This window comes from Thamnophis elegans, chromosome 2 (genome assembly GCF_009769535.1).
Source record: "Thamnophis elegans isolate rThaEle1 chromosome 2, rThaEle1.pri, whole genome shotgun sequence".
Lineage (NCBI taxonomy): Eukaryota > Metazoa > Chordata > Lepidosauria > Squamata > Colubridae > Thamnophis > Thamnophis elegans.
In genome coordinates, this window is record NC_045542.1 from 172,575,565 (window position 1) to 172,718,291 (window position 142,727).

General features: G+C 43.9%; 5 protein-coding genes, 1 long non-coding RNA gene and 1 pseudogene across 9 annotated transcripts in view; 5 read left to right on the forward strand and 2 right to left on the reverse strand.

The window, feature by feature from the left end:
* Positions 1-470: 470 nt before the first annotated feature.
* Positions 471-18,672, reverse strand: LOC116502599 (annotated as a pseudogene).
* Positions 18,673-25,090: 6,418 nt separating this feature from the next.
* Positions 25,091-32,885, reverse strand: LOC116503349 (zinc finger protein 345-like). Its single transcript, XM_032209714.1, has 5 exons — positions 31,742-32,885; positions 31,415-31,544; positions 30,093-30,175; positions 28,052-28,178; positions 25,091-26,918 (listed from the first exon to the last, which is right to left on the reverse strand). Exons 1-5 carry the CDS (start codon positions 32,168-32,170, stop codon positions 25,228-25,230), a joined length of 2,460 nt encoding a protein of 819 aa, XP_032065605.1. The 5' UTR covers positions 32,171-32,885; the 3' UTR covers positions 25,091-25,227.
* Positions 32,886-43,682: 10,797 nt separating this feature from the next.
* Positions 43,683-94,825, forward strand: LOC116503338 (zinc finger protein 420-like). Of its 3 annotated transcripts, XM_032209696.1 has the most exons (6): positions 43,683-44,848; positions 45,129-45,258; positions 49,440-49,522; positions 50,527-50,653; positions 52,027-54,085; positions 63,659-67,146. In XM_032209696.1, the coding sequence occupies exons 1-6, from the start codon at positions 44,444-44,446 to the stop codon at positions 65,217-65,219; spliced, it is 4,365 nt and encodes a 1,454-aa protein (XP_032065587.1). In that variant the 5' UTR covers positions 43,683-44,443; the 3' UTR covers positions 65,220-67,146. The 3 variants fall into 3 exon arrangements, with proteins under 3 accessions (XP_032065587.1, XP_032065584.1, XP_032065586.1); XM_032209693.1 differs by lacking the exon at positions 63,659-67,146 and having other exon boundaries at positions 52,030-54,460; XM_032209695.1 differs by lacking the exons at positions 43,683-44,848; positions 45,129-45,258; positions 49,440-49,522; ... (1 more) ...; positions 52,027-54,085; positions 63,659-67,146 and adding exons at positions 85,975-86,391; positions 86,981-87,060; positions 91,160-91,286; positions 92,106-94,825.
* LOC116503332 (zinc finger protein 665-like) lies at positions 73,247-109,159 on the forward strand. 2 transcript variants are annotated; one of them, XM_032209683.1, is made up of 6 exons: positions 97,194-97,403; positions 98,878-98,991; positions 100,344-100,403; positions 100,526-100,605; positions 104,818-104,944; positions 105,383-109,159. In XM_032209683.1, exons 1-6 carry the CDS (start codon positions 97,298-97,300, stop codon positions 107,887-107,889), a joined length of 2,994 nt encoding a protein of 997 aa, XP_032065574.1. In that variant the 5' UTR covers positions 97,194-97,297; the 3' UTR covers positions 107,890-109,159. The 2 variants fall into 2 exon arrangements, with proteins under 2 accessions (XP_032065575.1, XP_032065574.1); XM_032209684.1 differs by lacking the exons at positions 97,194-97,403; positions 98,878-98,991 and adding an exon at positions 73,247-73,281.
* LOC116503457 lies at positions 97,508-98,560 on the forward strand. The gene is made up of 2 exons (XR_004254700.1): positions 97,508-98,324; positions 98,455-98,560. It is a non-coding gene; the product is annotated as an uncharacterized LOC116503457 (long non-coding RNA).
* A 2,648-nt stretch (positions 109,160-111,807) lies between the features above and the next one.
* On the forward strand, positions 111,808-118,068 carry LOC116503333 (zinc finger protein 493-like). The gene is made up of 5 exons (XM_032209685.1): positions 111,808-112,145; positions 112,432-112,539; positions 113,265-113,347; positions 114,449-114,575; positions 115,177-118,068. The coding sequence occupies exons 2-5, from the start codon at positions 112,452-112,454 to the stop codon at positions 117,864-117,866; spliced, it is 2,988 nt and encodes a 995-aa protein (XP_032065576.1). The 5' UTR covers positions 111,808-112,145; positions 112,432-112,451; the 3' UTR covers positions 117,867-118,068.
* Positions 118,069-122,071: 4,003 nt separating this feature from the next.
* LOC116503445 (zinc finger protein 107-like) overlaps positions 122,072-142,727 on the forward strand; it is a 24,708-nt gene continuing 4,052 nt past the window's right edge. The window contains exons 1-6 of the mRNA XM_032209855.1: positions 122,072-122,393; positions 122,637-122,752; positions 125,915-125,997; positions 126,811-126,937; positions 127,737-129,279; positions 135,547-135,555. Of these exons, the coding sequence (XP_032065746.1) occupies positions 122,356-122,393; positions 122,637-122,752; positions 125,915-125,997; positions 126,811-126,937; positions 127,737-129,279; positions 135,547-135,555 (1,916 nt within the window). The 5' untranslated portion in view covers positions 122,072-122,355. The remainder of the gene's footprint in view (positions 122,394-122,636; positions 122,753-125,914; positions 125,998-126,810; positions 126,938-127,736; positions 129,280-135,546; positions 135,556-142,727) is intronic.

Here is a 142,727-nt window from a genome sequence, read left to right on the forward strand (position 1 = left end):
AGCTTTGACAGAAGTGATCCTCTGGTGACCACCTGGATCCCGTCAAGGGGATCTCTGGGGTCTTGTTTCCCCTCAAACCCTGGAAAGTCTTTGGCAGCTTCCCTATGCGGACATAGGATCTCCTGATGGTCTCCCAAACCGGCCTCCACAAAGCTGAATTTTCTCAGCTCCCTCAAGGCGGAAGGAAGGGCCATCAAAGGAGAATCGGGCTCTGTGGAAGAGGCGGATGAGCTGCAGGGTTCATGCATTGACTCAGCACAAGGTGAGAGGTTTGTTTCGTCTGGTGTGAATAGGCAATAATCACAGAGGTGGGAAGGAAAGGAATATGCTTAAAACTTTTTATTTCTGTAACGAGAGAAAAAATCCACATTGGGGACTAGAGGAACAAACCAAGGAATCTCTGGTGGGCCCTCACACCAACAAGCTTATAAACCTCACAGATCAGTAGTTTTATACTAGTAGTTTTAATTGGTTCAAGACACCCCATAGGAAATCATGACTTTGGGCCAGTTTTGCTTGGTGTCTGGGCACATTTTCTTACTTCCACATAGGGGATGCCCAAGTGTCTCTGCTAACCTTTATTTGATCTTTTCTTCTTGTTGTGGTCCTAGCAGCTTCTCACGGCTTCTCTTAACAGAGTGCCATCCACCAGACTGCTTTGACTACAGTGGCAGCGGGACACTGTTGGGAAAACTGAAGGAGCCCGTTAGGGACAGATTATCTTGGGCAGAGTCTCTGCAAGCTAATCCTCATTTTACAACCGTTTGTTTTAGTGACCTTTCAAAGTTACAAAGGCACTGAACAAAGTGACACGGTCAATCTTCACATTTAACAACCACTGCATGATTGCAACTTAGGGTGCTTGACAGCTGGCATATATTTACAAGAGTTGCAGCAGCGTCCTGGGGTAGCGTGTGCTTACCTTTTGTGACCTTCCCAGCCAGTCAGTCAATCAGGGAAGCTGGATTCACTTAACAACTGAGGCAAAAAAAAGTCAAAATTTGCCCTTACTTGCTTAGTGACCAATTGTTTTGCAGTGAAAGTTCCAATCCAATTGTAATAAGTTAAGGACTCCCTGTTTGTAGAGTCACGAGAGCTGACCCTGATTTCAGGCCACATAATAAAAAATTAAATTCATTCTCATAAGCATGAAGTCAATGTGGAAGCCACAAGTCACATGTTGCAATCATTTCACATTGTCCTTTATAACCACAGAGGATTTGATTAACGATTACAAGTGGAACTGACCAATTGATGTAAGACCAGCACAATCATATGATGTTTCAATTTATGACTACATGGCTTAATAATGAAGTTGCCAATCCCTATTGTTTTCGGTAAGTGAGGGTTATCTATATAGACTTAGTTAAAACTTTAAACATTTATATAGCTGCCAATCTTAAAACAACTGAATGGCTTACAGCCATTAAGCAGTATAAAGCAATATGAAAGCAAACAGCAAAAAAAGGTGCCTCAGCCTCACTTCTCTAATGCACCCAGTTTAAGGGCTCTGTGGAAGGGTTAAAGGAGCAGAGACTATCAGCTCTTGGGAAGTGTGTTCTATAGGGCAGACACTGCAAAAGAAAAGGCCGGTTCTGAAGACCCACAGGATGGCAATATTTAAGAGAAGGGACAACTCCATTGCTCTGGTGGAACAGGCAAATAGCAATTGCACTTAAGACTTACATACCACTCTATAGTGCTTTAGAGCAATTTATAATGTCAGACAGATATCCTCAGGGAAAATTAGTCCTGCAGATATAGTCCTGCACATCAAGTGTTTTAACATGAATCAGTTTAGTCAATTCTTGACTAAAGTTCTGTCTGCATTCCATGCTTTTATAAGGTTTCATATCATAGTGGATCCGTTTACATGAATTAAGGATGCTTTAGTTCCTAAAGGCATCTCCTCCATATGGGTCCTTTTATGGGAAGTAAGTTGATTACTCCACATGAAATTCTTTCCACACAACGTGCATGCATATTTTTTCTCCCCTGTGTGGATTCTTTCATGACAAGTAAGAGTCCTGTTTTCAGAAAAACTCTTTCCACATTCCATACATTTGTAAGGTTTCAAACCTATGTGGATCTTTTTATGGGAATTTAGGTGACTTTTCAACCTGAAGCTCTTCCCACACTCCGTGCATTGATATAGTTTCTTCCCTGTGTGGATACTAATGTGATAAGTAAGAGAGCTGCTTGTACTAAAGCTCTTCCCACATTGATTGCATATATAAGGTTTGAATCCTGAGTGGATCCTTCTATGGCAAGTAAGGGAACTGCTTCGACTGAAGCTCTTTCCACAGTCCATGCATTTATACGGTTTCTCTCCTGTGTGTACTCTTTTATGGGAGGTAAGGGAACCACTATGACTGAAGCTCTTTCCACACTCCAGACATTTATAGGGTTTCTCTCCTGTGTGAGTCCTCCTATGAGACATCAGGTGGCCACGGCCATGAAAGGTCTTTCCACAATCCGTGCATTTATAAGGTTTTTCCCCTGAATGGATCCTTTTGTGGGAAGTAAGGACACTGCTCTTGCTGAAGCTCTTCCCACACTCCATGCATTGAAAGGGTTTCTCTCCCTTATGGATCCTTTCATGGGAAGTCAGGTAACAGCTTTTGCTGAAGTTTTTCCCACACTCTACGCATTTATATGGTTTCTCTCCTGTATGGATCCTTCTATGAGAAGTAAGGGAACTGTTTAAACTGAAGCATTTCCCACAATCAATGCAATTATAGGGTTTCTCTCCTGTATGCATCCTTCTATGGGCAGTAAGGACGCTGCTTTTGCTAAAACTCTTCCCACATTCAATGCATTCATAGGGCTTCTCACCTGTATGTGTCCTTTTATGATAATTAACAGAACTATTCGAACTGAAGCTTTTTCCACAGTCCATGCACTTATATGGTTTTTCCCCTGTATGGATCCTTTTATGGGAAGTAAGGTCACTACTTTGTACGAAGCTCTTCCCACACTCTAGGCATTTGTAGGGTTTTTCTCCCCTATGGATCCTTTCATGATAAGTAAGGGAACTGTTTGAACTGAATCCTTTCCCACAGTCTGTGCATTTATAAGGCTTTTTCCCGGAATGGATCTTCTTATGGTAGTTAAGATTACTAGTACATCTCAAGCTGTTTCCAGAGTCCACATGTTTATAAGGTTTCTCTCCTGTATGGATCATTTTATGAGGAACAATGTCACTTTTATTGCTGAGGTGGCAATTACTGAAATTGGGTTTTGCTTGGAATATTTCCACATTTCCTTGATAGTTTCCCATCCCATTTTCCTTACAAACATTTTGGGTCAGGAGATAATCCAATTCCATACATCCAAGAGTGGAGTTTTCTCTCCAGTTGTAGCACTGCTTTTTCTCATTTTGCCTTCTTTCAAACTTATCGGTAGATGTCTCTTCTTTTATTTCAATCTTGATTACTTCTGGCACCACACTCAGCTCTTGGTAATTGTCATTCTCCTGATCATCAACTGTTTGATGGGAAAAAAGGACAATTAGAAAATCTGATTAGAAAAGCAAGAAATTCAGGATGTTGATAGGGATCAAGTCTCATTATTTGCAGAAGCTCTTTCAATACTTCTAAATCTAAGGCAACAAACATACAACTTGCTGTTCCCAGTCCCTAGCCTGCATCTGCAGGGAAAGCAGTAGGAAAATGACAGCATGATTATTAGTTATTAATCTTTTAAAATTGTATATATGATGGAATGAATGCCTGGAAAAACATGTTTCCCAGATCTTTCACAGAGAAAGGTCCAGATCGAAACACTGCGTAGTCCCAAGCTGGATGAAGGAGGGGGGAAGAAATTCAGGGTCTCGCGAATTTCTCAGGATATACTGGTATCTAGTAAGTGAGTAGGTTATAGATTTAGTTTGGCAAGATTTTATTAAGTGTAAGCAAACAATTCAATTGGATGTGACCGTGTCATCTGTGGACTTGGTCCAACAGCATAGTTGGTCCTGTTTCATTCTTGTCAGTGAACAACAACTTTAAAAAAATCCCACAAATTAAATAATAAGCAATGCAGTGTTCTGCAGCCCAGGTCTTGATGTGATGTATGAACTTGTGTCACATGTGCTGTACCTTAAGTTGCGTCCAATGCCACCATACATACATACTATGGCAATAATTTTAACAAGATTTGTGCAAATTTCCTAAGCTGTAAACTGTCTAGTGATTCCCTGCTTTTGCTTAATTCTAGAGTACCCCTTACCTAAAGAAGCCACAATCTCACATGTCTCTAACATGATTTCTCGGTGCGAGGCTTTCTCACTGGGATCCAGCAGCAACCACTCTTCACTAGTGAAATATATGGCCACCTCATCAAAGGACACAGGACTCTGAAAGAGAAAGAATCCCTATGAGCAGACTCAGTCAGCATATTTGAGGTCTCAGTTGTCAACGTTTCAACTGACGAACCCAACCACAGCAGCCACAGTCGAGACAATCCAATCTCTTGATGCAAAACTTTTGAGTATATCATTTTGGCATTGATGAGGGCAAAACCAGATCTATCCAATTCACACGCAAACCTACATAATCGAAGCATAGGATTCTCCCTCCCCTCATTAGTGCAGGTCACATTGTCCAATTGAGTCTCATTGTATTGCTATGAGAAAAAATCTTTGGATTTGGCAAACACCTGCTGAATTGTCCTTGGTGCTCACACTTGTCTTCTTGATGTCTGGAGCCTAGATTCAATACTCCCCTTATCTCCTCCTGGTTCGTTAGCAATGTGAGAAGCAATAATGATTGCAACAGCAAAAGCTCGCTTCAAATCTTGACGGCAGTATGTTGTGCTGAGACCCCAAATGAAAACGGAGGCCTCCCACTGCTTCCCCAAATTAGCCCCTGATCTTTTTTTTCCTACCTGATATGGAGGTCCAGCTCCTCTTTCAGCTTCACCAATGCAAGGAGATGATCTAGTGAACAATTGTGATTCCATTTCATTCCCTGGGAAGGAAAGAGATAAGCAGGAAAAAGATTAACTCCATCTCTTCTGATATGAAGGTACAAGATGGTCTAGCAGGGAGATGTATTAGAATTTTATCCAAATTATTAAGAAAGGCCAAAGACAGGTTGCTCCCTTCCCTGTCTCTCAGGACAAAGAAAATACGTTGGGATGAAGGAATAAGAATACCACCAAAGTGATCCCCAGAAGAACCAGTCTTCTGCAAATGGGGAATCATGGGAAGGTAGTATATGGACTGAAGGAGGGGCTTCCTTCATGGGACTTAAGCCTTCTAGCTTGAAGTAGGAGAATTAAGTATTTCTTGTTGGGTCACCTAGTAATTCTAATTAGACACAAGAGAAAAGATACACAGAATTAAGAAAAACTGGAATATCTCTCAAAAACCTCCAGTCATGCAGAATAACCATCACCTGCTGAACCATCCTGATGTTGACCTTCCTGCTTGGAGATAGCCCTGCAACACCACGGATCTGCATTAACGACCATTTCCTCAGGATAATAAGTGCCCACTTCCAGGAAGGGCTTCGGAACCTGAAAAATACAGGCAAGGAAGAGGAGATAAGAACAGGATATAACTGAACCTGGATTTTAATTTTGGGCCCACAATATTGCAAGATTTGAGTATCTATTTACATATGTCATCTGGGAGAATACAGGAACAATTCCTCTAATGGAATTCTCTAAACATTTTCTTGTATTACTAATCCCAACAATTCTCCTAGGCAGATAATTAAGAATACAAGCAGATTAAAATCCATCTCTATTTCCCAAGAGGAGCATCTCTCACCTGGCACCTTCCCTGTTCCCCCTCTTCCGCTTGGCTTAGCAGGAAACCTTCGGCCAGGGCCACTGCCTGGCAACTGGTCTCTGCTCGGCACTCCCGCACCCAGCGTTGCATGTCCCTGGGCAAGACAGCCAGAAACTGCTCCAAGATCACCCGGTCCAATATCTGAGCCTTGGTGTGCTTCTCGGGCTGCAACCATCCCCAGCAAAGGCGGTGAAGGTGGCTGCAAAGCTCTCGTGGTCCTTCAGCCTCCTGAAAAGGGCTGTTCCTGAAGCACCAATGTTGGATCTCAGAACTAAGTGTTTCCTCCAGGATGTTCTGCCGGGCTCCTGCCCAGATCTCCCCACAGTTCCCAAGATGAGCAGCAGTAGGGCTTTTTCCTACTCTCTCCCAGGCTGGCTGGTTTGCATCCATTTCCAATCTTCTCTGACAGAAACGCACAAGGGCCCTGAAATCTTCTGGGTCTCCAAAGATCTTTTCAGACCTGGGATCTGAATGAGTTGCGCAGCGAAACCAGAAGTTTTTCAAGCCATTCAGCCCTCGGATGGTCCCCAATGATTACATCTTAACTGAAAAAGAAAAACCCAGGAGATTACACAGAACATTCTCACTGAGTAACTGAGCATTTAATCTAAACCAGAGCAACTGACTCTGGAGTGGGGCAAAGTTGATGTTCTATTAATTGATTTTGGTGGAGGCTACAGCTCAAAAGAACCAGGAAGAATGTGCTTGGAAAACAATTGGCTCAGCTTATCTGAAAGGCTTAAAACTAAGATTGGAAAGGAAGGAGATGAATCTTTAGGACCCAACTCCAAACATGAACCTTACAATAACAAAACAGACAACAACAAAAACCAAGAAAGGAAATGGTGAGAAGGAAGGTGAACTTAGGTATAAAACACAAGTAAGGAAGGTCAGCCATAAAGCACTCAGATGCCTATACATTACTGTTCAGAGTAATGGGGAACAAATGGGGTATTCTTGAAATCCAATACACAAAAGCAGGTATCATATTGTCACCATTATGGAAACTTGGTGGGATAGAACTCATGATTGGAATTACAACTAGAAGGGTATAAATTGTTCAAAAAAAACCAGAGTCAACAAAAGAGGAGAGGAAATTGCATTGTATGTGAGGAATCACTGCATCTCTACAGAAATACACAACACCAAGGATGAAAGCATTCTTGAACACATTTTGGAGAAAGCCAGAGGAAAGAGAAATAACATTGTGGCAGACACTTTTATGAGCCAGGCATATGCGGCCGCAGCCCAAAAAAGCTAATACAATCCTTGGTTGTATAAACAAAGGCATAGAATCAAAATAACGTGAAGTATTAGTATTGCTTACAATAGTAAGGCCCCTGCTGGGATACTGTATCCAGTTTTGGTGACCACAATAAAGTTGTTGAGCTTTGGAAAAACTGCAAAGAACAGCAACTAAGATGATTCAAGGCCTGGAGTAATAGGCAGTAACTAGCAGTACTCAGCAGTAGTAGTAACTGTGAGGTGGATCTAGGTGTTACGTGTGGATTCCCACACTTGCTGCATCTACCGAAAAAGCAAATATAATTCTATTCTGCATCAACAGAGGGACAGCATCAAGAGCAAAGGAAGTCCTAGCACTGCACTGCTGAGGTCTCACTTGGAATATGAAGTCCACTCCTAGTTGCCACAATGCAAGCAAAAATATGCTGGAGTTCAGATAATAGCAATTTATAAGGAGTCTGCATAAGGGGGGGGGGTTAATGACAACTGCCTTTCAGTGCGTGAGGATAGGAGTGGGGTGGACTTATTCTCCAAAACTGTGGCTAGGACGAGAAGCAATGGATGGGAGCTGGTTAAACAGATCTTCAACCTGGAATTAAGACATTTCCTGAAAGTGAGAACCATTAATCAATGGAATAGGTTGCTTCCTGGAGTTGTGGCTACTTCAGCAATCAGCACTGGATGTTTTCAGGAAAAGACTGGATAACTATTTGTCGGAGTTGATATAAGGTCTCCTGCCATGGGCAGGGAGGGGGTTGGACTAGAAGACCTTCAAGGTCCCTTTCAGATCTAGGAGCCTATTTTATTCTTAGAGATGTTTCAGCTCAGTGGCAACATCTGTCCTCTCTCCCTCAGCCCCTCCTCCCTCCCGCCCCCCTTGGAGACCAAGCCAAATTTGGGGGGTGGTGGTTCTGCGGAGGTGTGAAGAGAGTGAAGCCCCTTTCCCGGATTCTTTTTCGCTACAAATCTGTGAAGCAAAATATAGGAACAAGTGGCGATTTAAGCTTCCTCCCCCTCCCCCAGCAATTCTTCCTCTCCCTCCCTTCGGAGGGCGGGAGCTTTTCTACTGCACGGCCAGGAGCAAGAATGGGAGGGGGGACTCCCCCTTCGTAACAGCCTCGAGATTCGGAGCCCAGCATACCTTTTTGGGGGAATCCGGGGGCTCCCCTCTTCACCACGGGCTCCGGGGGAGTTTGCTACCTCTCCTCCCTGCAAAAACCGGTCGAGGATGCTCTGGCGGCGGATGGGAAAGGAGCTGTTCTCCAGCCCTCCCCGCGGGAAGCCCCCCTTGCCCGCTCCCCAAGATTCCGGGGGCAACTCGCTGCCGGGTCTCCCCAGCCAGGCAGACGCCAGGGCATGCGCAGTGGCGCTCGGTGAGTCGGCAGCGCCCGGCCCTCTAGCGGCGAGACCGTGTGATGATTCTGAAACGCTACTCAAGCCAATGTCTGGTTGGTCCTCCCGGCTCTTTTTGAGACGGTGGCGCTTCCGATGGCCTTCATTCCAGCGGGGAGGCGTTGCAGAAAGAGGAAGCGTTGCACGAAAAGGTTGAATAGTTAACACCAGTGTAGCTTCGCCCTCCGTTCTTCCCAGCCCAGAGAACCATCTAGTCCAACCACCGCTCACTACATCGATGTATAAAATAGAGTAGAACAGAACAATAATTTTATTGTCACTTTGAATGTATGTATATTGACTGGCATACTGTTGAAAGAAATGTCCTTCTGGGTTCGGCTCCAAGTGGGGGAAAAGACACTGGAGACATGGAGGATGCTTGGATGGTTTTAATGGTGGACAGGGCCACATGGCTTGAGTCCTGAACAGAAAAGCGGATCACATGCTTCAATGTTGGTGGAGAAGAAGAGAAGGAGGGGGCTGAGATGCTGAAAGACCCTGGTTTTATGCCCTCTCTGGGCTTTGATCTTGATCTTGTATTCTGATTGGTTGTCGGACTCCCATGGGGCCATGCAGGGGCAACTCTCTAGGTTGCGTTTTGAATCCAGGTTTGGTTGAGCTCTCAGATGCCATGTGGAGAGTTGGGTAAAGGGCCAATATTATCATGCCTTAATCCCATCTCCTGGAGCTGAAGGGGAGAACTCTTTATTATGTAAAGGGACTGGCATGGCCTTCTTAATGGCCCATTGACAAAGTGGGTGGAGGCAGGAAGCTACAGGGAGCTATTCTCTCTTTATAAAACATTTTTCTTCCTTTTCACATCCAGAGAAATATTCTGCCTTTTCAATATTTCCTAGGATATTTCATTTTTCTGGGAGAGGGCTGGGTGATGAATTCCTACAATACATTAAAATGAAATCACATTGCATACAGCTCTCAAAAAGGACACCATCTCCAATATGCACTACATAAACATGACAAAATAAATACATACAAAATTATGAATATACCCACATGTATGACACAGAGAAACAACACAGGCAGTTACCCGATGGCGCTCCCATCTGGTTGACATTTGCAAGACACCTCCGTTTTTCAAGTACGGGCTGTTCCCTTGCCAAGCAGGCTTTTCTGCTCGGGAAACTCTTCCTGACAACCTGCCCGCAAGCTTCCTTGGACCTCCAAAAACAGATGAATCGTAGGAGGGAAGATTCCCATGTTTTCTCCAAAGTACCCACCCTGGCCAGACCCCACCCACCCAATTCCACTTCTGAGGTTGGCAGCCTCTAGGTGCCTCCTCTCTTGGGGGGGGCATCCATGGGCTATGTTGAGGTCCCCTGTTGCTACTGGTGGTAGTGCTATCCAGGGTCCCTAGAAGGGGATAAGGAGCCCCAATCAGTAAGGAGGGAGTGGTGGGAGAACATTGATGTTGGTGGGGTGGGTAGGAGGGGACTGAAATCCCTAAGGGAGATGTTGGACAAAAGGCTGCCGGGCAAGGAAGGTGGGAGTGTGAGACTTCTCCCCTTCTCTTCTGTCCACACCCCTCCCAGTGCACTTCTCTCAGCAGGAAACGGCAGTCCTGAGAGGGGTTGGGAGCCTATTTACTGGCTGAGAGGATGAGAGAGAGGCACCCCCAGAGGGAAGCACCACCCTCAGGGATCCCCAGAGCTCCTCAGGGACCAATCCTGCTCTCTGAATTAGGCCACCCTCTGGGCCTCTCCTCTCCCTCAGGCTTCCTTTACCTCAATGGTGTCCTGCCGAGAATATCTTTCCAACCCCCCCCCACCCTTGTGGATCTTGGGGCCCCACCACCTCCACATGGTTTAAAGTATCCCTGATTTAGGCAAGCGAGAAAAAAGTCCCCAACCCAAAAGAAGGACCAGAGTTTGGGGGGCCGCCCCCCTCAATCCAGCAGTTTCCCTGAAGGAAAACACCTAGCAATAGCAATAGCAGTTAGACTTATATACTGCTTCATAGGGCTTTCAGCCCTCTCTAAGCGGTTTAGAGTCAGCATATTGCCCCCAACAATCCGGGTCCTCATTTTACCCACCTCGGAAGGATGGAAGGCTGAGTCAACCCTGAGCCGGTGAGATTTGAACAGCCGAACTGCTGAACTGCAGTCAGCTGAAGTAGCCTGCAGTGCTGTATTTAACCACTGCACCACCTCAGTGGATCCCTCAGGCTCACCCCATGGCTGAGGCTGAATGACTGAGAGTATCCTCAGATCCTACTACCTGATCCCCTTCAAGGCCTCCGACTCCACTCACCCCCAAATATCCTTCAAAATAACAATGGTATATCTTACAAGGCAAAGAGAAAGGGTGAAATTGCTGGCTGGAGAATACGAAATACCTTGACATAATAATATATTCAACTATTGTATTATTTAATTGTATTTAATGAGAAGATGCTGGTAAATGTCTTCCCATTAACTCCTTGAAGCACAAATCCTCGTCTATCACTCAAAAGTCCAAATGGATGCTCAGACTGTAGAAAGCAGCAAAAGGGTTTCTGTTCTCTGGTTATCCTTTGAAACCTCTGATGTAAAGAAGATAAAGTTGGCCAAAGCACTATCAATGCTGCAAGGATTCCACAGCTGCAAAATTAAGTAATTAAGATTACTTAAAAATGCCAAGATTTTATAATGAGGAATGTTCCCTGATTTTATAGGCTATGTCTCTGCTTCTTTCATATATATATATATATATATATATATATATATATATATATATATATATATATATATATATATATATATATATATATATATATATATATATACCTTGCTAATGCTTTTCTCATTCCATGATTTTCAATGTATCACTGTGGAACGTGAAACTGAGTCAGATCTGAACTCATTCCACCACCCCCTCTAGCACTTTCTAACATTTTATTCCACTCCCCATCCCCCCTGATAAGTTCTCTTACATATGAGAAAGGTTGTTCATAATCAGGAAATCTGTTTTTTAAAAATATATCGATAAAAAGTACAAAGTCACAATCATGCTTGTAACTGTTTTCTCCAAAACCATAGCAACCTGATATGTCAACTATGATTGATCTTTCTGATGAACTTGATATCACAAAATGAAGGAGCCAGTAAAGCGGCATTTGAAAATCTTGAGAAATAGAAAATACGGTAATGATTAATCAGAGAAACTGACCAATGAATAACTTAAATCAAGATCTTTAAAAAAATGTTAAATCAATAAAACCATTTTCTCAAGCCTCCAAGTTATGTGTCCTGAAAATTAGTCCATGGCGTCCATCTTTCTTTTCAAATCCATTTATTAGGAACACATTAAATTGTCAAGGATTTGGTATAACTCCAACTCTGAACCAGATCCAGAATTACACCCTATAAAAGCAAAAGTTTGAAACTCCCTCCCCCCCCCAAAAAAACATCACAATCTTCAATCACTTGTCAGTCCAACAGCCTGGCGACTCCAAACTCCACCTCCGGCCAGCTGCAGGCCTCTTCTCTTCCCACAGGAAATGCGACCTAAATATGACATTCCCCCCTTATCTTTACAACCCCCCTGCCTTTCAACAGTTAGAAAGTGGCGAGCCTGAAAGTATTTTTAAATTCATTTACTACAAACCTAAATGCTAATAAAAAAGAGTACAAAGGCTACAATAAAATATGGTTCCATATATGTAATCTTCAGGGTCGACACATTTTTAAAGCCCCTTTCAGCTAGGTTAGGAGAGTATTAATATGGTAAATAAATTGGTTGCTTTCCACGGGAGATTTTTTTCTGTCCTCTGTGGATTCTTTCTTGAGAAGCATTCTATTTTCACAAAAACACCTTCCTCATTCCATACATTTCTATTTCCCTCCTGTGTGGATCCTCTTATGGGAACAGGTGACTTAATTGCACTAGTGCAATTTCTTCCGTGTGTGGTATTAATGTGGTAAGTAAGGGACTGGCTTGTACTCAAACTCTTCCCAAATTCATGGCATACATGATATCTCTCCTTTATGGATCCCGTTATGGGAAGTAAGGGAACGGTTATCACTGAAGCCCTTTCCACATTCCAAGCATTTATAAGGCTTCTATCCTGTGTGGGTTCTTTTATTGTAAATCAGATGGCCACTGGCAGCGAAGGTCTTTCCACAGACTGTGCACTTATCCCTGTATGGGTCCTATTATGGAAACTAAGTTGACTACTTTGGCGGAAACTCTTCCTACACTTTAGTCTAGACATTTATAGGTTTTTTTCTCCTGTGCAGATCCGTTTATGAGAAGTAAGAGAACTCTTTAGACTGAAGCTCTTTCCACACTCCATGCATGTATAGGGTTTCTCTCCTGTGTGGAGCCGTTTATGGAAGTTCAGATAACTACTGCTTTTATACCTATTTCCACACTCCATGCATTTATAGGGTTTTTCTCCTGTGTGGACCAATTTATGGGAAGCAAGGCTACTGCTTTGGCTGAAACCCTTCCCACAGTCAAGGCATTTATAGGGTTTTTCTCCTGTGTGGACCCGAAAATGGGCCGTAAGGGATCTGCTTCCCCTGAAGCTCTTTCCACAGTCTAGGCATTTATAGGGTTTTTCTCCTGTGTGGACCAATTTATGGGAAGCAAGGCTACCACTTCGGCTGAAGTCCCTCCCACAATCTAGGCATTTATAGGGTTTTTCTCCTGTGTGGACCAATTTATGGGAAGCAAGGCTACCGCTTTGGCTGAAGCCCCTCCCACAATCTAGGCATTTATAGGGTTTTTCTCCTGTATGGACCAATTTATGGGAAGCAAGGTTACCGCTGTGACTGAAACCCCTCCCACAATCTAGGCATTCATAGGGTTTTTCTCCTGTGTGGACCTTTTTATGAGAAGTAAGACCCCTCTTTACACTGAAGTTCTTTCCACACTCCAGGCATTCATACGGTTTTTCTCCTGTGTGGACCAATTTATGGGAAGCAAGGCTATCACTTCGGCTGAAGCCCCTCCCACAATCTATGCATTTATAGGGTTTTTCTCCTGTGTGGACCAATTTATGGGAAGCAAGGCCACCGCTTTGGCTGAAGCCCCTCCCACAATCTAGGCATTTATAGGGTTTTTCTCCTGTGTGAACCAATTTATGGGAAGCAAAGCTACAGCTCTGGCTGAAGCCCCTCCCACAATCTAGGCATTTATAGGGTTTTTCTCCTGTGTGGACCTTTTTATGAGAAGTAAGACCCCTCTTTCCACTGAAGTTCTTTCCACACTCCAGGCATTCATAGGGTTTTTCTCCTGTGTGGACCAATTTATGGGAAGCAAGGCTACCGCTTTGGCTGAAGCCCCTCCCACAATCTAGGCATTTATAGGGTTTTTCTCCTGTGTGAACCAATTTATGGGAAGCAAGGCCACTGCTGTGACTGAAGCCCCTCCCACAATCTAGGCATTCATAGGGTTTTTCTCCTGTGTGGACTCTTTTATGAGAAGTAAGACCTCCCTTTACACTGAAGCTCTTTCCACACTCCAGGCATTCATAGGGTTTTTCTCCTGTGTGGACCCTTTTATGAGAAGTAAGAGAACTCTTCACACTGAAGCTCTTTCCACACTCCATGCATTCATAGGGTTTTCTCCCTTTATGGGATTTCAGATTTCTACTTCGACACTTCTCCGTACTTTCTTTGGAATCATGTTGTGTCAGGAAACGATCCATTTCCACACATTCAAAAATAGATTTTTCTCTCCAATTGTGATTCTTTCCACGTTTTCTCCTTCCCCGATTATTTGTAGATGTCTCCTCAGGAATTTCAGTTTTGATTATTTGCAATGGCACTAAATTTGGCTCCTGGTCATTTCCCTTCTTCTGAGCATCAAATGCTTGCCGGGGGAAGAGAAATAAATTAGAATAATCTACAACCTCCAGTTTAGTATTCCTATGCACAGATTTATCTATTACTGGGCGTCTGCACCGAGGGAAATGACAGCATGAATATTAGTTACTAACTTAAAAGACTAGTGTGGCTGTTCATCTAACCCTCATTAAAAGCTTAAAGCAAAAAAAAACAAGTCTTGACAACAGGACCTGGCACCCAACTCGTCTCATCTATGAGGCACCCAACTTGCATTTAGTAAGAGAACATATGTCATTGCAACACAAAGCAAGACAAAATTTGTTGCTGAGTAGGACAACTACAACAAGCAAAAACATCCTATCCCTGATCATCTTCCCAATAACTCTGCAGTAATGACCCAGGGGTGGGTCAAAGATGATTACAAGACTGAATGTCAACCCTTGCTGGTCACTGTACTGATCTCTTTCTTCTAAATGAAACTGCTACTTAGAAGACCATGAAAGGGGACCGGAATTAATGTAAGAGGAAAAAAGAAGAGTATGGAATCATTTTTAACAACTTAACTTTAACAAGAGCCGAGGTGGCGCAGTGGTTAAATGCAGCACTGCAGGCTACTGCTAGATCAGCAGTTCAGCGGTTCAAATCTCACCGGCTCAGGGTTGACTCAGCCTTCCATCCTTCCGAGGTGGGTAAAATGAGGACCCGGATTGTTGGGGGCAATATGCTGACTCTCTGTAAACCGCTTAGAGAGGGCTGAAAGCCCTATGAAGCGGTATATAAGTCTACTGCTATTGCTATTAACTTACGTATGTATCTAAGTTGTAAATAAAGTATCTAGTGACACCTTGCTATGACTTAAATTTTCCTCCAGAGGAACCCTCACCTAAAGAAGCCATGATCCTAGACATTTCCAACATGACTTCTTCATGCAGGGCTTTCTGGTTGGGATCAAGCAGCAACCACTCTTCACTGTTGAAATGGATGGCCACCTCCCCAAAGGACACAGGACTCTAAACAAGAAGAATCCATGTGAGCAGATAGAATTTGCAAGGCCTCCTTTAATCTGCAAAGCCTAAGAGCACAAAGTGAAAATTCTTGACTGGGCCTTTCCCTAGTCGGACTTAACATAGTATGATAAAAAGGACAACATTCACAGCCTATGCCTGACAGCCAATTACAACATTTTAGCACTACTTTGACTGACTCTGCTGACCTTCAATGTCAGCAACCTGCCTTGATCAAGTGGCATAGTGTGCCTCAGACACACCATCTATCAGTGGCCCCAACATTTCATGATATTTGCAAGAGGTTCTGTAGGATTTCTGTGTATCATAGTAACCAAATGGTCTTTGTGGTTCTTTGAAGGGTCAGCCTTGCTCAGTCTCATGAACTTTCATGAAAATACTAGGAAGGCACTTCCAGCCATCAAAATGCTGATGATACACAAAGCAATTTATCAAGGGAGAAAGAGAATATAACTTTATTCTCACTTTGAATGTACGCTGTTTGGTATATATTAAAATGAAATTTTGTTGCGTACAAAACAAAAGGGTCTCCACCTCTAATAATTAAATACAAAATTATGCATATAATCACATATATGACACGGAGAAACAACACAGTTTAGTTTGGATGTATACATGGTGTCAGCCTCTGCTTTGCCACTGCTTCGGCTGCCATTGAAACGGGAAGGGGGGGCATGGTATTTGGGAGGGGAATCATTGTTGTCCTGGAGGAAGTTTCTGGACTCTGATCTGACCACCTTACTGCGCATGTGGAGGAGGAGTGTTTCCCGCCAAGGCCAACGGTCCGGCATTCCATCCTGGTAATGCCTTTTGAAGTTATCTCACACCTGACATTTGGGAGAATTATGATTGGACTGTGCACGGGATGCCAAGGGGAGGGAAATGAATTATACAATATATTATTCGCTTTCGCACCTAATTAACCAGACTTCGCTTAGCTTCGCATCTATTCATTTATAATTAGTAAAAGTACACTTGATTTCAACAAATGGAGTCCAGTGGTTTTCTTTCTTGATTATCAAATGAAGAAATGGCGAGAGAAATAGATCTTGGATGTTTACCAGGCATAGGGAACAAAGCTGTTACAGAATCTGGTAGTCCTGCTAGAAATACTCCTCATCCAACGAAGGAAATGGAGACGCTGGTTTGCATGCTTCACTAAGGATGATGTGTGGAGACCAGTTCAGATTCTTTGATATCTGCATTTGCAACACTTAATACTGTTGACCATGTCTACTGCTGCATCCTTCATATGGAATGGAGTATGACCAGGCCGACTGTTTCTAAAATTTATGATGATCTCCTTCGTTTTATTAACATTTCTGCTTCTCCTGTTTTTATTCCTTTCACCAATGATAGGAAAACAAGATTATGCTTACAATAAACTATATTTAGCCTAACCACTCATGTCTCCTGTCTGCTTTACTTGGGATATGCAACATGAAGTGCCATGTGGCATTTTTTGAAACCAGAATTATATAACCTGTCAGGGTAAAGATTTAAGAGCTGACCAACTGCTACCATGATGTAATGCTGGGAATGAGTCAGCAAGGTTTTTGGGCCAATACCATTTTAAGAGCCTGTAATAAGAAGAGACCTGTTGGGGGATATCTCTCTTCCCGTGTGTTTCTGTGCTTTAATTTGCTGATTGCTTTCTCTTTGAGGTCGGACTAAAGAACATGTATGTATATATTCTTTGTAGATAAAACCACTATTTAAATACAAACCTCTGTTTGTTGTATCTGCTCCTGGGTTGTCTCACATAGTCACAGTGTGCGCACTCTGACATAACCACTAAAGAATTCCATTCATCTCCAAAACTTAGTTGAGAGATGGGCCTAGTTTGACTGATCATCAATTTAAATTTCCTTGTTGTCCTTTGCTCAGGAATAGCAGTAATGATATGTACAGTCGGCAAAGGAAACTAGAGGCCTCCTAATTCTCCCCCATATAAGCGGCTAACCTCTTCTTTCTTACCTGAGTCAGGAATCCAGCAGCTCTTTCACTCCACCAATAGGAGGAGAAGATTCAGTGAACAACGGTGACTCCATTTTGTCCACTGGAAATGAGAGAGACAGAATGGAAACAGGAAAGAGTTCAACTTCATCTTTTCTACCCTGAAGGCACAGCTTAAGGTTTCTTCCTGTCCTGCCCTGGAAACCTCCATTTTTGTCTCTTCACACTTACTTTCATGGGCTCCATCATGGGAGCCATGAATAAAAGGAGAAGACCAAACCTCACCACATGCTGAAGAACTAAGCTCAGTTAGATTGTTCTCCTAACCTTTTGGAACAACACATGGCAGTTTATACTCTCGGCATCCGAAGCATTTGCTCAATCCCTGTAAATTCTCTCCCCCCCCCACTCTCTCTTCAGTTTGAAACCAGAGAAATTAGTGATGTTCTAGCAACCCAGGAAACATGCCTGAAAGAGCAGGTGGTGTTGGAAATGGACCAGCAGGGATCTGTTTAGGAATTTAGTCAAAATTATCTCTTAAGGAAGGCCAAAGACAAAGAGAAATCATGATGGAGGAGGAGCCAGAATGCAACTCAAGGTGGCCCCTACAGGAGTCGGTCTTCTGTGAAAGGCAAATCCTAGGCTTGCTCTGAAGGGAGGGAATTCCTTTGTGCGCCTCAAGTTTTCTAGCTTGAAGAGGGAGTTCTACCTTTCTTATGGGGTCACCTTCTACTAAGTCCAACGACTAAGACCCGGGAAGACGCAGAGAATGAAGGATAACTGGAATCTTTCTAGAAAGTCTCCAATCCGGTGGAACAGTCTTCCCTTACCTAGCGAGGTATCCTGACTTTTAACCTCAGAGATCCCTCCGAAAAACAGATCAGGAGAAAGATTTGCGAGATCCACCCAATTACTCACTATTCCTGGAAGGACCTCAGAACCTGAAATATAAGCAAAGAAGAGCAGTTAAGAAAACAGGACAAAAGAGGATCTGGATTTTATCTTTTGCCCACAAAACCCTTGTGACCATCAGTGGAGAAGGATGAGACCCAATGGGGGAATCGCTCCAAAGGAGATACTCTTTGGAAGAACTCAAGAACAATTTAGCTAATGAGGTTCTCTAAATATCTACTCGGATTATTAATCTCCAAAACCCTATCAGGGAGCAATGGAAGAATTCAAGCTTGTGAAGATCCCTCCGTGTTCCCCAAAAGAAGCTTCTCTGACCTGGGACCTTTTTCACTTCTCTTCTCTTCCAGGCTCAGAAGGGATCTTCCAGCTACTGGCACCGCCGGGCAACTGGTCTCCGCTGGCTCTCCTAAGATCCTTCCAGTCTTCCAGGAATCTGGATCTGAAGGAGATGTGAGCAAAGGATTCCTTTAGGCTTCCTTCTCTCCTCCACCCTGCCCCATTCTTGGATCTCCCCTATGCACAGCCAAAAGCAGTTATGGAGCGGATTTCCTGCCCCCTCCAAGACTTACGCCTCCTTCCTTCTCCTGGGGAGGATCTGAGTCGCGGAATCCCCTCTTGCTCGCCCCCACCTGATTCCCAGGGAGCAACTCTCAGCCGGAACTCTCAGGCAGAGTGGAGCATGCGCACTGGCCTAGTCAGCCGACTGCAAAGAGAGCGCCCCCTGCAGGTGAAATCGCAGCCGCGGGGGCAGCTTTGGGAGGCTTTGCAGGGCAGCCTCTGTCCGGAGCTGCACCTTCCCCGGAGAGCGGGCAGTGCAATCGGCATCCGGGAGAAGCCAGGCGGAGATCGTGGGCCTCCCCGGGTCAAAAAAAAATGCCTTAAATACCTTGCTACATGTTTAAAGAAGATCAGTATTTTCCACGCAATTAGAGCTAAAACGAATATACACACATACATTTTCTCTTGCTTTGCTTGCAGCTCTTCCCAAAGCCTGGAGGCTGATCCCAGGCTCACTTCAAATCTTGATTCTGCCTAAATAAAGCAGTTTGGGACCGAGCTGAAGTTGTGAGGTTTTGCAGCAATGAGAGGGACAATTGTCTGAACAGATTTCTTTTTGAGTTAGACCTAACTGAACAGATAATACTCCTGGAATTAAAAAATCTATCATTTCCCCGGTTTGTCGGCGGAGCGTGGCAGCTGAAACTTGTGGAGCTCTGCAAAACTCAGCTGATTTCTGCTTGCCTGGAGGCTTCTCGGGGCCAAATGTCACCCTGACGGGGTGATGAGGAAGGGAGGGCTCCCGCAGATCGCAAGGAGACGGTAGTCCACTCAGCCTGATCCGGGAAAATCTTCTCGACAGGCAGAGGAGACGCCCATTAGTGGCCCAACCAAAGCTCCGAGAGGCGGGACAAGCAAGCACGGAGATAAACGGAAAACTTACAATGTATTGGATTGGGTAAAGAGCGTAATTTCTACCCCAAACTAAACTCACCAAAACAGCTTTGCCAAGAAAGGAGACGCCCAAAAGTAGGAGGGGGGGATTATTACTCCTTATCCCTTTGGAAGCGGGGAGTGAAAGGTCGGAGCGATTACACATCCGTTTGAAGTGAAAGTGAAACAGCCTCCCGCTTCCCGTTGGGCATGCAAGACACTCGTGGTGGGAAGAGGCTCGGTGGGGGTCAGAGGGGTGGCGAGCGCTTCGTGGTGGGTTGGGGGAGCCTCACTGCTTCCAGATGGAAGAATATATGTACCGTCCTCTATGGCCTGGCAATTGATGCAGTTATCCCATAATGCCACTCATATGGGAAACACAGCATTGGAATTTGCAATACTGAGGGAATATTATGTGGATAGGTTGGCAGGTAGTGCAAGGAAGGTTACAACGCAGTGTGGAACACTTGCGAAGGTTAACCCTAGTTAGGGCTAGATGCTTTGCCACTTGCTTTGTATGCAATTAGAAGTGGACCAAGAAAGCAGCATAAACTCTCACCTTATGAGCTGATGTTTGGTCGCCCTCCCACTTTCCTTAGAAGGAACATAGCAGGCTGGCCAGATTTGGGCCATGGAAATGGTGCAAGAGTTGAATAAGCAAATTGGAAAACCCAAAACGTATGGTCCCAGACAATCCCCACCTAGGTTAGTGACCAAGTGTCATACTTTTAAACCAGGAGACAGAGTGTGGGTAAAGCACTGGAAAAAGGAACAGTTAGAGGGGAGATGGAAGGGTCCTTATGTTGTAATCGTTAAGATTGCTGAATCCAAGACTTGGATTCATTGGACCCACATTAAGAGAGTTGCTGAGGAGCAATGGGCTATGCGACCAAGTGAACATCCAACGAAATTAAGGTTCACTTGAAAATGACCTTGGACTATATCCTTTTCTGCCTTGCTATAGGTGTATTGCTAGTTGCTTGCATAGTGTGTATTGATTTGTATCTGGACTAGGTGTAATCCCCTTCCTGCTGGGCACCAGTCTGGGACCTCAAGGCCACTCTGTAGAGACCTTACCGGCAATAGGTCTCCTTCACACAGTGGTGAAGAAAACCCCTGCTAAGCCACACCCAGGAAGCTGGCTTTCGACGCACGGGAGAAGACAGGATGAAGAGGATCCTTTTGCTTGTTGCATATAGTAGTGATTGGTAATGATGTGTGTATTCGCAATTTAGGACACTGGAGCCGCACTAGTGAAAAGCCTCGCATCATCCAATCATATGCAGTGGGCTCTGGAGAGTGTGAAGGACAACCCCCAATCACCTTTAGGCCTGAATGCTGGATAGGTGTTTTGCCCCATCCTTGTCAATTTCCTCAAGTCTTTGACAGGATTGTCAAGGACACTTGTCATACAAGACGTTACACAAATCATCAAACATATCAATATGTAGGATACATACTGAGAAAAAGGCATGTGCCGCTACAATGCACAAAAGGGGGGTAATATCAAGGTAATACCAGGACTAACACTGGATTGTGGGCCTCCTTTATCAAGAGCCACCACACACAGACAGATCCTGGACATGGGCTTCAAATGTTGTATTCCTCTTGTCAAGACGCACCTGAACAACAAGCAATGTCAGAAGCGTCTTACCTGGGCTAAAGAAAAACAGATCTGGTCTGTTGCTCAGTGGTCCAAAGTCCTCTTTTCTGATGAGAGCAACTTTTGCATCTCATTTGGAAACCAAGGACCCAGAGTATGGAGAAAGAATGGAGAGGCACACACTGCAAGATGCTTGAAGTCCAGTGTGAAGTTTCCACAGTCTGTTGATTTGGGGAGCCATGTCATCTGCTGGTATTGGTCCACTGTGCTTCATTAAGTCCAGGGTCAACGCAGCTGTCTACCAGGAGATTTTGGAGCACTTCATGCTTCCTTCCGCAAACAAGCTTTATGGGGATGCTGACTTCATTTTCCAGCAGGACTTGGCACCTGCTCACACTGCCAAAAGCACCAAAACCTGGTTCAATGACCATGGGATTACTGTGCTTGATTGGCCAGCAAACTTGCCTAACCTGAACCGCTAGAGAATCTATGGGGCAATGCCAAGAAAAAGATGAGAGACATGAGACCGAACAATGCAGAAGAGCTGAAGGCCGCTATTGAAGCATCCTGGTTTTCCATAACACCGCAGCAGTGCCACAGGCTGATAGCTTCCATGCCACGCCGCATTGAGGCAGTAATTGCTGCAAAAGGGGCCCAAACCAAGTACTGAGTACATATGCATGCTTATACTTTTCAGAGGTCCGATATTGTTCCATATACAATCCTTGTTTTATTGATTGCATGTAATATTCTAATTTTCTGAGATTGTGTATTAGGTGTTTTCATGAGCTGTAAGCCATAATCCTCACAATTATGACAAATCACGGCTTGAACTATCTTGCTTTGCATGTAATGAGTCTATCTCATATACTATTAGTTTCACCTTTTAAGTTGCATTACTGAAGTAAATGAACTTTTGCATGATATTCTAATTTTTCGAGTTTCACCTGTACATATAAACACCTGGAAGAGATGTTTTACAGATAAACCACAACTAATGCATATCATGATATATGACAAAAGTACAAACAGCTGATATATTTGGCTATATATTGAAGGAAGGCTGGTATTTTCAATACAATCAGAGCTAAAATACACATATACATACAAACATATATTTTCCCCTGGTTTGCTTGTGTATGTCAGCTCTTCACAAAGCCTGATCCCAGAACAACTTATGATGTTGCCTCTACCTACGGCAAATAAAGCAAACTGAGCAGACACAGGTCTTGACAAACACTGGCATAAGCAGGACAATGTAATAAAAGATTCTTGTGAGAAAGACATAACTAACTAGGTAATGCCTCTGGTATAAAAACAAATCTGTTTTAGGAGCTCTTTCCATAATGCATACATTTATTCAGTTTCTCTTATGATGATCTTCTGAACTGTTCACTTCTTTCTGTGGGAGCATTGTACTTACTGGATCCTTAAAGTCGATTCTTGTATGGGAAATACTGTAAGACAGATAAAATGCTGTTCTATGCATTTATGTCTATATTGTCTCTCCTATGTGAAACGTTTTGTGGGAAATAAAAGCTCCTTATACTGAAATTCTGGACTCCAACTTGATAATTCTTCTCCTACACATGTACTTGTGGTTCTTCGATATGGATCCTGTCATGGAAAATAAGGGACCGGCCCTTGCTTAACTTCTTCCCATTCTCCCTGCATTTATATTCCTTTCCCAAGTGAACATTTTTATCTCAAACTGTTCCCGCATTTTATGCATTCTAATGTTTTTCCCATGCGTACCTACAATAACTTATTTTCCAAAAATAAAGTTTCTATTCCACTTGAAGAAGTCAGCTTGGTGGAGTGGTTAAGACACCAGCTGGAAACTGGGAAACCATGAGTTCTAGTCCTATATTAGACACTAAATGATCTTGGGCTGTCACTTTCTCTTAGCCCTATGATGGCAGCAATGCAAAGCTATTTCATCTGAAGATGAAACAAAAGCATTGCAAGCTCTTCCCACAGTATGTGCTTATATGCCATTTTTCTTTTGTGCGGCCCTTTAAGACACATCAATTCACAATTCTTGAGTGAAGCACTGCCTTTACTGTATATTTTTGACATTAGTCAACCTTTTTACAGGAATTCAGGACACTCCAATCCCAAAAGGCATCTCCCCCATATTGTTCCTTTTATGGAAAGTAAGTTGATTGCTCCACACGAACTTCTTTCCGTATAGTTCCAATTTTAATATATGCTGCCAAAGTGAGCACCACATGAACTTCTTTCCACACCTCATACATACATACATACATACATACATACATACATACATACATACATATATATATATATATATATATATATATATATATGCATATGCATACACACACACACACACACACAGTGGGGCAAAAAAGTATTTAGTCCGCCACCAATTGTGCAAATTTTCCCACTTAAAAAGATGAGAGGCTTGTAATTGACATCATAGGTAGACCTCAACTATGAGAGACAAAATTTGAAAACAAATCCAGACAATCATATTGTCTGATTTGGAAAGAATTTTTTTGCAAATTATGGTGGAAAATAAGTATTTGGTCAATATCAAAAGTTCATCTCAATACTTTGTTATATATCCTTTGTTGGCAATGACAGAGGTCAAACGTTGTCTGTAAGTCTTCACAAGGTTGGCACACACTGTTGCTAGTATGTTGGCCCATTCCTCCATGCAGATCTCCTCTAGAGCAGTGATGTTTTGGGGCTGTCGCTGGGCAACACGGACTTTCAACTCCCTCCAAAGGTTTTCTATGGGGTTGAGATCTGGAGACTGGCTAGGCCACTCCAGGACCTTGAAATGCTTCTTGCGAAGCCACTCCTTTGTTGCCCGGGTGGTGTGTTTGGGATCATTGTCATGCTGAAAGACCCAGCCACGTTTCATCTTCAATTCCCTTGCTGATAGGAGGAGGTTTGAACTCAAAATCTCATGATACATGGCCCCATTCATTCTTTCCTGTACATGGATCAGTCGTCCTGGTCCCTTTGCAGAGAAACAGCCCCAAAGCATGATGTTGCCACCCCCATGCTTCACAGTAGGCATGGTGTTCTTTGGATGCAACTCAACATTCTCTCTCCTTCAAACACGACGTGTTCCTACCAAACAGTTCTACTTTAGTTTCATCTGACCATATGACATTCTCCCAATCCTCTTCTGGATCATCCAAATGCTCTCTAGCAAACTTTCAGATGGGCTCGGACATGTACTGGCTTAAGCAGGGGGACACATCTGGCACTGCAGGATCTGAGTCCCTGGTGGCGTAGTGTGTTACTGATGGTAGCCTTTGTTACGTTGGTCCCAGCTCTCTGCAGGTCATTCACTAGGTCCCCCCTGTGTGGTTCTGGGATTTTTGCTCACCGTTCTTGTGATCATTTTGACCCCACGGGGTGAGATCTTGCGTGGAGCTCCAGATCGAGGGAGATTATCAGTGGTTTTGTATGTCTTCCATTTTCTAATTATTGCTCCCACAGTTGATTTCTTCACACCATGCTGCTTGCCTATTGCAGATTCAATCTTCCCAGCCTGGTGCAGGTCTACAATTTTGTTTCTGACGTCCTTCGACAGCTCTTTGGTCTTCACCATAGTGGAGTTTGGAGTGTGACTGTTTGAGGTTGTGGACAGGTGTCTTTTATACTACTAACAAGTTCAAACAGGTGCCATTAATACAGGTAATGAGTGGAGGACAGAGGAGCCTCTTAAAGAAGAAGTTACAGGTCTGTGAGAGCCAGAAATCTTGCTTGTTTGTAGGTGACCAAATACTTATTTTCCACCATAATTTGCAAAAAAAATTCTTTCCAAATCAGACTCTGATTGTCTGGATTTGTTTTCACATTTTGTCTCTCATAGTTGAGGTCTACCTATGATGTCAATTACAGGCCTCTCTCATCTTTTTAAGTGGGAGAACTTGCACAATTGGTGGCTGACTAAATACTTTTTTGTCCCACTGTATGTGTGTATGTGTATATGTATATGTATGTATGTATATATAATTTCCACCTCTGTAATTCGTATTAGTAGGCATAAGGATCCCAATTTGCACAAAAAACTATTTCCATATTTAGAGCATATCTATCGTTTCTCCCGTGTGTGAACTCGTTTATGGGAAGTAAGGTAACGGCTTTTGCTGAATCTCTTCCCACAATCTGTGCATTCATAGGGTTTCTCTCCCGTATGGATGCTTTTATGAGAAGTAAGGGAACTGTTCTTAGTGAAACTTTTTCCACAGTCGGTGCATTTATAGGGTTTCTCACCTGTATGCATCCTTTTATGAGAAATTAGGTGACTTTTCCATCTGAAGCTTTTCACACACTCCGTACACTGATATAGTTTCTCATCTATGTGGATAGTAACATGATTTGTAAGGGAGCTGCTAGAAATAAAACTTTTCCCACATTCCTTGCATATATAAGGTTTCAACCCTGAATGGATCCTCTTGTGAGAAGTAAGAGAACTATTCATACTGAAGCTTTTTCCACAGTCCGTGCATTGATAAGGTTTTTCTCCAGAATGCATTCTCTTATGGGAAGTTAGGTGACTATTCAATCGGAAGCTTTTCCCACACTCTGCACAGGGATATAATTTCTCCCCTGAGTGGATACTAATGTGTTTAGTAAGGGAGCTGCTTGAAATAAAACTCTTCCCACATTCATTGCATATATAAGGTTTCAACCCTGAATGGATCCGTTTGTGGCAAGTAAGCGAACTGCTGCTACTGAAGCTCTTTCCACACTCTGTGCATGTATAGGGTTTCTCTCCTGTATGGATTCTTTTATGAGAAGCAAGGGAACTGTTCAAACTGAAGCTTTTCCCACATTCTATGCATTTATAGGGTTTTTCCCCTGTATGGATCCTTTTATGGGAGGTTAGATAACTGCTACTACTGAAGCTCTTTCCACACACTGGACATTTATAGGGTTTCTCTCCTGTGTGGATCCTTTTGTGGTAAGTAAGAGAACTATTCATACTGAAGCTTTTTCCACATTCCAGGCATTTATACGGTTTCTCTCCCATATGGATCCTTTTATGGTAAGTAAAGGAACTATTCATACTGAAGCTTTTTCCACAGTCTAGGCATTTATAGGGTTTTTCCCCTGTGTGGATCCTTTTATGGGAGGTCAGATAACTTCTGGTGCTGAAGTTTTTTCCACATTCCAGACATTTGTAAGGTTTCTCTCCCAGATGGATTCTTTTATGAAAAGTAAAGGCACTGTTCATAGTGAAGCTTTTACCACAGTCATTGCATTTATAGGGTTTATCTCCCATATGGATCCTTTTATGATAAGTCAAGGAACTGTTCATATTGAAACTTCTTCCACATTCTGCACATTTGAAGGGCTTTTCCCCCAAATGGATCTTTTTATGGTAATTAAGATTACCTCTCCACCTAAAGTTCTTTCCGCAGTCCATACATTTATAAGGCTTCTCTTTTGCATGGATTATTTTATGTGGGATAATTTTGGTGTTATAGTTGAAGTTTTTTCCCATTTTGCTGTGGTTACTGAAATTGGGTTTTGGTTTGAATCTCTTCCCATTTCCTCGACACTTTCCCATACTGCTTTCTTTGAAATCATGTTGAATCTGGAAGTGTTCCATTTCCGCACATTCAGAAGTCGAGTTTTCTCTCCAATTGTAAGATCCTTTTTTCTCATATCTCCTTCTTCCCCACATATCTGCAGACATCTCTTCTCGTATTTCAGTTTTGATTATTTGTGATGGGACCATACTTGGCTCTTGGTAATTTTCATTTTTCTGCGCATCAACTGCTCGAGGGAGGAGAAAAAGAAATCAGAAAACTCTACAATATATAGTTTGCTATCCCCATAACAATCTCTAGCCTGCGCCTATTCCTGGACAAAATGTTAAAAAAAACCTGAACATCTGGAGGGAAAACAAAACAAGGAATGACAGCATGAATGCTATTTCTTAATTTAAAACATTGACATGGCTGCTCAACTCATCTAATTATTGGGGTTTGACAACAATTTAAATGCAGAACATGACAACAACTAATGCCGTGTCCTGCAGCCTAAATTTTGACATCATGAGGTGGCATATGCCCCTTTGTCAAATGTACCAAAGCCAAAGTCATTGCAGTGTCCGTGACCCGTCTTAACCGCGGAGGACAAAATCGCGCTCGACGAAAGCGCGCATGTGACGTCATCACAGCGCGACGAAAAAAATTAAAAATTTAAATAAAATTAAAATTAAAGCAAGCCGATTCACATAAAGGTAAGGGTTAGGTTTAGGGTTAGGGTTAGGTTAAGGGTTAGGGTTAGGTTTAGAGCGTTAGGGTTACGTTTAGCGTTAGGTTAAGGGTTAGCGTTAGGTTTAGCGTTACGTTAACGGTTAGGTTTAGGGTTAGATTTAGGGTTAGGTTAAGGGTTAGGTTTAGGGTTAGGTTTGGGGGGGTTAGGGTAAGGTTTTCGCTTTATTTTTACATTTTTCGATCACAGCGCGATGTTTTCGTCGCGCTGTGATGACGTCAAATGCTCGCTTTCGTCGAGCGCGATTTTGTACTCCGCGGTTTTGTGGTGGAACCTGCAGTGTCATTCCAAGAAAAAAAAATGGGACTAATTAGGATAAGTGAAATGAGCAAAAACATCTCTCTCTGATTATATTCCCAGTAGTTCTTCAGTACTGACACACAGGGCCCAAAGAAGATACCAAAACTGCATGCCAATTCTCCAGACTGATTCTCTCTTACCAGTTCCTTTCTTCTAAATGATACTGTGGTACTTAGAAGACCACAGAGGTGGACCGGAATTAATACAAAATGAAAAAAAGAAAAGGTAAGAATCCATTTTAAGAAGATCTGCACAGATATCCTAACCGACAAATAAACAGTTCAGTGACTCCTCAATCCTATTTAATTTTCCTCTAGATGAACATTTACCTAAAAAGGTTACAGTCCTAGAAGCCTCCAACATGACTTCTTGATGCAGGTCTTTCTGCCTGGAATCCAGCAGCAACCATTCTTCACTGGTGAAATGAACAGCCACCTCCTCAAAGGACACAGGACCCTGAATGGGGAAGAATCTCTATGAGCAGAGACAGGAGGAACTTGCAAGATCTCCTTTAATCTTTAATCCTAAAAACATAGTTGTAATTCTTAGTTGGACTTTTCCTCGGCTGGATTCAACATGTTATGTGATAAAATCGTCCCCTGATCTCTCAAGAGGTTGTTACAAACACCATCCTCTCCATCTAAGTGATGAAGTACAGCAGGTTCTCCCTGAAGATTATTAAAGTTATTATATGTGCATTAACTGTATTCCTCTCTACTGAAATAGTTCATGTGATTGGTTACTGTTGTGACTCAGCAGATGTCTGCTGTAAGTCTTTTCGGGATCAAGATTCATTATGCAGCTGGGGCGGGTTAGAGGCAAGTTTGGAGATAAAAGGACGGATGCTGCCACGCCCCAGTCGCTGGAGTCAACGTTCCTTTGCGTGTTCTTTGTTTGGTACAACATTGCTTGATTATTAATCGTGATTTATGCCTGTTACACTTGGATAAGTGCTTTGGTGTTTCACGTAAACCTGATCCGTGGAGACTGTGGAAGAAGTGCAGTGCTTGTAAGAGTTTTTGTTTTGTATTCTTGTCGGAGACTTGTATTTATGTTATTTTTGGGCTCGAAGCCAGTTTGAACTGAGAACTGATAAAGAAAGACTTCCTTTTAAGTTGCCTGCCTGCGTTTGTTAACGAGCCGTGAAGGGGGGGACAGAACAGGTTACTATAAACTGGATTTTACCAATTGACAACTCCATCCCTCAGTTGACTTTCTGAGCTAAGCAAGTTCACTGGATGAGGGACCACTATATCAGTTTCCTTTATTTTATCCTTTATCTCTTTTCTAATCCAATTTTTTTTTAAAAAAAAACCCTGAAAATAGACCAATACAAAACCACTTGTTTAATTCAGCCCAGGTGCTCCATCACTGGAGGTTTAAAAAAAGATGCTAGACAGCCACTTGTCAGAAATAATAATAGCAATAATAGCAATAACAGTAGACTTATATACCGCTTCATAGGCCTTTCAGGCCTCTCTAAGCGGTTTACAGAGTCAGCATATTGCCCCCAACAACAATCTGGGTCCTCATTTTACCCACCTCGGAAGGATGGAAGGCCGAGTCAACCCTGAGCCGGTGAGATTTGAACCGCTGAACTGCTGATCTAGCAGTCAGCCTGCAGTGCTGCATTTAACCACTGCGCCACCTTGGCTCTTGGTGTAGAGTTTCTTGCTTGAGCAGGAGGTTGGACTAGAACACCTCCCAGGTCCCTTCCAACTATATTAGTATGCTTTCTATCATTTTGCAGTTCCTAAAAGCCAAAATGAAGTGAGGATTGTCTTCAGTCTTTACCCTTTAGCCCAGAAAAAGAAAGTTCTTAACTCTTTGAAAACAAGGAATAATTCTCAACGTATTTTCTCCTAGAATTACGATATTTCACTTAATGATACATACATGTACTACCATAACAAAAGGAACATGGACACAAATTGTAAATAGTGATTTGCGTGGGGGGGGAAAGGGCTTAGAAATTTTGTCAACTAATTTTTGTTTAGAATATGTTATAAAGGTTTAAGGCTGTTGGATGACTCTGTAATAATTAATGAAATGCCATTAGGTGGTTGTGTTTTTAACTATGGATTATTCTAGGCAAAAGGACACTAAAACAATTTCCGTCAAATGAGAACTATGATATGTTGAAAGTAAGACTCATCAAGAACTTTGACATTTGATATGAATGTAAGCAATGACTCTGGAAGAGATGCATGAAAGCTAACTGTAACCAATTGACACACTTTTTACAAGATGTAATATAAGATGATTATTTTTTGTGTGTGTTGTTTAATAAAAAAAAAATGTAAAAAAAGAAAAAGAAACCGGAGGTCTCAACTGTTCCCCCATATTAGCTTTTGATCTTTTCCTTCCTACCTGAATTGAAGGTCCAGCTATTCTTTCAGCTCCACTAGTACAAGGAGATGATTGGGTGAATAACGGTGACTCCACTTTGTTCCCTGGGAAAAAGACAGGAAAACAGGAAAGGAATCAACTCCACCTTTTCTAGCTGGAAGCATCAACTTAATATTTCGTCCCGTTCTGTGAAGGAAACCTCCATTCATCGCCCTCTTATTTTGGCGGCCTTTTGTGGGCTTCATTTTGGGATCCAAGAAAAAGAAAGAAAAGAAGACCACCGCCCCACTATGCACTAGGACCAGAGGTGGTATTCAGCAGGTTCTGACGACTTCTGGAGAACCGGTAGCGGAAATTTTGAGTAGTTCAGAGAACCAGTAAATACCACTTCTGGCTGGCCCCACCCGCATCTATTCTCTGCCTCCTGAGTCCCAGGTGATAGGAGGGAATGGGGATTTTACAGTATCCTTCCGCTGCCACGCCCACCAAGCCACGCCCATCAAGCCATGCTCACAGAAGAGGTAGTAAAAAAAAATTAAATCCCACCACTGACTAGGACACAAACCCCAAGTGGACCTATCTCCTAGCCTTTTGAGCAGGGACACAAAAATATACTCTTGCCAACCAAAGTAATCACTCAGTCATGGTAGATGATCCCCCCTACCCCTGAAACCAACCCTTTTGGAAGGGCAAATGACACAATTCTGGCACCCTAGGAACACACCTGCAAGGAAAAATGGCTTAGAGATGTTCCAGCATGGATATCACACTTTACTTGAAATTACCGAGGTGGCGCAGGGGTTAGGGTGCAGTACAGCAGGCCACTTCAGCTGACTGTTATCTGCATCCATGCACACCCACACAAGTGGTGAGTTTCTACCAGTTTGGACCAGTTTGGACTGGTTTGGCTGAACCGGTAGTAGCTTGGCAATCTGGGCCGCTAGAACCGACAGTGGCCCAGGCCTGCTACACCCCCCGAACTGGTTCTCCCAGGTGGCACAGTGGTTAGGGTGCAGTACTGCAGGCCACTTCAGCTGACTGATATCTGCAGTTCAGCGGTTCTAATCTCACCGGCTCAAGGTTGACTCAGCCTTCCATCCTTCCGAGGTGGGTAAAATGAGGACCCAGACTGTGGGGGCGATATGCTGACTCTGCAAACTGCTTAGAGAGGGCTGAAAGCCCTGTGAAGCGGTATATAAGTCTAACTGCTATTGCTATTGCTATTACGTATCAGGAAGGCCAAAGACAGGTTAATCCCCTCCCCATCTCGGAAGATAAAAGAATAAAGAATAACTAGAATTTCTCTGCAACATTTCCAACCTTGTAGAATGACCTCCTCTTACCTATTGAGGTGTCTTGACATTGATCTCCCTCTTTGTAAAGTCCTCTACAACGTGGCTCCTGAGAGCGATTTGTGGGATTCACTCTTTCCCCAGGACAATTAGTCCCTATCTCCATGAAGGACCCCAGAACCTGAAATTTTGACCAAAAAAGGGAGTTACAAGAACTTATGAACTACATTTTCATTTTCAACATTGCCAGCTCTGTGTGACCTAAATCAAAGAACGGGGATTATTAAGATGTATTAATCATCCAAAGCATTAAGGATACATTTAAGAATTCCCGGACATTAAGCTTCCTCCATATTTCCCAAGAGGAACGTTTCTCACCTGGTGCATTCCCTCCTCCTCTGCCTGGCTTAGCAGGAAACCTTCAGCCAGGGCCACCGCCTGGCAAGTGGTCTCCGCTCGGCACTCCCGCACCCAGCGCTGCATCTCCCTGGGCAGGACGGCTAGAAACTGCTCCAAGATCACCCGGTCCAACATCTGAGCCTTGGTGTGCTTCTCGGGCTGCAACCATTCCCAGCAAAGGCGGTGAAGGCGGCTGCAAAACTCTCGTGGTCCTTCGGCCTCCAGAAAGGGGCTGTTCCTGAAGTGCCAATGCTGGATCTCAGAACTGAGGGCTTCCTTCTCTGGGATCTTCTGCCCAGGTCCTACCCAGACCTCCCCACAGTTCCCGGGTTGAGTGGCAACGAGGCCTTTTCCCGCTCGCTTCCAGGTTGTCTGGTTTGCATCCATTTCTGGTCTTTTCTTTGACATGGGTGGATCTCCTGGGTCTCCAAAGGTCTTTTCAGTCCTGGGATCTGGAGGAGTGGCAGAGAGGCTGGGAGACGGTATTCAAGCCATTCAGCTCTCAAGAGAGCTCCCGTTTTTTTACACTGGAGGCGGAAAAGAAAGGAAACTTCCGGAATTGCAGGCTGTTTTCATTCAGAAGCTATGATTGTATGATCAAATTCAGGACCAAGTAACGGTTTGGAAGGGAGGGTGGTGGCAAAATCAACAAATCTTTCAGACTCAGTGAAAGGTCTGTCCCTCCTTCAACTCTCTTGACACACACCCCGCCCTCATTTTGGGGAGGGTCTTTTCTGGAAGGTGCCCGCTCAGCTCCGGGGGCAACAGAAAAACTCTCGGCGGGGTCTTTTCGATCCCTCTCCCTCCCCCCCAAAGCTTGAAAGGGGTCCCTTTGCAAAGGGTGGAGGAGGAGTTCCAGGCTGGGATGCCCCCTTGCAAGGTTCTTTGTTACAAACGCTGGGAAGCGAACCTGGTCGATGCAAATGGGAAGAGCTGATTCCTTTAGCCTCCCGCCAGCTGTTTCTTTCCCCGGGGGAGACTCGGGGTTGCAGGACCCCCCTCCCTCCCCAGATTCCCAGGGCTCAGCTCCCAGCCGCTCCTTTCCAGCTGGGCAGACGTGGCGGAGCATGCGCAGTGGCGCCCAGGCATTTGACGTTGAGGCGGGCGCCCCCTAGGCATCCCCTCTCCAATTGCCTTCCCCCGCAGCTCCGCAGTATTGACACCGGACGCAAAGCAGATCCCGGCAATGATTGTATTCCCCACCCTTCCCGCCCCAAACCGACTGATCACCGGAACGATTCCTTTCTTCTAATCCTTTTCAGCTGGGTCGGTAGAGTGGGGCAGAGCTGGAAGGGATCTTGGAGGTCTTCTAGTCCAGCCCCCTGCTCAAGCAGGAGAACCTGTACCATTTCAGAGAAGTGACTGTCCAGTCTCTTCTTAAAAACACCCAGTGATGGAGCAGCCGCAACTTCTGGTGGCAAGCCGTTCCACTGGTTAATTGTTCTCACTATCAGGAAGTTTCTCCTTCATTCCAGGTTGCTTCTCTCCTTGATTCCATCCATTGTTTCTCGTCCTGCCTTCAGGTGCTTGGGAAAATAAGTTGAGCCCCCCCCCCCTCTTTGTGGCAGCCCGCCAAATACTGGAAGACTGGTCTCGTGTACTTCCCCCCCCCCGCCCCGCAGTCGCTCTTTTCTGCACCCCGGCCAAGCCCAAATCCTCCAACCGTCCTTCATGTTTTGGCCTCCAGGCCTTTGAACAAGATTTGCACAACCTCACAGGACGGTTGTTATGGAGTTGGCGCCTTGAGCCGCTTACAAGGTAGCAAAAGGCGGAATAAAGAAGGAAAGGAATGCATTGTCCTGCTTGAGTTTGCAATGCAAAAAAACTCCCTTCCCCGAGGCTTTTTCAGTTACGAGGGGGGGTGTTCTTGCATGCAAAGGGACGCTGGACTCTCCTCACCACCACCCACAAGACGGGTTGACTAACCCTGATTGAACCCTCTGCATGTCCACCTCCCCCCCCCCTCCCTTGGCTTCCTTCCCACGAGGTGGCTCTGCACACTTCTGACTCCCTCGTTCTTTGCCGCCTGCGGGGACGAAGGGGTTACAGCGAGCGAGCGCGGAGTCCTAGAGCGGCCAGTCCTCCGAGAGAGCGAGGGTGGCCCTCCCGCCGCGGCTTCCGAAGGCTCTGGGCGCCTGGAGTTTTGGGGGCGTGGATAGGGCGCTGGGTCACGTGAGCCGGGGGAGCCAATAGGAGGCGAGAGGTTATGTCCGTTGGAGCGGGAGAGGCGTTTCTGAGTCGCCTCAGCCGCGGAAGACAAGGCAGTTAGGAAGATTGGAAAGAAAGCGGAGGGAAGGATGGAAAGGAAAAAAGAAAGGAAGGAAAGATGAAAGGCGGAGAGGAAGGGAAAAAAAGAAGAAAGGAAGGAAAATTGGAAAGAAAGGAAGAATGGAAAGGAAGGAAGGAAAGATGAGGGGAAGGGAAAAAAGAAAAGATGGAAAGGAAAAAAGAAGGAAGGAAGGAAAGATGAGAGGAAGGGAAAAAAGAAGAAAAGATGGAAAGGAAAAAAGGAAGGAAAGATGAGAGGAAGGAAGGGAAAAAAGAAAAGATGGAAAGGAAAAAAAGAAAGGAAAGATGAAAGAAGGGAAGGAAGGAAAAAGAATTGGAAAGAAAGAGGAAGGAGGGATGGAAATACGAAAGGAAGGAAGTGCACAGACTCACATACTCCTCCTGAGGGAAGAGAGGCAGCACCGCCCTGATGGGCTTTGGGTGAGAGAAGTATGGACAGAGGTGATCCTCTGGTGACCTGGGCCATGTTACGTTGTCCCTCTGGCAGGGGATCTCTGGGCCCTTGTACTTCACCTCAGACTCATGGATAGCCTTTGGCAGCTTTGCCTTCTGGGCATAGGATCGCCTGGTGGTCTCCCAACTCTCACAACAAAAAGAAGTCTTCCCTTTCTTAGTTCCCTCAATAGTGGAGCATAGCTGGAAAAAGACACAGGGAGAGATTGTTCTTGGAGGACAAATGAAGATGCAGTGCAACGAAACAACTACCAACAACTAAAAAGCCATACACAACCAGGCACCACAAATACTATTTATGTGAAAGCACACATTCTGGTGAAGAGACATTCCCTGAGGATGGGAGTCGCAAAGGTCAGAAGACAATCTCTGGTCCCAGTAACTGAGCCAGATTGGATCCTGAAATATTTAGATATATTTGCCTTCATTTGTGAGAGATTGTCGTGGACAGAATCTCTTAAGTGGTCCCCAAGATCTGAGCTTGGGTTGAGAACACAGAAGGAAGGTCAAATGTCAAACTGTCCCATCTCTGTCCTGTATCCCAGCATTGGGATACAGTGTCAATGTATCCCAATGCTGGGATACATTTCCAGAAGTCTGCAAAAGAGCCTCAATTTTAGGCCTTAAATGAATGAAAGTTTGGGGGGGGGGTACTGGAGGCACCTTGGGAGTCCTAGTGGGTGAGCCAGCAGTACGCAGTAGCAGCCAAAAAAGAGAATACAATCCTGGGTGACAAAACTATACCCAAAACATACAAACAAATGCACGTAAGGAAGAGCCGCCCCCTGCAAGAGGAGCTCAGAATATTGTCTACATTTAAGGCAGATAGAAACAAAGTGTCACGCCCCACTCCATTCCATAACTAGGAAAGAAGACCAATAGACTCCATGGGTTGGAAATCCAAAGTACTTTTACTAATTATAAATGGTAAGCAAGCAGCAGTGAAGCAAAATCTGAATAATATGGCGCGAAAGCAATTGATATATAGCAAAGCCCGTTCCCCCCCCTTAGGATCAAAGCTCCAGTCCAATCATAAGTCCTTCAATTGTCAGGTGTGAGATAACTTCAAAAAGACAGGCCAAGATGGAATGTGAAGGCCGTTGATGCAGGCGGGAAACACGTACGCATGCGCAATCCCAACGACTGGTACATCCTAGAACATTCCTCCAGCAGTCCTCCAGCACACCAAGTAAAACCCTCCCACATACACGCCCCCCCCCTTCCCGTTTCATGGCAGCTGAAGCAGCAGCAAAGCAGAAGCTGACATCCGGCCGTCCCCCGGAAAAAGGCTGTCAGGCCTGGAAGGAAAAAACAAAACAAACAAACAAGACAGACAAACAATAAACAAGCAAGAGAGGGAAAGGAGAAAAGTCAAGGCTTGTCGGGATACGAAGCATAAAATTTCCGCAGTAAGCGGGGGGCACGAACGTGGGACTTATCAACCCATTCCGTGTGGGAGGGGGGAAAATGTTTCCAAGCCACAAGGTATTGGATGCGATTACGGTGGCGACGGGAGTCCAGAATGTCCCGGACTTCAAAATGACGGTCGCCATCAATAAGTAACGGAGCAGGTGGAGGGGCATCTGCGGGCCGGAGGTCGGAGACCCGAACTGGTTTGATGAGGTTGATATGGAACACTGGATGGACCCGGTTGAGATGTTTGGGCAATTGCAAACGTACAGACACAGGATTGATAACTTTCACAATTGGGAAAGGGCCAACATACTTGGGACCCAATTTCTTAGACTTCTGCGTAGTATGCAAGAATTTTGTGGACAAATATACTAAATCCCCAACGTGGTACTCATAAGGCTGAGAGCGTTTCTTATCAGCCTGCTTCTTATGAGCCTTATGGGCAGCGTCCAAGGTGGAAAGAGTGAGGGGCCAAAGGCGACTGAGACGTTCACTCCAGTCAGCAACGGAAGGAACCTGAGGCTGGGCCGTAGGCAGTTCGGGGATAGCAACAAAATCCTGGCCGTAAACCACCCGGAAAGGGGTGAAACCCGTGCTGGAGTGAACCGAATTGTTATAGGCCACTTCAGCATGCGGCAACAAGTCCACCCAATCGTCCTGTTGATAATTGATGAAACAACGTAAATATTGTTCAAGAACGGAATTAGTACGTTCACAGCCGCCATTAGTCTGAGGATGGTAGGCGGAGCTAAGGCCCTGGGCGGAGCCAATGCGCGTGAGGAACTCCTTCCAAAATTTAGATGTGAATTGGACTCCACGATCGGAGATAATACGGTCGGGGACCCCATGCAAGCGGTATATGTGAAATAGGAATAATTTAGCCAACGCCTTGGCGGAAGGAATCTTGTGGCAAGGCACGAAGTGAACTTGCTTGGAGAACAAGTCAGTAACCACCCAGATAACGGTGTGCCCTTGGCTTTCGGGAAGCTCCACAATAAAGTCCATAGAAATCTCCTTCCACGGGGCAACCGGGCGAGCGACAGACTGCAGAAGGCCGTGTGGTTTCCCCGGTGGCTTTTTGGCGGTAGCGCAAACCGGGCAACTGGAAACATAAAGTTCAATGTCCTTTTTTAAAGAGGGCCACCAGAATTGTCTCTTCACGAGGTGCAAAGTTTTGACGAATCCAAAATGACCCGCCATCCTGGAGTCATGGGCGCGACGAAGGACCACAAGACGTAGGGAAGCGGGGATGTATAATTTAGCACCAATCCACGGTAGATCTTCCCTCATGGTGCACTCGTCCCGATGGTTCAGGAACCAGTCGTCTTGAGGAAGAGCTGCTTTGAGGTCAGAAAGCAGATCGTGAGGTACGTCCTTTTGAGCCTTGGTCTGTTGACGTGTGAGTACCGGAGCTGCCAAGAGCGGTTGGACGATACTCAGTTTGGAACAATTATACTGAGGTAACCGGGACAAAGCATCAGCCATGAAGTTCTTTCCCCCCGGGATATACTTTAGAGTGAAATTGAAACGGTTAAAATATTGGGCCCAACGCATCTGCTTTGGGGAGAGACGGCGCGGTGTGCGCAACGCTTCTAAGTTCTTGTGGTCAGTCCACACTTCAAATGGGTGCTTAGAGCCTTCCAGGAAGTGGCGCCAAGTAGCGAGGGCCCAACGGACTGCAAAAGCCTCTTTCTCCCAAACCGCCCAGCGCCGTTCCGTGTCAGTGAGTTTACGTGAGGTGTACGCGCAAGGTTGCAAGTTACCTTGGTCATTGGCTTGTAGGAGAACGGCCCCAACGGCGACATCACTGGCATCCGCCTGGACAACGAACGGCTGGTCGAGATCAGGATGTTTAAGAACTGGTTCAGCTGCAAAAAGGCGTTTAAGCTTTTCGAACGCCGCCTGGCATTCCATGGTCCAGTCCAAAGGCTTACTGGGTTTTGGTCTCGGGTTGCCTTTTGTTTTGAGCAGATTAGTAATGGGTAGAGCAATGTCGGCAAAAGAGGGAATAAATTGACGGTAGAAATTAGCGAAACCCAAAAACTTTTGCAACTGTTTACGAGTTTTGGGAGCGTCCCATTCAGTGACGGCCTTCACTTTTTCAGGGTCCATCTCAACGCCATCAGGGGAGATACGGTAGCCCAGATAGTCAATAGTAGTTTGGTGAAACTCACACTTAGACAACTTGGCATACAGGTTGGCAGCACGGAGTTTCTTCAAAACAGTGCGCACCAGATTGACGTGGTGGTCGTAAGTGCGGGTATAAATGAGGATATCGTCCAGATATACGATAACGCCCTTATAGAGGTGGTCGTGTAGGATCTCATTAATAAATTGCATGAATACAGCAGGAGCCCCCTGAAGGCCAAAAGGCATAACCCGGAACTGGAAACAACCAAGGGGGCAGTTGAACGCGGTCTTCCATTCGTCCCCTTCCTTGATGCGTACTCTATAGTAAGCTTCTCGCAGGTCCAATTTTGTGAAGATGCGTCCCTTCCCCAATTGTGCCAATAAGTCCTTCATCAAGGGTAGTGGGTAGAGGTTGTGAGAACAGATGGCGTTAAGGTTTCTAAAGTCACAACATAAACGAAGAGACCCATCTTTCTTCTCACGAAATAACACAGGTGCCGCCACCTTGGGTCGTGCCGGTTCAATGAAACCACGTTTCAAATTTTTGTCAATGAAAGAACGCATCTCCTCCATTTCCCTGGGCGACATGGAGTAAATGCGGGGTTTGGGGAGTTTGACCCCGGGCAAAATGTCAATGGAGCAATCAGTGGGCCTGTGGGGGGGTAAAATGTCCGAAGATTGCTCGCTGAACACTTCTTTAAGATCCAAATATTCTTTCGGAATTTTCTCCTCTCCTGCTATCCTCTCCTGCCCCCTAGCGGCCATCTCAGGAACGTCAGTGACGTTAGGCTGGGTTGGAGAGCCCTCCCCCACAGGAGGCACTTTGGAGCGAATACGCAAGCGGCCTGTCCGCCAGTTTATGTGGGGGTTCCATTTCCGGAGCCATGGGATGCCTAAAATAAGTGGTCTGTCCATGCCAGGTGCGACCACAAAGGAGATTAATTCAGTGTGGGTACCCATTGTCATTTCCAAAGGCTCAGTAAAAAAATGGGCGGGCCCCCCCCCTGCAATCGATCCGTCTATCTGGCAAAAAACAATAGGGGTTTTCAAAGTGCGCAATTTGAGGCCTAATTTCTCAACCATGGCCGGATTGATCATGGACCGGGAACAGCCGGAATCCAGTAATGCTAGGAGGGTGGCAGGTGGTCCCTCAGGAGGAACTCTTAATACAATAGGGAGCAGAAGGGGCCCCTTGTTTGAACTCACCCAGCGAGGGGAAGCGTCGTCATCTGAGTCATCAGAAGAAGAGGAGTTAGCATCCGCGTCATCCTTCAACGGTTGGGCCAGAGGAGGAGGGTTGGTTTCTCCAGCGAAAGCCGTTTCCTTCTTTTTCCTCTCAGAGCCTCTTGCAGATTTCTCCTCACGTCTGGGAGGGGGTTGGGCAGAGAGAGGTGTTTTCGCCCTACAGAGGGGGGCGGTGTGCCCAAGCTTGCCACAGCGAAAACATGTTAAAGGTCTGGATGGGCCAGAAGGGGGCTCTCTCGTGTCGCCTCGGCGTTTGGAAAGCACTTGAGTAGAAGGAGGGGGGAGAGCCTTGGCAGCCCTTTCTTTCCGCTTCCTTTTTTCTTCAGTGGCATATCGCAAACGAATCAAGTCAAGCTCAGCGTCAGCCGCATGCTCGAACCAAGTGATTAAGCGCCTCGGCAGGTTACGATTAACACATTGTTGATAAATTTCAGGGTTTAAGCCTTCGGCAAATCTGTCCAGCATCGCATCCTCCCCCCAGCCTCTCATGTACTGAGACAGACATTGAAATTCCTGGATGTATTCGGCGACAGGCCTGTCGTCTTGGTCAAAAGTTAAAAACTTCAATTTGTTTCGCTTCTCGGTCAACGGGTCATCAAAACGTCGACGGAAAGCTGCCATAAAACGGTTGAAATTCCCCAAGAGGGGAGAACCAGACATATGCAAAGCAGTCGACCACGCCGCCGCCTCACCATCCAAAGATAACAGGACCATCCTGACCCTTAAAATGTCAGATTCAAAGTCCCGGCCATATATCTCCATGTAATTAAAAACCTGCATGAGGAAGGAGGCGAGGCTAGCCGAAGCCCCATTAAAACGCACAGGCAAAGGAGGGATTTTAGCCATACGATGTCTTCGGGGGGGGGGGAGCCTGGGGTGGAGGTCCCCTTTGGTCAGCAAAGCCTCTAGCCGCAGGGGGTGATCCGGGCCGAGGGGGGGGTGGGGGAGAATCTTGGCGTGGGTAACGTTGCCAATTTCTCCAGTCTCTGTCCTCCTCTCCCCTTCTCTCTTCCAAAAATGTTTGACCCCAATAATCAGGTAGTTCACTCCGGGGGGGTTGTCTCCCAGGGCCCTGGTGCTGATAACTTCTCCATTCCCCTTCATCGCCCCTTTGGCTCCAATATTCATGAAACTCACCCGCCTGAGGTTTCCTCACGGCCCCTGGCTCCAGCGAAGTCTGTTGAGGAGGTTTTTGGGTGAGTCCAGCATTCCAGCTTGTCTCTATTTCTCTTTGCCCCACTAAAGTTGACCAACGGGGTAGGGGGGAAGGTTCAGGCTGACTGGAAATTTGCAGTTGAAATAAATCTTCGTGCAACGGCCGGTCAGACGGGCTGGGCTGGTGTAAAGAAAGGTCGGGAGGTCCCAGTTCACTGGAATCCGTCCCTCCAACGGCGCCTTCCTCCTCTCTGGTCGGAGAAGACATTATTTCCCTTCTCGGTAGACGTAAAATCTCCTGGAAAGGGATATTTTCAGATTTTGCTTCTTGTCACGCCCCACTCCATTCCATAACTAGGAAAGAAGACCAATAGACTCCATGGGTTGGAAATCCAAAGTACTTTTACTAATTATAAATGGTAAGCAAGCAGCAGTGAAGCAAAATCTGAATAATATGGCGCGAAAGCAATTGATATATAGCAAAGCCCGTTCCCCCCCCTTAGGATCAAAGCTCCAGTCCAATCATAAGTCCTTCAATTGTCAGGTGTGAGATAACTTCAAAAAGACAGGCCAAGATGGAATGTGAAGGCCGTTGATGCAGGCGGGAAACACGTACGCATGCGCAATCCCAACGACTGGTACATCCTAGAACATTCCTCCAGCAGTCCTCCAGCACACCAAGTAAAACCCTCCCACATACACGCCCCCCCCCTTCCCGTTTCATGGCAGCTGAAGCAGCAGCAAAGCAGAAGCTGACACAAAGTTTATCCCATCAGAGACAAAGAGTCTTTACCAACTTAAAGCATCCTTTTGTTCAAGCTCCTTTCTCTGCCTACCTTATCTATGGAGGATTCCTATAGCCTTGTGTAGGGGGTGGCAGCGCCCCCCCCTTTGCCAAATTGTTTTTCGGCAGAATGCTTTAAAGATTTATGAGCCAGGAAAACTCCCTACTTTGGTTCCTTTATCTATGGGGCCTGATATTCCCGTGTAACAATGTTTTCATGGAATGTGTCTAGCTTTGAAGTCAAGAATGCAAGCGAGACGCAGCAGTGAGATAACATTTGCAGTAATGCCATCCAGTGTTAAGGTTTGCAATTCGCTGGGCTAGAAAACAACTAATTTCTGACAGTATACAATCATATAAGCAGACGCCAATATTGATTCATATACTCCTTCAAAATAATAGTAAGTAAGGCCACACTTGGAATACTGCAACCAATTTTGGTCACCATACTACAAAAAAGATGTTGAGACTTTGGAAAAAGTTCAGAGAAGAGCAACTAAGAGGATCAAAGGCCTGGAGACTAAACCACATGAGGAACGGCTGCAAGTTTTGTGTCTGGCTAGTCTAAAGAAAAGAAGAATTAGTGGTGACATGATAGCAATATTCCAGTACTTTAGGGGCTGCCACAAAGAAGAGGGGGAGTCAAATTATTCTCCAAAGCACCAGAGGGCAGGACAAGAAGCAATGGTTGGAAACTAATCAAAGAGAGAAGCAACCTGGGATTAAGGAGAAACTTCCTAACAGGGAGGACAATTAACCTGGGGAACAGCTTGCCACCAGAAGTTCAACATTGGAGGTACTGTATTTAAGAAGAGACTGGACAGTCACTTGTCTGGAATGGTATATGGCCCCCTGCCTGAGCAGGGGGCTGGACTAGAAGACCGCCGAGGTCCCTTCCAGCTGTGTTCTAATTCAAGGATCACGATTTATCATTTATTGCTTGTATGCACCCTGAGAGCTTATGCACCGGAGACAAAGTGTGCATCCAATCACACTTGGCCAATTAAAAAAAATCCCGTTCTGTTCTCTTGAGCCCGGGTTGGTCTGGATGCCCTTTAAGGGACCTTCACGATCTCGCAGTCAGAAGCCCGGGCGTTGCCCGCAAGTGCCACCAGGGAGCGCTCGCCACCGTCTGTCTGTCTGTCTCGCTCTCGCCGCCACCGCGCATGCTCCGCCACGGTTTCCTAGCTTGGGTGGACCGGTTGAAAAGCTGCGCTTTGGGGATTCCGCTACCCCGAGCCTCTTCAGAGAAGCCGGTGGAGAGATGGAGGGACGCCGGAGGGTTTGCTGGACTGAGGATCTGGAGGCTTGCAGGGTGGGGGGGGGGGGGACACACCAAGTCCTGCTCCTGGCTTTGCATGCAAGGGATCCGACATTGGGGTGGGGTGGGTGGGTGGGAGAGGAAGAGTGGAGGGGGGGCAAGCCCACGAGAACCTCACATTGGGCATAAACCAGGTTTGCTTCGCAGCGTTCCTAGCCAAAAAAGAATCCAGGGATTCCTTCCTTGCACTCCCGCACCTTGGAGAGCTCCGATTCTGCGCCTGGGAATTAATTCCTAGGCTCTCCGGAAGACCCTCAAATGTTTTTCTTGCTGTCATGGATGGAGCTCAGCTGCACTTCTGCGGAAGAAAGACCCTCCCTCCCCCCCCAAAATGAGGGTTGGTCTCCAAGGGGGGGGGGAGGATCGAGACTGGAGAGAGGAGCAGAGATCAGATTTTTGCCCCCCCCCCTCCAAAATATCACCTTGCCCTCCTTTTAATTAAGCCATCAACCATTTCTGAAGAACAGTCGTCATTCCTTAAAAAAAAAAGTTTTATTTTTCTTTCTCATATATACATTCGCAAATATACATCCTCATAAGTACTGTTGATATTTATATGTTATCCTTTAACATTGATCACAATTCATTTAAAAAAAATCAAAAATATAATCAGGATCGCTTTTCTGTCAGCTTGTACGTCCATCTTATTTTACAACAACCCTACTATTTATTCTGTCGTCCCTTCTCTACCTTCTTCTTTCCGCCGCTCCTTTCTCTTTTCTTCTTCCCCTCCCTCTCCCCCACTCCTCCTCTCTTCTTCTCTTTCCTACCCTCTCTCCTACTCTTACTACCCCTCCCTTACTTCCTCTCCTTTTCCCTTTCTCCTTTCCCCCTCTTCTTCTCCTTCCTGCCCTCTCTCCTACTCTTACTACTCCTCCCTTACTTCCTCTCCTTTTCCCTTCTTTTCTCTCCTCTCTTCTCCTTCCTGCCCTCTCTCCTATTCTTACTACCCCTCCCTTACTTCTTCTCCTTTTCCCTTTCTTCTTTTCCCTCCTCTCTTCTCCTTCCTGCCCTCTCTCCTATTCTTACTACCCCTCCCTTACTTCCTCTCCTTTTCCCTTTCTTCTTTTCCCTCTCCTCTTCTCCTTCCTGCCCTCTCTCCTATTCTTACTACCCCTCCCTTGCTTCCTCTCCTTTCCCCTTTCTTCTTTTCCTCTCCTTTCTCCCTCCTTCCATTGTTGTATTTACTTATTTTCTTCTTCACTCTGATGGATTTTCGGGGTGGGATTCGAGCAGTTCCATATTTACATAAAAATAGATTCCCTCTTCCACATTTTATTTTCATTATAATAATTCCACATATGTCATCTTTAACTGTATATTAATACTTTTCTGTTTTTCCCCTCCCCTCCCCTTAATTTAATAGTGTGTCATCTGGGTTTCTTGATCTGTAATCCTTTATTCATATTCCTTTTCTAACCAATCATAAAATCACTCCCTTGTCCTGAAGTACACCGATTCCTCTTTGTCTTTTATTCTCAGAGTTAACCTATTCATTTCCGCACAGCCCAATATTTTCTTTATCTCTCCTTCTGCCGGGATTTTGTCTGTTTTCCAGTTCTGTGCGGATACAATTCTAGCCACTGTTATTATATGTATGATCAAATATGTATCTTTACTATATTTCTCTGGTAAGATACCCAATAAAAATACAACAGTCGGCAATTCCTGAAGTTTCCATTAGAGAAGAATTGTTTGTAGCTCAGGGTTGAATTTTCCTTTCTTTTCCTCCTCAGATGTAAAAGCTGGAGGCCTCCTGAGAACTGAATGGCTTGAAAATCTTCTCTGGGCCTCCCGGTGCAGCTCCTTCAGACCGCAGGACTGAAAAGATATCTGGAGGCTCAGGATATCCGCAGGGTCCTTCTGGATCCCTGTCAGAGAAGAGGCCAAAATGGATGCAATCCACCCAGCCTGGAAAGGCCCTGTTGCCGCTCAGCCCAGGAGCTTTGAGGACGTCTGGGCAGGACCCAGGCAGAAGATCCCAGAGAAGGCAGCCTTCAGTTCTGAGATCCAGCATTGGCACTTCAGGAACAGCCCCTTTCAGGAGGCCGAAGGACCACGAGAGCTTTGCAGCCGCCTTCACCACCTTTGCTGGGGATGGTTGCAGCCAGAGAAGCACACCAAGGCTCAGATGTTGGACCGAGTGATCTTGGAACAGTTTCTGGCCGTCCTGCCCAGGGAGATGCAGCGCTGGGTGCGGGAATGCCGAGCGGAGACCACTTGCCAGGCGGTGGCCCTGGCCGAAGGTTTCCTGCTGAGCCAAGCAGAGGAGAAGGAGGAGCAGGAAGGGTATCAGGTGGGACATGCTCCTCTTGGGAAATAGAGATGCATTTTAATTGGCTTGAATTCGAAATTGTCTCTTTAAGGGAGTTTGGGGTATTAATAATACAACCAGATATTTAGAGAAGATAATTAAGAAAAATGTTTCCAGAGGAAACATTTGGAGCAATTCTTCCATTATACTCTTTTATCCTTAATGATGGACACTGAGGACATGCAATACTATGGGCACAAAATGAAAATCCAGATCCTCTTTTATCTCCTGCCCTCTTAATTCTTCTTCGCAAATATTTCAGGTTCTAAGGTCCGTCCTGGAAGTGGGGACTAATTGTCCTGAAGAAAAGGTGGATCCCATAAACCCTACTTGGAAATTGTGTTTCGAAGGGATCTCTAAGGAGAAATATCAATGTCAAGATGTCTCAATAGGTAAGGCAACGTTCTACATGTTTGGAGGTTTTCCAGAGAGCTTCTAGCTCAGTGATTGTGAACCTTTTTTGGCTCCTGTGCCAAAAGCAGGATGGGCAGCACAGGGGGTCATGCGTGGGCATGCCACACCCATAATGCAATGCGTGACCCTCACCGTGCATGTTTGTGTGACCAGTGCGACCCCCCCCCCCCCATTTTTTGCATGCCTTTTTCACCCTCCCCAGGCTCCAGAGGCTTTATAGGAGCCCGGGGAGGGCAAAAACAGCATCCCCTGCCCGCCTGCTCCCGGTCGCCCTCCAGAGGCTTCAGGATCTTCCCTAAAGCCTCCGGAGCACAAAAATCCATCCCTACTGGCAAACTGGAAGTTTGGGGATGGACTTCTGGTTTGCACTCTCCGGAGGCTAAAAACGACCCTACAAGCAAACCGGAAATCACTTCCGGTTTGTCCGTAGGGCCATTCTTAGTCCTCCGGAGCCTTTAGGAGGCTTCGTAGGGTCATTTTTTGCCCTCCAGAGCCTTGAGGGAAGCCTCCGGAGGGCTAAAACCGGCCCTAGGAGCAAAGCCCATTCCCGAACTTCTGGTTTGCCCATAGGGCTGTTTTTTTGCGCCCTGGAGGCTCTGGAGCCTGGGTGGGCAAAAAATGGCCTAAAAAAAAAAAGGCTGAAGTCAGCTGGCAGGACATACATGCGCGCTGGCTAGCTGACAGGAAAACACCTCGTGTGCCCTGACAAATGGCCCCGCATGCCATAGGTTCGCCATCCTGGTTCTAGCTGTTCTTAATTCTCTGTGTTTTCTCATGTCTAGTTGTTGGACTTATTAGAAGATGACCCACCAAAAAAGACTTAACTCTGCTTCTTCAAGCTTCTAGCTTACTGTTCTGCCTCAAGCAATGAAAGCTTGCAGTTAACTCCACGCTTAGGAATCTTATTCAGATCAAGTTTATTATCAGGCATTCTTAATATCAAAAGTTACAGTTCAGTGTTAAGATACCTTTGACTTTCCATAATCTGTCTCATCACATGGTGTAAAAAGATGGTGATTTTGCTCCCATGTTGAGAGAGGAGGCACAGATGTTGCTTCCCGAGTCCAAGCTGATATTCAAAATGATCAGCTATTGTCTCTGCATGCAGGCAGAATGCCCCAGTGGCCAATCAGAAACACAGATATGATCACATGTCATGGAACTACATTTCCCATAAGGCAGTGTCTGCCTACATTTTCCAGGAGGTAGTTTCTTAAAAGAGACAGCGCTGAATCCTTACACTATCTATATACTGCTGGGGCAGCACACTCCCTGCCTGGAATTATAAATTCCACTGTCAACTAACTTTTAACTAAAGGTAAACAAAGGCATGGCATCAAACATGCAAATTTAACTAACTAACTAAGTTTCCCAAACTGTCCCACTCTTCAGTTCATAGACTCCCTTCTCATAATTCCCCCTCTGCAGAAGACTAACTTGTCTGGGGATTGCTCTGAGTTGCATTCTGGATCCTCCATCCTGAGGACCAAATTTCTTTGTTCTCACCAATGGGGATTGGAGCAAATCAGTCTTTGGCCTTTCTTGATAGAAAATTTTGAGTCAATTCTATTGCACATACTTTCTGGATCATCTCTGGCACCATCTGTCCTTGCAGGCATGTTCCTGGGGTGTCAGAATTTCAGTGGGATGGTTGCCAGAATGGTTGGTCTTTCTGGGATACCAGAACAGTATGATTTCAGGACACAGGCAATGGGGAGAGGATAAATGTTGCTTGAGTGAATGGTTTGTTTGCCAAGAGTATCAGAGGTGGGATTCAGCAGGTTCTGACTGGTACTGGAGAACCAGTAGTGGAAATTTTGTGTAGTTTGGAGAAGCGATAAATATCATCTCTGGCTGGCCTCGCCCTCATCTATTCCTGCCTCCTGAGTCCTAGTTGATCGGGAGGAAATAGAGATTTTTCCCTGGAGTGGGGAAGGAATGGAGATTTTGCAGTATCCTTTCCCTGCCATGTCCACCAAGCCACACCCACCAAGCCACACCACGCCCACCAAGCCAAGCCCGCAGAACCGGTAGTAAAAAATTTTGAATTCCACCACTGATGGGTAAACTTCCATCTCTCCTTCCCAAAAGATTAGGGTTAGGTCCAATTGTGGTTCTCCAGTGTGTATTGGGGCTGTGGGCTTCTTTGATTCTCGACTCTCAATATGGAGCCTTTGAAAGACCACTGAGGCAAAGCATAGGAGTGAGAGGTAGAGGTTTCCTCTCTGGGACAAGAGAAAATAGGGCATCAGGGATACTAAAGCTATGTACAGTCAGAGGATTGAACATCTTTTTGAGAACTCGGACTCTCGTCGGTTATGGCAAGGTCTGCGACAAATCACGGGACAGAGCAATAAAAATAGTTTGTGTAATGTCTCTTTGGCGGAACAGCTAAATCAATTTTTCAGCCGTTTTGAGGTGGAAACAGGAACGACCATCATTCCAGCATCTACCACTGATAGTACACTGCTAACACCTACCATCGACAGACAACCACTTCTACTGCAGATCTCTGATGTGAGACACACTTTCCAGAATGTCAACATCCGGAAGGCAGATGGGCCTGATGGAATCACGGGACGAGTTGTTAGGGACTGTGCTGCAGAGCTAGCTGAAGTGTTCACGGATATTTTCAATCTATCCCTGTTGCAGTGCTCCATCCCTACCTGCCTGAAGACATGCATTATAGTGCCAGTCCCTAAGCAGACGGTAGTGGTGTCTCGTAATGATTATACACCAATAGCTGTAACATCTGTTGTCATGAAATGTTTTGAGAGACTGGTGTTGATCTATATTAAGACTAGTCTTCCATCTACTTTGGATCTATACCAATTCGCATATAGGAGAAATAGATCAACTGATGATGCTGTGTCTATTGTTGTCCATACTGTATTAAAACCATTTGGAACAACAGGGAACATATGTAAGGTTGCTATTTATGGATTATAGCTCTGCCTTTAACACCATTCTACCCAACAGGTTGTTTCATAAAATGTCCAATTTGGGTATAAATCAGAGGATTTGTTTGTGGATAAAGGATTTTCTGACAGATAGGCCACAGTCAGTAACGATGGGATCTCATCATTCTTCTACTCTGATATTAAGCACAGGAGCCCCCCAGGGTTGTGTGTGCTAAGCCCCTTCCTCTATTCTTTGTACGCACATGACTGTACCCCATTGTATAACACCAACACAATTATTAAATTTGCGGATGACACGACAGTGGTGGGGCTCATTGATAAGAACAATGAGTCTGCTTATAGGAAGGAAGTACAAGGGCTGACGTGGTGTAAAGAAAATAATCTTATACTTAACACCAAAAAAACCTAAAGAACTTATCACTGACTTCAGGAAGAAGAGAGTTGTACATTTACCATTGTACATAAATGGCAAGGAGGTGGAGAGGGTCGGTAGGTTTAAACTTCTGGGCATTTATATCTCGGAGGACCGTCTCATGGACCATGAATGCTAACATGCGTGTGAAGAAGGCACAGAAGAGGCTGTACTTCCTGAGAATGCTAAGAAAGATAAATCTATCTCAGCATCTACTTCTGTCCTACTATCGCAGCACCATTGAGAGTGTCCTGACATACGGCATTCTTGCATGGTATGGGAGCAGCTCTGCAGCAGACAAAAAAGCTCTACAGAGAATTATTAAAACTACCCAGAATATCACTGGCCTCCAGCTACCAGTCCTGGATAATATCTTCGCATCTCGCTGTTTGAGGAAGTTGCATAACATTCTCAGAGACTCTTCCCATCCTGCTCTCAATCTTTTTAACTGTTGCTTTCTGGCAGAAGATACAGAACAATTCAAACTAGGACCACACGTCTTCTGAATAGTTTGATCCCAGAGCTATAATTGCACTCAACAATGAACTAAAGGGCCACCATGAGTGAGCTATTGGACAGCACTATTTGGTCTCTTATGTGGATGTTTAGGTGGTTCAGGGGCAGAGTTTTTGGGGGGTGGGTGGGTGGGGGTGTTTTGGGGATTGTTATGGGTGTTGTGACTGGTCTCTGGGTGTTATGTGAATTTCGTTGTATGTGTAAATGTACAATGACAAATAAAGTATATATAAATACTAAGTCATGCCTTCAAGCTCAAAAATGGGAGTTAATCCCTTTCCTGTTTTTATCCCATCTGTTCCCTTCCCAGGGAACAAAATGGAGTCACCGTTGTTCATTGGTTCTTCTCTTTGTACTGGTGGAACTAAAAGAGCAGCTGAACTTCCAGCACAGGTAGGAAGGAAAAGATCTGGGGCTAATATTGGGGAGCATTTGGAGACTGCTTTGGGGTCATTTGAAGTCTCAGCAAATGACACTGCTGTTCCTGAGCAACGTGGGATGGGGAAGTTAGGATTTAAATTAGAGATCAGTCACAATTGGTCTGTCTCACTCTCCTGAACCAAATGCAGAAACCGCGCACAAATGCATGTGTGCGCACTCGAACTCCCAAAATGCAATGCACATAGGGCCCTGTGCATACACATCAGAGTTGAACTGGGGCGACGGCTCGAGTGCCATCAGACGGCACTGCGTGCCACCTCTGGTACGGGTGCCATAGGTTTGCCATCACGGCTCTAGGCTGTTTTGAAAACGTGTTAAATTCTCTAGTGGTAATATGCGGTTGGACTTTAAAAAATAATAGTTCACACTTTAAAACAAGCAAAGGATGGTACCATCCTTGATCATTTTGGGAAGGCCAGTAAGGAGGTTGCCAACCTAATTTGCAATAAGGCAGCCGAATAAAAGATCTATGCTGTTATTCCTTCTTTTCAAATTTTAATAGTTTTCCCCCCCCTGGGTTTTAAGGAGGTCACCCAAATTAGATAAAGAATAAAGACACCCTGGACTCTAACGTGGCTTTTAAAACCTTTATCAGTGCTGGTTTGGGATGCATCGCAGAAGTCATTTCAAACTGGCCTCTTCCCGGCTTTTTGTCTAGGAGAGAGTTAACGGGGTTAGGGGAGCCCTTTATAGGTTGTTATGTTGTGGGTTTTTAATGTAAGTTACAATGTACACCTTTTAGTGTAAGTTACTTATAGATAGATGAAAAGGGTGTATCGTATAACACTCCCCGCCCTTCTCTGAGAGAGCAGGGATTGGTGTTATTACATAACATCTTGAGCCCAGCCAGGGAAATGTCCAAATAAGCATAAATACTGTGTATTTAGGATTTGCAGATTAAAGGAGATCTTGCAAATTCTTCCTGAGTCTGCTCACATGGAGTTTTCCTTCTTTAGGGTCCTATGTCTTTTGGGGAGGTGGCCATCCATTTCAACAGTGAAGAGCAGTTGCTACTTGATCCCAGCCAGAAAGCCCTGCATGAAGAAGTCATGCTGGAGACATGTAGGATCGTGGCCTCTTTAGGTAAGAGTTCCTCTGGAGGAAAACTTAAGTCAGAGTAAGGAGTCATTAGATAGCTTATTTACACCTTGGAAAATCTGTATAAATGTTTTTTTTTCTTATTTCACTTGACTTTATCATCATATTTTCTCCTACAATTATTTTAAGATTTAAGGTAATTTTTATTGTCATGTTTTACCGTGAGCACACTGGCCTACATTAAAAATGAAATTCTGTTGCCTGCTATCAAGAGCAAGTATTTATCTACTGTGTTTCCCCCAAAATAAGACAGGATCTTATTTTCTTTTGACCCCTGAAATAAGTACTTGGCCTTATTTTCGGGAAAGTCTTATTATTTTTGAGGTGCAGGAGGCGGCGAGCGTGGTCACCTCACGGCTGCTGCTGTGTTGCAGTATTTTCAGGGAGGGCTTATTTTGGGGGAGGGCTTATTTTAGTGCATGTACTCAAAAGCCCGATTGGGCTTATTATCCAGGGAGGTCTTATTTTAAGGGAAAAGGGTATCCATACACAATACACATGCTATATAAATACATATATGATAGCAGACATGATATCAGTGACATGATAGCAGTGTTCCAATATCTCAGGGGTTGCCACAAAGAAACGGGAGTCAAACTAATGTCCAAAGCACCTGAGGGTAGAACAAGAAGCAATGGGTGGAAACTAATCAAGGAGAGAAGCAATTTAGAACCAAGGAGAAATTTCCTGACAGTTAGAACAATTAATCAGTGGAACAGCTTGCCTCCAGAAGTTGTGAATGCCCCAACACTGGAAGTCTTTAAGAAGATGTTGGATAACCATTTGTCTGAAACGGTTTAACTGTTTCCTGCCTAGGCAGGGGGTTGAACTAGAAGACCTCCAAGGTCTCTTCCAAGTCTGCTATTGTATTATTGTATATTTCCCTGCACCAATTATATCTGTATGTACCCATATCTATCTATCTATCTATCTATCTATCTATCTCTCTCTCTCTCTCTCTCTCTCTCTCTCTCTCTCTCTCTCTCTCTCTATCTATCTATCTATCTATCATCTATCTACCTACCTACCTACCTACCTACCTACCTACCTACCTATCTACATCTGCCTGCCTGCCTGCCTGCCTGCCTGCCTGCCTGCCTGCCTGCCTGCCTGCCTGCCTGCCTGCCTGCCTGCCTGCCTGCCTGCCTGCCTGCCTGCCTGCCTATCTATCTATCTATCTATCTATCTATCTATCTATCTATCTATCTATCTATCTATCTATCTATCTATCTATCTATCACTGTCAAATTTGAATACATAGTGGAAAGAGGAAACTTGAGAGTTCACAAGGTATTTTGCAATGATATGTATATTCTGTCATCTAACATTTCTGATTTCCTTTTCCCCCTCCCCACAAGCAGTTGATGAGCTGAAGAATGAGAATGACCAAGAGCCAAATCCGGTGCCATTGCAAATAATAAAAATTGAAATACCAGAAGAAACATCCGCAGATAGATGGGGAATGAGGAAACATGAAAAAACCCAAACTTGCAATGGCACTGAAATATTCACTTTTCAGCGTGCAGACATGGATCACTTTCTGACACAATGCATTTTCAAGAAAAGCAACATGTGCAACACTCAAGGGAGTGAGGAAATGTTCAAAGGAAAATCCATGATTAGTAATGACTATGAAATTAAAAAGAGTGATAGCAATAATAGCAACATTATTCCCCATAAAATGATGCATATGAAGGCGAATTCCTATAAATGTGAGGATGGGAGAAACAGTTCCAGTTTGATTAGTTCCCTTATTTGTCATAAAAAGACCCATAAGGGAGAAAAACCCTATAAATGCCTGGAGTGTGGAAAGAGCTTCAGCAGCAGCAGTTATCTGACCATCCATAAAAGGATTCATACAGGAGAAAAACCTTATAAATGCACAGACTGCGGGAAAAGCTTCAGTATGAAAAGTTCCCTTACTTCTCATAAAAGAATTCATACAGGAGAGAAACCTTATCAATGTGTGGAGTGTGGGAAAAGCTTCGGAAACAGAGATCATCTGACCTCTCATCAAAGGACCCATACAGGGGAAAAGCCTTATAAATGCACAGACTGTGGAAAGACGTTTAATTGGCATGGCCACCTGACTTCTCACAAAAGGATTCACACAGGAGAGAAACCATATAAATGCCTGCAGTGTGGGAAAAGCTTCAGTATGAACAGTTCTCTTACTTCTCATAAAAGGATCCACACTGGAGAGAAACCCTACCAATGCTTAGAGTGCGGAAAAAGCTTCAGTATGAACAGTTCTCTTACTTCTCATACAAGGGTTCATACTGGAGAAAAACCCTTTCAATGTCTGGAGTGTGGAAGAAGCTTTAGTATGAAAAGTTCCCTTACTTCTCATCAAAGAATTCACACAGGAGAAAAACCCTATAAATGCATAGACTGTGGGAAAAACTTTAGTATGAAAAGTTCCCTTACTTCTCATCAAAGGGTCCATACAGGAGAGAAACCCTATCAGTGCTTAGAGTGTGGGAAGAGGTTCAGCCATAGCAGTCAGCTTACTTCCCATAAAAGGGTCCACACAGGAGAAAAACCCTTTATATGCACAGTGTGTGGAAAGAGTTTCAGCAACAGCAATCACCTGACCTCCCATAAAAGAATGCACACTGGGGAAAAACCCTATAAATGTACGGATTGTGGAAAAAGCTTCAGTATGAACAGTTCCCTTACCTCTCATAAAAGGATCCACTCAGGAGAGAAACCGTATAAGTGTGTTGAGTGCGGAAAAAGCTTCAGTATGAACAGTTCTCTTAGGTACCATAAAAGGATCCATATGGGAGAAAAACCCTATAAATGCACAGAATGTGGGAAGGGCTTCATCCGAAGCAGTGATCTTGCTTCCCACAAAAGGATCCATACAGGAGAAAAACCCTTTAAGTGTACTGTATGTGGAAAGAGCTTCAGTATAAACAGTTCTTTTAATTATCATAAAAGGCTCCATACAGGAGAAAAACCCTATCAGTGCCTGGAGTGTGGGAAGAGCTTCAGCAAGAGCAGTGTCCTTGCTTACCATAAAAGGATCCATTCAGAGGAAAAACCTTATAAATGCACGGACTGTGGTAAGACCTTCAATTGGTATGGCCACCTGACTTCTCATAGAAGGATTCACACAGGAGAGAAACCCTACAGATGCCTAGAATGTGGAAAGTGCTTTAGTCATCGTGATTCCCTTACTTCCCATAAGAGGATCCACACAGGAGAAAAACCATATAAATGTATGGAATGTGGGAAGAGTTTCAGTCACAACAGTCACCTGACTTGTCATAAAAGGATCCATTCAGGGTTGAAGCCCTATATATGCAATGAATGTGGAAAGAGTTTTGTTACGAGGGGTTCTCTTACTAAACACATTAGTATCCACACAGGGGAGAAACTGTATCATTGCACAGAGTGTGGTAAGTACTTCCGGTTGAAAAGTCATCTAAATTCCCATAAGAGAGTGCATACACGAGAAAAACAGTAGAAATGTGTCGGAAGCGGAAAAGGGTTTTGTGAAAACAGGACTCCTCTTATGAAAAAAGCCTCTTGTGGAAAAACCTTCATATGAGGAAATCAAGTTAATTCCCATAAAAGGACTTATTCAAGGATCTTGTGGAAGACACTTGAAGTAAATAGTCCTTTTTTATTTTGAGACTTGCCTGCCGTAGGAGAAACTGAATAAAAATATAGATTTTGGAAAGAACTTCCAAGATAGATTTCTTATCTTTTATCCCTGCTCAAGCAGGAAACCCAATACCGTTTCAGACAAAGGATTGTTCAATGTTTCCTTAAAAACATCCAATGATGGAGCACCCACAACTTCTGGAGGCAATTTGTCAGGAAATTTCTTGGTTCTAGGATGGTTTTCTCATTGATTAGTTTCCGTCCATTGCTTCTTGTCCTGACTTCAGGAGAATGGGTTGATCCTGCGCTGGACTTCCAAGGTCCCTTCCAACACTATAATTTTATGCTCTGTTCTTTGTGGCAGATAATGGAACGCTGATATGACCTTAGTCCTTCATTTCAGACATATCTAATTCCTGCAACTGTTCTTCATATGTTTTAGCCATAGTCATCTTTGCTGCTCTTCTCTTCACTCTTTCCAGAGTCTCCCCATCTTTTTTATATCGTGGTGACCAAAACTGGATGCGATAATCCAAGTGTGGTCTTTATAATGTAAATTGATGCATTCGTTGTGTCAAAATCTGTCAAAACCTGTCTGGTCAAACTGCTTTATTTAGGCAAGAAGCAACATCTGAAGTAAGTCTCGCCAGGCTCCATGCTTTGTGGAGAGTTGATGTAATTGTGTTCACACTATTGGCCTTCTTTAAACATGTAGCAAGATACATAAGCTGTTCATTCTTTTTTCATATGTGCATATGTTTCGTTTAGAAGTGAATCTTTTTTTTCTGAATATTTTATGTATATGTCTGCTTAGACTTGTATTTGTCTGGTGCAAACTTACATTAACCCAGCTCAAAGGAGAAATATAACTGTCAGTTTATGATCATAGCTGATGCTAAAAATGGTTTTATTGATCTAACATTGTACTATATGAGCAATGTATTTTTTAAAAGGAGGGATTTAAATTGCTTGATTTAAATTATTCAGTTTTTGTAAATAACCAGAACCATATTTTCCATTGGGTCAAGGTTTTAAAATGTCACTTTAGTGGCACTTTAATTTTGTGATATCAATGTGATTAGAAAGGTCAATCTAATTTGAAATTTTAAGGGGCCAAGTTAGGAACAACTCCTTTTTGTAGTATGATTGTGACTTTGTGCTTTTTATCTTAGCATAACTTTTTAAATAACATTAGTATATCCTTCTTATTAACTATATTGGTTTGCAAGGTTAATATAATAAATTATTGGGAATAATTGTGCAATGTAAATGTTTCCTACTTAATATGAATTGAAGAAGAAAATTAAATGAAGAAATCAGATGCAGATTTTCATGGGTGGAAGTGTAATAAAATGTTTAGAAAGTGGTAGAAGGTGGAATGAACTCAGGTCTGATTCAGTTTCACATGGCATAGAAAATGATGCACATACATCCATGGAACATGAGGAAAGCATTCTCAACACAGGATCCACCTTATAAAGGCAGCAACAAAGCGGTGAAACTAGAGCCTATTTTAATGTGGGAATACCATTACACTCCTTGTAAATATATGGAATTTGAGAAGAACTTTATTAGGTCTGTGGAAATAATCCCTGCATCACTGAACGTGCTTCCGCCAACTTTCTCTTCTTTCTTTGCATTGGAGGACTCAAAGGTGAACCAGAAAATTTCAGCCTTTTGCCTCACTCTGCAACTTGGAAGGTATTTTTGACCTTAAGGATTTGCACTTTGATTCAGAGTGGGGAGGTCCAGACAGCGTCTATATTTACCTTCCTATTTAATATAATTAAATGATGCATTAATTGAATAAGTCCATTCAATATATTCCTTATTCTCCAGCCAATGAAGCTCTGAAACACCATCCGTATTCTGAAGGGTCTTTGGAGGCGAGGGCTTGAAGGGGGATCCAGTATGGGGATCGTCCCAAGTCATTCGCCTCATTGACGGTGACTTCAAAGGATCCCTTCGGAGGGGAATCTTATCAGAGAAGCCAGAGGCTCTGAGCGTAAGAAGAAGGAACCAGGAGGAGGCCCAATTCAGTCTCTGACCCAGAGAAAGGAGACGAATCCCACCCTGAGGACTCCAAAGATCCACAAACGGCAGCGCTTCCCTCAGAGGCGCATCGCTCTCTCCTCTCTCCGCTCTTCCCGCCAGAATAGGCTCCTCCCTCACTGATCCACTTTCCCCGCTTCTCCGTCTGAGGGAATCCCACTGGGAGGGGCGTGGCCAAACGGAAAGGGGAGGAGTTTCGGAAGCTCCCGCCTCCCTCGCCCTGCAGACTTTTCCTCAACGTCTCCCCTGAGGGGCGTCCCAGTCCCCTCCCCCCCTCGCATTCCCCCACCCTTGACAAGGGAAGGTCACTTTTACTTCCTAGAAAACCTTTCACTTTTCCCGTGTCTGTTTTCCTTGAAGCCTTGAGGGTCTTTCTCTCCCTCTCTCTCTCCATCACTCCAGAGCTGCCCCCACAGCCGCCATTTCAACGCCAGGGGCCAGAAGGGGGCGCTCTCTTGGCTGCCGACTGACTAGCCCACTGCGCATGCTCTACTCCGTCTGCCTGGTCGGATAGTTCCGGCTGCGAGTCTCCGTGGGAAATCTAATCGGGCGAGTAAGACAATATCCCGATAGTCAGATCCTCCTCACGAGAGGGAAGGAGATCTGAGGCTTGGAGGGAGCGGGAAATCCGCCCCATATAACTGCTCTTGGGTCTGCATGGGGAGAGACCCCAGAATGGGGCAGGGGGGAGGAGAGAAGGAAGCCTAAAGGAACCCCCGCTTGATCTCCACTTACATTGTTTCCTGGAAGGATCTTTGGAGAGCCAGCGGAGACCAGTTGCCCGGCGGTGCCAGTGGATGGAAGATCCCTTCTGAGCCTGGCAGAGAAGGCTTGAATTCTTCCATTTCTCCCTGATAGGGTTTGGGAGATTAATAATGTGAGTAGTTATTTAGAAAACCTCATTAGCTATATCGGTCTCTTGCATTCTTCCAAAGAGTATCTCCTTTGGAGCGACTCTCTTATTGGGTCTCATCCTTTGCCACTGATGGACACAAGAGTTTTGTGGGCAGAAAATAACACCCAGACCCTCTCGTCATGTTCTTTTAACTGCTCTCCTTTGTTTATATTTCAGGTTCTGAGGTCCTTCCAGGAATGGGGAGTAATTGGGTGGATCTCACAAATCTTTCTCCTGATCTGTCTTCCAGAGGGATCCCCGCGGATAAAAGTCAAGGTCAGAATTCTTCACTAGGTAAGGGGAGACTGTTCCACTGGATTGGAGACTTTCTAGAAAGATTCCAGTTATTCTTAATTCTCTGCGTCTTCTCGGGTCTTAGTCATTGGACTTAGTAGAAGGTGACCCCATAAGAAAGATAGAACTCCCTCTTCAAGCTAGAAGACTTAAGGTGCACAAAGGAATTCCCTCCCTTCAGAGCAAGCCTAGGACCCTAACCCTAACCCTAGGATTTGCCTTTCACAGAAGACCGACTCCTGTAGGGGCCACCTTGAGTTGCATTCTGGCTCCTCTTCCATCATGAGAGCTTTCTCTTTGTCTTTGGCCTTCCTTAATATATAATTTTGACTAAATTCCTACACAGATCCCTGCTGAGCCATTTCCAACACCACCTGATCTTTCAGGCATGTTTCCTCGGTTGCTAGAACATCATTAATTTCTCTGGTTTCAAACTGCAGAGGGGGGGGGGAGAATTTACAGGGATTGAGCAAATGCTTCGGATGCCGAGGGTATAAACTGCCATGTGTTGTTCCAAAAGATTAGGAGAATAATCTAACTCAGATTTGTTCTTCAGCATGTGGTGGGGTTTGGTCTTCTCCTTTTATTCATGGCTCCCATGATGGAGGCTATGAAAGTTAGTGTGTTGAAGAGACAAAAATGGAGGTTTCTTGGGCAGGACAGGAAGAAATCTTAATTTTTCCTTTCAAGCCAGAAAAGATGAAGTTGAAGCCTTTCCTGTTTCCATTCTGTCTCTCTCATTTCCAGTGGACAAAATGGAGTCACTGTTGTTCACTGAATCATCTCCTTCTGTTGATGAAGCTGAAAGAGCCGCTGGATTCCTGACTCAGGTAGGAAGGGAGAGATTAGCCATTTATATGGGGGAGAATTAGGAGACCTCTAGTTTCCTTTGAGGATTCAACCTATGATTACTGTTATTCCTGAGCAAGACACAACCAAGAAATTAGAAATTTAAATTACGATCAGTCAAACTAGGCCAACCTGTCAACAAAGATTTGCAGATCTATGGAATTCCTTGTATAATTCTGGTTTCAAAAAATCCCATATGGCAGTTCATGTTGCCTGTCTCAAATAAAGCAGAACGGAGACATGAATAGTTAGGCTAAATCTACTTTATTGTAAGTATAATCTTTTTTTCCTATTGTTGGGGAAAGGGATAAAACCAGGAGAAGCAGAAATTGCTTTGTGTATCACCTACATCTTGATGCCTGGAAATATATCCTTTGTATTTTCATTAATGTTCATGATTGGTTTTTTTCCCCCAATTTAACTTTTTTATTAATTTTTTTAAGTATAAAATGCAAAGAAATAACATGGAAAAGTAAGAAGAGAGAAAGAGACATTTAGTGTAACAGGAGAAAAAAAAGAAAAAGGCATCTACTTCCAACACTCTTTGGCACAGTCGAAGGTAACAACCCTAGAACCACAACTTTCTGCTTTTACACAACATTATGTACAAGCTATTTCAATAACAATGCCTATCTAGACTACAAAAACAGAATCAAAGTTTCATATATTTTTTTCACATTGCACACAGAAAATCCGGAAGCAATTTCAAACTAGAGACAAAATTAAATATAATCTCTTTTGGAATAGAATAGAATAACAGAATTGGAAGGGACCTTGGAGGTCTTCTAGTCCAACCCCCTGGCTTTTTTGGCAGCTGCTGCACACTGCTGGCTCATATTTAAATGGTTGTCCACTAGGACTCCCAAGATCCCTCTCACAGTTACGACTGTTGAGCAAGGTACCATATATACTATACCTGTGCATTGGGTTTTTCTTGCTTAAATGTAGAAAATCACCATTGAATTTCATTTTGTTAGATAGTGCCTAATGTTCAAGTCTGACAAGATCCTTCTGTTGTCAGGTTTCTGAAAGATGCCCTAATTAATTATGCGTGGAATGTGCCCCCCCTCCCAGTTTCCTCACCATGGCAACTTGATAATAGACATGCAAATGCTTTGAGTTGACATTTGTATCTTGAGCTTATCTTCTGGAGTGTTGGCTATTCCTGCCAGCCTGCTGTCTAACCCGTATTTTTCTACTTTGTGTAGTAGCAAGTTATGGTCTACTTTATCAAATGTCTTAGTGAAGTCCAAATAAATTATATCGACAGTATTCCTCTACTCGACTAATTTTGTCACTTTGTCAAAGAATGCAATAAGATTAGTCTGGTATGATCTGTTTTTGACAACCCATGATGGCTTTTGGCTATTACTTTGTTTACTTCTAGGTGTTCGCTAATTCATTGCTTGATTATCTTTTCTAGAATCTTCCCTGTGTTGAGGTCAGGCTGATAGGTCTGTAGTTTCCTGAATATTTTTTCCCCTTCTTTGAAGATGGGAACCACATCAGCTCTTTTCTGGTCCTCTGGCAGTTCCCCGGTGCTTCAGGATCTCTGAAACATATAGTTCAGTGGTTCTGAGATCTCGTCTGCCAGTTCCTTTGGAACCCTGGGGGGTAATCCATCCGGTCCTGGTGATGTGAACTAGTCTAGGGTAGACAGGTGTTCACTTACCATTTTCTTCCCTATTTTAACATGTTCCTAATCCATTTTTTGTGGTGCTTTTTATGATAGGTTGGGCTCTTTTTACCCTTTGTATAAAGACAGATGCAAAAAATGAGTTAAGTAGTTCTGCTTTCTCCCTGTTGCTTGTCACCTTTTTGCCACTTTCTTCCAACAATGGACTAATTGTTTCCTTGACTTTTTTCTTGTTTTTAACATGTTGGAAGAAGCTTTTTGTTATTTTTTATTTTTGTTGCAAGTCTTTCTTCATTGTGAATTTTAGCTTTCCGCACTTCATCTTTACAGGCTCGGGCTATTTGCTGATATTCTGCCTTAGTTATGTTTCCACTTTTTATACTTGTCCTTTTTGTCTTTCAATTTGCCAGAGAATTCTTTATGCAGCAATGCTGGTTTCTTTTGAGAACTGTTACTTTTCTTCTTCTTGGTATTGTATTTTAATTTGTCTTTTTGGAAGGAACCCATTTTGATCTGAGTGGATACATTCATTCAGAAATCTTTTTAATCTTTATTGATGCAAAAAAAATTAAACAGCATTTAATAATGATATAGGCCTATAGTTCTTTATCTGTGTCAAGTCTGAGTCTTCTTTCAGAATTAAAGTAATATTAGCATCTATCCAGGTGTTTGGTGAAGTCAGCTTTATATTCTGAGGTTCCAGTTAGGTTGTTTGCATTATCAAATATTTGTAACGACACAGTAGGTTGATAATTTTCTACCTCCACCCCACTGCCTCACTTTGTCCGTTGCGGCCGCGAAAAAAATAAGATGTCAGGGAATGAGGATTTAATAGTTGCCATTTGATGTAAAGTTGTAAACTGTAAGTTGATGCAATAAGGATGATTCAGCAATACAGCTATCGCCTCTTTACGACTCTGATGGAGTCCACATAAATCATTTACTGTTTTAAGAGGTGTCTATAAATAGATGTCCATTAGAGGGCGTTTCTCTCCCTCCCTCCCTCCCTCTCTCTCACTCTCTCTTATCTCATTTCTCTCCTTGTGTCTGTAGCTGAGTGGTAAGGGATTTATCTATCATGCATGATGTTGTTGCGATGAAGAAGAAAGACGCACAAGCAGGAAGAAGCTTAATGGGAAGGCACTCCGAACAGCTCATGAGAGCTTCCTTTTTATTGTCATAAAACAGTTTACGTGGCAGAAACTGATTCATTGATCAAAGGTCATTTGTACTGATTGGATTAGCTAGACAAAGTCCAAGCTATGGTTGAGAAAGTTAATGGACAGCTCATGGTTTGTTGTTGCAAGCGATGGAATGTGCCTACGTGCCCACACTTATTAAGGAAGGATCAGGTTAATGATCATTGTGCTGAGTTGCATTCCTCAGGCTTCATACTTACTAAGGAAGGATCATTGTGCTGACGTTGCATCCTCAGCGTGGTTTGCCAGCCACTGAGAAAAGCAATTATCCCCACAGTATATGTCTTTATATATTTGTATATAAATCACTATTAATTGTCTAAAGGCTCTGTGTGCTTTGTGCTGTGTTTTGCTTCTGGGTTTATCTCATTATAATAGTCATGCTGTCAAAACTCTTGACATGTTTTGGGCCCAGTCCAGATAAGCCCTGGTGCTTATTTTGGCGACCAAAAAATTATAAGTTCAGTTCTATTTTCAGGGAAAAAAGGTAGTAGATTAAAACCACAGATGTTATCCTTATATTTCAAACAAAAGAATATTCCATTCTTCCTTATTTTGGCTGCTTCTAGCATTCCTCTCCCTGTGGTTTTATAATAAAGAAGTGTCAAAAACAGCGTCCAAAACTTCAAAAACAAGTGGTAAGCTGTAACTAAAGAGAGCCTGTATAGCTTCTAAAGGTGACAGTATCATAAATTGTTTAAGAAACAGCTTATTGTCTGTTTCAAAAATAAATGCCAAAACAGATCTTTTGTCCAACAATGCCATAGTTTCCACCCCACCTCCCAGCTTCTGTTCACCACTTATCTTGGATGCTCGGCTGCTAAAACTACTTGTGGGCTGTTGCTGTTATTGGAGATCTTGAGAGGTGATTCTGGGACTTTCCTTAACCTCGGAAAGTCAAGCAGAGAAAAGAAAGCCTGCTCCTTCTGTTGTTAAGTTCGAAAAACAACAGTCCGGGGAGAGGAGATTCTCTGGGCATGTCAGCTGCTGGCCATGTCATCCCCTCTTTTTCCCTTCCTCTCTTCCTACTTTTCCATGGTTTTTTTCCCTTTGTATTTAATGTTTCAAAAAACTAATAAAAACGCTAAATTGAAATGTTCACAAGTGTGAGCAAGGCTGACCCTTCAAAGAATCACTAAGACCATTTGGTTAGTACGTCAGACAGAAATCCCACAGAACCTCTTGCAAACATTATGGAATGTTAGGGCCATTGATAGGTGGTGTATCTAAGTCACTCTCTGCCACTTGATCGAGGCAGGTTGATGACATTGAAAGTCAGACGAGGCAGTGAAGGTGATAAAACATGCACTCATTGAATGCGAGCAGTAGGCTGTGAGTTCTTTCCTTTTTATCATATAAAGTGTTGAACCCACCTAGGAAAATGTCCAATCAAGAATTTTCACTTTGGCTTTTAGTCCCAAAGATGCTTTTTTCCAGAGCCAACTGGACTTCCTAATTGTTGGAGAAATTTCTTGGATGGAAAGCGAAACCTTTTCAAAGAAAAACTAGAAAGTCCAGTTGCCTCTGAAAAAAAGCACCTTTAAGACAACCATGACTACGGATGACTGAAAATTTCCATAGAACTTTGTGCTTTTAGGATTTGCAGATTGAAGGAGATCAAGTCTTCTTCGGGGATTCTTCCTTCTTTAGGGTCCTGTGTCTTTTGGAGAGGTGGCCATCCGTTTCAATAGTGAAGAGTGGTTGCTGCTTGATCCCAGCCAGAAAGCTCTGTATCAAGAAGTCATGTTGGAAACATCTAAGATTGTGGACTCTTTAGGTAAGGTTCCTCTGTACATAAATTGTTAAAAATGATTTAATCTATTCTCTTTTTCTTTGACATTAATTCCAGTCCCCCTTCATGGTCTTCTGAGTAGCAGTTTCATTTTAAAAAAAAGATCAGTGTAGTGATCAGCAGGGGTTGACATTCAGTCTTGTGGTCATCCAGTAGTTGATAAATGTACGCATAGGGACACCAGTGGATGTTGTAGATCATTCTAATTTATTTTTCTTCTCCCGCAAGCCTTCGAAGTACAGAACAAGCAAAATGACCAAGAGCCGAATTTAGTGCCATTGCAAATAATCAAAACTAAAATTCCTGAGAAGACATGTACAAATAAGCGGGAAAGGAAGAAACATGAAAAGAAGCACACTCCGAGAGAAAAATCTATTCTTGAATGTGTGGAAATGGATCGTTTCCTGACCCAAAGTGATTCCAAAGAAAATACGGGGAAATCTCAAAATAGAAAAAGATTCAAAGCAACACCCTATGTTAGTAACCACTACAAAACTAGAAAAAGCTCCAGCAGTAATAATCCTACTTTACATAAAATGAACCAGGCAAGGGAGAAGCCCTACAACGGTGTGGACTGTGGAAAAAGCATTGGGAGAAGAGTTAATTTAACTTCCAATAAAAAGATCCATAAATGTGTGGATTGTGGGAAAAGGTTCAATAGGAAGTATTCCCTTACATCCCATAAAAGGGTACATACTGCAGAAAAACCCTTTAAATGCATAGAATGTGGGAAGAGCTTCAGCAGTAGTAGTTACCTGATATGCCACAAAAGGATCCATACAGGGAGAAAACCTTATAAATGTGTGGATTGTGGACAAAGGTTCAGTATGAAGTGTTCCCTTACATCCCATAAAAGGATACATACAGGAGAAAAACCCTATACATGCATGGACTGTGGAAAGAGCTTCAGTGTAAGAAGCGCTCTTAATTGTCATAAACGGATCCACACAGGAGAAAAACCCTATAAATGCATGGAGTGTGGGAAGGCCTTCAGGCAAGGCAGTACCCTTGCTTCCCATAAACGGGTCCACACAGGAGAGAAACCCTATACATGCATGGAGTGTGGAAAGAGCTTCAGTGCAAAGAGTGCTCTTACTTCTCATAAACGGGTTCACACAGGAGAAAAACCCTATAAATGCAAACAATGTGAGAAGAGCTTCAGCAGTAGTAGTTACTTGAGGTGCCACAAAAGGATCCATACAGGGAGAAAACCTTATAAATGTGTGGATTGTGGACAAATGTTCAGTAGGAAGAATTCCCTTACTTCCCATAAAAGGAGGCATACTGGAGAAAAACCCTTTAAATGCATAGAATGTGGGAAGAGCTTCAAAAGTAGTAATTACCTGATGTGCCATAGAAGGATCCATTCGGGGGAAAAACCTTATAAATGTATGGATTGTGGACAAAGGTTCACCACGAAGTGTTCCCTTACGTCCCATAAAAAGGTACATACAGATGAAAAACCCTTTAAATGCATTGAGTGTGGGAAGAGTTTCAAGGGAAAGGGTGCTCTTAATATTCATAAACTAATCCACACAGGAGAAAAACCCTATAAATGCCTAGACTGTGGGAAGGGCTTCAGCCAAAACAGTACCCTTGCTTCTCATAAACGGGTTCACACAGGAGACAAACCTTATACATGCACAGAGTGTGGAAAAAACTTCAGTGTAAAGACTTCTCTTACTTCTCATAAAAGGATCCACACAGGAGAAAAACCCTATAAATGCTTAGACTGTGGGAAGGTGTTCAGGCAATACTCTGAACTTGCTTCCCATAAACGGGTCCACACAGGAGAAAAACCCTATAAATGCATGGTGTGTGGAAAGAGCTATAAAAGCAGCAGTTACATGATTCTCCACAAACGAGTCCACACGGGAGAAAAACCCTATACATGCCTGGAGTGTGGAAAGAACTTTACTAGCAAGACTTCTCTTACTTCTCATGAAAGAATCCACAGAGGAGAGAAACCTTATAAATGCATGGAGTGTGGGAAGAATTTCAGCCGAAGCAGTCAACTTACTTTCCATAATAGGATCCATACAGGAGAAAAACCTTATAAGTGCACAGAGTGTGGAAAAATCTTCGCTGCCAGTAGGTCTCTGACTTCCCATAAAAGGACCCACACAGGAGAAAAACCCTATAAATGCCTGGAATGTGGAAAGAACTTCAGATTTTACAATAACCTTGCTCTCCATAAGAGGATCCATACTCGAGAGAAATAGAAATGCACGGAATGCAGGATGAGTTTTTTTGAAAAGAGAATGCATCTCAAGAGAGAATCCACAGTGGCCAGAAAAATATCTTGCAGACAGCAATTAACTTATTTCCCTTACAGATAAACAAAATTAACAAAGAAGATGGACCTTCAGGTAATCAAAAAAGCTAAATATTTGGGAGTATATTAAGGAATTAAGGAACAATTATAAAAGATTAATACAACAAAAAATGGATTTGGAGAACTGAAAAACCTTGCAACTGTCAATGAGAGGAATAGCAACCATAAAAATGAATATCCTGCTAAAGGTACTTTTTTTGTTCCAAATGATCCCTATAAAGTTAGAGAGAAAATACTTCGATGAGCTAAATACAATAATCTTGAAATATATTAGAAGAAAAAGAAAAATGAGCAAGAATAAGACTGAAAATGCAGCAAGAATCTAAAAACTATCGGGGCTTTGGGTTGCTGGATTGCAAACTTTATTACCAGGCTTCTGTACTAACTTGGGTGGAAGAATGGATAAATCTAAGAAGACTACTACTGTTGGAGGGACATGGTCTTCAATTGGGATGGCATTCCTTTTTCTGGTATGAAAAGAATAACAGATATTTTCAAAGACACGATGTAAGAAAGACTCTATTCTTAGTATGGGAAAAATGTAAAGCAAAAAACTACACAAAAATATCAGCTTGGTATAGATAGTTACAATGGCAACTATCTATAAGGAAAACATGTATAAAATGTTTTACAGGTGCCATTTGACATCAGATAGGGTACAAGGAAATTTAAAAACGTGTGCCAAATGTTGAAATATAATCTGATACTGGGTTCTTATTACCATATGTGGTGGATATGCCCAAAGGGGAAAAAATGCACACATAGTTAGAGAAAATGTTAAAGCAACATAAAGATTTAAACCCAGAAATATTTTGTTAGGTATAACAGAAAGTAATAGATTGTGCAGATGGATAACATTAAAGATAAAGGACAAAGAAGACACGGGATTTGTTTTATCAATGGTTAGGCAATACAGGTAGTAATTGGAATTTGGAAGATTATTTCTAGGTATAAGTGAATAATCTTATTACTATTATTATGTACAAGTAAATTGTCCCAGACAATACACTGTTTACTAAGCAGTTACATATGTTAAAGAAAAATGTATAAATAATTAAAAAAAATATTTCCCTTATGAATATTACCCACATCAAGGCTACATACAGGACGGGAGGGAGATCCCTTGTGCTCCTACCGCTTCCTGTGCACGCATGTACCTGCTGGGATGGCGTGGGCAGGGCCTGTGTCTGCATGTGGTTAGCGCCCCTGTGCACAAACACATCTGCCGGGATGGGATGGGCAGAGCCAAATGTCATGGGCTGGCTCCTTAGCGTTTCCAGGGTGGGTGCACTTACTGATCTTTCAGGCATGTTACTACATGGATGGGGAGGTGTCTGCAGCAGGGACTCTTCAGCTGGCCCTCCGAGAAACAGGCATGGCGGTGTTGGCATCGACAGCAGGCAGAGTCGGGGAAAGAGGCATGTGATGGGCACCACTGGGCTTGCCTGTTCCATACCATATGGCTGGGACAGTACAGATGGCTGCCTGATGCATACAGCAGGCTGAACCGTGTGCCTCTCCCCGCACCTCTGCTTTTGGCTACTGCTGTGGCCACGGGCCAAGACAAGGTGAGGACTGTGTGGGGCGGCTGCTGCTAGAAATCATCAACCCGCTTTCTCCATCTTATCTCTCTTGCTTGTGCTTGGAGAGCAGGTCGCTACTGGTCATCTCCACCCCCTCACGGATCTTGTACTTTGCCTGTGTGTAGAATGCGTTCCCATCACGCACCCTGGCACCATTGAAGCTACCAGCCCAAAGGAGGCAAAGTGGCTAGCTAGAAAGGTAGAGGTGACATAGAATGCTCATTCCCAGCAGGCAAAAGGCAGCCATCATGTGCGTTCAAAACTGGATATCAATTGGCACCATGGCAGCCCAAGCCCGGCTGGGATCATTTGCCTCTGCTTCCATCTCTACTGGGCCTGGGTGGCAAGGTTGACAATGGGGATCTGGCTTTCCCCACTTGCGGTGCCCATTTTTTGCCTACTGGGGCTGGGTGTGTTTTACCATTTCTACTCAGCCTTTTTAGCTGACTGCTTTGCCTCCTCACAGTGCTGGGTGGGTCTGCCGAGCGGCAGCAGTATTGCCACCAATGATGTGCCTCCTTCACCAGGGCTGCTTGGCGGGGAGAGCTGAACCCCACCCTGCCCTGCGAGGCAGCAGCTCCAAAGTACCTTCAGGGAGCTGCCCGACTGACACAGCTCCTTCAGACAGAGCCCCTGAGGCTGCAGTCCCTTCCCTGGACTGAAGTCAGCCTCTGTCTTGTAGCCACTCCCTCCCTACTTCCTGCTGGGCCTGCTACCCGATGCACCTCGGCACTGCTGTTAGCCACTGTGGTCAGGTTTTGAGTGGATCAGGCTCCACCGGCATGCCACAAGATGGGGGAAACCGCAAGGGGCCTGAGAAAATGACCAGCGGCGACTTGCTCTCCAACCACAAGCCAAAACACAGTGGGACAGAGTTAGCACAAAATGGGGTGTCAAACATGAGACCCGTGAGCCAGATAAGTCCCACGATGTGATCGGATCCGGCCCATGTGGTTGTTTTGGAAACGGTAAGGTGCTGGCCTGTGTCACTTCGGCCTGGCCTATCACATCCTGGCGGGTGGCATGTGTAAAGGAGGAGGTGTACGGACACACACACAGGCCCTGCACATGCCATCCAAGCAGGGGCACGTGCGCATCAGAAGAGGCGGGAGCACACCAGGATAGGGTAGGCCGTGTCTGTGTGCGCTTTTGCCAGGATGGCATGGGCCAGTCTTATGCGCTCATGCACAGCACCTCCAGGAGCATGCGAGCGCAGCGTGTCCCTAAGCAAACCGGCAGTAGCAGCAGCCAGAACTCACCCCTGGTAACAATGCTAATAAAATCCCGGCATTTTTATTGGAATTTAAGCCTTTTACTCTTTTCACAACTTGGAAGGTATTTTTGGCCTTAAGGATTTGCACTTTGATTCACAGTGGGGAGGTCCAGACAGCATCTATATTTACCTTCCTATTTAATATAATTACATAATGTATTAATCAAATAAGTCCAATATATTCCTTATTGTCCAGCCAGCATTCTTCCCCTTTACAAATGAAGCCCTGAAAGAAATACCATGATTATTCTGAAGGGTCCTTGAGGGCAAGTGGAGGGTGAGGGCGTGAAAGGGGATCCAGTGTGGGGATCTGGGATGGTCTAATACATTTGCCTCAGTGATGGGGTGACTTCAAAGCTCCCCCAGGGGTTTTCCATCAGAGAAGCTAAAAAAAGGCTCTTGAGGGGGAAGAGGGGACCAGAAGGTGGCCCAATGTGGTTTCTGACAGGAATGGCAGGAGTCCAGTCCTTCCCTGAGGACCCCAAAGACACCCTCCCCTATGGTGGCTCTTCCCTCAGAATGACATTCGTCTCGCTCCTCTCCTCGCCAGAATAAGCTCCTCCCACCCCTCTGGGACTAATGCTGGGAATGATTCCTGGCAGAAGAAGAACGGGACGACAGAGAAAGAGGTGACTAGATTGAGTCACTGAAACAGTTGGTGTGGGCTTCAATGGACTCTGGGGGATGGTAGAGGACAGGAAGGCCTGGAGGAACGTTGTCGATGGGGTTGCGATAGGTCAGACATGACTTCGCGACTAACAACCCCTCTGGGAACCCCTTTCCCCCTTCTTCACCTGAGGGAATTGCATTGGGAGGGGAGGGGCCAAGAAAAAAGGGGAGGAGACACACAAGCTCCCGTGTTGCTCACATCTCACCTGGGAGGGAGACTTCTCACCCAACAGCATCTATGGACCCTCCCACTCCTCCACCCTTACTAGGGGTCCTCTTTCCCTTTACTTCCAGCGTCCCAACCAGCAGCAGCAACAGGCGGAGCCCATGGAGGCTTCCCACAAGCCCCCTCCCCATGAAAGGGAACAAGTGGAATTGGGATTGGGGCTTGACCAGGATGCTTCAGAGTTGGCTGCCAAATAATAGAGCCAATGGGAGGGCTCCCTTCTGTTGAGTCACCTGTCTCTGGGTAGAATCTCTTGTGATTTCTCCCTGCGGGGAAAGCCTTTGGAGCAGAAACAGAAAAGGGGGAGGGGTTACGCAGATTGTGTGCAGTGCAACTCGAGGGGACCTTTCTGTATTCAGATGGGGAGTCCCAAAGAGGACAGAGGTGGGCTCTGGGCGAAGCAATGGGTTCCTGATACACCAATACACAAGAAGCACATAATTAGGTCCAAAAACCCTATTTTTATTTCAAAGGCTGTGAATTATATTCATTCACAGCCGGTAATGAATCCCAAATAGTTGGAAAGAGTTCTACAGGAGGCTGCCGAGGTCCTTCGGGATAAGGCTGATAAGCATCCACCTTTACCTTCTTTGAAAACACTGACAAAGACTTAATTGGCAATTAGCTTGGCAAGGCCACATGAAGCAAAGAGTCCAAATGGAATTTCAGAAGGTAAACTGACCAGCATGAACCAAGTTGCTTCCTACAAAAGCTCATGTGCCTTTGCTCCTCCTTTATGTCCTATGGGAGAGGGCAATCGCCTCCAAACCTTACTCCTGAGTCGTCCCTTCTGTTTTAAGTGTTCTTGCCTTCTGGCAGCTCTGCGCATGCACGCACTGGGAACAGGGGGAGCCTGTTTCTCTGCCTCGCTGCTGTCCTACTGGAGGCTCTGGAGACTGTACATAACTCCCAGATGGCCCTGGCCCCCTCTCTGCCTCCGATGCAGAGCCCTCATCAGAGCCTTCTCCAGACCCCAGGACTAGCCCATGTTCTTCCCCAACCTCCTCACTGTCTGACTCTGTTGCCACCTCTGCAGACCACCCGCGGACCATAACGCAATGTCTAGAGGAGGCAATGATTGCTGAGATGTGGAAATCCCAGACCAGTAGCTGATGAGGCTCAAAATCTAGAGGTCTCCTCCAGCCACAGCTCACTTATTTTTCACATGGCCCTCCCTACGTGACACATGTCTTTAGCCTTCCTGTCCACAATCAACTTTTGGTTTACAGAGCACTATCTGTATGACTCCTCCTCCTGCTTCATGGCGAGCCCGTTTCTATGACCTGGGAAGTTTGACATCTGATAAGCATCGGATGATAAGTGTTACGCATCAAGAGCCAAGCAATAGGCTTCACTCAGGTCCGCCATTCCCACAGGAAACTACTCCACATCTGACGGGTTGAGCCCTCTTGACAGATTCCTATATAAGGGCAAGCTGTCAGACAGGCTGGCTGCTGGATTGTACATAGTTGTCAAATAAAGACAACTGTTTGTTACTGAAGCCTCTTCCATTCACCCAGTCCAGAGATGGGTTTCAAATTTCTTTGCTACCGGTTCTGTGGGCGTGACTAGGGTGGGGGCATGTGACTGAGTGGGCATGGCCTACTTGACGTCACTCACGCCCACGCAGTCACATGCCTCCCCCACCTAGCCACGCCCAAAGAACCGCAAAAATGTGTTTTGTCAGCTGGGTGGCTGGCAAAGGAGTTGTCGCGGCTCTTGGAGGAAGAAGGCACGGATGCTGGCTGGTGTTTGCTTTCCTTGCCGCTCACCGCTTGCCGCTTTCCCACCCAGTTGCCCAGCTAAGCAGGGCAGGTGGGCCCGGGCTGCAGCAGGCGGGACGGGGGCAGCAGCAGCGGTGGCGAGCGGTAAGGGAAGCGAGTGCCAGCCAGTATACCTGCCTCCTTCTTCTGAGAGCCTTGACAGCGGGGGAACCGTGGCTTCTTTGCCAGCCTCCCAGCTCTGATCTGTCCCATCCAGCCCCCCTTTTACACACACACACACACACACTTGAGGCGAGCGTGCCGGGGAGGAATGGGGGAGGGGGGGAGAAGGAAGAGAAGGTGGTCCCTAGCAGAAGCTCGGCTTTTTCCTTCCTCGCCCCCTGATTTCTCCCCAGCTGCACTGCCTCGCGCCGCGGCAAGCAAGGCAGCTCTCAAAAGAGAACAAAGCGGGCACACCGCTTCTTCCAACAGTCGAGGCCTCGGCCCCTCTTCCTTCCTCGGCTGTTGGAAGAAGCGCCTGCAGACGCTTCGTTCTCTTTGAGAGGGGCGCCAGGCAGGCAGATGTCCTGGGACTGCTGCACACGTGCACTATCCTCCTGGAGTGCTTCCTTCCTTCTTCCGCCGCCAAAAGAAAGAATATCCCACCATCCGTTGGTGCCGCTGCAGCTGATTCAGCTGGGGGAATGGGCTCCCGAAGGCAGAGTGTGCTCTGCCGGTGCTATTGCCGCTGCTGCCACCAGCTGCTTCCATGCAAGAGATCCCCCCCCCCCCAGCGCGGTGCAGTTTCGGGACGGCGGGAGATTATTTCTTTCCGCAGCAGCAGAAGGAAGAAAGCGCTCGAGGAGGGCAAGCGGACCGCCCTGTTTCTGCAAAGGCAGAGCCCCCCCCCCCGCCCCACTGCAGGGGGATCCAAAGAGGGGATGGGGATGCTGCAGAAAAGGCTGCCTTCCACCCGGGCCCGCGCGCCTCCTGTGCTGGCTCCACAGGGTTCCGGGCTCCGAAACAGCCCACTGGCTTCCCATCCGGCCACCAACTAGTAATATTAGATGTGTGGAGAGAATCCGTGCATCATTGAAAGCGCTTTGGCCAACTTTCTCTCCTGCCTTTGCACCCGAGGACTCAAAAGGGGAACCAGGAAATTTCAGTCTTTTTTTTCTCTTTTTTTGCCTCTTTCTACAACTTGGGAGGCATTTTTTGACTTTTAAGGCTTTGCACTTTTGAGTCCGAGTTGGGAGGTCCAGGCAGAGTGGAGGCTGATGGCATGACACGAATCCATTCTGGGGATCACGGTGACTTCAAAGGGTCCCTTGGGGGGGGGCTCCCATCAGAGAAGGATGAAAGGGGCTCCTGAGGGGAGGGCATAGCACTGCAGGGGCGTGGCCAAACGGAAAGGGGAGGAGTCTCGCAAGTTCCCGCCTCCCTCGGCCGGCAGCCTTTTCCTCCACGTCTCCCCTGAGGGGGGGGAGCAATCCCCTTCTCCCCCACTCCCTCCCCCTCAGGATCAATGGTCCCTCCCATTTCCCCACCCTTGACAAGGGAAAGTCATATTTACTTCTTGGGAAACCTTTCACTTTTCCCGTGTCTGTTTTCCTTTAAGCTTTGACGGCTTGAGTCTTTCTCTCTCTCCATCCCTCCAAAGCTACCCCCGCAGCCGATATTTCATGCTACGGGCCAGCAGTGGGCGCTCTCTTGGCTTCCGACCGACTAGCCCACTGCGCATGCTCTACTCCGTCTGTTCGGGCTGCGAGTTGGTACCCTGGTAATCTGGTGCGGCGGAGCAGGTGGAGGGGGTCCCGCCGTTCAGATCCTCCCCAGGGGAGGGAAGGAGGTTCTAACGTTGGAAGGAGCGGGGAATCCGCCCCATAACTGCTCTTGGCTGTGCATGGGGAGAGACCACAGAATGGGGCAGGGGGGGAGGAGAGAAGGAAGCCTAAAGGAACCCCCTGCTTGATCTCCATTTACATTCAGATTCCTGGAAGACTGGAAGGGTCTTTGGAGAGGCAGCGGAGACCGCTTGCCCGCTGGAAGATCCCTTCTGATCCGGGCAGAGAAGAAGCAGGAAAGGTCCCAGGTGAGAGAAGCTTCTTTTGGGGTACACAGAGGGATCTTTACATGCTTCAATTCTTCCATTGCTCCCTGATAGGCTTTGCGAGATTAATAATTTGAGTTGATACTTAGAGAACCTCATTAGCAAAATTGGTCTTGAGTTCTTCCAAAGAGTATCTCCTTTGGAGCGACTCTCCTATTGGGTCTCATCCGTCGCCACTGATGGACACAAGGGTTTTGTGGGTAGAAAATAACACCCAGACCCTCTCTTGTCATGTTCTCTTAACTGCTCTTCTTTGCTTATATTCCAGGTTCTGAGGCCCTTCCAGGAATGGAGAGTAATTGGGTGGATCTCACAAATCTTTCCCCTGATTTGTTTTCCAGAGGGATCCCCAAGGATAAAAGTCAAGGTCAGAATTCTTCACTAGGTAAGGGGAGACTGTTCCACTGGATTGGAGACTTTCTAGAAAGATTCCAGTTATCCTTCATTCTCTGCGTCTTCTCAGGTCTTAGTCATTGGACTTAGTAGAAGGTGACCTCATAAGAAAGATAGAACTCCCTCTTCAAGCTAGAAGACTTAAGGTGCACAAAGGAATTCCCTCCCTTCAGAGCAAGCCTAGGACCCTAACCCTAACTCTAGGATTTGCCTTTCACAGAAGACCGACTCCTGTAGGGGCCACCTTGAGTTGCATCCTGGCTCCTCCTCCATCATGATTTCTCTTTGTCTTTGGCCTTCCTTAAGAGATAATTTTGGCTAAATTCCTACACAGATCCCTGCTGAGCCATTTCCAAGACCACCTGATCTTGTAGGCATGTTTCCTGGGTTGCTAGAATATCTCTAATTTCCTTGGTTTCAAACTCCAGAGTGTCTGAGGGGGGGGGGGAGAATTTACAGTGATTGAGCAAATGCTTTGATTGCCAAGAATATATACTTCCACTTGTTATTCCAAAAGATTAGGAGAACAATCTAACTCAGATTTGTTCTTCAGCATGTGGTGGGTTTGGTCTTCTCCTTTCATTCTTGACTCCCATGATGGAGTCTATGAAAGTTAGTGTGTAGAAGACACAAAAATGGAGGTTTCCTGAGCAGGATAGGAAGAAATCTTAATTTGTCCCTTCAAGGTAGAAAAGATGAAGTTGAAGCTTTTCCTGTTTCTAATCTGTCTCTCTCCTTCCCAGTAGACAAAATGGAGTCACCATTGTTCACTGAATCATCTCCTTCTGTTGGTGAAGGTGAAAGAACTGCCGGATTCCTGACTCAGGTAGGAAGGGAGAGATTAGCCTTCTAATCTGGGAGAGACTCTGGGGGAGAATTAGGAGACCTCTAGTTTCCTTTGGGGACTCAACCTATGATACTGCTATTCCTGAGCAAAACACAAGGAAATTAGAAATTTAAATTTACGATAGGTCAAACTAGGCCAATCTGTCAACAAAGATTTGGAGATGTATGGAATTCCTTGTATAATTCTGGTTTCAAAAAATCCCATGTGGCAGTTCATGTTGCCTGTCCCAAGTAAAGCAGAACGGAGACATGAAGAGTTAGGCTAACTCTACTTTATTGTAAGCATAATCTTGTTTTCGTATTGTTGGGAAAAGGGATAAAACCAGGAGTACAGAAATTGCTTTGTATATAATCTACATCTTGATGCCTGGAAGTGAGTCCCTAGTATTTTTGTGAATGTTCATGAGTGGATTTTATTAGTTTATCGAAGTATAAAACAGAAAGAAAAAAATGGAAAAGTAATACGAGAGGAAGGGGAAAAGAGCAGGTATAGTGTAACGGGGGAAAAAAAGAAAAAGGCATCAACTTTTGACACTCTTTGGTACAGTTGAAGGTAACAATATTAGAGCCATAACATATTGCTTTTACACAACATAATGTACAAATTATTTCTGTCACAATAAGCCAGTCTAGTTTAGAAAAAGAGAATCAAAATTTCATTTTCCCTCTCATTTCAAACAGAAAATCCAAAAGCAATTTCAAGCTAGAGACAAAATTAAATATAATTTCTTATTTGGATAAAAGAATCATTTTCGCCATCACAGTTTCTCCTTGCTGTGGGGAATAATGTATCATTTCTTCTCATATTTTCAAACATAGTCCATAATATTTTATCAACTTTAGAATATTGTTCAGCATTACTTAAAGAACCATCAGACCTATTTATAGCTACGTACTCATTTTAAAAATACGTAACTAACTTAAAGCTTTTCAACAGTACCTGTATCATTTTTTTTAAAAAAAGAAATCCATCCTAATTAATGAAACCATATTTAAGTCATTCCTCCAGCTTACCTTCATAGAATAGATTCTTTTTCTTCTCTGCAGACTCTATAAAGTCTCTTTTCCTAAAGAAGTTCTCAGCATTTTTTATACCCATAAAAAAGGACCAAAATTTGTTCTGTTAGACCAGTGTTTCTCAACCTTGGCAACTTGAAGATGTCCGGACTTCAACTCCCAGAATTCCCCAGCCGGCTGGGGAATTCTGGGAGTTGAAGTCCAGACATCTTCAAGTTGTCAAGGTTGAGAAACACTGTGTTAGACGTTGTAAATTGGTCTGAAGCAAATCTTCCCCGATTAAATATTCCCTCACTGAAATAGCTATCATATCTTCTTTTTTTTTGAAGAATTCTCAGCCTAGTTAATGTCCATAACGCAAAAGTCCCAAATTTGACCTCTAAAAAATTGTGAATCTGCTTGATACGTTTGTTTTAGTTGCACTGGGATGGTGGTATTCATACCATCATCGTAAGAAGAGCTAACTCAGATTTATATTCGTCTGCTATGCAACCATTTGGTGTCAATCTATCCATTTCTGCACAATCTAAATTTTGTTTTAATTACATCATCTTCTATAGGAGTTTCCTCATTTCTCCAGTACTGTGCAAATATAATTCTTGCTGCAGTCAAGACATGTAATTTTACATATAGTTTATAGATCAGCACCATTTGTTTTTCCCAGCGCACTTCATAATAGCCCAATGTATCTAGTATAAATCTTACATTGTTTTTAATTTATCTTTTTGGAAGAAACCCATTTTGATCTGGGTGGATACATTCATTCAGAAATCTTTTTAATTTCTCTGCCATTATTGATGCAAAAATTTTACAATCAGCATTCAATAATGATATAGGCTTCTAGTTTTTAATCTGTGTGAAGTCAGAATCTTCTTTCGGAATTAAAGCAATATTAGCATCTATCCAGATGATTAAGGAAGTCAGATTTATATAATGAGGTTACAGTTAGGTTGTTTGCATTATCCGGTATTTCTAATAAAGTTGAAACAGTAGGTTGATCATTTTCTACATCTACTTTTGTTTCTTATTCTATTTTATATTTTAGTTGATTCACAAAATGACAAATCATCTCCAAGGACTGATCAAGAATGTGTTTTGTAACCAACAACAATTTAAAATTAGGCATCCTCCTGGCTCCCTCTAGTGTTTAGAGACTCTTATGTATTCATTCATTTAATTATTTCTTTGTTTCTCAGCCAATCTGAACCCTTAAATATCGGCAGATTTCAATCAGCCACAAGAAAACAGTACAGAGCAACTAATTATTTCAAAAGAAAAGTAAAAGTAAAAAAAATATGATTACTCTGTGGTGAGCTGAAGGGTTAGGATTTTGCATTATGATTGTGCTGGGCTAGTCTGGCTGTGGCTGACGCCACTGCTCTCGCCGCATCCATGGCTGCTCACAGCTCTTACAGCACCTTGCGCACCACACTTAAACTTACCGTGCTTCACAATGGGGGAGATGGTGTCTCCCCCATTACAAGCATACCATCAGCTGCAGCCGCCCAGCCACTGTCTCAGGGTATCTCTCCAGCGGCCAAGGTGCACATCGCACCAATAAGGGCCAGAAGAAGAGGCAAATAGAGGGGCACTTTGCTCTCGCTGCCGTCACTCTTCTCTTCTCAGGGCAGGCGAGGATTGAGCTGGAGGGCAAGGGGCGGTGCCAGACAGCTTACAGGGAGCCACAGCGGGGGGGGGGGGGGGTTGAAAGCCAAGGTGGCGCAGTGGTTAAATGCAGCACTGCAGGCTACTGCTAGCTCAGCAGGTCAGCGGTTCAAATCTCACCGGCTCAGGGTTGACTCAGCCTTCCATCCTTCCGAGGTGGGTAAAATGAGGACCCAGATTGTTGGGGGCAATATGCTGACTCTCTGTAAACCGCTTAGAGAGGCCTGAAAGGCCTATGAAGCGGTATATAAGTCTACTGCTATTGCTATTGCTAGAAAGAGCTTCATTTATCTGCAAATCTGAAATTTTTGATTTAAATCATACGGTAAAAAGCATCCAAAGAAGAAGAAAGAACAACATCAGCAGCAATACAGACAGAAAGATACGAGAGAGAGAGAGAGAGAGATGGGAAAGAGAGGGGGAGAAAGAGAGATGAGAAAGAAAGAGGGAGAAAGGGAAATGAGAGGGAGAAAGAGAGAGAGGTTGAAGAGAAAGATACATGCACAGAGAGATACCTTTTAAAAGAAAATACCGGGAGCCACAAAACCTGGGTAGGCGTGGCTGGGGTGTGTATGTCATGTTATTAAGCGGGAGTGAGACACGTTGCAAACCAGTGACGTGCAGTGAGGTTTATGGCTGGTGAGGCAAAAAGAATGAAAGCGGGCAAAAGCTGCCCTGCCGTTATGTCCGACATAAAAAAAGTGCCAGCCTGCCAGCAGAGGTGGGTAAAACACACACACACACAAATTACTTACAATAATACAATTACTTACAAATTACATTAATTTTGAATTCCTCCCCCTCCCTTCGACCCACATACCTTTTCCAGCTGTTTCATAGAGGATTTCAACTCTGCTCTTGTCTGCCATGAGGAAAATGTAAAAATGTAAAAAGAAAAAGGCAAGAGCTTCTGAAGTCAGGCTGGGTTAGCTGCTGCCAGAGTCCCCAATGGATGACTCTGCTTAACTGTTTAAAAAAGCCTCTAAAAAATGCCCTCTACACAAGGAGGCAAGAGAACCACGTGCCTCACCTACATAAGGAATTTTCGGCTTTTAACCGTTGCTTAACTCTGCTCGAGTAATCATAATGTCAGACTAAATGAGGTACGTGGTTCTCCCGCCTCCTCCTGTAGAGGGCACTTTTTAGAGGCTTTTTTTAAACAGTTAAGCACTAAGCAGAGTCATCCACTGTGACTCTGGCAGCACCTACCTCAGCCTTTTTCCTTTTACATTTTTTTTTTTCATGATCACAGTGGTGAGGCTCTGCCTCCCCTGCCTGCATGTCACTGTTGCAAACATGATGAAATGTTCGGGCCTCTGGTAGATGGTGGGTCTAAGGCACTCTGCCACTAAGGTCAGCAGAGTTAGTCAAGGTGATAAAACATGCACTAATTGAATGTCAGTAGTAGGCTGTGAGTTCTACCCTTTTTATCATATAATGTGTTGAGTCCATCTAGAAAAATGTTCAATGAAGAATTTTCACTTTGGCTTTTAGTTCCAAAGGTGCTTTTTTCCAGAGCCAAACTGGACTTCCTAATTGTTGAAGAAACTTCTTGGATGGGAAGCGAAACCTTTTCAAAGAAAAACCAGAAAGTCCAGTTGCCTCTGATAAAAAGCACCTTTTGGGACAACCATGACCATGGGTGACTGAGAATCTCCATAGAACTTTGTGCTTTTAGGATTTGCAGATTGAAGGTGATTTTGCAAAATCTATGGAGTCTGCTCACAGGGATTTTTCCTTCTTTAGGGTCCTGTGTCCTTTGCGGAGGTGGCCATCCATTTTAGCAGTGAAGAGTGGTTGCTACTTGATCCCAGCCAGAAAGCCCTGTATCAAGAAGTCATGTTGGAAACGTCCAGGATCATGGCCTCTTTACGTAAGGGTTCCTCTATACGTAACTTGTTGAAAATGATTCTATCTCTTTTTTCCTCTTACATTAATTCCAGTCCCCCTCATGGTTTTCCAAGTAGCAGAGTTTTATTTAGAAGAAAGAGATCAGTGACCAGCAAGGGTTGACATTCAGTCTTGTGGTCATCCTTGGGCTTTGGGCCATTACTGCAGAGTTATTGGGAAGATGATCAGAGAAAGGATGTTTTTGTTTTTTGCAGTTGTCCTACTCAGCAACAAATTCTGACTTGCTTTCTATTGAATTGACATACATTATCTTATTGAATGCAAGCTGGGTGGGTCATAATCTTTTAAGTTAATAACTAACATGCATGCTGCCATTTCCCTCGTTCCTTTCTCTGCATATGCCCAGTAGTAGATACATGTATGCATAGGGACACCTAAGTGGAGGTTGTAGACTATTCTGATTTATTTTCGTTCACCCGCAGCCTCTGAGGCACAGAAGAAGGAAAACGACCAAGAGCCAAATTTGGTGCCATTGCAAATAATCAAAACTGAAATTCCTGTGGAGACAACTACAAATAACTGGGGAAGGATGAAACCTGAAAAGAAGTACAATCTGATAAAAAAATCTATTCTTGAATGTGTGGAAATGGATTGTTTCCTGACCGAAAGTGATTCCAAGGAAAATGCGGGGAAATCTCAAAGTAGAAAAAGATTCAAAGCAAAGCCCAATGTTAGTAACCACTGCAAAACTGCAAAAAGCTGCAGCATTAATAATGTTACTTCACATAAAATGAACCAGGCAAGGGAGAAGCCCTACAAGGATGTGGACTGTGGAAAAAGCATTGGGAGAAGAGGTAATTTAATTCCTCATAAAAAGATCCCTAAATATGTGGATTGTGGAAAAAGGTTCAGTAATAAGTATTCCCTTTCTTCCCATAAAAGAATACATACTGCAGAAAAACCCTTTAAATGCATAGAATGTAAGAAGAGCTTCAGCAGTAGTAGTTACCTGATATGCCACAAAAGGACCCATACAGGGGAAAAACCTTATAAATGTGTGGATTGTGGAAAAAGTTTCAGTCTGAAGAATTCCCTTACTTATCATAAAAGGGTACATACAGGAGAAAAACCCTTTAAATGTGTAGAATGTGGAAAGAGCTTCAAGTGTAGCATTCACCTGATGTGCCATAGAAGGATCCATTCAGGGGAAAAACCTTATAAATGTGTGGATTGTGGGAAAAGGTTCAGTATGAAATGTTCTCTTACATCCCATGAAAGGATACATACAGGAGAAAAACCCTATAAATGCATGGAATGTGGAAAGAGCTTCAGTGTAAAAAGTTCTCTTACTTCTCATAAAAGGACACATACTGGAGAAAAACCCTTTAAATGCATAGAATGTGGGAAGAGCTTCAGCAGTAGTAGTTACCTGATATGTCACAAAAGGATCCATACAGGGAGAAAACCTTATAAATGTGTGGATTGTGGACAAAGGTTCAGTGTGAAGGGTTCCCTTACTTCCCATAAAATGGTACATACTAGAGAAAAACCCTTTAAATGCATAGAATGTGGGAAAAGCTTCAGAACTAGTAATTACCTGATGTGCCATAGAAGGATCCATTCAGGGGAAAAACCTTATGAATGTGTGGATTGTGGAAGGAGGTTCACTGCAAAGTGTTCCCTTACGTCCCATAAAAAGGTACATACAAAAGAAAAACCCTTTAAATGCATGGAGTGTGGGAAGAATTTCAAGAAAAAGGATGCTCTTAATTGTCATAAATTGATCCACACAGGAGAAAAACCCTATAAATGCCTAGATTGTGGAAAAGGCTTCAGGCTAAGTGGTGATCTTGTTTCCCATAAACGGATCCACACAGGAGAAAAACCCTATACATGCATGGAGTGTGGAAAGAGCTTCAGTCTAAAGAGTTCTCTTACTTCTCATAAAAGGATCCACACAGGAGAAAAGCCCTATAAATGCCTAGAGTGTGGGAAGGGCTTCAGGCAAAGCTGTGACCTTTCTTCCCATAAACGAGTCCACACAGGAGAAAGACTCTACAAATGCTTGGAGTGTGGAAACAGTTATAAAAACAGCAATTACCTGAACCTTCATAAACGCGTCCACACGGGAGAGAAACCTTATACATGCCTGGAATGTTCAAAGAGCTTCACTAGCAAGACTTCACTTACTTCTCACGAAAGAATCCACAGAGGAGAGAAACCGTATAAATGCATGGAGTGTGGGAAGAGCTTCAGCCGAAGCAGTCAACTTACTTTCCATAACAGGATCCATACAGGAGAGAAACCTTATAAGTGCACAGAGTGTGGAAAAACCTTCACTGCCAGTAGGTCTCTGACTTCCCATAAAAGGACCCACACAGGAGAAAAACCCTATAAATGCCTGGAATGTGGGAGCAGCTTTAGATTTAACAGTAACCTTTTTATCCATAAGCGGATTCACACCGGAGGGAAATAGAAATGTACACACCGCGGAAGGAATTTTTGTGAAAACAAAATGCTTCTCAAGAAAGAATCCACAGTGGGCAGAGAAGTATCCTGTGGACATCAATCAACTTATTTCTCTTATAGATAAACAAAAATGAATTGACAAAGAAATAGACCTTCAGGTAGTAAAGGAAGTTAAATATTTGGGAGTATACTTAACAGCAAGATGTGCAACAATTAAAGAAGGTAACTATGAAAGATTAATACAACAAATTAAACTGGACTTGTAGAACTGAAAAATCTTGCAAGTGGCAATGAGAGGAAGAATAGCAACCATAATAATGAATATCATGCTGAAGGTACTTTTTTTGTTCCATACGATCATTATAAAATTAGAGAGAAAAATACTTTGATGAGCTAAATACAATAATCTTGAAATATATTATGCAAGAAAAAACAGCAAGAATAAGACTGCAAATGCTGCAAGAGTCTAAAAACGATTGGGGTTTGGGGCTGCCGGATTGGGAGCTTTATTACCTGGCTTCTCAATGGATGTATAAATTTAGGACATAGAAGACTACTTTCGTTGGGGGGGACGACATGATCTTCAATTGGGATGTCGTGCCTTTTTGTGATATGAAAAGAATAAAATACATAGATACTTTCAAAGACACGATGTAAGAAACCTTCTACTCTTAGTATGGGAAAAATGTAAGGAAAGAAACTATATGAAAATACCAGCTTGGCTTTCCACAATGGAAGCACTGATACATCCAAATGTTGTAAACTTGGAAAAAACTGTAACATATAAAGACATTCTGAATCAGCGGTTCTCAACCTGTGGGTCGCGACCACTTTGGGGGGGTCGAACAACCTTTTCACGGGGGTCGCCGAGGAGCCTCCCGCGGAGAGGCTGGCGAGAAGCTGGCCTGAAGGGAAGGAGTGGCTCGGATTCCCCAAGCGGCGGAAGGAGAGGTGCCAGAAGACTGATGGGCTTCCCAGCAGGCCAGCTCAACTGGCCTTCCATGCGTCGGTAGGGGAGGGGCCTCTGCTGCTCCTCTCACCGAAGGCAGCCGAGTGCCCGAGATCAAAGTGTGTGTGTGTGTGTGTGTGTGTGTGTGTGTGTGGTGGGTGGCCGGAAAGTAGGAGCCGGAATGGAGATGAGGTGGGGGAAAAGAGACACACACAGAGGACGCTGGGAAAGCAGCTCACTCCGAGGGATGAGGTTGATGAGCAGAGCTACGGAAGCCAAGAGGTACCATTTCTGAGGCGTAAAACAAGGCGGGGAAAATAAAATAAAATAAAGGAACGTGGTATGTGCGTATGCTGAGATTCCCTATTAAGACTGTTACCCATGCTTCAGTGTACACATGCGGTTCTTTGGCCCCTCTCCTATGGCTCCCTGCTGACCCAATTACACAATCTGCTCTCCACCCTGAGAAGGCACGAACCTCTCGCCTGCTTTTGCGATTCCACATCCTTCGCAGGTAACTCAGTGTCGGGAAGAGCTTCACCCCTTTTCTTGTGTTCATCTCTTGCATGCGTGCACGCAAGAAAAATGCCCTCCTGGGCCAGGATCAAGGCGGAGGGGAAAACGACTCCTCCTGCTGTTGCCACTGCGCAATGAGGTGAGTAACTGGGTATGCAGTGCAGGGGAGCCACGCTGCGCAGGAGAATCCTCAGCGCCAGACTCAGGTCAGTGCAAGCTGCGGTCCCCTTCGTGTTGGCTCAGGAAGGATGGGAATGGGGAGCAGCAGCAGCAGCTGGTTGTGTGCAGGGAGGGAAGAGCTCCAGTTCTGTGCTGCACAGGGCTCTGGAACTCTTCCCTCTCTGCATCCAGAGACGGCTGCTGCGGCTCCTTCCTGAGAGCCAACATGAAGGGGACCATGGCTGGCGCTGACCTGAGTCCGGCGCTGAGGAGTCTCCTGCGCAGCATGGATCTCCTGCGCAGCACAGCCAGCTGCTCACTTCTCAGTGGCAGCAATGGAAGGAGTCGCTGTCCCCACTGCCACAATCGAAGCCCAGGAGGGTATTTTGCTTGCATGCGCAAGAAAGAGATGAAAGAGAAAAGGGGAGAAAGAGGGAGAGAGAGAAACGAAAGAGAACTCAAAGTAGAGAATGGGAGAGAGGGAAAATATAGGGAAACAAATTAGAGGGAGAAGGGGGAGAGGGAGAAAGAAATGAAAGAGCTGACCATGGAACTAAAAGAAAGAGAAGAATCGGACTTTTATAAAATATGGATTAGAATTTATAAGTGGCTAGAAAACAGAAGCCAATACAGGAAATAGAGAATGTAAATATAATTGTGATATGAACAATTAATATTACTATGAGTGTCAGTACTACTGTTATTATATTATTAGAAAAGGTAAAATTAATAGGAAGGCAATGCAGAATGGAGAACTATAAAGGCTAAACATGAATCCTGATACAGAAGGCTGTATAATTACTTTATATTGTTATGTATGTTTTGTTTGACTCCAAACACAAATCCTTAAAGGCCAAAAATACCTTCCAAGTTGTAGAAAGAGGCAAAAGGCTGAAATTTTCTGGTTCCCCTTTGAGTCCTCTGGTATAAAGGAAGAAGGGAAAGTTGGCCAAAGCACTGTCAATGATGCATGTATTCTCCCCACACATCTAATTAGGAAGTTCTGCTCAATTTCCATATATTTACAAGGAGTTGTAATGGTCTTCCCTTTCACCGCTTTATTGCTGTCTTTATAGGTGGATCCTGTATTGAGAAAGCTTTCCTCATGTTCCATGGATGTATGTGCATCATTTTCTATGCTATGTGAAACTGAATCAGATCCACCCCCTTCTAGCACTTTCTAACGTTTTATTCCACTCTTCCACCACCACTCCCATGGAAATCTGCATATTAATCTGATTTCTTCATTTAATTTTCTTCAATGAATATTAAATAGGAAACATTTACATTGCAAAACAATTATTGTTCCCAGTAATTTATTGTATTAACCTTGCAAACCAATATCGTCAATACAAAGGATATACTAAAATGTTATTTAAAAAGCCATGCTAAGATAAAAAGCACAAAGCTACTACAAAAAGGAGTTGTTCCTAACTTGCAATTCCATGGCAGCTTAACACTTCAAATTAGATTGACCTTTCTAATCACATTGACATCACAAAATCAAAATGGCACTAAAACGACATTTTAACACCTTGACCCAATAGAAAATATGGTTCTGGTTATTTACATGGAGAAATTAATAACTACATAATTAAAACCAAGCAATTTAAGTCCTCCTTTAAAAAAAAGACATCGCTCATGTGGTACAATGTTAGATCAATAAAACAATTTTTTAAAGTAAAGAGCCATCAGCTGTGATCATAAACTGACTGTTATATTTCTCCTTTCAGCTGGGTTAATGCAAGTTTGCACCAGACAAACACTAGTCTAAGCACGCATGTACATACAAATATTCAGAAAAAGATTCACTTCTAAACAAACATATGCACATACATGAAAAAAATCAACAGCTTATGTACCTTGCTACATGTTTAAAGAAGGCCAGTAGTGTGAACATAATTACATCAACTCTCCACAAAGCGTGGAGCCTGGCGAGACTTACTTCAGATGCTGCTTCTTGCCTAGATAAAGCAGTTTGACCAGACAGGTTTTGACAGATTTTGACACAACGAATGCAACAATTTACATTATAAAGACCACACTTGGATTATCGCATCCAGTTTTGGTCACCACGATATAAAAAAGATGGGGAGACTCTGGAAAGAGTGAAGAGAAGAGCAGCAAAGATGACTATGGCTAAAACATATGAAGAATAGTTGCAGGAATGAGATATGTCTAGTTTAATGAAATGAAGGACTAAGGTGATATCAGTGTTCCAACTTTCCCTTCTTCCTTTATACCAGAGGACTCAAAGGGGAACCAGAAAATTTCAGCCTTTTGCCTCTTTTTACAACTTGGCCTTTAAGGATTTGTGTTTGGAGTCAGGGGGTGGTGGTGGTCCAGGCAGCGTCTACATTTACCTTCCTATTTAATATCATTAAATACTGTATTAATTGAAAAAGGACAATACTTTCCTTAGTACCAGCCAGCGATTCCACTCCTTCCCTTTGAAAATGAAGCCCTAGAAGAAACGTCGTCATTATTCTGAGGCGTCTTTGGGGGGCGAGTGGAGGCAGAGAGCGTGAAGGGAATCCAATATGGACATGGTCCGATTCATTCGCCTCAGTGACTTCAAACGGTCCCTGGGGGGGGGGGCTCCTGAGGGGGACACGAGGCTGAGGGAGAAGAGGGGACCAGGAGGAGGCCCAATTCGGGGTGTCGTCCAGAGAAAGGGAGAGTCGAGTCCCTCCCTGAGGAGCCCCAGAGATCTGCCAGCCCCCCACATGCTGACTCTTCCCTCAGAGGCACCTCAACCGCTCTGCCTCTCCGCTGTTCCCGCCAGAATAGGCTCCTCCCATCCCTCTCGGAAATCCTTTCCCCGCTACTCCGTCTGAGGGAATAGCACTGCAGGGGCGTGGCCAAGAGGAAAGGGGAGGAGTCTCGCAAGCTCCCTCCCTCGCCCTGCAGCCTTTACTCAACGTCTCCTGAGAGGGGTCCCAGTCCAGTTCTCCCACCCTTTCCCCCCAGCATCAATGGTCCCTCCCATTCCCCCACCCTTGACAAGGGAAGGTCACTTTTACTTTCTAGAAAACCTTTCACTTTTCTTGTGTCTGTTTTCCTTGAAGCTTTGAGGGTCTCTCTCTCTCTCTCTCCATCCCTCCAGAGCTGCCCCGACAGCCAGATTCCATGCCAGGGGCCAGCAGGGGGCGCTCTCTTGGCTGCCGACTGACTAGCCCACTGCGCATGCTCTACTCCGTCTGCCTGGTCGCGTAGTTCCGGCTGCGAGTCGCTCCCTGGGAATCTGGTGGGGGCGGGCAAGGATCGACTCAGATCCTCCTCAGGGGAGGGAACGAGATTGTGAGGATTAGAGGGAGCGGGAAACCAGCCCCCATAACTGCTCTTGACTGTGCTTGGGGGAGATCCAACAATTGGGGAGGGGGAAGGAGAGAAGGAAGCCTAAAGGAACATCTTGCTCACATCTCCTTCAGATTCTGATTCGGAGGCTGGAAGGATCTTTGGAGAGCCAGCGGAGACCAGTTGCCTGCAAGATCCCTTCTGAGCCTGGCAGAGAAGAGAAGAAGCAGGAAGGGCCCCAGGTCCGAGAAGCTTCTTTTGGGGAACAAGGAGGGATCTTCATATGCTTCAATTCTTCCATTTCTCCCTGATAGGCTTTGCGAGATTAATAATGTGAGTTGATAGAAGACTTAAGCTACAAGACTTAAAGCACACAAAGGGATTCCCTCCCTTCAGAACAAACCTATGGTTTGCCTTTCACAGAAGACTGACTCCTGTAGGGGCCACCTTGAATTGCATTCTGGCTCCTCCATCATGATAGATTTCTCTTTGTCTTTGGCCTTCCTTAAGAGATAGTTTTGACTAAAATCCTACACAGATCCTTGCTGGGCCATTTCCAACACCACCTGTTCTTGCAGGCATGTTTCCTGGGTTGCTAGAATATCACCAATTTCTCTATTTCAAACTGCAGAGAGTGGGGGGAGAAATTACAGGGATTGAGCAAATGCTTCGGATGCCAAAGTATAAACTTCCATGTTCCAAAAGGTTAGGAGAACAATCTAACTGATGTTTGTTCTTCAGCATGTGGTGGATTTGGTCTTCTCCCCTTATTCATGGCTCCCATGATGGAGCCTATGAAAGGTGGAGTGTATTAGTGGCAAAATGGAGGGCAGGACAGGGAGAAATCTTAATTTGTCCCTTCAATCTAGAAAAGATGAATTTGAACCCTTTCCTGTTTCCATTCTGTCTCTCTTCTTCCCAGTGGACAAAATGGAGTCACCGTTGTTCACTGAATCATCTCCTGTTGGTGAAGGTGAAAGAACTGCCGGATTCCTGACTCAGGTAGGAAAGGAGAGATTAGCCACTTATATGGGGGAGCAATAGGAGACCTCTGGTTTCCTTTGTGGACTCAACATATGATACTGCTATTCCTGAGCAAAACCCAGCAAGGAAATTAGAAATTTAAATTTACAATCAGTCAAACTAGGCCGACCTCTCAACAAAGATTTGGAGATCTATTAGTGGTTGTATAATTCTGGTTGCAAAAAATGCCACATGGCACTTCATGTTGCCTGTCCCAAGTAAAGCAGAAAGGACGCATGAATAGTTAGGCTAAATCTACTTTATTGTAAGCATAATCTTGTTTCCCAATCGTTGGAGAAAGGGATAAAACCAGCAGACACATAAATTGCTTTGTGTATCATCTACATCTTGTTGCCTGGATGTTCTTCCCTTGTATTTTCACGAATGTTCATGAGTTGTTTTTTTTAAATTTAACTTTTCATTAGTTTATAGAAGTATAACATAGAAAGAAAAAAATGGAAAAGTAAGACGAGAGGAAGAGGGAAATAGCCAGTATAGTATAATGTGAGAAAAAAAAAGAAAAAGGCATCAACTGTCGACACTCTTTCGTATAGTCAAAGGTAACAACGTTACAACGATAACATTTTGCTTTTACAAAACATAATGTACAAATTATTTCTATCACAATAAGCATGTCTAGTTTACAAAAATGGAATTATTTCATTTTTTTCTCATTGCAAACAGAAAATCCAGAAGCAATGTCAAACTAGAGACAAAATTAAATATGATCTCTTATTTGGATAAAAGAATCATTTTAATCATCTCAGCTTCTCCTTGCTGTACGGAATTATATATCATTTTTCTGTTAGACATTGTAAATTGGACTGAAGCAAATCTTCCCCGATTAAATTTTCCCTCACTGAAATGGCTATCATGTCATTTCTTGAAGAATTCTCAGCCTTGTTAGTGTCCATAAAGCAAAAGTCCCAAACTTGACCTCTTAAAAATTGTGAATCTACTTGATACATTTGTTTTAGTTACATTGGGGGGGGGGGGTTGTACTCAAATCGTCATCAAAAGAAAGAGCTGAAGTCAGATTTATATATATATTTTTAACAGTTTATATATTTTCATATTATATACGTAAGTGCTTACTGAACAGCGTATTGTCTGGATCAATTTTTATACAATAATGTTTTCCCACTTCTAATTTCTACCTCTGCTATGCAACTAAGCAAAAGAAGTTCCATGTTGAAAACTATTCTGTCTCTTCTTTTTCTTTTATTTTTAGTGTCACTTTATCCATTTCTGCGCAATCTAAAGTTTGTTTTAATCACATCATCCTCTATAGGAGTTTCCTCATTTTTCCAGTACTGTGCAAATACAATTCTTGCTGCTGTCAAGAAATGAAATATTAAATATAGGTTCCCTTTGTCATATTTTTCAGGTATTATGCCTAGCAAAAATATTTCTGGCTTAACATCTGTGTGTTGTTTTAATATTTTCTCCGATCATGTATTTATTTTCTCCAATCATGTATTTATTTTCTCCAATATTTCTTTGCTTTTACACATGTCCACCACATATGATAATAAGTGCCTGGTGTCTGGTTACATTTCCAACATCTGCTAATCTTGCCAGTAGTAGATGTCACCTATAAAATGTTTTATGTAAATTTTCCTTATATGTGGTCAATATTGACACATAGCCTTCAGGGAAGCCTCCTGAACGCTCCGGAGGGCTAAAATCGGCCCTACAAGCAACCCAGAAGTGACTTCCGGTTTGCTTGTAGGGTTGTTCTTTGCCCTCCGGGGGGGAGACTATTTTCACCAGGCTCCTATAAAGCCTCTGGATCCTGGAGAGGGCGAAAAAAGCATGCAAAAAATGGGGGGGAGGGAACACCTGTCATGCGTGCATGCGCGCTGGGGGGATTGTGCATTGTATTATGGGTGCGGCACCCTGCGCAAGACCCCCCTGCTCTCCCCTCGCTTATGGCACACGAGCAAAAAAGGTTCGCCATCGCTGACCTATACCATTTCACACAAATGGCTATCCAACATCTTCTTAACAACTTCCAGTGTTGGGGCGTTCACAACTTCTGGAGGCAAGTTGTTCCACTGATTAATTGTTCTAACTGTCAGGAAATTTCTCCTCAGTTTTAAGTTGCTTCTGTCCTTGATTAGTTTCCAGCCATTGCTTCTTGTCCTGTCCTCAGGTGCTTTAGAGAATAGCTTGACACTCTCTTCTTTGGGGCAGCCCCTGAGATATTGGAAGACTGCTATCATGTCTCCCCTAGTCCTTCTTTTCATTAATCGGCTGTGACCAGGGCAGCCTTTGCCCAGGTCCGCCTGGTGTATCAATTGCGGCCCTACTTGGATCGGGAGGCACTCCAGACCGTCACTCACGCCCTAGTCACCTCAAGGCTGGATTACTGCAACGCGCTCTACATGGGGCTATCCTTGAAAAGCATTCGGAGACTGCATCTAGTCCAGAATGCAGCCGTGACAGATGCAAAACATGAGTTAAATAGTTCTGCTTTCTCCCTGTTGCTTGTCACCTTCTTGCCACGTTCTCCCAGCAATGGGCCAATTGTTTCCTTAACCTTTTTATTATTTTTAACATGTTAGAAGAAGCTTTTTTTGTTATTTTTTACTTTCGTGGCAAGCCTTTCTTCATTGTGAGCCTTAGCTTTCCTCACTTCATCTTTACATGCTCGGGCTATTTGCTGATATTCTGCCTTAGTTATGTCCCCCCCTTTCCATTTTTTATACTTATCTTTTTTATCTTTCAATTTGTCAGAGAGTTCTTTATGCAGCCATGCTGGTTCTTTTGGGAGCTGTTATTTTTCTTCTTCATTGGTATTGTGCTAGACTGAGCTTTTGTAATCTCATTTTTCAAAATTTCCCAAGCTTCTTGAGTTGTTTCCCCCCTGAGGATTCTCATCCATGGAATTCTTCCCAAGCTCTTAAGTTTATTGAAATTATCTGTCTTAAAGTCCAAGACTCTAGTTTGACTTTGTTCTACTACTTGTGTTTGCATAATGTTGAATTCCAATATTGCATGGTCACTTGCCCCCAGGGTTCCTGTGGCTTTTTGGAAGGAACCCATTTTGATCTGGGTGGATTCATTCATTCAGAAATCTTTTTAATTCCTCTGCCATTATTGATGCAAAAAATTTATAACCAGCATTTAATAATGATATAGGCCTATAGTTCTTTATCTGTGTCAAATCTGAGTCTCTTCTTTTGAAATAAAATAATATTAGTGTCTATCCAAGTGTTTGGTGGTCAGATTTATATTCTGAGGTTACAGTTAGGTTGTTTGCATTATCTGGTATTTGTAAAGATGACATAGTAGGTTGATAGTTTTCTACGTTTTCTACACCTAGTTGTGTTTCTTGTTCTATTTTAATATCATTTATAGCCGTAATGGTGAACCTATGGCACGCAAGCCATATTTGCTGGCACGGCATGCACAGGCCGCCCAGCTGATTTTCAGCCTTCCGGAGGGTCGGGGGAGGCTGTTTTCACCCTCCCCAAGCTCCTTAGGCTTTCCTGAAGCCTGGGGAGAGTGAAAAACGGCCCAGCGGGCAAACTGGAAGTTCATTCCTGAATTCCCCGTCGGCTGTTTTTCACCCTTCTCAGGCTTCAGGAAAGCCTCCGGAGCCTAGGGAAGGTGAAAAACAGGCCCAAGTGGCCACTGGAAGTTTGGGAACAATCTTCCGGTTTGCTCATTGGGCCTATTTTTCGCCCTCCCCAGATCCGGAAGCTATCCTGATCCCTTGGGAGGGCAAAAACTCACTTTCCGCGTGGGATGGGGGGCATGCACATGTGCGGGGGGGGGGATTTTGTGCAAGCAAAATTTTAGCACACCGTTAGAAAAAGGTCAGCTATCACTGATCTATAGGATTAATATATTTTGGTTGATTCACAAAATGGTGAATCTTCTTCAAGGACTGATCAAGAATCTTTTATAACCAACACCAGTTTAAAATTAGGCATCCTCGTGGATCTCTTTAGTGTTCAAGCACCTTTGGGACAACCATGAATGACTAAGAATCTCCATAGACATTAATGCCTTTAGGATTTGCAGATTGAAAGGAGACCGAGTCTGCTCACAGGGATTCTTCCTTTTTTAGGGTCCTGTGTCCTTTAGGGAGGTGGCCATCCATTTCAACAGTGAAGAATGGTTGCTTCTTGATCCCAGCCAGAAAGCTCTGTATCAAGAAGTCATGTTGGAAACGTCTAGGATCGTGGCTTCTTTAGGTAAGGGTTCCGCTATAAGTAACTTGCTAAAAATGATTTCATCTCTTCTTTTCTCCTCTTACTGTCAATTCACACAGTTGCCATGGTGAGGAGAGGGGGGTGCATTCCAAGCATAGTTTTGGCTAGAGTTGGATCTCAGATTACTGTAGCATGCTTGGGAGAGGTGCACCTCATTGGGGAATGTGATTTATGACACAGACTGAGGGGAGGAGGGAAGGAACAGGGGTAAAGTTCAGCTATAATTCAAATGAGGCTCAGAACTGACTGCAATAAGGTCTTGCCGAATGGTGCTTCTAATAAATGACTAGTTTTCTTTTGAAACTTGACTTGAGACTCATGAACCAATTAGGGCATCTTTCGGAAACCTGATATTAATTACAGTACCCCTTCATGATCTCCTAAGTAGCAGAGTTTTACTTAGAAGGATCAATGTGGTGACCAGCAAAGGTTGATATTCAGTCTTGTAATCATCCTTGACCCACCCCTGGGTCATTACTGCAGAGTTATTAGGAAGATGATCAGGGATAGGATGTTTTGCCTGTTGCAGTTCTCGTACTTAGCAACAAATTTTGTCTTGCTTTGTGTTGCCATTGCATATGTTATTTTATTGAATGCAAGTTGGGTGGGTCATAGTTGAGATAATATGTGTGTCACGTCCTGATGTCGTGTTTTTGCTATAAATTTTAATTGCCAAGAATGAGAGTTAGATGAGCAGTCATGATAGTCTTTTAAGTTCCCTAGTAGTAGATAAATGTATGTATAGAGACACCAAAAAGATTGTAGATTATTCTAATTTATTTTTCTTCCCCCCCCCGCAAGCATTTGATACGCAGAAGAAGGAAAACAACCAAGAGCCAAAATTAGTGTCATTGCTAATAATAAAAACTAAAATTCCTGAGGAGACATCTATAAATAAGTGGGGAAGGAGGAAACATGAAAAGAAGAACAATCGGAGAGAAAAATCAATTCGTGAATGTGTAAAAATGGATTGTTTCCTGACCCAACGTGATTCCAAAGAAAATACAGGGAAATGTCAAAGTAGAAAAAGATTCAAAGCAAAGCCCAATGTCAGTAACCGCTGCAAAACTGGAAAAAGCTCCAGCATTAATAATGTTACCTCACATAAAATGAACCAAGTAAGGGAGAAACCCCACAAGAGTGTGCACTGTCGAAAAAGCATTGAGAGAAGAGTTAACTTAACTTCTCATAAAAAAAATTATAAATGTGCGGATTGTGGGAAAAGGTTCAATAGGAAGTATTCCCTTACATCCCATAAAAGGGTACATACAGGAGAAAAACCCTTTAAATGCATAGAATGTGGGAAGAGCTTCAGTAGTAGTAATTACCTGATGTGCCATAAAAGGATCCATTCAGGAGAAAAACCTTATAAATGCTTAGATTGTGGGAAAAGATTCAGTATGTCGAATTCCCTTTCTTCCCATAAAAGAATACATACTGCAGAAAAACCCTTTAAATGCATAGAATGTGGGAAGAGCTTCAAAAGTAGCATGTACCTGAAGTGCCATAAAAGGATCCATTCAAGGGAAAAACCTTATAAATGTGTGGATTGTGGGAAAAGATTCAGTATGTGGAATTCCCTTACATCCCATAAAAGGACACATACAGGAGAAAAACCCTATAAATGCATGGAGTGTGGGAAGAGCTTCAGTGTAAGAAGTGCTCTTAATTGTCATAAACGGATCCACACAGGAGAAAAACCCTATAAATGCATGGAGTGTGGAAAGGCCTTCAGGCAAGGCAGTACCCTTGCTTCCCATAAACGGGTCCACACAGGAGAGAAACCCTATACATGCATGGAGTGTGGAAAGAGCTTCAGTGCAAAGAGTTCTCTTACTTCTCATAAACGGGTCCACACAGGAGAAAAACCCTATACATGCAAACAGTGTGGGAAGGGATTCAGGACTAGTAGTTACCTGATATGCCATAAAAGGATCCATACAGGGAGAAAACCTTATAAATGTGTGGATTGTGGACAAAGGTTCAGGATGAGGTATTCCCTTACTTCCCACAAAAGGGTGCATACAAGAGAAAAACCCTTTAAATGCATAGAATGTGGGAAGAGCTTCAGAAGTAGTAGTTACCTGATGTGCCATAGAAGGATCCATTCTGGAGTAAAACCTTATAAATGTGTAGATTGTGGACAAAAGTTCACTACAAAGGGTGCCCTTACGTCCCATAAACAGGTACATACAGACGAAAAACCCTTTAAATGCATGGAGTGTGGGAAGACCTTCAAGAAAAATAATGCTCTTAATATTCATAAACTGATCCACACAGGAGAAAAACCCTATAAATGCCTAGACTGTGGGAAGGGCTTCAGCCAAAATAGTACCCTTGCTTCTCATAAACGGGTCCACACAGGAGAAAAACCCTATACATGCATGGAGTGTGGAAAAAGCTTCAGTGTAAAGACTTCTCTTACTTCTCATAAAAGGATCCACACAGGAGAAAAACCCTATAAATGCCTAGACTGTGGGAAGGTGTTCAGGCAATACTCTGAACTTGCTTCCCATAAACGGGTCCACACAGGAGAAAAACCCTATAAATGCATGGAGTGTGGAAAGAGCTATAAAAGCAGCAGTTACCTGATCCTCCATAAACGGGTCCACACGGGAGAGAAACCCTATACATGCCTGGAGTGTGGAAAGAGCTTCACTAGCAAGGCTTCTCTTACTTCTCACGAAAGAATCCACAGAGGAGAGAAACCCTATAAATGCATGGAGTGTGGGAAAAGCTTCAGCCGAAGCAGTCAACTTACTCTCCATAACAGGATCCATACAGGAGAAAAACCTTATAAGTGCACAGAGTGTGGAAAAACCTTCACTGCCAGTAGGTCTCTGACTTCCCATAAAAGGACCCACACAGGAGAAAAACCCTATAAATGCCTGGAATGTGGGAGCAGCTTTAGATTTAACAATAACCTTTTTATCCATAAGCGGATTCACACCGGAGGGAAATAGAAATGTACGGAATGCGGAAGTAGTTTTTGTGAAAACACAATGCTTCTCAAAGAGGAATCCATAGTAGGCAGAGAAATATCCTGTGGACAGCAATCAACTTAATTCCATTACAGTTAAACTGAAAGATGAATTGACAAAGAAGATAGACCTTCAGGTAGTCAAGAAAGTTAAATATTTGGGAGTATACTTAACAGCACGATGTGGAACAATTGAAGAAGGTAACTAGAAAAGATTGATACAACAAATTAAATGGGACTTGGAGAACTGATACATCTAAATGTAAATTTGGAAAATATTGTAAAATATAAAGACATTCTGAATGAGGAAGGGGAACTAAAAACAAAACAGGAACTATGAAATGAAGGTGTGGACCTAGAATGGTGGCCACATCTTCCAATACAATCGTGATATGAGGAAGATGCAAAGATGCATGATTTCTATAAAGAGCCAACAACGCTTCACCGGATACTATTGGCGATAGATGAAGAATTAATAAAGAAAATATATAGCTTTCTATTATTTCCATTAAGAGCCGAGGTGGCGCAGTGGTTAAATGCAGCACTGCAGGCTACTTCAGCTGACTGCAGTTCTGCAGTTCGGCTGTTCAAATCTCACCGGCTCAAGGTTGACTCAGCCTTCCATCCTTCCGAGGTGGGTAAAATGAGAACCCGATTGTTGGGGGCAATATGCTGACTCTGTAAACCGCTTAGAGAGGGCTGAAAGCCCTATGAAGTGGTATATAAGTCTAACTGCTATTGCTATTGCTAATCTTTAAAATAGAAGGTGAACAAGTGAAAGAAACAATATGAGTAAAAAACTTTGGCTATACCATAGAATTAGACAGATGGCAAAAACTTTGGGATATAAATTATAAATTGACAATGGCAACTACCTATAAGGAAAACCTGAATAAAATGTTTTACAGGTAGCATTTGCCACTGGGAAGGGTACAAAGATGTTTAAAAACATGTCCACCAAATGTTGGAAATGTAATCAGATACTTATTACCAAGTAATAAGATGGAGATGCCAAAAAAAGGGGGGGGGGATGAACGAAAATACACACGTTTAGAGAAAATGTTAAAGCAACATATAGATTTAAAGCCAGAAATATTTTTGTTAGGTATAATACCAGAAAAATAAGATAAAGGGGAAAATATTTAATATGACCTGTCTTGATAGCAGCAAGAATTCTATTTGCACAACACTAGAAGAATGGGGAAACTCCTACAGACGAAAATATAATTAGAAAAATAGTAGATTCTGCAGAAACGGATAGGTTAACATTAAAGATAAAGGACAAAGATGACACAATATTTTTAAAAAAATGAGATTTGTTAATGGTTAGACAATAGAGGTAATAATTAGAAGTTAGAAGATTAATACTAAGTATGAGTGAATAATATTATGTACAAATGAATTCACCCAGACAATATGCTGTTTACTAAGCAGTTTATATGTTAAAGAAAAATGTATAAATAAATTTTTTAAAAAATATTTCCCTTATTAAAATGAACCATATTAAACATATCAGGGCTACATACAGGATGGGCGGGAGATCCGTTTAGGGACTGTAGTGTCCTTAATTTGCGTAAAAGGATCCACTGTTACATGAAACCATCTAAAGGAGAGTTGTCAAACCCAAGGGCTGTGGGCTGGATCCAGTCCACGATGTGATCGGAACCGGCCTGCATGACTGTCCTGGAAATGGTAAGGGACTGGCCTGTGTCACTTCAGCCTGGCCCACACCATCCAGGCGGGCATGCATGAAGATCAAAGGAGGTGGGTGCATGCCAGGGTAGGGTAGGGCAGGTCTGTGTGCATGTTTGTCACTACTTGTGCACATGCCTGCTTACCAGGATGATGTGGGCAGGGCATATGTGTGTGCGCGCCCTGCGTCGCATTGCACACATGCTTTTGCTAGGATGGGGTTGGCATGGTTGAAAGATGCTGGCCGGCCCCTTACAGTTTCCACTGTGGCTGCACTTACTGGAGTCTCAGTTCTGTCTCTACATGAGGGGGGGGGGGGAGATGGCAGCAGGCACTCTGTTGCTGGCCCTCCAAGAAACAGACATGGTGTTGGCACCGATAGCAGGCAGAGTCAGGGGAAAGAGGTACGTGATACACTTAGGGGGACTTAGGGAGGGACTTAATCTTCGTAAATGTCAACGTCCATAAGGCAGTGACCGTTGCATTGTGAAGGCCAAGGACAGGATGTCACGGATTACAGCACGCCATTGATTCCGATTTAGGGCGGCTTGTTGGGCATCGGTTATTGAAAAACAGACATGGTGTTGGCACCAATAGCAGGCAGAGCCAGGGGAAAGAGGTACGTGATAGTGCATATGCTCCATCCCATACTGCTGGGACAGGCCAGGTGGCTGCCCAGCGCATCCAGCAGGCTGGTCCACGAGCCTCTGCCCCCCCCCCCCCCCGCCCGCTACTGCCATGTCCACAGGCCAAGACAAGATGAGGATTGCGAGGGGTGGTTGGTGCCAGACACCATCAGCCCGCCTGCTTATACAATCTTATACAATAACAGATTTGGAAGGGGTCTTGGAGGTCTTCTAGTCTTTTGGTTGTGTTTGGAGAGTAGGTTGCTGCTGGTCATCTCTATCCCTTCGTGGCTCTTGCCCTTGGCCCGTGTGTGGAGCGTATTCCCGTCGCGTACCGCATATCTGCTGAGCCTGGGTGGCAAGGTTGCTGATGGGGATCTGTCTCCCCACTCGCGGTGGCCGCTTTTTGCCTGCTGGCAACGGGCATGCGATGCCACCTCTATTTGCCCTTTCTATCTGGCTGCTCGGCGCATTGAGGCCAAGCAGCAGCGGGGAGAGCGTTGACCTCCTGAGCCGCAGGAAGCAGCTGCCGGCGATGCCCCCAGGCGAAGCTTTTACGAGCAGTGAGGCTCCCCCAACCCCGGGAGCCACGAAGCGCTCGCCGCCCCTCTGACACCCACCGAGCCTCTTCCCACCATGAGCGTCTTGCATGCGCAACGGGAAGCGGGAGGCTGTTTCACTTTCACTTCAAACGGATGTGTAATCGCTCCGACCTTTCACTCCCCGCTTCCAAAGGGATAAGGAGTAATAATCCCCTCCCTCCTACTTTTTGGCGTCTCCTTTCTTGGCAAAGCTGTTTTGGTGAGTTTAGTTTGGGGTAGAAATTACGCTCTTTACCCAATCCGATACATTGTAAGTTTTCCGTTTATCTCCGTGCTTGCTTGTTCCGCCTCTCGGAGCTTTGGTTGGGCCACTAATGGGCGTCTCCTCTGCCTGTCGAGAAGATTTTCCCGGATCAGGCTGAGTGGACTACCGTCTCCTTGCGATCTGCGGGAGCCCTCCCTTCCTTATCACCCCGTCAGGGTGACATTTGGCCCCGAGAAGCCTCCAGGCAAGCAGAAATCAGCTGAGTTTTGCAGAGCTCCACAAGTTTCAGCTGCCACGCTCCGCCGACAAACCGGGGAAATGATAGATTTTTTAATTCCAGGAGTATTATCTATTCAGTTAGGTTTAACTCAAAAAGAAATCTGTTCAGACAATTGCCCCTCTCATTGCTGCAGAACCTCACAACCTCAGCTCGGTCCCAAACTGCTTTATTTAGGCAGAATCAACATTTGAAGTGAACCTGGGATCAGCCTCCAGGCTTTGGGAAGAGCTGCAAGCAAAGCAAGGGAAAATGTATGTGTGTATATTCGTTTTAGCTCTAATTGCGTGGAAAATACTGATCTTCTTTAAACATGTAGCAAGGTATTTAAGGCATTTTTTTTGACCCGGGGAGGCCCACGATCTCCGCCTGGCTTCTCCCGGATGCCGATTGCACTGCCCGCTCTCCGGGGCAGGTGCAGCTCCGGGCAGAGGCTGCCCTGCAAAGCCTCCAACGCTGTCTCCGCGGCTGCGATTTCACCTGCAGGGGGCGCTCTCTTTGCAGTCGGCTGACTAGGCCAGTGCGCATGTTCCACTCTGCCTGAGAGTTTCGGCTGAGAGTTGCTCCCTGGGAATCAGGTGGGGGCCAGCAAGAGGGGATTCCGCGACTCAGATCCTCCCCAGGAGAGGGAAGGAGAAGTAAGGCTTGGAGGGGGCAGGAAATCCGCTCCATAACTGCTTTTGGCTGTGCATAGGGGAGATCCAAGAATGGGGCAGGGTGGAGGAGAGAAGGAAGCCTAAAGGAATCCTTTGCTCACATCTCCTTCAGATCCAGATTCCTGGAAGACTGGAAGGATCTTAGGAGAGCCAGCGGAGACCAGTTGCCCGGCGGTGGTGCCAATGGCTGGAAGATCCCTTCTGAGCCTGGCAGAGAAGAGAAGTAGGAAAGGTCCCCAGGTCAGAGAAGCTTCTTTTGGGGAACACGGAAGGATCTTCACAAGCTTGAATTCTTCCATTTCTCCCTGATAGGGTTTTGGAGATTAATAATCCGAGTAGATATTTAGAGAACCTCATTAGCGGTTCTCTAAATATGGGATTGTGTCCTTCCAAAAAGTATCTCCTTTGGAGCGACTCTCCTATTGGGTCTCATCCATCGCCACAAATGGACAGAAAGGTTTTGTAGGCAGAAAATAAAATCCAGATCCTGTTCCTGTCCTGTTCTCTTAACTGCTCTTCTTTGTTTATATTTCAGGTTCTGAGGCCCTTCCAGGAATGAGGAGTAATTGGGTGGATCTTGCACATCTTTTTCCTGATCTGTCTTTCAGAGGGATCCCTGAGGATAAACGTCGTCAGAATTCTTCACTAGGTAAGGGAAGACTGTTCCACTGGATTGGAGACTTTCTAGGAAGATTCCAGTAATTCTTAATTCTCTGTGTCTTCTCGGGTCTTAGTCATTGGGCTTAGTCTGCTATTAGTAGAAGGTGACCCCATAAGAAAAGTAGAACTCCCTCTTCAAACCAGAAGACTTAAGGCGCATAAAGGGATTCCCTCCCTTCAGAGCAAGCCTAGGATTTGCCTTTCACAGAAGACCAACTCTTGAAGGGACCACCTTGAGTTGCATTCTGGCTCCTCTTCCATCATGAGAGCTTTATCTCTGTCTTTGGCCTTCCTTAAGGGATAAGTTTGACTAAATTCCTATACAGATCCCTGCTGGTCCATTTCCAACAATACAGTAGCAGAGTTGGAAGGGACCTTGGAGGTCTTCTAGTCCAACCCCCTGCCTAGGCAGGAAACCCTATACCATTTCAGACAAATGGCTATCCAATATCTTCTTAAAGACTTCCAGTGTTGGGGCATTCACAATTTCTGGAGACAATTTTGTTCCACTGATTAATTGTTCTAACTGTCAGGAAATTTCTCCTCAATTCTAAGTTGCTTCTCTCCTTGATTAGTTTTCACCCATTGCTTCTTGTTCTACCCTCAGGTGCCTTGGAAAATAGTTTGACTCCCTCTTCTTTGTGGCAACCCCTGAGATATTGGAACACTGCTATCATGTCAACCCCTAGTCCTTCTTTCTATTAAACTAGACATACCCAGTTCCTACAACTGTTCTTCATATGTTTTAGTCTTCCGTCCCCTAATCATCTTTGTTGCTCTTCTCTGCACTCTTTCTAGAGTCTCCACATCTTTTCTACATCGTGGCGACCAAAACTGAATGCAGTATTCCAAGTGTGGCATTATAAAGTGGTATTAACCCTTCATGGGATCTTGATTCTATCCCTCTGTTTATGCAGCCTAGAACTGTGTTGGCTTTTTTGGTAGCTGCTGCACACTGCTGGCTCATATTTAAATGGTTGTCCACTAGGACTCCAAAATCCTTCTCACAGTTACTGCTGTTGAGCAAGGAACCACCTATATACTGTACCTGTGCATTTCGTTTTTGTTGCCTAAATGTAGAACCTTACTCTTTTCACCATTGAATTTCATTTTATTAGATAGTGCCCAAAGTTCAAGTTTGTCAAGATCCTGAGCTTGCAGGCATGTTTCCTGGGTTGCTAGTATATCACTGATTTCTTTGGTTTCAAACTGCAGAGAGGGGTTGGGGTTGGGGAGAGAATTTACAGTGATTAAGCAAATGCTTTGGTTGCCAAGAGCATAAACTTCCATGTATTGTTCCAAAAGGTTAGGAGAACAATCTAACTGATGTTTGTTCTTCAGCATGTGGTGGATTTGGTCTTCTCCCCTTATTCTTGCCTCCCATGATGGAGCCTATGAAAGGTAGAGTGTATTAGTGGCAAAAATGGAGGGCAGGACAGGGAGAAATCTTAATTTGTCCCTTCAATCTAGAAAAGATGAATTTGAACCCTTTCCTGTTTCTATTCTGTCTCTCTCCTTCCCAGTGGACAAAATGGAGTCACCGTTCACTGAGTCATCTCCTTCTATTGGTGACACGGAAAGAATTGCCGTATTCCTGACTCAGGTAGGAAGGGAGAGATTAGCCGCTAGATCTATGGAATTCCTTATTGGTTTTATAATTCTGGTTTTAAAAAATGCCACATGGCAGTTCATGTTGCCTATCCCAAGTAAAGCAGAAAGGAGATGAATGGTTAAGCTAAATCTCCTTATGGTAAGTATAATTTTGTTTTTCTATCGTTGGGGAAAGAGATAAATTGCTTTGTATATCATCTGCATCTTGATGCCTGGAAGTATCCCCCTAGTATTTTCACGAATGTTCATGAATGGTTTTTTTTTTCAATTTAATTTTTTATTAGTTTATTAAAGTATAAAAACATGGAAATGTAAGTCAAGAGGAAGGGGAAAGGAGGGGGTATAGTATAATGGGAAAAAGAAAAGAAAAAGCATCTATTTCCAACTCTCCTTTGGTATATTAGGACCACAACTTTTTGCTTTTACACAACATAATGTGCAAATTATTTCTATCACAATAAGCCTGTCTAGTTTACAAAAAGAGAATCAAAGTTTCATTTTTTTTTCCTCATTGCAAACAGAAAATCCAAAAGCAATTTCAAGCTAGAGACAAAATTAAATATTTCTTGTTTGGATAAAAGAATCATTTTCACCATCTCAGCTTCTCATTCCTTGGGGAAAATGATATATCATTCATTCTCATATTTTCAAATGTAGTCCATAATATTTTACCAACTTTAGAATATTGTTCAGCATTACTTAAAGAACCAGCAGACCTGTGTATACCTACATACTCATTTTTTAAAATACAAAACTAACTTAAAGCTTTCTTACAGTACATACATCAATTTTTTAAAAAATCCATCCTAATTAATTAAACCATATTTAAGTCACTCCTCCAGCTTATCTTCATAGAATGGATTCTTTTTCTTCTCTGCCGACCCTATCAAGTCTCCTTTCCTAAAGAGGTTCTCTGATTTATTTACATCCATTAAAAAAGTCCCAAAGTTGTTCTGTTAGACATTGTAAATTGGTCTGAAGCATATCTTCCCCGATTAAATTTTCCCTCACTGAAATAGTTATCATGTTTTTTTTCTTGAATTCTCAGCCTTGTTAATGTCCGTAAAGCAAAAGTCCCAAACTTGACCTCTTAAACATTGTGAAACTACTTGATACACATGTTTCAGTCACAGTGAGAAGATTGTACTCACACCATCAGAGTTGAACTCAGATTTATATTCTGAGGTTACAGTTAGGTTGTTTGCATTATCTGGTATTTGTAAAGTTGAAACAGTAGATTGATAATTTTCTACAACTAGTTGTATTTCTTGTTCTATTTTAATATCATCTATAGAATTAATATATTTTGGTTGATTCACAAAAGGGAGAAATCTTCTCCAAGGACTGATCAAGAATCTGTTTTATAACCGACACCAGTTTAAAATTAGCCATCCGTGGCTCCCTATATTGTTTATTTATTCATTTAATTTGTCAGAGTATAAGATGCACTGGAGTATAAGACACACCAAAGTTTTGAAGAGGCAAATTTTTTAAAAAGTAGGTAGGTACATAGAGGGATAGAGAGGGAAAGAAAGAGAGAAATACGGTAGATAGGTAGGGGAGAGAGAGTAGTTAGGTAGGTAGATAAAGGGACAGAGAGAGAGAGAGAGAGAACGAGAGAGAGAGAAATACAGTAGGTAGGTAGGGAGAGAAAGAGGTAGAGGGAGAGAGAGAGAAATAGAGAGAGAGAAATACAGTAGATAGGTAGGTAGGGAGAGAGAGAGTTGGTAGGTAGGTAGATGTTTCCAGGTATATTTATCCTTGTGCTGGAGAAGGAAATCGCTGACAATCTGCAGCCCCTAAGACTTTGTTTCTGCTGGCACAGCACTTGATCAATGTAATTCTCATCAAACAGTTAAAGAGCTTTCCAAAAGGAGGAAAAAAAAGTTTTTGCACTCTGGAAACCTCCCCAAAACAGCCTATTTTTCGCAAAAATGGGCCCTTTTTTAAAGGCGGGAATAGCCGGGGGGGGGGCTTGCAGAGTGCTCGTGAGGGGTGGGGGCCAAAAAAGGGGAAAATTACCTGTTTTTTGACAAAAAATGCATGCATAGCCTTATGGAGGCTTATAGAGTGCTGCTGGGGATAGGGGGACAAAAAACAACTTGTTTTTTGCTCATTTCTGCTCTCCCCAGCCCCCAGGAGCTCTCTGAAAGCCTCCATAAGGGTACGCACGGCCATTTTAGAGAAGGGGCAGAGCTTTGGGAGGCAAAAAATGCTGTATTCAATGTATAAGATGCACCCTGTTTTTCAGCCTCTTTTTTGAGGAAAAAAGGTGCATCTTATACTCTGAAAAATACGGTATTAATTACCGTATAAGATGCACCTTTCCCCCCCCCAAAAAAAGAGGGTGAAAATTTGGGTGTGTCTTATACACTGAATGTAGCCCCACCCACCCCAAACCTTTGGCCTGTGCCTCCCAGCAATTTACCTCTTTGCAGCAAATGAGGGCTTGCAGAGGCTTCAATAAGCTATAGCAATCCCTACAGCCTGTAACAGCTGATGATCAGGAGAAATTGAAAGTGAAACTTGCTGTTTGCTCAATGGCAAATTGCTGGGAGGCAAATTTTTTTTTCTTGTGCTAATCAGGCTGTTGGCTGCAAGGAGGTAATTCAACAACTAAATGCTTATAGAATGTTCATATTATTATACTTATTTTTTAAGACTGCTTTATTATTATTCTAATTAATATATATATATATATATATATATATATATATATATATATATATATATATATACACATATACATATACATACATACACACACACACATATATATACATACATACATACATACACACACATACTTTTTTATTTTCCATTTTCATAACATATAATCACATGTATACTATTACATAGCCAATATCATATTGTATTAAGAAGTAATTACATCAGTTCCTCTTGCCATCAATGCCCAGAAAGATAAAAGCCCATTATTAGCTCTTCTGCTCTCCATACACCTCTTTCTTCTACCTCACTCCTACCTCCTTTCTTCCCTCTATCATCCTTTTCTACTGTACTTCCCCTTCCTTTCTCCTTCTCCTCTCTCTTCATTCCACTCCTTATTCTCCTCATCTTCCCCCCTTACCCTCTCTCCTATCCCTCTCTTCCTATTTTTCTTCTCTCCTCTGCTTCCCACTCTTCCTCTCATTCACTTGGTGTATTTCAGCTTCTGAGCAAACTCCATTCTATGTTGATGGTATTTATGCTTCCATATCAATATACTTAACATATCTTAGTTTTAAAGAAAAAATAAGAGAAGACAGTATACATGTGCAATCATATTACTTTAAAATCCAACACCCCTCGTCAAGCCTAATATACATCCCTCCCTCCCCCTCCACCCCAACCCTCTTCCCAGCCTTCCCTCCCCCGACTTCCCAGAACCCATTCACGGTATAAATCTATAAATAAAACAAAAACAGTCTAAAATATATTTGAAAAAAGAATAGAAAATTGATAACATTATTATCAATTATCAACATTTATTATTATTTTAGAGAACAAAATGAAGAAGCTTTTTAAAATAAATGCTTGATCTGAAGAGGCCCCGTGCTATTGTTTTAAAAAGTACTATTCTTTTCAGATTAGGCCTCCTCCGAGTTCCATCCGCCAGTCAGTGTCGACTGGCAACTACACGGAGGAGGGCCTTTTCAGTAGTAGCTCCGACCCTTTGGAACGATCTCCCCGTAGAGATTCCTACCCTCACCACCCTCTAGACCTTCCGCACAGCCCTCAAGATCTGGCTATCCCGTCAGGCCTGGGGTTAAAGATTGTAATCTGTCCCCTCCCGAATGGTGAATGTTGTTTCTATTTTTAATTATGTATTGTTTTTATATGTCATTGTTTGTATCCCCTTCCTCATAAGTTGTAAGCCGCCCTGAGTCCCCCCAGGGAAAAGGGCAGCCTATAAATAAATTTTCCATTCCATTCTTTTAAATAGCAGAGAATAACTATGCTTTCAGAAAGCACATCAATTTTAACAGCATCTGTACAAGTACAGTCTAAAATATAACATTACAAACTGTATATTTTCTGTACTGTCAGCAAATTGCTGAGAGGCAGATATTTTTTCCTTGTTTTCCTCTCCAAAATCTAGGTGTGTCTTATACTTCGGAGCGTCTTATACTCCAAAAAATACGGTATATGAAGGAAGTCTTGCAAATTCTGTCCAGTCTGCTCACAGGGATTCTTCCTTCTTTAGGGTCCTGTGTCCTTTGGAGAGGTGGCCATCCATTTCAACAATGAAGAATGGTTGCTGCTTGATCTCAGCCAGAAAGACCTGTATCAAGAAGTCATGTTGGAAACATCTAGGATGGTGGCTTCTTTAGGTAAGGGTTCCCCTGGAGGAAAATTTAACTCAGGGCAAGGTGTCACTAGATATTTAATTTACAGCTTAGATCTCTACCTAAATTTAATCTCTTCTTTTTTCCTATTACATTAATTAATGGTCTTCTAAATAGCACAATTTTATTTAGAAGAAAGAGATCAGTGTGGTGATAAGAAATGATTGTCTTGTGGTCATCCTTGTGCCCTGGGTCCTTACTGTGGAGTAATTGAGGATGTTTTTGCCTGTTGCAGTTTCCTAATCAGCAACAAATTTTGTCTTGCTTTGTGTTGCAATGGCATATGTTGTCTCATGGATTGCAAGTTGGGTGCGTCATAGTTGAGACAATTTGTGGCCCAAGTCCTGATGTCAAGACCTGTTCTTGCATTAAATTTTTAGATTAGATTATTCTAATATATTTTTGTTTTTCTCCCCCCACAAGCATTTGATGTGCAGAAGGGAAATGACCGAGAGAGGAATTTAGTGCCATTGCAAATAATCAAAACTGAAATTCCTGAGGAGACCTCTTCAAATAAGCGGGGAAGGAAGAAACATGAAAAAAAGTACAATTCGAAAGAAAAATCTCTTGAATGTGTGGGAATGGATCGCTTCCTGACCCAACGTGATTCCAAAGAAAATACGGGGAAATGTCACAGTAGAAAAAGATTCAGATCAAATCCCAATGTTAGTAACTGCAAAACTGAAGAAGGCTCTAACAGAAATAATCTTACTTCACATAAAGTGATCCAGGCAAGAGAGAAGCCCTGCAACAGTGTGGATTGTGAAAAAAGTGTTGGGTGGAGAGGTAATTTAACTTCTCATAAAAAGATCCACATCAGAGAAAAACTCTATAAGTGTCTAGAGAGTGGAAAGAGCTTCAAGTACAGAGAGCGTCTGAAATCCCACAAAAGGATCCATTCTGGGGCAAAACCTTATAAATGTTTGGATTGTGGAAAAAGGTTCAATGTAAAGAGTTCTCTTACTTCTCATAACCAGATCCACACAGGGGAAAGACCCTTTAAATGCATACAGTGTGGAAAGAGCTTCAGAACTAGTAGTTATTTGATGTGCCACAAAAGGATCCATACAGGGAGAAAACCTTTCAAATGTGTGGATTGTGGGAAAAGGTTCCGTGTGAAGAGTTCCCTTACATCTCACCAAAGGATACATACTGGAGAAAAACCCTTTAAATGTATGGAATGTGGGAAAAACTTCAGATGTAGTAGTTACCTGATGTGCCATAAAAGGATCCATTCAGGGGAAAAACCTTATAAATGTGTGGATTGTGGGAAAAGGTTCAGTATGAAGAATTCTCTTACGTCCCATAAAAGGATACACACCGGAGAAAAACCCTTTAAATGCATACAGTGTGAGAAGAGCTTCAGCACTAGTAGTTACCTGATATGCCATAAAAGGATCCATTCAGGGGAAAAACCCTATAAATGTTTAGACTGTGGAAAGACCTTCAGAATGAAAGTTCATTTTACTAGGCATACATTGATCCATGTGGGAGAGAAACCCTTTAAATGCATAGAATGTGGGAAGAGCTTTAGGCAGAGTGGTGGTCTTGCCTCTCATAAATTGATCCATGCGGGAGAGAAACCTTTTAAATGCATAGAGTGTGGGAAGAGCTTTAGGCAGAGTGGTGGACTTGCCTCCCATAAATTGATCCATGCGGGAGAGAAACCCTTTAAATGCATAGAGTGTGGAAAGAGCTTTAGGCAAAGAGATGGCCTTGCTTCTCATCAAAGGATTCATACAGGAGAGAAACCCTATAGGTGTATAGAGTGTGGAAAGACCTACAGAAATACAAATCAACTGACATCTCACAAAAGGATGCATTCAAGTGAAAATTCTTATAAAGGCACAGAGTGTGGAAAACATTTCAGGACAAGCAATTTCCTTGCTGCTCATAAACAAGTCCATACAGAAGAGAAACCCTATAAATGTCTAGACTGTGGGAAGGGCTTCTGCGAAAGCAGTGGGCTTGCTTCCCATAAACGTGTCCACACAGGAGAAAAACCCTATAAATGCATGGAGTGTGGAAAGAGCTTCAGTGTAAAGTGTACTCTGACTTCTCATAAACGGATCCACACAGGAGAAAAACCCTATAAATGCCTAGACTGTGGAAAGGGCTTCAGTGAAAGCAGTGGCCTTGCTTCCCATAAACGTGTCCACACAGGAGAAAAACCCTATAAATGCATGGAGTGTGGAAAGTGCTTCAGTGCAAGGAGTGCTCTTATTTCTCATAAACGGATCCACACAGGAGAAAAACCCTATAAATGTCTAGACTGTGGAAAGGGCTTCAGCCAAAGCAGTACCCTTGCTTCCCATAAACTGGTCCACACAGCAGAAAAACCCTATAAATGCATGGAATGTGGAAACAGCTATAAAAGCAGTACTTATCTGAACCTCCATAAACGGCTCCACACAGGAGAGAAACCCTATACATGCCTAGAGTGTGGAAAGACCTTCAGTGTAAAAAGTGCTCTTACTTCACATGAAAGGATCCACACAGGAGAGAAACCCTATAAATGTTTAGAATGTGGGAAGAGCTTCAGCCAAAGCAATCAACTTATTTTACATAACAGGATCCATACAGGGGAAAAACCTTATAAGTGCACAGACTGTGGAAAGACCTTTGCTACCAGTGGCAATCTGACTTACCATAAAAGGTCCCACACAGGAGAGAAACCCTATAAATGCCTAGAATGTGGAAAGAGCTTCAGTGATAAACGCTACCTTACTTCCCATAACAGTATCCACACAGAACAGAAATCATATGCATGCAATGAATGTGGGAAGTGTTTGAGTACAAGCAGGTCCCTTACTTACCACATTCGTAGCCACTCGCCGAAAAAATTGCACCCATGCACAGAATGTGGGAAAAGCTTCAGATTAAAAAGTCACCTTACTTCTCATAAGAGGATCCACACAGGGGGGAAGTAGAAATGAATGGAATGCAGAAGGAGTTTTTATGAAAACAGGATGCTTTTCAAGAAAGAATCCACAGAGGGCAGCAAAATATCTTATGGGAAGCAATCAACTTATTTCCCTTATAATATGACCCATAACGGGATGGGAGGGAAATCCCTTTAGGGACTGAAGTGTCCTTAATTTGTGTAAACTTGTTCATTGTGGTGTGAAACCATCTAAAGATAATGTAAAAAGAATATCTTTGGAAAAATGTTGTGGGGAACAATGTGCACATGCGCAGAACATTATAAAATGACTAAAAAACCTGCTGGCAACAGCATGTGTGACTGGGGAACCAGTTCAGGGGCGTGGCCAGCCTGCCATCCCTACCGGTTTGGTGACCCAGTCCCAATTTCCACTACCAGTTCGCCCGGACCAATGTGAACCTGTAGCAACCCACCTCTGAATATCATCATGTGTGCAACTGATTAAATGTATGGATTTTGGGAAGCTCCCAGAATAGATTTTTTTAATTCCAGAGGTATTATCTATTCAGTTAAGGTCTCGCTGAAAGAAATCTGTTAAACAATTGCCCCTCTTATTACTCTCAGACCTCACAATCTCGGCTGGGTCACAAACTGATTTATTTAGGCATAATCAACATCTGGACTGATTTGGGGATCAACCTCCAGGCTTTGTATAGAGCTGGTATATGCAGGCAAACCAAGGGAAAATGTATGTGTGTATATTCATTTTAGCTCTAGTTGTATTGAAAATACTGACTGCCTTAAAACATATAACAAGGTATTTCAGCTATTATTTTTTCATATATTTCATATGTGCATCAGTTTAGTTGCAAGTGGAAATCTCTCCCAAATATTTATATACACAGTCCAGTCTGGTGCCAAACTGCATTAACCCAGCTAAAAGGGACTTTATAAATAGTTTTATTGGTCCAACAATGTACCGTATGAGCAATATTTTTAAAAAAGGAAGTATTGCTTGATTTAAATTATTCATTGTTCAGTTTCACAGAGTAATCAGTACCATATTTTCTATTTTCCAAGATTTTCAAAAGTCAGTTTAGTGCCTATTTCATTTGGTGCTATCAAGTTGATCAGAAAAATCAATCATACTTGACATGTTAGGGGACCATAGCATTGCTATGGTTTTGGAGAAAACTGTTAATAGCATGATTGTGACACTGTGCTTTTTAACTTAATATAGCTTTTTTAAAAGCATATTTCCTGATTGTTAACAACCTTTCTCATTTTGAAATGTTAATAAATTATTGGAAACAGTTGTTGCGCAAGGTAAATGATGCCCTACTTTATATACAGTGAACAAAAAAGCTAAACGAACAAACCAGCTGAATATGTAGGAGAACTTGGGGTGGGGGTGGGGAGCCCTGAAAGTGGAATCAAATGTGTTAGAAAGTGCTAGAAAGGGGTGGACTGAGTTCACATCTGACTGTTTCACATTGCACAATGATGCATTGAAAACCATGGAATGAGAAAAGCATTAGCAAGGTACCGTAGATTTTTCTATGAAAGTCGCAAACAATTAAAATGTGAGAACATTTCTCATCATAAAATCCTGGCATTTTTTTCATAATATTATTAATTATGTAATTTTACCTTTGCGGAGATAGTCCATGCAGCATTGAAAGTGCTTCAGCTAAGGATTCAAAAGGGAACCAGAAAAATTCAGCCTTTTGCCTTTTTCTACAACTTGGAAGGTATGTAGGAAGTTATCACCCAGCCCTCTCCCAGAAAAATGAAATATCCTAGGAAATATTGAAAAGGCAGAATATTTCCCTGGATGTGAAAGGGAGAAATGTTTTAAAGAGAAACTTCCTGCAGCTTCTTGCCTCCCCCACCAGTCTTTGTCAATGGGCCATTAAGAAGGCCAAGATAGTCCCTTTACATAATAAAGGGTTCTCCACTTCAGCTTCAGGGGAATGGGATTAAGGCATGATAATATTGGCACTTTACCCAACTCCCCACATGACATCTGAGAACTCAACCAAACCTGGATTCAAAACACAGCCTAGAGAGTTGGCCCTCCGTGAGCCCATGGGAGTCTGACAACCAATCAGAATACAAGGGCATAAAACCAAGGACTCGGCTTCTCCGGCCCTTCTCTTCTTCTCCACCAACATTGAAGCATGTGATCACTTTTCTGTTCAAGCCATGTGGTCCTGTCCACCATTAAAACCACCTTTCCAAACAGCCTCCATGTCTCCAGTGTCTTTTTCCCCCGCTTGGAGCCGAACCCAGAAGGACGTTTCTTTCGCCAGGTATTTTTGGCCTTTAAGGATTTGCGTTTGGAGCCAGAGCAGGGATATTCAGGCAACGTCTACATTTACCTTCCTATTTAATATCATTAAATAATGTGTTAATTGAAAAAGGCCAATAAATTCCTTATTCTCCAGCCAGCTGTTTCTCTCCCTTTGAAAACGAACCCCTGAAAGAAACGCCATCATCATCCTGAAGGGTCTTTGAGGACCAGTGAGGGTCAAGGTGGGATCCACTGTGTGTGGGGATCTTCAAAGTCATTCGCCTCAGTTGATGGGGTGACTTCCGAGGGTCGCTTTGGGGGCTCCCATCAGAGAAGCTCGGGGGAGGGCAGAGGGGTCCCCTGAGGGAGAAGAGGGGACCAGAAGGAGGCCCAATTCGGTGACTGACGCAGAGAAAGGAGGAGTGGGGTCCGTCCCTGAGGAGCCTAAAGATACCCCCTCCATGGCGGCGCTTCCCTCAGAGGCGCCTCAGTCTCTCTCCGCTCTTCCTGACAGAATAGGCTCCTCCCCCCCAGCCCTCTCGTGAACCCCTTTTCCCGCTTCTCCCTCTGAGGGAACCGCACTGCGAGAGGCGTGGCCAAGAGGAAAGGGGTGGAGTCACGCAAGCTCCCGTCTCACGGGGGGGGGGGAACGAGAGTGTCTCAGACTCCCAGTAAACCCCGCCCCAGCCGTATCAATGGTGCCTCCCACTCCCCCACCCTTACCGTGGATACCGTGACAGGGATACTTCGGAGTTGGCTTCCAAGGAATAGGTTGCGCCAATGGGAAGCTTCCCTTCTGTTGAGTCATCAGTCTCTGGGCAGAATCTCTGGTGACTTCTTCCTGCGGAGAAAGCCTTTGGAGCAGAAACACAAAGTGGGAGGGGCCACGCAGATCGTGTACAGCGCAACTGGGTGGGGGTGGGGGGTCCCAAATTGGGACACGGGTGAGCCCCTGATTGAAGCAATCTCTCAAGGAGGCAACGGCTGCTGAGATGTGGGAATCCCAGGCTACTAGTAGCCGATGAGGCCCGAAACCTAGAGGTCTCCTCTAGCCACGGCTCACTTGTTTTTCCCACGACCCCCGTGACACGTGTCTCCAGCCTTCCAGACCACGATCAACTTATGCTTTCCAGAGTAAGTGGATGATTCTCCCTCTTCTGCTTCACGGGGAGCCCGTTTCCTTGACCTCCTGGGAAGTTTGATGTCTGAGAAGCATCAGGCGATGAGGATGTTTTTAACATTTATCTCTGTCTTCCAGCCTAATGGCTGTTTTTTCCCCCCCTCCACACTCTTCTCACGGTCCTTAATTACATAATACGAATTACATAAATACTTTGCTTCTTTTCTGTGAAAAACTACCAAAAGCCACATCTGTTTGGGGGAGAGGGGGGTTCCTCCTTTAGTTTTACTTTTCTCCTTTTTCCTATGGAGCAGCCAGAAAGGAGATTCATGGGCTCCCAAAACCACGGAACCGGCATTTGATCTCCGCCTGGCTTCTCGCGGATGCCACTTGCGGAGCTCGCTCTCCAGAGCAGATGCAGCACCCAGCAGAGGCTGCGCTGCATAGCCCCCCCCAAACTTGCCCCCACGGCCGAGATTTCACTCCAGGTGCCAGCAGGGGGCGCTCTCTTGGCTGCCGACAGCCACTGCGCATGCTCTCCCTCGGCTTGATCTGGTGGTTCCGGCTGAGAGTTGCTGCTTAGGATTCTGGTGGGGGCGGGGCAAGAGGGGCTCCCGCGACTCAGATCCCCCCCAGGGGAGGGAACGAGATTCTGAGGTTGGAGGGAGCGGGAAACCTGCTCCATAACTGCTCTTGGCTGTGCATAGTGGAGATCCAACAATGGGGCAGTGGGGAGGAGAGAAGGAAGCCTAAAGGCTCGATCTCCATTTAAATTCAGATTCCTGGAAGGGCTTTTGGAGAGCCAGCGGAGACCAGTTGCCCGGCGGTGCCAGTGGCTGAAAGATTCCTTCTGATCCTGGCAGAGGAGAAGCAGCAGGAAAAGTCCCAGGTGAAAGAAGCTTCTTTTGGGGAACATGGAGGGATCTTCACTTGCTTGAATTATTTCATATGTCCCTGATAGGGTTTTGGAGATTAATAATCCGAGTAAATATTTAGAGAACCTCATTAGCTAAATTGTTCTTGAGTTCTTCCAAAGAGTATCTCCTTTGGAGCGATTCTCCCATTGGGTCCCATCCTTCTCCACTGATGGTCACAAGGGTTTTGTGGGCAAAAGATAAAATCCAGATCCTCTTTTGTCCTGTTTTCTTAACTGCTCTCCTTTGCTTATATTTCAGGTTCGGAGGCCCTTCCAGGAATGGGGAGTAATTGGATGGATCGCACAAATCTTTCTCAGCTTTCTTTCAGAGGGATCCCCGAGGATAAAAGTCAGGATACCTCACTAGGTAAGAAAAGACTGTTCCACTGGATTGGAGACTTTCTAGAAAGATTCCAGTTATCCTTAATTCTCTTCTTGGGTCTTAATCATTGGACTTAGTAGAAGGTGACCCTATAAGAAAGCTAGAACTCCCTCTTCAAGCTAGAAGACTTAAGGCGCACAAAGGAATTCCCTCCCTTCAGAGCAAGCCTAGGATTTGCCTTTCACACAAAACTGACTCTTGTAGGGGCCACCTTGAGTTGCATTCTGGCTCTTCCTCTTCCTCCATCATGAGAGATTTCTCTGTTCCCAATGATGTGGAAAAGAGCAAAACCCTATTTTTGGGTTTCCTTAAGAAGAGATAGTTTTGCTTAATTCCTACCTGCCCTAGCAGGCATGCTTCCTGAGTTTCTAGAACATCACTAATTTCTCTGGTTTCAAAATCAGAGAGGAAGGGGGGGGGGGATTTACACTGATTGAGCAAATGCTTTGGTTGCCAAGAGTATATAATTCCATGTGTTATTCCAAAAGGTTAAGAGAATAATCCAATTGATGTTCCTTCTTCAGTATGTGGTGGGTTTGGTCTTCTCCTTTCACTCTTGGCTCCCAAGATGGAGCCTATGAAAGTTAGCATGTAGAAGAGGCAAAAATGTTTTTCTGGGCAGGACAGGAAGAAATATAAAGTTTTGCCTTCAATCTAGAAAAGATGAAGTTGAACCATTTCCTGTTTCCATCCTGTCTCTCTCTTGCCAGTGGAGAACATAGGATCATCGTTCTTCAGTGAATCATCTCCTTCTATGGGTGGAACTGAAAGTGCCACTGGATTCCCAATTCAGGTAGGAAAGTTGAGATTAGCAGCTAATATGGGAGAAGAATAAGAAACCTCTAGTTTCCTTTGCATATGATAGTTTCAAAGTAGGCCTAACAGTTATCAAAGTTTTGGAAATGTATGGGATTCTTTAGTGGTTGTATAATTCTTGTTTCAACAAATGCCACATGGCTCTCCATGTTGCCTGTCAGGACACATGAATAGTCAAGCTAAATCTCTTTATGGTAAGCATAATTTTGTTTTCATGTCATTGGAGAATGGGATAAAAAGAGGAGAGGCAGAAAATGCTTTGTGTATAATCTGCACCTTGATGTCTGGAAGTGTCTTTCCAGTATTTTCATGAAAGTTCATGAGAGTGAGCAAGACTGACCCTTCAAAGAACCACAAAGACCATTTGGTTACTATGTCCCCTAGAGATCCCATAGAACAGTGGTGGGTTGCAGGCGATACGCCCCAGTATACCAGTGCCTGCTGGGAGCGTTCCAGTACAGTGCTCCGGATGGCCCGCCTACCCACTCTTGCTCCTTACTGGTATTTGAGGTTTTCCGGACTTACATGGCCCCTGCGTGATGCTCCGCCAAGCAGCTGGAGCCTTGCGGGCAGTAAGTGCGCATGTGCGTGCTGCGCACGTTCATGTGGTGGATACCTGGCCCCATTGCTTACCAGTTGCAACGGGATCCAGAACCCGCCACTGCCATATAACCTCTTGCAAATATCATGAAGTGCTGGAGTCACTGGTAGATGTTGTATCTAAGGCACTCTCTGCCACTTGATCAAGGCAGGTTGATAATATTGAAGGTCAGCAGAGTCAGTCAAGATAATAAAACATACATTAAATGAATGTGAGCAGTAGGCTGTGAATTCTGCCCTTTTTATCATATAATGTGTTGAGTCCACCTAGGAAAATGTCCAATCAAGAATTTTCACTTTGGCTTTTAGTCCCAAAGATGCTTTTTTTTTTAATGAGGCAACTGGACTTTCTCATTTTTCTTTGAAGACGTTTCGCTTCTCATCCAAGAAGCTTCACTTTGTCCTTTTAGGATTTGCAGATTGAATGACATATTGCAAATTCTATCGAGTCTGCTCACTGGGATTCTTCCTTCTTTAGGGTCCTGTGTCCTTTGGGGAGGTGGCCATCCATTTCAACAATGAAGAATGGCTGCTGCTTGATCCCAGCCAGAAAGCCCTGTATCAAGAAGTCATGTTGGAAACGTCTAGAATGGTGACCTCTTTAGGTAAGGGTTCCTCTAGAGGAAACATCACAGCAAGGTGTCAGTAGATATGTTATTTACAACGTAGATCTATACGTAACTTTTAAAAAATTCTTATTTCTAATTAATTCCAGTCCCCCTTCATGGTCTTATAAGTAGCACAATTTCATTTAGAAGAAGGAAATCAGTGTGATGACTAGCAAAGATTGACATTCAGTCTTGTGGTCATCTTTGGTCCTGGGGTCATTACTGCAGAGTTATTGGCAAGATGTTCAGGGAGATGATGTTTTTGCCTGTTGTAATTGTCCTATTCAGCAACAAATTTTGTCCTGCTTTGTGTTATAATGACATATGTTGTCTTATTGAAAGCAACTTGGGTGCCTCATGGTTGAGGCAATTTGTGCGCCACATTCTGATGACAAGATCTGTTCCTGCTTAAATTTTTAATTGCCAAGAATGAGGGTTATATGCAGCCATACTAGTCCTTTAAGTTAATAACTAATATGCATGTTGTCATTTCCCTAGTTGCTTTCTCCACAGATGTCCAGTAGTAGATAAATCTGTGCATAGGGACACCAAAGTGAGGTTGTAGATTATTCTAATTTATTTTTCTTCCCCCCACAAGCATCTGATGTGCAGAAGAAGGAAAACGACCAAAAGCCAAATTTGGTGCCATTGCAAATAATCAAAACTAAAATTCCTGAGGAGACCTCTACACGTAAGTGGGGAGGGAGGAAACATGAAAAGAAGCACAATTGGAGAGAGAAAACTATTCTTGAATGTGTGGAAATGGATCATTTCCTGACCGAAAGTGATTCCAAAGAAAATATGGGGAAATCTCAAAGTAGAAAAAGATTCAAAGCAAAGCCCAATGTTAGTAACCGCTGCAAAACTGAAAAAAGCTCCAGCATTAATAATGTTACTTCACATAAAATGAACCAGGCAAGCGAGAAGCCCTACAACGTTGTGGACTGTGGAAAAAGTGTTGGGTGGAGGGATAATTTAACTTCTCAAAAAAGAGTACATTCAGGGGGCAAACGCTATAAGTGCCTAGAGTCTGGAAAGAACTTCAGGTACAGAGCGCATCTGAAATCCCACAAAAGGAACCATACAGCAGGAAAATCTTATAAATGGGTGGATTGTGGAAAAAGGTTTAATGTGAAGAGTTCCCTTACCTCCCATCAAAGGATACATACTGGAGAAAACCCCTTTAAATGCATAGAATGTGGAAAGAGCTTCACCAGTAGTAGTTACCTGATATGCCACAAAAGGATCCATTCAGGGGAAAAACCTTATAAATGTGTGGATTGTGGACAAATGTTCAGTATGAAGAATTCTCTTACTTACCATAAAAGGATGCATACTGGAGAAAAACCCTTTAAATGCCTACAGTGTGGGAAGAGCTTCAGCACTAGTAGTTACCTGATATGCCATAAAAGGATCCATTCAGGGGAAAAACCCTATAAATGCATGGAATGTGGAAAAAGCTTCAGCTGGAAGAATTCTCTTATTTACCATAAAAGAATGCATACTGGAGAAAAACCCTTTAAATGCATACAATGTGGGAAGAGCTTCAGGACTAGTAGTTACCTGATATGCCATAAAAGGATCCATTCAGGGGGAAAACCCTATAAATGTTTAGACTGTGGAAAAACCTTCAGGACAAACACTTCTTTTACTATGCATAAATGGATCCATGTGGGAGAGAAACCCTTTAAATGCATAGAGTGTGGGAAAAGATTTAAAAAGAGTGCTCGCCTCGCTTCCCATAAATTGATCCATGCGGGAGAGAAACCCTTTAAATGCATAGAATGTGGAAAGAGCTTCAGCAGTAGTAGTTACCTGATATGCCACAAAAGGATCCATTCAGGGGAAAAACCTTATAAATGTGTGGATTGTGGACAAATGTTCAGTATGAAGAATTCTCTTACTTACCATAAAAGGATGCATACTGGAGAAAAGCCCTTTAAATGCCTACAGTGTGGGAAGAGCTTCAGCACTAGTAGTTACCTGATATGCCATAAAAGGATCCATTCAGGGGAAAAACCCTATAAATGCATGGAATGTGGAAAAAGCTTCAGCTGGAAGAATTCTCTTATTTACCATAAAAGAATGCATACTGGAGAAAAACCCTTTAAATGCATACAATGTGGGAAGAGCTTCAGGACTAGTAGTTACCTGATATGCCATAAAAGGATCCATTCAGGGGGAAAACCCTATAAATGTTTAGACTGTGGAAAAACCTTCAGGACAAACACTTCTTTTACTATGCATAAACGGATCCATATGGGAGAGAAACCCTTTAAATGCATAGAGTGTGGGAAAAGATTTAAAAAGAGTGCCAGCCTCGCTACCCATAAATTGATCCATAGGGGAGAGAAACCCTTTAAATGCATAGAGTGTGGAAAGTGCTTTAGGCAGAATGGTGGCCTTGCTTCCCATCAAAGGATTCATATGGGAGAGAAACCCTATAAGTGTATAGAGTGTGGAAAGACCTACAGAAATAGAAATCAACTGACATCCCACAAAAGGATCCATTCAGGTGAAAAACCTTATAAATGCACCGAGTGTGGAAAACCCTTCAGGACTTGCAGTTCCCTTGCTTCCCATAAACGGATCCATACAGGAGAGAAACCCTATAAATGCACGGAGTGTGGAAAAAGCTTCAGTGTAAAGTGTTCTCTTACTTCTCATAAAAGGATCCACACAGGAGAAAAACCATATAAATGCCTAGACTGTGAGAAGAGCTTCACCCAAAGCAGTAGCCTTGCTTCCCATAAACGGATCCACACAGAAGAAAGATCCTATAAATGCATGGAGTGTGGAAAAAGCTACAAAAACAGCAGTTACCTGACTTTCCATCAACGGCTCCACACAGGAAATAAATCCTATACATGCCTGGAGTGTGGAAAGAGCTTCGCTATAAAAACTTCTCTTACTGTTCATGAAAGGCTCCACACGGGAGAGAAACCCTATAAATGTCTAGAGTGTGGGAAGAGTTTCAGCCAAAGTAGTCACTTGAGTTTCCATAACAAGATGCATACAGGGGAAAAACCTTATAAGTGCACAGACTGTGGAAAAACCTATGCTACCAGTAGCCATCTGACTTACCATAAAAGGTCCCACACAGGAGAGAAACCTTATAAATGCCTAGAATGTGGAAAGAGCTTCAGTGATAAACGTTCCCTTACTTCCCATAGCAGGATCCACACAGGAGAGAAATCATATGTATGCAATGAATGTGGAAAGAGTTTGAGTACAAGCAAATCCCTTAGTTACCATATTAGTACCCATACGCGGAAGAAATTGCATTAATGCACAGAATGTGGAAAGAGCTTCAGATTAAGAAGTCACCTTACTTCTCATAAGAGGATCCACATGGAGGGGAAAGAATAGAAATGTACAGAATGCCGAAGGAGTTTTTGTGAAAATAGGATGCTTGTAAATAATAGAATAGAATGGCAATGTTGGAGGGGACCTTGGAGGTCTTCTAGTCTAACCCCCTTCTTGGGCAGGAAACCCTACACCACAGCAGACAAATAATTATCCAACATATTCTTAAAAACTTCCACTGTTGGAGCATTCACAACCTCTGGAGGCAAGTTGTTCCACTGATTAATTGTTCTGTCAGGAAATTTATCCTCCGTTCTAAGTGTCTTCTCTCCTTGATTAGTTTCCACCCATTGTTTCTTGTCCTGTCCTCAGGTGCTTTGGAGAATAGCTTGACTCTCTCTTCTTTGGGGCAGCCCCTGAGATATTGGAAGACTGGTATCATGTCTCCCCTAGTCCTTCTTTTCATTAAACTAGACCGACCCAGTTCCTGCAACCATTCTTCATGTTTTAGCCTCCAGTCTTCTAATAATCTTTGTTGCTCTTCTCTGCACTCTTTCTGGAGTTTCCACATCTTTTTTACATTGTGGCAACCAAAACTGCATGCAGTATTCCAAGTGTGGTCTTATCAAGGCATTATAAAGTGGTATTAATACTTCACGTGATCCTGATTCAGTTCCTCTGTTTATGTAGCCTAGAACTGTGTTGGCTTTTTTGGCAGCTGCTGCACAGGGCTGGCTCATATTTAAATGGTTGTCCACTAGGACTCCAAGATCCCTCTCACAGTTACTACTATTGAGCAAGGTACCACATATACTGTACCTGTGCATTTGGTTTTTCTTGCCTAAATGTAGAGCCTTACTTTTTTCACCATTGAATCTCATTTTGTTAGAAAGCACCCAATCCACGGAGGGCCAAAAAGTATCCTGTGAAAAGCCCTCAACTTATTTCCCTTATTAATATGACCCACATCAGGGATACATAGGGACGGGAGGGAGATCCCTTTAGGGACTGAAGTGTTCTTAATTTGTATAAAAGGATCCACTGTGATATGAAACCATCTAAAGATATGGAGTGTAAAAAGAATAACATCTGTGGAAAAATGTTGTGGTGAATAGTCTTCATTCCAATAAATGTATGCGTTTTAGAAGTCCCCAGGATAGAGTTCTTACTTCCAGAGATATTACCTATTCAGTTATGGTCTCAAGAAAATCTGTTAAACAATTGCTCCCCTCTTGTTATTGCAAAACCTTGGCTTGGTCAAGCTGCTTTATTTAAATAGAAGCAACATCTTCTATTCGTCGGATCAGCTTCCAGAGCTGGTGTATGAAGCAAGGCAAGAGAAAATGTATGTGTCTATATTCATTTTACCTCCAATTGTGTTGAAAATACTGGCTGCCTTTAAACATGTAACATGGCATTTCAGCTATTATTTTTTCATATATTGTATGTGCACCAGTTTAGTTATAAGTGGAAATCTCTCCCAAATATTTTGATATACAGCCCAGTCTGGTGCCAAATTGCATTAACCTGGCTAAAAGGGAACTTTTTTAAATGGTTCCAACAGTGTACCTTATGAGCAATATTTTTTTAAAGGAAATATTGCTTGGTTTAAATTATCTATTGCTCAGTTTCACAGAGTAAAGTAATCAGTACTGTATTTTCTATTTTTAAAGATTTTCAAATGTCAGTTTAGTGCCTATTTCATTTGGTGGCATCAAGTTGATCAGAAAGATAAATCATACCTGACATGCTAGGCATGCGATGGTTTTGGAGAAAACTTAATAGCATGATTGTGACTTTGTACTTTTTAACTTAATATAGCTTTAAAAAAATTTCTGATTATTAACAACTTTTCTCATTTTGAAATGTTAATAAATTATTGGAAACAGTTGTTGCGTAAGTTGCCCTATTTAATACACATTGAACAAAAAGCTAAATGGACAAACCAGATGAATATGTAGGAGAACTTGGGGGAGAGAGGTGAAAGTGGAATCAAATATTAGAAACTGGTAGAAGGAGGTGTAATGAATTCAGATTTGATTCAGTTTCACACTGCCCAATGATGCATAGAAAACCATGGAATGAGAAAATTTTTTAGCAAAGTAGATATATTTATGAAAGAAGCAAACAAGAGACATTGTAGCCTATAAAATTTGGATACATTCCTCATTACAAAAACTTGGCAGTTTTATTAGAATTTTCCTGATTATGTAACTTTACATCTGTGGAGATAATCTATTCCACATTGATTGTGCTTTGGCCAATTTTATCTTCTTCCTTTGCTTCGGAGGACTCAAAAGGGCAACCAGAGAACTGAAACCCTTTTGCTGCTTTCTGGAATCTGAAAGAACATTTGGACTTTTAGTGGTAGAAGTGGACTTGTGCTTCAAGAAGCTGTTGAATTCAGGTGACTTACACCCCCCCCCCCCAAACTGTGGCTTTGTTCCTTTTCAGTTGGGGACTGAATTGGAGACATTGGAATGCATATGGATGCAATGGGTCCCCAAGAGCTTTGAGAGGGCTGGACTCCTGGGGGAGAATAGGGGCCCAGGAGGAGGTCTAATTCGGAGTCTTAACAATGAAAGGAATCGAATCCACTTCTGAAGAGCCACAAAGACCTCAGATGAGTAGGGCTTCCCTCATAGCTGCGGTGGCGCAGTGGTTAAATGCAGCACTGCAGGCTACTTCAGCTGACTGCAGTTCTGCAGTTCGGCTGTTCAAATCTCACCGGCTCAGGGTTGACTCAGCCTTCCATCCTTCTGAGGTGGGTAAAATCAGGATCCGGATTGTTGTTGTGGGCAATATGCTGACTCTGTAAACCGCTTAGAGAGGGCTGAAAGCCCTATGAAGCGGTATATAAGTCTAATTGCTATTGCTATCTCCCCCACCAACAAAGTGGTTCCTCCAACTACCTCAGAACCCCTTTTTCCACTTTGCCACTTGAGGGAATTGCATTCGCAGGGGTGTGGTCAGGAGGGAGGATTGTCAGAAGCTCCCTCCTCCATTGCCCTGGAACCTTTTCCCCTAACAGCTCTCCTATGGGTCGCAGCTCCCCTCTTGCCTCCTTCAATGTTGCTTCCCAGCCCACTCCTTACCTGGGAGGGGGACTCCTTCCGCCCTCGCTTCCAGGATCTAGGACAGCACCCTCACAAGCAGCAACCAGGGGACCCCAGCAGAACTCATGAAATGCTCCCCACAAGCCCACTCTCAACAGAAATGGATTTAGGAGGGGGTCTGTAGGGAGGGGTACTCTGTAGTTGTCTCTTGCCAGGAATAAGCAGTTGCCATATCATCTGTCTCCAGGCTGAGTCTACAGCCCCAACTTGGGACAGTTCTGTGTTAAACTGGAGTGTCCTGAAAGGTACAAGGGGGAGTCCTGAGAGAAGCCATGCCTAGCAACTGTCTAGTTCTGTCTAGTGCGTCTACCTGTAGTATTACATATACCCATGATGGCGAACCTATAGCACAGGTGGAACGCGGAGCCATTTTTCCTGGCACGCCAGTTGTCAGCTCCCCAAAGGGCCAGTGGAGGCCGTTTTCACCCTCCCCAGTCTTCAGGAAACCCTCTGGAGGCTGGTGAGGGCGAAAAAGAGGCCCAACGGGCCAACTGGAAGTTCGGGAACGATCCATTTCTGGGGGCTGAGGGAGGTCATTTTTGCCCTCCACAGGCTTCAGGAAAGCCTCCAGAACCTCTGTGTGTCATGTGTGCATGTGCAGGTGGGTGGGAGGATTGAATTGGTGTGGGCAATAGCTTGCGCACACACACTTTTGCCACGCCATAAGAAAAAGGTTCGGCTCACTGACGTATATTTTTGGGTTCTGTGTATGTGTTGTATGTGTGACAGAGAGATTACCTGTACTATTACATATACATTTCTGTATTGTGTTTGTGTGTTTGTGTGTGTGTGTGTGTGTGTGTGACTACTTGTACTAGTATATATACATTTTTGTATTCTGTGTGTGAGAGAAAGAGTATGACTACCTGTACTATTACATATACATTTTCGGTGTGTGTGTATGTGAGAGGGAGAGATAATATCTTTCCTCAGAGCAAGGAGGAAGATTCGCTCCCAACCGAAAAGTGGCGACTCCCTTTTCCCGCCCAAACCTGTCAGGCGCTTGTCGCCCGCCATTGGCTCGTCAGGCTCACGTGACCCGGAGAGCTTTCCCCTCCCTTCGCTCCTGTCCCGCTCCCCCTCCCGTCATCCATGGGCTCCCTAAAGGACGGAACTGGTGTCCCCTCCTCGGGGTGACTGTCTGCACAGGGAGCACTGTGATCTCAGCGTACCTTCTACCCGATGCCGTTCGGCAGAGGGCGAGCTCCATCACACATGCCACCCCGAACAGAAGCCGGCCTGGATGACCTCTAAGGTTCCCTCCCCATGGCGGCGATTTCCCAAGTCCAGAAGCTGCTCCCTAATTACAGCAGAGGGCGCACTCTTCGCTATCGACTGACAGTAAGCTACTGCGCATGCTCCACTTTGTCTGCCTGGTGTGCTGGGACAGCCTGTGAGTTGCTCCCTGGGAATCTGTGCGGGCGGGCTGGTTGGTGGTGTCCCGCGACCCAGATCCTCCCCAGGGAAGGGAACTAGATTCTGAATCCCAAGAGTTGGAGGGAGCTGGAAATCCCGCCCCCCTTCATAACTGCTCTTGGCTGTGCATGGAGGAGATCCAACACTGGGGGAGGCGGAGAAAATTGAGGGGGAAGCGGAGAGGAAGCTTCAAGGACTCACTGGATCACATCTCCTTCAGGTTCAGATTCCAAGACTGGAAGGATCTTTGGAGAGCCAGGGGAGACCAGTTGCCCGGTGGTGTCAGCAGATTCCTGCTGATCCTGGCAAAGGAGAAGAAGGAAGGGCCCTGGCCAGGTCAGAGATGCTTCACATGAGAAATGCGGAGGGATCCTTAATATCTTGAATTCTTTAATTTCTTAAATATCTCCCAGAGTTTTGAAGAATAATAATGCAGGCAGATGTTTAGAAAACCTTATTAGCAAAATTGTTCCTGTGTTTTCTCACCAATTGGTGGTCCACGAGAAAATTTTGATGGCCCGCAGAAAATTTATTTGCATTTTTTTTATATTGCACTAGATACTGTTTATCTTTTTTAAAAAATCGTATTAGTGGTTGCGGGATTTAAAATTATGAATGTAGTGGTCCCTGAGGTCCGAAAGGTTAGTGACCCCTGTCTTAAGAGGATATATCATTTGGAGCAATTCTCCCATTGGTCTCAGCCATCCCCACTGATGGACACAAGGGTTTTGTGGGCAGAAAATGAACATCCAGATGGTCTTCTGTCCTGCCTTCTTAACTCCTTTTCTTTGCTTATATTTCAGGTTCTGGGAGCCTAATTGGTTGGATTGGGCAAATTTATTTAATGATCCATGAGAATAAAAGTTAACATCAGGTTGCCTCACTAGGTAAGGGAAGATCCTTTCACTTGATGGGAGGTTTTCCAGAAAGCTTCTAGTTCCCCTTAATTCTCTGTATCTTCTCATGTGTAATTGCAGAACTTAATAAGTGACCAAGCAAGAAAGATATAGCTCTCCCTCTTCAAGCTAGAAGATTTATATCCCATGAAAAACAATTCCTTCCTTCAGTCCGTGCACTATCTTCCAATGAATCCTCTTTTACCGTAGACCTATGAGGGGTTTCTCTGGCTTGCATTCTCCATCCACTTCTCTTTATATTCACTGCTGGGGAGGGGAGCAGCCTTTCTTTGTTCCTTTCTTGTTAAATAATTTTGAGTAAATTCTGACGCAGATCCCTACTGGATCGGCATCATCACCATGTGTCCTTGCAAACATTTCCTGCAGTGCCAGAATTTCATGAATTGCTCTGTTACATAGACCATGTTGATTTTAAGCTGCAGGGACTAGGGAGGAGGGGGAATCTTCAATGGTTGAGTGAACTCTTTGGTTGCCAAGAGTATACTTACGTATTTTTCAGAGTACAGGTGAAACTTGAAAAATTAGAATATCGTGCAAAAGTTCCTTTATTTCAGCAATGCAACTTAAAAGGGGAAACTAATATATGAAATAGACTCATTACATGCAAAGCAAGATAGTTCAAGCCGTGATTTGTCGTAATTGTGATGATTATGGCTTACAGCTCATGAAAACCCCAAATCCACAATCTCAGAAAATTAGAATATTGTGAAAAGGTGCAGTATTCTAGGCTCAAGTAAGTATAATCTTTATTGTCACTGTACTTAAATACAATGAAATTGGTTTTAAATCAATTCAAAGTGTCCCACTCTAATCAGCTAATTAAGCCATAACACCTGCAAAGGGTTTCTGAGCCTTTAAATGGTCTCTCAATCTGGTTCAGTAGGAATCACAATCATGGGAAAAACTTCTGATCTGACAGTTGTGCAGAAAACCATCATTGACACCGTCCATAAGGAGGGAAAACCTCAAAAGGTAATTGCAAAAAAGGTTAGATGTTCCCAAAGTGCTGTATCAAAGCACATTAATAGAAAGTTATGTGGAAGGGAAAAGTGTGGAAGAAAAAGGTGCACAAGCAGCAGGGATGACCGCAGCCTGGAGAGGATTGCCAGGAAAAGGCCATTCAAAAACGTTGGGGACTTTCACAAGGAGTGGACTGAGGCTGGAGTCAGTGCATCAAGGACCACCACACACAGACAGATCTTGGACATGGGCTTCAAATGTCGTATTCCTCTTGTCAAGCCACTCTTGAACAACAAGCAATGTCAGAAGCGTCTTACTTGAGCTAAAGAAAAATAGACCTGGTCTGTTGCTCAGTGGTCCAAAGTCCTCTTTTCTAATGAGAGCAACTTTTGCATCTCATTTGGAAACCAAGGACCCAGAGTATGGAGGAAGAATGGAGAGGCACACACTGCAAGATGCTCAAAGTCCAGTGTGAAGTTTCCACAGTGTATTGATTTGGGGAGCCATGTCATCTGCTGGTGTTGGTCCACTATGCTTCATTGTCCAGGGTCAATGCAGCCATCTACCAGGAGATTTTGGAGCACTTCATGCTTCCTTCCGTAAACGAGCTTTATGGGGATGCTGACTTCATTTTCCAGCAGGACGTGGCACCTGCCCACACTGCCAAAAGCACCAAAACCTGGTTCAATGACCGTGGGATTACTGTGCTTGATTGGCCAGCAAACTCGCCTGACCTGAACCCCTAGAGAATCTACGGGGCATTGCCAAGAAAAAGATGAGAGACATGAGACCGAACAATGCAGAAGAGCTGAAGGCCACTATTGAAGCATCCTGGTCTTCCATAACACGTTAGGAGTGCCACAAGCTGATTGCTTCCATGCCATGCCGCATTGAGGCAGTAATTGCTGAAAAAGGGGCCCAAACCAAGTACTGAGTACATATGCATGATTATACTTTTCAGAGGTCTGATATTGTTCTATGTACAAGCCTTGTTTTATTGATTGCATGTAATATTCTAATTTTCTAAGATGGTGGATTTGGGGTTTTCATGTGCTGTAAGCCATAATCATCACAATTATGACAAATCACGGCTTGAACTATCTTGCTTTGCATGTAATGAGTCTATCTCATATATTAGTTTCACCTTTTAAGTTGCATTACTGAAATAAATGAACTTTTGCATGATATTTTAATTTTTCGACTTTCACCTATATAAGATGAACCTTTTCCCCGCCCTAAAAGAGGGTGAAAATTTGGGTGTGTCTTATACACTGAAGGTAGCCCCACCCACCCACCGCCCCCCACCTTTTGGCTTCTGCCTCCCAGCAATTTACCTCCTTGTTTTCCTCCCCAAAAGCTAGGTGCGTCTTATACTTTGGAGCACTTTGTACTCCGAAAAATACGATACTTGACTTATTGCTGCCCAAAAAGTAGGAGAGCAGTCCAACTGAGAATTGCTCCTTGGTGTGAGGTAGGGTTGTGCTCTTTTCTGAAGGCATAGTGTAGTACCATCGGATGGAGGTTTCCTCTGTAGAACAGGAAGAAATCTTAAGTTGTATGTTCAACTAGAAAAGATGAAGTTGATCCCTTTCTTGTTTCTATCATGTCTCCTCCCTCCCAGTGAACAAAATGGAGTCACTGTTGTTCATCAAATCATCTCCTTGTACTAGTGGAGTTGAAAGAGTCTCTGATTCCTCAATTCAGGTAAGAAAGAAGAAGATAATAATGGGAGACCTCCAATGTCTTTTTGGGGGTCAAGGTATGCCTTCAGAAAAGCTGTCAAGACCTGGCTTTTCCGGCAGGCCTGGGGCTGTTGACCTCATTGTTGAGGTCCAGCCCCGACTGAAATGAATGTATTTGTGTCGTTTTAACTTGTCTTATTTTATTTTTATTTTCTTTCTTTTCTCTTCTGTAAGCCGCCCGGAGTCCTTCGGGATTGGGCAGCCTATAAATAAAATTAAACCTTAAAACCTTAAACCATATTGTTGTTCCCAAGTGAAGCATAAGGTCATTAGAATTCAAGTTATGACTAGTCCTGCCTCTGAAGAGATTATCTCTTGGAAACCTGAAATGTTGGTAGTATTGGTAGATTGTGTGAGTAAGGCCCACAGGAAGTGAGCTACGAATCTTTTCTGCCATCCTCACCATTCTCTGTACTGCCTTCTTGTCCAAAGCAGTAATCCTTCCAAAACAGACAGTAATGCCATATGACAGGATGCTGTCGATCGTCCCTCTAAAGAAAGTGGTACTAACGACTTCCACAGGTGAATCGTTGATACACAGAGGTGTGTGGCTGTGCCTGCCCTTTCTGAAATTGACAATGATCTCTTTAATTAGGTGCCCTAATTGGCTGTCAGCCATAGGCTCTGAATTCTGCCCATTTTATCATATAACGTTTTGAGTCCCGCCAGAGAAATGTCCAGTTAAGAATTATAACTATGCTTTTAGCATTTGCAGATTAAAGGAGGTCTTGCAAATTCTTCCTGAGTCTGTTCACAGTAATTCTTCCTTGTTCAGGGTCCTGTGTCCTTTGAGGAGGTGGCTGTTCATTTCACCCGCGAAGAGTGGTCACTACTTGATCCCAATCAGAAATCCCTGCATCAAGAAGTCATGTTGGAAATGTCTAAGATTGTGGCCTTTTTAGGTAAAGGTTCCTCTGAAGAAAAATTAAGTCAGATCTTTTAATATTTTATCTCTTAAGAATTTTTCCCTCTTAGATTAATTCCAGTCTACCTGCATGATGTTCTAAGTACCCCAGTTTTAGTTAGATGAAAGAAATTATTTTCATAACCAGTCATTCTGGCAAGGGTTGATGTTATCTTCTTTGGGAACTGCATTAATATTGCAGAGCTACTGAGAAGATAATTACAGGGGGATGTTTTTGCTTATGTCGCTTTTCTTAATCAAAACCTTATTTTCTCTTGCAACGATATTGCATTGTATGTTGTTGCAACTTAGATGCATCATATGTAAAAAAAAGTATATGTGCCACATGATGTCGAGATCGAGTTTTGCTTTTTAATTTTTAACTGCCAATAGTGACAAAGGTTGAGCAGCCAGGCAGACTTTTAAGTTAATAATAGCAATAGCTCTTAGACTTCAAGTGCTTTACAGCCCTCTCTAAGTGGTTTACAGAGTCAGCATATTGCCCCCAATAATCTTTCTCCTCATTTTGCCAACCTTGGAAGGATGGAAGGCTGAGTAAACCTTGAGCCTGGTGAGATTCAATCTGCCAAATTGTAGTCAGCTGGCAGTCAGTAGAAATATCCCGCAGTACTGCATTCTAATCACTGCGCCACTGCGGCTCCATAACCAATATTAATGCTGTTATTTCCCCCATTGCTTTTTCTGCAGATTCCCAGTAATAGATAAATCTAGATTTGGGGGGCAGCAAATGGTGCATTGTAGTTTTTTTTCTAATTTTAGTTTTCTTCCACTTCAAGCATTTCATATACAGAAGAATGAAAATTACCAAGAGCCAGCTGCAGTTCCATTGCAAATGCTCAAAACTGAAATACCAGAAGAGTCATCTGCAAATAAATGGAAAAGAAGGAAAAATGAAAAAAAGCAATCTTACCTTTGGAGAAGAAAATCCATTCTTGAAGGTCCAGAAATGGATTGCTTTCTGACCCAACATGATTCCAAAGAAAACAGTACAGCAAATTGTCGAGGAAGCAGAACAAGATTCAAAGCAAAACAAAACTTTAGTAACCATTGCAAAATTGAAAAGAGCTTCAGCAGTAATAATGTTGTTTCACGTAAAATTATTCAGGCAAAGGAGAAACCCTACAAAGGTGTAGACTGTGTAAAGAGGATTGGGTGGAAAGGTAATCTAACTACCCATAAAAGGATCCATACAGGGGGAAAGCCCTATAAGTGCAAGGTCTGTGGAAAACAATTCAGTGTAAAAAGTGCTCTTACTGCTCATAAAAGGATCCATGCAGGAGAAAAACCCTATAAATACCTGGAATGTAGAAAGAAGTTCAGGAACAGAGAGAGGCTGAAATCCCATAAAGTGATCCGTCTCCAGGAAAAACCTTATAAATGTGTAGACTGTGGGAAAAGCTTCAGTGTAAAGTGTTCCCTTACTTCTCATAAAAGGATCCATACTGGAGAAAAACCCTTTAAATGCCTGGAATGTGAAAAGAGCTTCAGGCAAAGTGGTGACCTTACGTCCCATAAAAGGATCCATACAGGAGAGAAACCATATAAATGTCTGGAGTGTGGAAAGAGCTTCAGTATGAATTGTTCCCTTACTTCTCATAAACGGATCCACACAGGAGAGAAACCCTTTAAATGCATAGAATGTGGGAAGAGCTTCTGTCAAAGCAGTACGCTGGCTTCCCATAAAAGGCTCCACACAGGGGAAAAGCCCTATACATGCAAGGAGTGTGGAAAGTGCTTTAGGAACAGTAGTTATCTGAACTCTCATAAAAGGATTCACACGGGAGAGAAACCCTATAAATGCACGGAATGCAGAAAGAGTTTCAGTATAAAAAGTAATCTTACTTCTCATAAAAGGATTCATACAAATGAGAAACCATTTAAATGCATAGACTGTGGGAAGGGCTTCTGTCAAAGCAGTACACTTGCTTCCCATAAACGGGTTCATACAGGAGAGAAACCCTATAAATGCATGGAGTGTGGAAAGAGCTTCAGGAACAGCAATTACCTGAACGCTCATAAAAGGATCCACACAGGAGAGAAACCCTATAAATGTATAGAATGTGGGAAGAGCTTCAACCAAAGCAGTCAGCTTATTTCCCATAACAGGATCCATACAGGGGAAAAACCTTATAAGTGCACAGACTGTGGAAAGACTTTTATTGTTTGTGGCCAGCTGACTTATCATAAAAGGTCCCACACAGGAGAGAAACCCTATAAATGTTTGGAATGTGGAAAGGATTTCTGTTACAGCCGTTCCCTTACTTCTCATAAAAGGGTTCACACCAGGGAGAAATCATATGTTTGCAATGAATGTGGGAAGTGTTTGAGTACAAGCAGCTCCCTTACTTACCACATTAGTACGCACATACGGAAGAAATTGTATCAGTGCACAGAATGTGGGAAGAATTTCAGATTGAAAACTCACTTTACGTCTCATAGAAGGATCCACACGGGGAAGAAATCTTATGACTGTATGGAATAGTAATAGCACTTGGACTCATATAGTGGCACACAGTGCTTTATAGCACTCTGAGTGGTTTACAATGTCATCATATTGCCCCGACAATCTGGGTCTTCATTTTACTGACCTTGGAAGTCTGAGTCAATCTTGTGCCCATCAGGATTGAACTGCAAGCTCTGCACAGAGTTAGCTTGCAGATGGGAAAGACTTTTTGTGAAATGTGGACCCTTTCCATGAAAGAATCCAGAGGGGGAAGAAGATCCATGCATAGTGTTTGGAAATCAATCAACTGATTTTCCATAATGTGACCCACATCAGAGAAATGTCCTTAGGGACCAAAGTGTCCTTAATTTCTGTAAAGGGATATATTGTAATATGAAATGATATAAAAGATATGGAATCCAAAAAGAACTCCAGTAAGGTCTGTGGAAAGAGATTGTGGTGAACAGTCTGAATAAGCGTAATGATTTTGGAAAGAGCTCTGAGGATAGATTTTTTTAATTCCAGAAGTATTATTTAATTAGGTCTGATTCTAGAAAATCTGTTCCTAAATTGTCCTGCTCTTTATTACAAAAAACTCAAAATGGTGCATCTGGTCAAATAGTTTTAGGTAGAAATAACTTGTGAAATGAGTTTGGGATCAGGCTCCCAGGTTTTGTAGAGAAGTGGTATATATGTAAATTAAACTGGGTAAACATTTTAGCTCTAATTGTATTGAAAATATTGGAATTTAAACACTAGTAAAGTATTTAAGCTGTGGGTTGCTTTTTTTATATAATCTGATTTGCATAACGTATCTGAGAAAAATCTTCCAAATGTTTACATGTACATATCTGCTTAGTTGAGTATTTCTCTGGTGCAAAATCTCATTAATCCCATTGAAAACAGAAAAGCAGTCAGTGAGTTTATGATTCCAACTGTTGCGTCTTTAATAATTGTTTTAGTGATCCAATAGTGTTCCTAATGAGCATTAAAAAAAGGTGTTCAAGCTATTTCTTGTTATGTCCTCCTTTCCAAGTGGTATATCTTGATCATAAACAAAAAATGGTTGTTGTTCAGAGGTTGGCAAACTGCGGCTCTGGAGCCGCATGTGGCTCTTTCATCCCTCTGCTCTGGCTCCTTACCACCAGTTGGTGCCACAGTTTTGAGAGGAGCTTCCAGTTGGGGGGGGGAGGAAGCAGGGTGCACCAGGAGGACACTACTAGCAAGGGGCGGGTTTTCCACTTGGCTCCACAATTGATAGGTCTTTTGGTTAGGACAGGTAAAGGAAAAAGGATGCTGCACTAGGAGGACTTATGGTGGGGGAACTGGACTCCCGGTTGGCTCCAGAATTGAATGAGAGGGCTTCTGGTTGTGGATCTCAGTGTTTTCCTTTCTGTGGGAAACAGGTCCAAATGACTCTTTGAGTGTTTAAGGTTGCCGACCCTTGAACTACAACCATTTTTTATTTATGATCAAGATATACCGCTCAACTCCAAGGAATTTTTTTTCCTATCTTGTATTGCCAACTCACTGGATTTTTCAAGGTTTTCAGTGGCACATTAGTGCCCTGGTATTAGTTAAAACAGATACCTGGATTTGTGACATCAAGGTGTTCAGAAAGCTTGATCCTGTTTACATTTTAGGGTATCGGGGCATCGCAAACTTCGGAAAGCTGCCCTCACAATCTTTTGGAATGATTGTGACTTTGCACATTTTTTTTTCTCTACGTAGCTTTAACAAATCTTTCAGTATATCCTGCTTATTAAGGATATTTCTCATCTTTAATTGAAAGACTGAATTGGATGTATTTGTGCTACAAAAAAGCCAACACTGCATAAATAGGGCTGCATAAACAAAGGGATAGAATCAAGATCACATGAAGTGTTAACACCACTTTATAATGTCGTGGTAAGGCCACTATTGGAATGCTGCATCCAGTTTTGGTTACCATGATATAAAAAAAGATGTGGAGATTCTAGAAAGAGTTCAGAGAAGAGAAACAAAGATGATTAGGGGACTGGAGACTAAAACATATGAAGAACGGTTGCAGGAACTGGGTATGTCTAGTTTAATGAAAAGAAGGACTAGGGGAGACATGATAGGGGTGTTCCAATATCTCAGGAGTTGCCACAAAGAAGAGGGAGTCAAGCTATTCTCCAAAGTCAAGCTATTCGCCCTCAATGAAATCGAGTTTGACACCCCTTTCCTAATGGTTAAATCAGTTAGAAATAGCGGGCGGGAAGTTTGTAGTTTCAGACAAGTGATAAAGTAGATTTATCTCATTTAGTATTTCCTACCTGGTTTATCCAGGAAGGCTGACATGAGAGGGCCTTCAGAGGAGGTGTCAAAGATGCTTTTTTCAAAAAGCAACTGGACTTTGTCCTTGAAGATGTTATGCTTTTCATCCAAGAAGCTTCTTCAGAATTGAAACGAAACATCTTCAGGGAAAAACAACAAGAGTCCAGTTGCCTTTTGAGAAAGCACCTTTGGGACTGAGAATCTCCATAGGCCTTCAGAGAGGTATATACCCAACCAATATATCTACCCTGTCTTTCTCACTGCACAGTCATTGGGTATTGTCACTTTTTTTTTTCTAATTTGCGATTTACTTGGAGAGCTCTGGGTAGCGACTCCCCTCTTCCTCCTCTTCCCACAGTGACAGCCTCTTAAGGAAAGCCGGGCTGAGAGAGGAACCAGGCAAAGGGAGCTCCCACAGCCAAGGAGAGGTAGAGCCAGTCCAGGCCAACCCTTTCACTGTTCTGCCACATGGAGGCTTCATCTGGGGAAACCTTGAAAGGACCACTGAAGCCAGCAACCATGCCAGACAGACTGCCAAGAGGAGACACTGACATACAACCATTCTACGAACCCCTCAGAATCCAAATCAACTGCACAGCTAACCAGAGATAGCACCGACTCAACCAACCCGCACAATTTTCCCACCAGAAGTTCACCTCCCAACGGCTGACCCAAGGTAATCTTATCGCAAGACCCCCTTATCACAGCTGACTCATCACAAGACCTGTCACAAGATGCTCAACACACCTGAAGAAGCCCTTATAAACAGAACACTGACACTGATATTGCCAGACCAATTCTCGAATAACGCTCATCTGCCTGGAATCCACACTGTATATCGGACATTAACACAATTGAACAAGTCCAAAGGTATTTCACAAGAAGAGTACTCCACTCCTCTGCTCACAACACAATAGCTTATGCCACCAGGCTTGAAAATTTGGGCTTGGAGAACCTAGAACTACGCCGCCTACAGTCCAATCTAAGCATAGCACACAACGTTGTCTGCTACAACATCTTGCCTGTCAACGACTTCAGCTTCAACCTCAATAATACATGGGCAAACAATAGATACAAACTCAAGGTAAACCGCTCTAAACTCGATTGCAAAAAATACGACTTTAGCAACAGAGTGGTCAACGCCTGGAATGCTCTACCTGACTCCATTGTTACATCCTCTAACCTCCCCCTCACACCTTCAACCTTAAGCTGTCTACCGTGGATCTCACCCCATTCCTAAGAGGTCCGTAAAAGGAAGTGTGCATAAGTGCGCCATTGTGCCTACCGTCCTTGTCCTACTCTCCCCATTTACTTGTACTTATTCCTTGTTCTTGTCCATGTTTATACTTATACCTGTTATCTAGTACATGTTCGACAAATTAAATAAATATAAATAAATATTTACAATACAATACAATTTCCCCTTAACTCTGCTGAAGATGTTACCTAGCTTGGTAATGAAATGTTCAGAAACCAACCAACAAGCTTGGTGAATGAACCTTTAACCTCAGGTTCCAATGTGCTGTCCCAACAGGATAAACACCGAGATGAGGACTGGCTGGCTGCCCCCCATCGCCCCAAGCCTGGCCATCATGTCCATCTTCCTTCTATTTTTCCTGTTTGAACCAGGGATCCTTAAATGCATTTTTAATGCAATGGAGCCCCCAAATGCCTCGATGGGGGCTGAAAGTGATTTTTAAAGGTGGGAGGATGCTGTTGGAAGAGGAGCAGAAGAGACCCTGAAAGAGAAGAGGGACTTACAAGGAAGACGCTCCAATTGGGAGTGGCCGAGATGGAGTTACTTAGGGAGGCACCATTGAGAGTAACTGATAGAGTGAAAAGAGGACTTTGAGGTCATCCCTACCCCATTGAGATTTTCCCACCAAGGTGAGTCAGTATCCCCCAGAGAAGCATCAGTTTCTCCCTGACCAGGAAATGAAATTTCTCACGTTACTGGGCTGAACCGGCTTACATCCCAGGATAAGAAGTACGGGATGTAAGATTATTCAAGGAGAGATCCAATTTAGAATTAAGGAGAAATTTCCTGACAGAAATTTCAGTGGAACAGTTTGTGTCCAGAAGTTGTGGGGGCTCCAATGCTGGAGGTTTTCATGAAGAAATTGGCAAAGCATTTTGATAGTATAGCTTGAGTAGGGGGTTAGATTAGAAGACATCCAAGTATGCTTCCAACTGTTACTCTGCTCCCTTCTCCGACTTCACGACTGGAGGGGTGGGGAACTGGACCAAGGGAAAGGGAGGAGCTGGAGCAGCCACATCCCTCTCCAAAATGCGTCTTTCTACCAGGGGTGAGAAAAGGGGAGGGGGAGGAGCCTTCCGCTGGAGGTTGGACTAGATGGCCTCTGAAGATCCCCCTTCCTGGGAAGAATGGAGTGCATGAAGCTGTAGAGCTCTATTTAGTAGAGTAGAATGGGATTTTTGCAGTATCCCTCCCCTGGAGTGGAGTGGGAATGGAGATTTTGCAGTATCCTTCCCCTGGAGTGGGATGGGAATAGAGGTTTTGCAGTATCCTTACCCCGGAGTGGGATGGGAATGGAGATTTTGCAGTATCCTTCCCCTGAAGTGGGATGGGAATAGAGGTTTTGCAGTATCCTTACCCCGGAGTGGGATGAGAATGAAGGTTTTGCAGTATCCTTCCCCTGGAGTGGGATGGGAATAGAGGTTTTGCAGTATCCTTACCCCGGAGTGGGATGGGAATAGAGGTTTTGCAGTATCCTTCCCCTGGAGTGGGATGGGAATAGAAGTTTTGCAGTATCCTTCCCCTGGAGTGGGGAGGGAATGGGGATTTTGCAGTATCTTTCCCCTGGAGTGGGATGGGAATAGAGGTTTTGCAGTATCCTTACCCCGGAGTGGGATGAGAATGAAGGTTTTGCAGTATCCTTCCCCTGGAGTGGGATGGGAATGGAGGTTTTGCAGTATCCTTACCCCGGAGTGGGATGGGAATAGAGGTTTTGCAGTATCCTTCCCCTGGAGTGGGATGGGAATAGAGGTTTTGCAGTATCCTTCCCCTGGAGTGGGGAGGGAATGGGGATTTTGCAGTATCTTTCCCCTGGAGTGGGATGGGAATAGAGGTTTTGCAGTATCCTTACCCCGGAGTGGGATGAGAATGAAGGTTTTGCAGTATCCTTCCCCTGGAGTGGGATGGGAATGGAGGTTTTGCAGTATCCTTCCCCCGGAGTGGGGAAGAAATGTGGATTTTGCAGTATCCTTCCCCTGGAGTGGGGAGGGAATGAGGATTTTGCAGCATCCTTCCCACGGCCACCAAGCCACGCCCACAGGACCCGTAATAAAAAAAATGAACTTCACCACTGCTCTAGGCTATAACATTTCAGATAAATGGTAAGTTTTGTCTGACCAAAATGGTAAGTTTCATACTAATGGTATTAATTAGTATCTTCCAAGCCTTTTGAGCAACGTCTCTCCTCTCCGCAAAGGCTTCCCACCAAGAATTGGCACCCTCAGAAATCCCAGTCTCAAAAAAAAAACTGGGCGGAGGGGCGTCTGTCCGCAGATCCAGCCCCTGCGCAGGGATTGGCCAGGACGGCCTTTTCGAAGACGCCCACGCCCCGCCTCCAAAAGCTCAGGTTGTGCCCGGAGGCGCCGTTAGGGGGCGCTCACTGACTTGACTGCACCCTGCTTCGCCCCGTCTGCTAAGCAGGGTAGGAGCGGCTGGCTGTGAGTTGTACCGTGGGAATTTCGGTGTAGAGGGAGATCGGGGCGAGGAGGAGGAGGGGGGGATCCACCCGCCACCCGAAGGGTGAGAAATTGCCCCTCCCCGTTCTATTCTGTGCATGCAAGAGATATAACAATGGGGTGGGGGAAGAAAGAGCTGTGGGGTGGGGTCGGGGTAAAGGGACTGTGCGGTCACATTGTGCATAAACCAGGTTTGCTTTTCAAGATTTCTAACAAGAAAGGAACCGGGAAATGGGGTTTCCTGCCTGGTGATCCCCCTCCCCTCTCTGCAAAAGGTCCCATTTAAAGCTTTTTTGAGGAGGGGGTTTGGAAAGGACCAATTCTGTGCCTCGAATTGCTGGTGAGGATGTAAAGCCACCTCCCGTTATTTTTCCGGCTGTAAGTGGGGCTCAGCTGCAGCTCTGCAGAAGACACACACACTCACACACACACACACACACACACACACACAATGAGAGTTGGTCTCCAAGGGGGAGGAGGGGATAAGACCCAGGAACACGGAGCCTGAAACGTCTTTCAATTTTTGTCCCCCCTTCCAGGTCGTTAACTTTCTCCCGAATTAGAATTATGAAATTATAAATTATGAAACAAGAATCACAGTTTCTAAATGAGAACCATCCGTAATTCCTGAAGTCTCTTTTCTTTTTTCTTTTCTTTTTTTAACCGCAGAGGCTCCTTGAGAGTTGAATGGCTTGAAAAAATCTTCTCCGGGATTCTCTGTGCAACTCCATCAGATCCCAAGACTGAGAACAGATTGAAAGAAACAACCACCACCTTTGGAGACCCAGAAGATTTCAGGGCCCTTGTGCATTTCTGTCAGAGAAGATTGGAAATGGATGCAAACCAGCCAGCCTGGGAAAGAGTAGGAAAAAGCCCTACTGCTGCTCAGGTTGGGGAGATCTGGGCCGGAGCGCAGCAGAACATCCTGGAGGAAGCCCTCAGTTCTGAGATCCAGCATTGGCGCTTCAGGAACAGCCCCTTTCAGCAGGCCGAAGGACCACGAGAGCTTTGCAGCCGCCTTCACCGCCTTTGTTGGGGATGGTTGCAGCCCGAGAAGCACACCAAGGCTCAGATATTGGACCGGGTGATCTTGGAGCAGTTTCTGGCCGTCCTGCCCAGGGAGATGCAGCGCTGGGTGCGGGAGTGCGGAGCAGAGACCACGTGCCAGGCGGTGGCCCTAGCCGAAGGCTTCCTGCTGAGTCAGGTTGAGGAGGAACAAGGAGGGTACCAGGTGAGAGACACTCATCTTGGGAAATATGGAGCGATCTTGGATTGGATTTGGATTGGATTTATTTCATTTATATGCCGCCCTTTTCCCCGAAGGGGACTCAGGGCGGTTCACAATTCGGTCAGGGAAGGGGGTACAGACAGGGGATCTTAATGTAATTGAAATCTTAAATGTCTCCCTAAGAATTTTGGGGATTAATAATGCGATGAGACAGTTGGAGAACCTTATAAGTGACATTGCTCTTGCGTTCTTCCAGACAACATCTTTGGAACAACTCTTCCATCGTCCTCTTCCATTTCAAATTATGGACGACACAAAAGGTCTAGCAATATTGTGGGGCAGGAAATGAAATTCCAGCTCTTTGCTTCTTTGTCTATGCTTCAGGTTCCGAGGTCTTTCCTGGAGACTGGTATCAACTGTCCTGAAGAAAAGGTGGATCCTGCAAATCCCTCTTACAGTCTGTGTCTCAGAAGGATTTCCAAGGTGGAAGGTCAATGCCAGGACAACTCAATAGGTAAGGAAAGATCCTTCTATATAATTGGAAGTTTTCCACGGAGATTCTGTTTGTTCTCCATTTTCTCTATCTTCTCATGTGTAGTCATTGGACATTCTAGAACCGTGATGGCGAACCTATGGCACGCATGCCAAAAGTGGAATGCGGAGCCATGTCAGCTGACACGTTGTCAGCGTTCCAAGTATCATGTAGAATTAAATCAGAGTCCAAGGCAAAACGATCCTTAAAGTTCCAATTTAATAAATCAGACATCTTAGCACATCTGTGTAAATCCCAGTTCTGGAAATTACATCAGAATCCCACCCAGTTAAAATGATCTTGTCCCCACACCCACAATCCATCACATGGTCCAATCTTCTTCTTCCACGCTGGCATCTCCACCCAGCTGCTTCCATTCAGGTGTAAAAGTGCGGAGACAAAAGATGACCTTGGTCTTCTAGAAAAGAATGACAACAATACATTTCACAATCCTACTCCTTTTATTCCCCGCACCCATCAACTATACTAAAGAAACAGCATAATAAAATAAGAGAAAGTGTGGCAGGCCAAAATTCTAAAAGGAATATAATTGCAGGCCTGACACACGTGCGTGTCGCTCATTCCTTTTCCGGGTTTCTGGCGCTCATGCATGCACAACGATCAGCTGTTTTTTCCATGTGTGGCAGTGCTGGAAACTGGAAGAGGTGGTCTTTCGGTTTCTGTTGTGCAATTGCGCACCGGCCAGCTGATTCTTGCTCATGCATGTGCACCAGTAACTGGAAGACTACATGGCCAGTGCGCTGGAAACCAGAAATTCATTTCCTGGCGCACACATGCTCATTTGGCAGCTAACCCCACACTCCCTTTTCAGGACTTGGGGCCAAAAAGGTTTGCCATCACTCTTCTAGAAGGTGACCCAGCAACAAATTGTTAACTCTTCTTCATACTTGAAGGCTTAGGACTAGGGTTGACATGATAGCAGTATTCCAGTATTTAAGTGACTGCCATGAGGAGGTCAATCTATTTCCAAAGCACCTGAAGGCACGATAAAAAAGCAATGGATGGAAACTCATCATCCTACAAATTAGGAGGAATTTCCTGACAATTCGAACAATTAACCAGTGGAATGGCTTACCTCCAGAAGTTGTGGGTGCTCCATCAGTGGAGGTTGGTGGTGGCCATTCATCTGAAAGGATATAGGGCAGGGATGGCAAACAGGTGGCACGCGGAGCCATTTGTCAGGGCACGCAAGGCGTTGCCCTGTCAGCTGGCCAGCACGCATGCACGCGCTGGCCAGCTAACTTTGGTCTTTTTTTGAGGCCATTTTTCACCCTCCCCAGGCTTCAGAGGCTTTATAGGAGCCTGTGGAGGGCGAAAACAGCCTCTCCCCCACCCCAAGGCCCTCCGGAGGCTTCAGGAGCTTCCCTGAAGCCTCTGGAGTGCAAAAAAATGGCCCTACGGGCAAACTGGAAGTTTGGGAACTGACTTCTGGTTTGCTCGTAGGGCCAGTTTTAGTCCTCTGAAGCCTTCAGGGACCTTCAGGAGGCTTCCCTGAAGGCTTTGGGGGACTAAAACTGGCCCTATGAGCAAATCGGAGGTTGGGCCGATTTTCATCCTCTGGAGCCTTCAGGGAAGCCTCCTGAAGGTTCCTGAAGGTTCCAGAGGACTAAAACTGGCCCTACGAGAAAACCAGAAGTCACTTCCAGTTTGCCAGTAGGGCTGATTTTTTGCACTCTGGAAGCTTCAGGGAAGCTCCTGAAGCCTCGGGGGGGGGGGGGGGGGGCAGGGGAGGCTGTTTTTGCCCTCCCCAAGTTCCTATAAAGCCTCTGGAGCCTGGGGAGGGCAAAAAAAGTATGCCAAAAATGTGGGGGAACGCTAGTCATGCGCGCATGCACGCTGGGGTTGTCGCATTGCATTATGGGCTTGTCTCACCTATGCACGACCCCTCACTTTTGACACGCAAGCCAAAAAATGTTCGCCATCACTGGTATAGAGTCTCCCCCTTGTACAGGAACGTGGACTAGAAGACCTCCAAGGCTCTTTTCAACTCTCTTATTCTAAAGTCCCACAAAAGAAATTTGTTCCTTTCACTCCACATACTACCTCTCCTTGATCCCCGTTTGCGGAAAACTAAGCCTTCTAGGGATTTCCTGGGTTTCATTCTGGCTTATCTATCCCGAGATTCTTCTCTCTATTCTCAGAGACAAGAACAACCTTTGGTCTTTTTTGATAGGTGATTTTGAGTAAATTCTCACACATCTCCCCACTGGATCATCTTCAATACCACCTCTCCTTTCTGGCATGTTCCTTCTCTTCTTTCATTCTTGGGTCCAAAAACGGAGCCCATGAAAGGCCATGGAAGGCTAAACTTAGGATAGAGCAGGGGTATCAAACTCGCGTTGCCATGTCTTCATCACATGACTTTTTCCTCCTCTGGGGGAGGGGTAGGCGTGGCCAGCACATGATGCATCTGGCCCGTGGGCCGCGTGTTTGACACGCCTGGGACAGAGAAATTTGGGGGGGGGGTCTTCCACAAGACAGGAAGAAGTCATGCCTTTAGACTACAAAACGTGGAATTAATCTCTTTCTTGCTTCCATCTCATTTTTCTCCTTCCCAGGGAACAAAATGGAGTCACCGTTGTTCATCGGTTCCTCTCCTTGTACTGGTGGAACTGATGGATCTCCAGGGCAGGTAGGAAATAAAAGACCTGGAGGTAATATTGGGGAGCAGTTGGAGGCTGCTTTGGGATCATTTGAGGTTTCAGTGTATAATACTACTTTTCATATATATTGTCAGCGTTCCAAGTATCATGTAGAATTAAATCAGAGTCCAAGGCAAAACGATCCTTAAAGTTCCAATTTAATAAAGCAGACATTTTAGCACATCTGTGTTAATCCCAATTCTGGAAATTACATCAGAATCCCACCCAGTTAAAAGTTCATGATCTTGTCCCCACACCCACAATCCATCACATGGTCCAATCTTCTTCTTCCATGCTGGCATCCACACCCAGCTGCTTCCAGTCAGGTGTAAAAGTGCGGAGACAAAAGATGACCTTGGCTTCTAGAAAAGAATGATAACAATACATTCCACAATCCTACTCCTGTCTATTTCTCCCTCCCATCAACTATACTAAGAAACAGCATAATGAAATAAGAGAAAGTGTGGCAGGCCAAAATTCTAAAAGGAATATAATTGCAGGCCTGACAGATATGCAGGAATTAGTTATGGCCAGTCTAGAGAAAAGAAGGACTAGGGGGACATGATGGCAGTATTCCAATGTTTGAGGGGCTGCCAGAAAGAAGAGGGGGTCAACCTATTTTCCAAAACACCAGAAGGCAGGACAAGAAGCACCAGATGGAAATTAATCAAGGAGAGAAGCAACCTGGAACTAAGGAGAAATTTTCTAACAGTGAGGACAATTAACCAGTGGAACAGTGTACCTTCAGAAGTTGTAGGTGCTTCATCACTGGAGGCTTTTAAGAAAAAGACTGGACAGTCAGCTGTCTCAAATGGTATAGTGTCTTTTGGTTGGATTAGAAGATCCCCCAAGGTGCCTTCCAGTTCTATTCTGATGATTATTGATATACTGCTATTCCAGAGCAATGGTGAAATTCATTTTTTTTTTCAAATTACCAGTTCTGTGGGCATGGCTTGGTGGGTAAAGCAGGGGAAGGATATTCCAAAATCTCCATTCCCACCCCATTCAAGGGCCAGCCAGAGGTGGTATTTGCCAGTTCTCCAAACTACTCAAAATTTCAGCTACCAGTTCTTCAGGACCTGTCAGAACCTGCTGAATTTCAACCCTGTTCCAGAGCATTGTGAGATGGGGAAAATTAGGATTCAAATTAATGGTCAGTCAGTTCGGCCCACTTCTCAAGGCTGTTTTGGAAATGGATTGCATTCTTTTGTAGTTATATACTGCTGGGCTCAACCCAGTGATGAAATTCAGCAAGTTCTGGAAAACCTGTAGTGGAAATTTTGAGTAGTTTGGAGAACCGGCAAATACCACCTCTGGCTGGCCCCGCCCCATCTATTATTTGCCTCTTGAGTCCCAGCTGATCAAGAGGAAATGGGGATTTTGCAATATTCTTCCCCTGCCATGCCTACCAAGCCACGCCCACAGAACTGGTAGTAAAAAAAATTGCATTTCACCACTGGCTCAATCATGTGTCCATGTAGTTCACATTTTAAATCAGGCAAAACAATCGGAACCTCTGGGATATCGTTCATTTGGGGAAGGCCAGTAAAGAGGTTGCAAATGTAATTTGCAAAAATATGGTAGAATAAAAGATTTACACTGGGAATCATTCCTTCTTTTCAAGATGTTAATAGCTTTCTTTTCTGGGATTTAAGGAAGTTCACCAAAATGGATAAAGAACAAAGACATCCCTGGCTCTAACTTGGCTTGTAAAAACTGAATCCAGGGCAGTTTTGTGGTGCATTACAGAAGTAGTTTTATGTTGGCTTTTCACGGGTTTTTCAATTGTTTTGCCTAGGAAAGACATAAGAGGGGTTAGCTAAGGGTCCGTCATCCTGTGATTAATCAGGACTGAACCTGCTTACCTGAGAAGATCAGCTGTGAGCACCTGATTAATTTACCATAATAACATGAAATTAGGAATACAATTACTACACATATAACCATTTTCATGGAGGCTTTAGGAAGAACCTGCTGCTCTTCAGCGCCTAGATCAGGGGTGGGGAACTATGGCATTTTATGACTTGTGGACTTCAACTCCCAGAATTCCTGAGCCAGCCATGCTGACTCAAGAATTCTGGGAGTTGAAGGCCAGAAGTGATAAAGGGGCCCTTAGTTCCCCACCTCTGGCCGAGATGGAGACAGTGTTTTGGGTACCCTCCCAAGGTTGGGTCGCTGCCAGTTTTGCTACCGATTTGCAATCTGCACACCAGACGTGTGTGCGTGCACTGTTCAATGTAAATTGTTCTTCGCGCATGCAAGCCAACCCTCCCATCCACAGTCACTCATCTTAACAGGTTCAGTTGTACCCTGTTGTCCCCCATCCATACTCCCACAGCCTCCAAGCATCATGAGAACACATTTACAGCATCACTTACTTCACCCAGGACAGAGATGTACACTTGGGTATCATCTGCATACTGATGATACCTCATCCCATAGCTACAGGTGATCTCACCCAGCAGCTTCAAAGAGATGCAAAAAGAAGAACAACAAAGGGAGCATTGAGCCCTACAGCACCTTACAAAGCAGGATCACAGGCTGGACCTCTCTATTGATTGGGATCAGTCCCAGATGAAGACTGATAAATCAGTACAAAACTGTGCCACTCATTCCCAGTTCCTGAAGTCAACTCAAAAAGATACCACGGTTGATGGTTTCGAAAGCTGCCAAGAGGTCAAGATTAGCTATGTTGGAGGGCACTATCCCCATCCTGCTCCTGCCAGAGATCATCCAGAACAGAGTTGGGTTGTTTCCGGTTTGGTCCAGATCGGACGAACTGGTAGTGGCAGCAGCAGAAGGTTTCACCCACCCACCTGGACGTGAGCACGAGTGAACTGGTAGTGCCGGGATTTGCAACCCACCTCTGATCCAGAAACATAACTAATGTTG

Coding starts and splice junctions, on each gene's coding strand:
- LOC116503349 (XM_032209714.1), bottom strand. CDS start 32,170: ATGTCAAAGAAAAGACCAGAAATGGATGCAAACCAGACAACCTGGAAG. Junction 28,179..30,092: donor TAGCTGGACCTTCAATTCAG/GTAGGAAGGAAA, acceptor TTCCCCATTCAG/GGTCCTGTGTCCTTTGAGGA. Junction 26,919..28,051: donor TAGGACTGTAACCTTTTTAG/GTAAATGTTCAT, acceptor TCCCTCGAGCAG/TTGATGCGCAGAAAAATGAA.
- LOC116503338 (XM_032209696.1), top strand. CDS start 44,444: ATGGATGCAATCCACCCAGCCTGGAAAGGCCCTGTTGCCGCTCAGCCC. Junction 49,523..50,526: donor CAGCTGAACTTCCAGCACAG/GTAGGAAGGAAA, acceptor TTCCTTCTTTAG/GGTCCTATGTCTTTTGGGGA. Junction 50,654..52,026: donor TAGGATCGTGGCCTCTTTAG/GTAAGAGTTCCT, acceptor CCTCCCCACAAG/CAGTTGATGAGCTGAAGAAT.
- LOC116503332 (XM_032209683.1), top strand. CDS start 97,298: ATGTGTAATCGCTCCGACCTTTCACTCCCCGCTTCCAAAGGGATAAGG. Junction 100,404..100,525: donor CATGATGGAGCCTATGAAAG/GTAGAGTGTATT, acceptor TCTCCTTCCCAG/TGGACAAAATGGAGTCACCG. Junction 104,945..105,382: donor TAGGATGGTGGCTTCTTTAG/GTAAGGGTTCCC, acceptor TCCCCCCACAAG/CATTTGATGTGCAGAAGGGA.
- LOC116503333 (XM_032209685.1), top strand. CDS start 112,452: ATGGGGAGTAATTGGATGGATCGCACAAATCTTTCTCAGCTTTCTTTC. Junction 112,540..113,264: donor AAGTCAGGATACCTCACTAG/GTAAGAAAAGAC, acceptor CTCTCTTGCCAG/TGGAGAACATAGGATCATCG. Junction 114,576..115,176: donor TAGAATGGTGACCTCTTTAG/GTAAGGGTTCCT, acceptor TCCCCCCACAAG/CATCTGATGTGCAGAAGAAG.